This window comes from Papaver somniferum, chromosome 8 (genome assembly GCF_003573695.1).
Source record: "Papaver somniferum cultivar HN1 chromosome 8, ASM357369v1, whole genome shotgun sequence".
NCBI classification, from domain to species: Eukaryota; Viridiplantae; Streptophyta; class Magnoliopsida; order Ranunculales; family Papaveraceae; genus Papaver; species Papaver somniferum.
Genome location: NC_039365.1, coordinates 20,361,435 through 20,505,613, shown reverse-complemented (window position 1 = coordinate 20,505,613; position 144,179 = coordinate 20,361,435). Strand labels below are relative to the sequence as shown.

The 144,179-nt window shown below is 37.8% G+C and overlaps 8 protein-coding genes and 1 long non-coding RNA gene across 25 annotated transcripts; 4 read left to right on the top strand and 5 right to left on the bottom strand.

Moving 5' to 3' along the window:
- Positions 1–28,260: 28,260 nt before the first annotated feature.
- Positions 28,261–33,351, top strand: LOC113302813. Of its 13 annotated transcripts, none has more exons than XR_003337124.1 (11): positions 28,261–28,714; positions 28,805–28,862; positions 29,881–29,957; positions 30,607–30,742; positions 30,867–30,941; positions 31,862–31,942; positions 32,085–32,133; positions 32,223–32,301; positions 32,418–32,569; positions 32,762–32,838; positions 32,965–33,351. It is a non-coding gene; the product is annotated as an uncharacterized LOC113302813 (long non-coding RNA). The 13 variants fall into 13 exon arrangements; XR_003337121.1 differs by adding an exon at positions 31,352–31,427 and having other exon boundaries at positions 32,223–32,569; XR_003337120.1 differs by adding an exon at positions 29,320–29,484 and having other exon boundaries at positions 30,613–30,742; positions 32,223–32,569.
- Positions 33,352–54,410: 21,059 nt separating this feature from the next.
- On the top strand, positions 54,411–57,783 carry LOC113304453 (splicing factor-like protein 1). Of its 4 annotated transcripts, XM_026553576.1 has the most exons (5): positions 54,437–54,545; positions 54,718–54,811; positions 54,912–55,021; positions 55,110–55,196; positions 55,283–57,783. In XM_026553576.1, the coding sequence occupies exon 5, from the start codon at positions 55,294–55,296 to the stop codon at positions 57,358–57,360; it is 2,067 nt and encodes a 688-aa protein (XP_026409361.1). In that variant the 5' UTR covers positions 54,437–54,545; positions 54,718–54,811; positions 54,912–55,021; positions 55,110–55,196; positions 55,283–55,293; the 3' UTR covers positions 57,361–57,783. The 4 variants fall into 4 exon arrangements, with proteins under 4 accessions (XP_026409362.1, XP_026409361.1, XP_026409365.1 ...); XM_026553580.1 differs by lacking the exons at positions 54,912–55,021; positions 55,110–55,196; XM_026553578.1 differs by lacking the exons at positions 54,437–54,545; positions 54,718–54,811 and having other exon boundaries at positions 54,821–55,021.
- A 176-nt stretch (positions 57,784–57,959) lies between these two features.
- Positions 57,960–61,000, bottom strand: LOC113304454 (phosphomannomutase-like). Its single transcript, XM_026553581.1, has 12 exons — positions 60,841–61,000; positions 60,607–60,690; positions 60,466–60,510; positions 60,306–60,372; positions 59,651–59,727; positions 59,502–59,537; positions 59,316–59,371; positions 59,125–59,224; positions 58,923–59,018; positions 58,722–58,811; positions 58,487–58,538; positions 57,960–58,312 (listed from the first exon to the last, which is right to left on the bottom strand). The coding sequence occupies exons 2-12, from the start codon at positions 60,673–60,675 to the stop codon at positions 58,251–58,253; spliced, it is 750 nt and encodes a 249-aa protein (XP_026409366.1). The 5' UTR covers positions 60,676–60,690; positions 60,841–61,000; the 3' UTR covers positions 57,960–58,250.
- Positions 61,001–75,276: 14,276 nt separating this feature from the next.
- LOC113304448 (salutaridine reductase-like) lies at positions 75,277–77,100 on the bottom strand. Its single transcript, XM_026553571.1, has 5 exons — positions 76,851–77,100; positions 76,517–76,760; positions 76,317–76,397; positions 76,032–76,214; positions 75,277–75,944 (listed from the first exon to the last, which is right to left on the bottom strand). Exons 1-5 carry the CDS (start codon positions 76,883–76,885, stop codon positions 75,567–75,569), a joined length of 921 nt encoding a protein of 306 aa, XP_026409356.1. The 5' UTR covers positions 76,886–77,100; the 3' UTR covers positions 75,277–75,566.
- Positions 77,101–77,935: 835 nt separating this feature from the next.
- LOC113304450 (salutaridine reductase-like) lies at positions 77,936–79,601 on the bottom strand. Its single transcript, XM_026553573.1, has 5 exons — positions 79,336–79,601; positions 78,995–79,238; positions 78,812–78,889; positions 78,523–78,705; positions 77,936–78,427 (listed from the first exon to the last, which is right to left on the bottom strand). Exons 1-5 carry the CDS (start codon positions 79,368–79,370, stop codon positions 78,050–78,052), a joined length of 918 nt encoding a protein of 305 aa, XP_026409358.1. The 5' UTR covers positions 79,371–79,601; the 3' UTR covers positions 77,936–78,049.
- A 145-nt stretch (positions 79,602–79,746) lies between these two features.
- LOC113304451 (salutaridine reductase-like) lies at positions 79,747–81,453 on the top strand. 2 transcript variants are annotated; one of them, XM_026553575.1, is made up of 4 exons: positions 79,747–79,894; positions 79,989–80,235; positions 80,480–80,662; positions 80,738–81,453. In XM_026553575.1, the coding sequence occupies exons 1-4, from the start codon at positions 79,866–79,868 to the stop codon at positions 81,113–81,115; spliced, it is 837 nt and encodes a 278-aa protein (XP_026409360.1). In that variant the 5' UTR covers positions 79,747–79,865; the 3' UTR covers positions 81,116–81,453. The 2 variants fall into 2 exon arrangements, with proteins under 2 accessions (XP_026409360.1, XP_026409359.1); XM_026553574.1 differs by having other exon boundaries at positions 79,749–79,894; positions 80,477–80,662.
- A 256-nt stretch (positions 81,454–81,709) lies between these two features.
- Positions 81,710–83,509, bottom strand: LOC113304449 ((+)-neomenthol dehydrogenase-like). Its single transcript, XM_026553572.1, has 5 exons — positions 83,352–83,509; positions 83,016–83,259; positions 82,802–82,879; positions 82,280–82,456; positions 81,710–82,192 (listed from the first exon to the last, which is right to left on the bottom strand). The coding sequence occupies exons 1-5, from the start codon at positions 83,390–83,392 to the stop codon at positions 81,812–81,814; spliced, it is 921 nt and encodes a 306-aa protein (XP_026409357.1). The 5' UTR covers positions 83,393–83,509; the 3' UTR covers positions 81,710–81,811.
- A 13,589-nt stretch (positions 83,510–97,098) lies between these two features.
- Positions 97,099–98,432, top strand: LOC113305238 (salutaridine reductase-like). Its single transcript, XM_026554318.1, has 5 exons — positions 97,099–97,127; positions 97,221–97,455; positions 97,560–97,634; positions 97,715–97,909; positions 98,055–98,432. Exons 1-5 carry the CDS (start codon positions 97,099–97,101, stop codon positions 98,430–98,432), a joined length of 912 nt encoding a protein of 303 aa, XP_026410103.1.
- Positions 98,433–110,587: 12,155 nt separating this feature from the next.
- On the bottom strand, positions 110,588–112,973 carry LOC113303260 (salutaridine reductase-like). The gene is made up of 5 exons (XM_026552289.1): positions 112,838–112,973; positions 112,490–112,733; positions 112,216–112,287; positions 111,365–111,550; positions 110,588–111,108 (listed from the first exon to the last, which is right to left on the bottom strand). Exons 1-5 carry the CDS (start codon positions 112,870–112,872, stop codon positions 110,731–110,733), a joined length of 915 nt encoding a protein of 304 aa, XP_026408074.1. The 5' UTR covers positions 112,873–112,973; the 3' UTR covers positions 110,588–110,730.
- Positions 112,974–144,179: the final 31,206 nt, after the last annotated feature.

The window sequence follows — 144,179 nt, the reverse complement described above, 5'->3', positions numbered from 1 at the left end:
GGTTGGACTTTGAAATCCGCAGATTCACCCGCACCGTAGGATAATAATAGAAATTAATAGATGTATTAAGAATAATATTTTTATGCTATTACACAGATACATTCATACCTGGGGCTGGGGAGTCTCTATCAGAGAAACTTTCAGAAGAATTTCAACTTCACTCTTGATCAAACTCGTAACATCCAAAATTTTCTCGACCTCAACTTCTTTGGCTTCGTATTATTCTTCTTCATCATCACTGGCCACTGCCTTATCCAATTCATGCATTTGTTACGTACCATTTTTGCAGCTTCCTTCCTATCATTCTCGCTCAATTGAGCACTGACATCTTGGTCCTCAATCTCTTCTTGTTGTATTTCTTAGCCGTGTGATCCCTTGCGTACATGTACAGTGTACAATAACTTTGCATTGAAAGACCTGATGTTGAACCCATTTTCCATTTCATGAACGGAAGTAACAGCAGTTGCAACGTATCTGCACATACGCCACAATCCAACAAGAGGAAACTACATTTCTCATGCGATATATGTACCACAATCCAACATATTTTTGTTTGTTTGTTTTTTTTTTTTTTTTTACTAAAATCCGTGGTTAATCCGCATCCGGTCCGTATCACCCGCTGATCCGTGGATGTCAAATCCGCGGATGATTGGGCCGGACACAATTGAATTTTCCAAATGGACACGGATGACCCCTAATCCGCATCCGTCCGTCCGCTGCACACCCCTACGGTGAGGTTACAGACTGTTCGGATGAGTATTTTGAATGAGTATACAAATTACAAAGGCGAGGAAATCATCTGACGCACGCATTTGAGCACGTGACTACAGACTCACATTTTTCCCTCTCTTCTTTCAAAATCCAAACTTGAAGATTCTAATGCTCACGTCTCCTTGTTCGGTTTAGGTATAATCTTCTTTGTCTGTCGCAACTTTTCTCCCAGAAAATTAAAATCAAAATATTCGTTTTCATAAAATGAGATAGAATTTGAGATAATCAAACAAATTGTTCACCAGTTTCATTCTAATACAATCAAACTAACAAATAGCCAGTTCAAACTTCTTCCAAAACGCCATTAAATCGGTAAAAATTCAGTTTCCTTTTCAGTCCCATGCTTTTATGTCATTATGTGAAATTCGTAAGTGCAGATGAAGTGTTCGATAATTTGTTTGGAAGAAAGAATTTTTACTGATAATTTGAAACTTCAGAATTATAAAACTGATGCAGGTGAAAAGGAGAAAGAGGATGATGCAGAAAAGATTGCTGAAGGTGTTCATGGAAGTAAACTTCAAGAATTCAAAATTAAGCGATAAGAGATCTCTGTTTGCTCACCAGGGTTTAACGGACATGTTGAGTAGTCATACCATGATTGGTGTCAAGATAATGGGAGAAATTAGTGATAAGCCATTTCAAAATGCGTTGAACGAAAGATTTTCAAATGAAATGCACAATTGAGCATCATGTGGCAAGAATATGTTAAGAGACTAGATTGGCATCCATTTGAAGTTGTTGAAGATGGAGAGTTCCAAGTAAGTTGTTTTTATTTTCTTCCTCAATCTTATGGTTATGACTGCTTATTTGTTGCTCCCGTGGTGCTTCATGGATATAAAAGGTTCAAAGATACACACATAATACGAAAATGAAACATTGCTCGAGCTATAGAACATCATTCTTGCCATCCTCTAGTGTTATTTCATCTGGAGAAAATATCAGTAGTTTCTCCCAAATGATTGCGGTCTTATATTCTCTTACGTAATCCGCTCATCAAGTATGTCTTTGTTATGATAAGGGAAATGGTCAAGGTAAACATCCCAGTAGTATATCCCTGTGGCTGTTTTTTTCTCTGAAAGAGTCTGAGTTGAGAGGGCCAAAGATTATGTGAATATGTATGTGAACATAGTTATCTAATTATGCTGCAAGTTGAATGTTCTTGATATAACTTGGATGAGCAATAACTTTTCTTCATTTGGTAAGATGGGTAATAATCTTGGTTTTCTTCTATGAAGACACAGTGGTAGTTGTTTCGATTGGCTGTCATATTAGTTGGTTTGTTCAGCATGCAGCATTATGGAACAGGTGTAGTTGGACGACCCTTCGCTCCAATTGTTCTTCTTTGGTTTCTTTGAATTTGGAGGCATCGACGCTTTTAGTATGTGGAAATAGGATAGCTCAGTTCTAAGAGCTTTCTATTCAGTTTTATTAGATACCTTACGACGAGGTTGGAGCGCCCTTGGAGGAATCATGCTTAGCATTATTGTTACAGCAACTGTAACTGTTCTTCGCGTATTTTGATATTTGCTACAGGGAGAAACCCGCAGGATTATGATGAATCCACGTAATCCTTGCAGGGACAGAAGCTCTATTTGCTGACCTAGGCCATTTTCCTGTATCGTCTGTTCAACTAGCTTTCACAATGTTCGTGTTTCCTTGCGTTTTATTGCCTTATGCAGAACACTCTTCTAACATCATCAAAAGTCAGTGTCATGTGGTTGATGCATTCTATGTTCTATACCATGTCTCTCCCGAACTCCTGTATTGAAATTTCATAAGCAACTACCTGCAGCAAGTTAAGTTCTTATCTGATTAACACCTGGTATGGTAAAATTTCAGATAAGATATACTTTGGGTTATGCAAGTCTGAAATGAATGTTTGGCTCAATTTTACTCATATCTACACTTGAGAATCTGGGAATTGTGTTTTTCTTCAGATACCTGCATTTTTTCTAGGATATCAGTGTCTTTGCATCTTAGTTCTTTCCTTCATTGGTTCTGTATGTTTGTTCTAGGATATGAGTGTTCATAACCATTTTTAAGATGGGGTGAAATCTGTGATGGTGTTTGAGATAATCAAAACAGTTCTGTAACTCATGTAAAATGATTTTTCTGATAGTACATATGTTTTCTTTCACCAATTTGCTAATGTTTTTCAATATCCATGTACCAGTTGACAAACTAAGAATGTGGCGTGGTAGGAGAGTTAATTCCTCGAGTAATGCTGCTAAACATAAAACTCATGCTGCAAAGCTGGTTGAAGAAATTATTGGGAAGGCATCGAAAGAATCCATGGTTCAGCCAACCTCAGATAGTGGTTGCAGATTCAGAAAAGAAAAGAAAAGAAAGAGAAACCAACTAAGGAGCTAGTTAAAGAATCTGTGAAGGTTAATTCGGATGAAAAAAAGAGAACGTTGGGTGCAGCGTTAGGTGAATTGGGATATGCGGAAGTTTACCCTTTGTTAAAAAAGTGCAAGTGTGAGCAATGTTTTAGTTAGTGGTTGGGCGGGCCTGCTGCTACCCCTCTGACTGATGGAAGTAGAACTCCGGATCATCTGTAGCGGTGAAAAATGAACTCAAGGGATGTCAGAAATACGTGTTAAACTTGATCAACAACGACAATCTATAATATCAAGGTTGATTCAGAAGAACCCCACCTTCAGAAGTCCCACTCCTGAACTGAAGCCCGCATCTTCTTTAAGAAATTTCACTTACCAATCGGGGAATTTCAAGGTATAACTTTTGCGGTCTCCACAGGGAAATGATGCTCAAAGGCGGATGGAGAAAAAAACTGGAGCTACAGCAGGATCATCATCCCCTTAACGTTTCCCTACTCCCCAGGAACACAACAGCGGTTCTGGAATTCCCATTTTTAAGTGTCATGTGACTCATATCATTGTCTATCCTCCCTGGCCACAATTATTCTTCTTCCGGCATAATGTTACCTTCCTAAGGATCATCGTCATGATCCCATTGTTAGATGGGCTACCTCTAAATATCCCTCTGTATCCTATTTTTGACAGTTCTTCACTTCAATAGCTTGGAACTGCCAAGGGTTAGGAAAAAAACACACCAAGAAATACCTTAATGACATGTTGACTAAATTCAACCCTAACATCTGTTTTATCTCTGAAACCAAACAGAAGCATGAAAAACTTATAAAAACTATGCAACAGCTTAATATCCAGAATTATTCGCATGTTAATCCTGGAGGGGCTAGTGGTACTGTGGAGGCCTAGTAATGATATGGAAGAACAATCTAGATGTTGAGATTCTTGAGTACTCCATTAACCATATCAATGCTATAATCAAGCCTACTAGTGGCCCTTCTTGGATTTTTACTGGTTACTATGGCAACCCTTATGACACTAAGAATAAAATTAATTCTTGGAAAAATTTGGAGTACACAGCTTCCAAACACTCCCTTCCTTGGTTGGTCATTGGAGATTTCAATTTCATCTTGCATGATAATGAAAAGTACAGTACTCAACCACTTGACAGTGTTGAAGCTAATCTCTTTAGTAACAAAATCATTGATTTGAATTTAAATGATCTAGGAAGTGTAGGCTTCCCTTTCACTTGGTCTAATAAGAGAAGTGGCCCTGCTCTCACTGAGCAGAGATTGGATAGAGGACTTGCCACTGAATCCTGGCTTCTCCTGTATCCAAACTCTACTATCACTAATCTTCTAGCTATTGGTTCTAATCATCACTCTATTCTTCTTAACACTAATCCTTCTTGGTGCACTGGTAAAATTCCTTTCAAATTCTTTGGTCCTTGGTTGGACCATAAGGATTGTAAGGATATTATTGTTGAATGCTGGCAGAGAAACTTGTCTGGTTTCATTGACGGAAAGCTCAAAAACATTAAGATGAAACTAAAAGTCTGGAACAAAGAAGTGTATGGCGACATCACAACTAATATTGAAGAAAGTAAACAACGCCTAAACTGGTTACAAGGAAACTACTTCAGACATAATAGAAGTGACGCTATAAAAGTTGTAATCCAAGTTCTCAGAGATTGGCAAGATATTGAAGAAAAATTCTGGAAAACCAAAAGCATAGATCAATTCATCAAATTGGGGGACAAGAATACTAGTTACTTCCACAGAGCCACCAAATGCAGAATAAGAAGAAATGAGATAGACTCTATACAGGATAATGCTGGAAACTGGACTGAGGACTATCAAGAAATAAAACAATGCTTCACCAACCACTTCGCCATGATGGCCACTGCTGAAACACCTGCTATGAATCATGATATTATCAATCTCATACCTACTTCTATAACCAACTCTGACAACAACAATCTCAACAGAATCCCTGACAAACATGAAGTCAAGGCAATCCTTTTCAGTATGGCCAAAGATAAAGCATCGGGCCCAGATGGATTCCCACCAAACTTCTTTCAAGCCAATTGGGATGTTGTGGGAGAAGACTTGGTAAAAATGTTCCAGCATTTCTTCATGTCTGGACATCTTCTCAGAGAAATGAACCTGATACCCAAAATAGATAACCCATCTTGTCCTAGTCAATTCAGATCTATTAGTCTCTGCAACACCACCTACAAAATCATATCCAAACTCCTAGTTCAAAGAATGAAACCATACCATTTCTCATTTCCAATCTGCTTTCATACATGGAAGACAAATTTCTGACAACATAGCCATTGCTCATGAAGTTATTCACTCCATGAGAACCAGAAGAGGTATAAAGGGTAATAAAGGAAGCATGGGGATCAAGATTGATATGCAAAATCCTTTGATAGAGTTGAATGGAAATTTCTTCATACCATTATGACTAAAATTGGCTTCAACTATGATTGGTGCAATAAGATCATGCAATGCATCTCTACTACATCTGCAACTGTCTTTATAAATGGTTCTCCAGATATCTTCTTCAACCCTTCAAGAGGGCTCAGACAAGGGGATCCCCTATCCCCATATCTATTCCTTTTCTGTATGGAAGCCCTATCTAGAACTCTATCTCATGCTGAAGACTTGGCATTATTTATGGAGTAAAAATCTGCAAGAATGCTCCATCAATAAACCACCTTCTATTTGTTGATGATTGTATGGCCTTCTGCAAAGCAAATACAACTGAAGCCCAAAACCTCAAGGACATACTCAATATTATTGGGGACACTTATGGTCAACTTATCAACTTCAATAAATCTGGTGCTTTTTTCAGCAAGGACACTGATCCAGCTTTAATTCCCACAATCTGCAATTTGTTAGGAGTTCAGGTTTTACCTTTAAATGACAAGTACATAGGCTCTCCACTATTCACCCATAGAATCAAGATACAATCTTTCAGACCAGGAGTGGATAAGATGAAGATGAGGCTCTCAAGTTGGAAGAATACTCTTTTAAACCCTGCTGGAAAAGAAGTTTTAATAAAATCTGTCACTTCAACAGCCAGTATCTACCAAATGAACTGTTTCAGAATGCCAAAGCAAACCTGTCAAGACATGAACAAGTTACAAAGGGATTTCTTCTGAGGGAAGAATCTGGAAAATCCCATTGGATACTACCCTAAGGCTTGGACAACTATATGCAAACCTAAGGATCTTGGTGGATTAGGATTCATGAATATGGAACTTTTCAATAACTCCATGATAACAAAAATAGGGTGGAGATTGGAATAGGATAAAGATTCTTTATGGTTCCAATTGATGGATGTCAAATACTTAATAGGAAGTAATGTGCTAAATATGAACACCAAAGCTAAAAACGGAGATTCTTGGATATGGAAAAGGTTTCTTGAAGGTATTCCGAACATTCAGCAACACTGCTTCTGGAGAATAGGCAATGACAACAAAATAAGAGTCTGGGAGGACATATGGATACCTAATTCAAGTGACAAACTCACAAAACCTGCAAACTGCCCCAATGATATTCAGCTTTTAGCTCACTTAATAACAGATCAAAGGGAATGGAACATTTATCTTATTCAACAGATCTTCAGTCCTGATATTGCTCCAGCTATCACTGATCTTGTTATCCACACCAGGGAAGAGGACAACATCCAATGGAACCTCAACAATACAGGAAAATTCTCTGTTAAAGCTCTGTACAAAGCCAAAATAGAGAATCTTTACAGAAATGACCATGCAACAAGATACTGGAAAGCTCTATGGAGTTTGGAAGTTGCACCTACTATCAAAATCTTTCTATGGAAATGTGCTCATGAAATCCTCCCAACTAATGCTAAAACCGCAAGCATTCTTCACTATATTGATCCTATATACAAAATATGCAAAAGTGGGGAGGAGACAATGACACACATGTTCCTCAATTGTCCAGCTGCTACTGATGTTTGCCATCATATGTTTGGTGAAAGTCATGGTCTGTTTGACCATCAAACACCTTTCATAGATTGGTTCAATACTTGGTTTCAACATTCAAGCAACAGTGAAAATATCAGCACTTATGCTACTACTTGCTGGTTTATTTGGAAGGATAGATGTGATCTAGTTTTCCAAAACATCAAACCCAATTATAAGAAAACCACTCTTAGTATTCAACAACACTTATGTGATTATAACAGAATCCAAAATTTGGCTCATCATGCCCTGAATACTCAGGGGAATATCTCTGAAACTGGTCTTCAAAGAGAAGAAACAGGATTCCATGTTGGGATCCCTCAGCTAAAGCAGGATTACAGTTACATAATCAAAATTTGCACTATTCAGGATCCTAACAGTTATCATTTTTTCTCAGCTCTGACTGTTACTGATTTTGTAGGCAAATATGTTGATAGCAGAGGACACACAGGCCAATTGGGAGCAAGCGGAGCCACAAGAGGAGCAGAACTAGCATTTGGATGGGCTGAGGAAAAGCAGGACATGAATATCGAGATACATGCTGAAACCAATGAAATTTTGGAACATTGGAATGCTATTTACATCAAAGTCATCAAAGGAAGATTCGACAGGAACTATCACAGGGAAAAGCAGCTTTTGAATGAAGATACCACATTAAAAATTAAACCTGTAACTTTTGTATTAACGGTTCTTAAAATTCTACATAGACTCCAAAATATGCAAGCCTTAAATATGGCTATTGTCTGTAAAAACCTTAGAAGTGGGTTAGATGTTTGTCTGAACAATGATACCACTAGCTCTTCTATGTATCACTTTTCTTAGGCTTTGCCTAAGTTTTCCTAAAAAAAAAAAGGAACATCGTCATACTAATTTAAATCATGTCTAGAACGTTGATTTCATCCTTGATCAATAAAATCCACCTATACATGGGTTTATTAAAACCTATAAAAATTATACAAAGTAAGAAAAAAGAAATATTTTACAAAATACCAAGGTTCCCCATGTCAGAGCTTTCCTAATTCCGATTAGAACTGTCTCTTAGATGGTTCCCGCTAGGGCTGTGCAAAAAAACCGGAACCGCGGATTTCACTCGTATCCGTCCGCAAAATTACGGGTGAAACCCAATCCGCAAGAGCTATGGGCCGGATATGGTCCGCACATTTACACGGTTTGGTTGTGGTTGTGGTTGGACTTTACAATCCGCGGATTCATCCGCACCGCGGTTAATCAATTAAAATTAAAATTTGATTAAATTCATGGTGACCAATTAACATCTGTAAACTCAGAGAACATGTGGTTCAATACTTTCTACAAACACTTTATGTGCGTGAAACTGGTGATAGTGAAAACAGTTTTGTTGCTAAATTTGTTTGCCCATTCCTTCCGTGCAAATTCGTTCTCTGCAAATTAACATGTAAACCATTCAACAACCAAAATCAACTGTAATAGAGTAAATTTTTCTCTGTTTTATTGCTTGAAATGGTTCCCGTGAAATAGAACAAATAGATACACATCAAGTATGGAATTGGACACTAATGAAGTACCATCATCAGAGAGATCTCTTTAATATGACTCAATTAATAAAACCTTTATAACAAGTCTTTCTGAACCACACGATCCTTCTCAGTGATATATCATTCTTTTATTTTATTTTGAATGAATCCACGGTTAATCCGCATCCGGTCCATACCATCAGTAGATCCGTGGATGTCAAATCCGCGGATGTCAAATCCGCGGATGATTGGACCAGACACGGTTGGATTTTTCAAATCCGCAACTTTAACGGATTGGACGCGGGTGATCCCTAATCCGTATCCATCCGTCCGTTGCACACCCCTAATTCCCATCCCAAGTTGGAAAAAATTAGTGTCAAAAGCTCGCCAAAAACCCATAACTAGGGAAAAAACTCGTCCAACATACAACTCCTTTTTTTCATTCTTGTGTAAGCCCATAAAAGATCCAACAACCAACAAAAACCATATCCAAGTTAGTTTCATCGTTTTGCTCATAATTTTTCCATTTTTCTCCACTAGATTCCATTTTTCGTTGTTTACAAGATAGTGGTGAGAACTTCTGAGTTTGAACGAATTCCACCTGGTATTTGATCCGTCTTCATTTCAACACTCTATAGTTTCGTTTAGATGATTCAGTTGAACCGAGATAAAAAAATAACAGCAAGAATAATACAAGGTAATGTACAAAAAAGACAACAAACACCAGCTTTCAATTATTACGATTAGATAGTAAAAAATGCATTTGTCAGATATGAAATCGCATTAAATACCAATCATGTAAACGTACGAACAATGTGATCCAATTCTTAAGTTCTAGGTCTATACTCATTTGGAAGACAGTATCATAAACCTTGATTTTGCACCACATTATCAGTTTTTCTATTGAAGCAATAAGTTTGGTATGCCAAGTGTTACTTTGAGCCACTATGATTTTGAGCTCAGGGGAACTTATGTCACGAGCAAGATTTTAGGTCCATGGTCCGATTTTGACTTACTATGCATATTTATTTCTATATAAGGGTAGGTATTTTATCACGCGAGGTTATGACATGCCAAAATCGGATAACGAGACGGATCTCGATGCTCGTCACCGAAACTATGTATCGTAACGTTAAATCTATCATAAAACTTAACTTGTCGGAAAATAATACTCAGTGATCCATTATTTTTCTCACCATTTAAAAATTATCTCATGTACTAAAGCTGCGTTGTAATCCAAAATTTAAGGTAGAGATATCTCCGGGATTCGTTATTTATATGTGGAGGACATACCGAGAACAAAGTTATAAAAATATATTTGATCGATATATGTTGATATAATATTATTTTAAATAGAATAAACTTTATGAAATGTATTTTCTTTCGTCTTTTTCACCGTGATGAGTAGTTAAATCTTCTTCTTTAGGATTGAAGTTGATCCTCGTGTAGTGAGTTTTTAAAATACATCTTTTGAATATCGAGTTCTTATATTTTTCTTTATAATTTTCTCTTGAATTTTTATATATTATGCTTCTTTTGCATTTTGTACGTGTTTTAGAGTCATGCGACACGAAAGAAGACAAATATGAGCTTAAGATTGAGCATTGGCGGAGTCGAAGGATAGACGGACACAAGCGTTTAAAGCATCAAAAACAGAATTACTGGAGCATCTAAAATTCACTGCTCAGGACTGCCAGTGTGTGCTGCAAGGAAGAATTACTAAGCAGATCACACACTCTGCTAAGGGCCACCTCCTCCTTTATAACTGAAACTAGGTCGAGCCAAAGTGCAGTATTATTACACAGTTAAATTTTCTCCTCACTGAGTCGAGAAGACACCTCTGCACCAAGTTCTTTTGCCGCCTAACCATGGCCAACAGTTCGTATGCTTTGATTAATATGGGGTTGCAGGAGTTAACATGGAACAACCGGTCTGATTAGTAAGTTCAAGTTTTGTTTATGAACGGAAATACAGGGAGGAAAATGATGTTGCTGCCATGGATTTTGTTGAAAATTGAAGTCGTCTTTTACTGGGAGAAGTATGGGTTATGAATGTATGTGAATTATTTGCAGGGAAGGAGTTGTGTGTGATCCTCAAAACACAACCAGTGCACAACCATCATCAGTTCACAAGACGCATACAAACTGTTTGTAGAAATGCCTGAACTACAGGTCCTGTTTTGCAGCAGCAGTTCAAGTCTCTTCTCTTTTCCATCAGCTAGACCGTGTTCTGGTGGGTCTATTCGAGAGGTTAGAACGAAACTAAGAAGGAAATGGAGCTGGTAATACGAATTACAGTGATTTTGAGTAGAGTTGGAACCGGAATTGACAGGGAAGAAACTTAAGCTGACGCCATCGATTTATCATTGATCAATGGAGGAGACTGAAGGCTTAAAACAGGGAATTCCAAGGTGAGAAGGAACTGACGTTTGATACTAGTTAGAAGCTAATACAATCATAGCTTTGTGGTGCTAATTTGTAGACCATGTCGGTTGTTTACAAAATGGTTGGGACTTAGGAGCTTAAGAAGAATGCGGCTAAGTAACTGGACTGGTTTTGCCATCAGCTAACCATGGCTCTGGTGGGTATCCGAGAAGAAGTACGAGAAGTCAGGGAAGGAGAGAATGGTCGCCGTACAAACTGGGAAGACTTGGCAGTGTTCTGAAACCCGGCTCAGCCCAGACGGTCAGCCCAGTGAATCGGTGACCCAGTCACCTCTCTGGGCTGGTCCATCACCGACCCAACAAATTTAGGAAAAACCGCTTTCCTCTGTAAGACTCGCTTGAATCGTCTGGGTTGACCAGTGATCCTTCCGACCCAGTTCGGTTCAACTGAGCGGATCTGTAACTAACCATTAGTCTCCCTTTCTCATTTTACGTGTGAAGGGAGTCGATCCTGTGTCTTGTTGCTCCATAAGCAGTTCATGACCACTGAGCCAACCTCTGTTTGGTTGTCAATTTCGAACATAAATAATCTTCATAGAAATGCACAGGCAGGACTATAGTTGTATTCGTTTAATTTAATATTAGTTATATTATGTGACCCAGTGAACCCGGGTTGAACCACTGATCGAACCATCTGACCCTAACTCGGTAATTTTTTTCGGGTCGACGCCCGAACCGATTTTCAGAACATTGAGACTTGGAAGTTGTCTTGGTTGGATTTATGAATGAACGGAGTAGATTGAGACTTACTTCAGAAGTGCAGATAAACAAGGAAAATTGGGTTCTCATCTGATTCGAAATTGCAGGCCTTGGAGAAGCTATAAAAAGGGGTTAAACCTAAAGTTATGGGCATCATCTCATTCCCCATTACCAGTGCTCGCAACCCTAACTTCAGCGAGCTTTTGCTCGCTGAAAACCATCATCATCCATCATCCCCACCTGCATAACCTTCACCACCTTCATTACCATCCTCCATGTCCATCATCACCAGTTTGCACCCTTGTTTTGCATCCCCACCTGCATATCATCCACAACAACACCGGTTCAGTTTCATCCTCCATTCCACCTCACCTGCATCCATCCGCACGGCAGCAGTGACTCTTGCTCAAGCTAAACCACCAGTTCCCCTCGCTACCAGCACCATTATCCCATCTAGCCTGCAGCGTCATCATCCATATCAACAGTCCACGCATTCCGCAGTTGCAGTCCACCACCATCGCGTTCACCACAGCTGGGTTGTTGTATTGGTTTGCTTGTTTTTAAAGGTTGCTTTTGTTTGCTGTGTTATTTTTCCATGAACTCCAGTAGTTAATTGCACATTGATTAGGAACTATTTCGACGTCCGGAACTTGAATTCAAGTTGATATTTAAACTGCTTGTTTGCTTGCAATTATCTTATTATTGTTCATTCTCTACTATGCCAATATTGCTTATGTGAATTGTTCATGAATCGTTTAAGTTGCAAATTAGATGATAAGTTCATAATTCTCTAGCTAATTCGAGAACTCTTCGACCCGTAATTGTCGAGATGTTCCGAGTACAAGGAGTAATATGCGAGTATTGATGATGGGACTTTGTTAAGTACTCGTATGTATTGAATGCAACTAGTAGGTAAATCATGCATTTGATTTTATCACTAGGAATAGCTTATCTAACGGAACTTAATGCACTTGTTTAAGTCACACCTAGAGAGCGTACTTCTAGGAAACTTGATAAGTAGAATCTGGTAGTCGAGCGCTTCCGTGTCCGGTGAAATTAGGATATTACGGGATATTAGAGCGTGCTAAATATTCTAGGGCTATTAGTAATGGATACTTTGCTGAAACTAGTTATATCAATAAGATTGATGTTTCGTGGCTTAGAAAGAGTCTTTGATCATTCTCATCCTCATATTTGCATTTGTTTCATTGTCTTGCATTATTCATTCAGAAATTGAATTGACAACTTTAGCTCAACTCTGCCTTGGGAAGATCCTACTTGTCATTGTACTACTAGTTAGTGTAAGAGAAGTAAGGAATATTATTTTTGCGAGTTCGACACCTCGTCAAAATTGGCGCCGCTGCCGGGGAGCAGTCGGTAGTTTGAGTTATTATTTAATTTTCTGATTTTTTCATTTGTTTTTATTTATTTTTTAGATTTTATTAATTTGTTTCTTGAGAATCTTATTTTCAGGTATCAAAAATCACTTGTTTTGCGTGTGCACAATTAGGAATAAGAGGTAAGTCTCTATACGAGTTGTGTGCATACTTTTTCAAGATGTTTCCTTTTAGGAACAACATATATGGTTCACAAGACCAAGCATACTATGGTAATAATTCTGATTTTCAATCTCACTCTTATAATAGCTTCCAACCATATGTGGGATACAATTAAAACCAATCTTTTGGTTATGATGACTATTCTACAAGACCTTGTGATTTTTCGCATACATCGCAGCAACCTTACGGTGGTTATGTAAGTGGACAGTCACAAGGATGGGAGGATAGTTATACTTCTCATACGTTCCAGGATCATTTTGTAGTAATGAAAGTACTTCTGAGAAGCTGGAACGTGGTGGAAGTTCTGGGAAGCAACGCCATAGTAGATGAGATTCACAGTGGAAGGAAATGAAGGTGATAGGTGTGGCAAAAGGAGGAAAACTAGTGGACTGGCAATGGTTCCCTACGTAAAAAAAACTCGGTCCATTAAAATTGCCTGACTTTGTAAAAGAACCTGTTTCCATGGCTGATCCTCCAAGTCAGGATCTGAATGAAAGACTTTCAATTATTTACTGTAAATTGCAGGAAGAGTAGTCTCCTTCTTCCCACCACTGAAAACATGGGTTGGAGTGAACACAAGGGATGTCAGATTGCGTGAAAAATTGATTGGAGGCCTTAGAATCCTTGGGTTTAAACAGGCTTTAGAGAATTAGTCACTTGAAGAAGATAAATATTACCTTCAGTACTACATCAACGGCAATGATCACTTTCTATTTCATGGTACCACCAACTCTGAGTATCAGTGGTGTAAAGAATTCTTCAGGTAGTTCACCTTCTTACTGGTCGTATTCTCAGTTCAGTATTGGGTCAACTCCATAGTGAATAATAGAGAAACAAATAGATTCACCGAAAGAAATTTGGTGTTCTATAGAGGAGTTTGCAAGTTTGCAGAAAAAAAAAGAAGAAAAAACCGAATCAGTGATGGCTGGAGAGGCCCGAGAGAGAACTTTACCATACAAGTTTCAACAAAGTTGGTTGGCTGGCTGATAGCCCATGTAGGACTATGATGGGCATCAAAACCATCACTGACCGGCGATTGATTAGGCAATCCTAATCTTATGTATAAAATATCTTTGGAATCTCTTTGTTAAATTTGGGACTATTTTTATCTTAATTAAAATTATTTTGAAATCAGTCTTAGAAGGATTGTTCATATCCTGTTTTTGTTAATTTTTGTGTTTGGGTTTTCAGCTATTGAAACGAGTTTTTTCATTCAAATATTCTATCCGAATCGTGATTTCAAACTAAAAGAAAACCGCATACTCACACCAACTGATAATGGGACCCCCTGTTTGCTTTGGCAGGGGCGGGGTCCACAATTTTATGTGTCTGGCGATTTTCACCTAGTCTGAAATCTCGGTCTATATAGAATCATCTTTGTCATTAAAAGGAATGACTAAGATGTACGTATGACCTCGTTATTTTTCCATGCCACGTTGAAAACGATGTAGCAGCACCGATCAGTCAGTCTGTAATGTTAATTGCGTACAGAAGGTACTTTGCCCTCAGATACAGCTAAATGTGGCTTTACATGGTCTAACCTTGTGCGTACGAATTAGTGAAAGCCATCTTTTTCTCAATTTCTTTCTTTGACCATACATACTCTGGCTGACCATACAATTCCTCCTCCCCTTCTCGTGGAGGCCCATAAGGCCTAACAACCAACAAAAATCATATTCAAGTTGGTTTCATTGTTTTTTTCACAAACTCGCGCCTGAGGTTTGGAATGACTTCATTCTTTCTCCGTTAAATTCGTCTTTGAAGATAGTTGTGAATACTTCTGAGTTTGAACGAATTTCACATAGTGTTTGATCCGTCTCCACTTGTTCATTTAAATACTTTATAATTTCTTTCGATGATACAACCTAACTAAGACAAAAAATAAAAGGATAATGCAAGGTAATATACAAGAAAGATATGAATATTAAGCATGGAATTAATACCAACAGATACTAAATCATGCATCTACCAGATATGGAATCGCGTCAATTACCAATCATGTTAGTGTAGGATATCTATACCTCCTTATCCCATTAAACGTAGTTTCAAGGCGCGTACTGATTTGGAGAAACAATGCAGACTTTGAGTTATATACCTTAATTTTGGATCATATTATCAGATCTTCAATGAAACAAAAAGTTTTATGTCACAAACCTAGAGGAAAATTTTGGTAACGATCAAAATTTTAGGTCAATGATGCGGTTTTGAGTCACAATAATACATTTTGATTTATTAAGAAGATTTCGACATACGGGTGGATATTTATAACAAGGATCTATGACATGCCAAAATCATATAATGAGGCAGATATTCATTCTCGTCACCAAACTATGCATCGTGAAGTTAAATCTAATACTCCCTCCGTACCACATATATAGGCGGAGGGACCAATTCTCTTAGATTAAGAAAATTTTATTGATTTCATACATTTGTATGTTTTTTTCCTGTTTTACCCTTAATTATATTCCCAATGTTAAAGACATATACTTATTTGTGATGATTCCCAAGCAAATAAATAAGGATAATATAAGTAAAAAACCGTTTTGAAATTTGGACTCCGCCTATATAGTGGTACAAAGAAAAATGGAAATTCCGCCAATATAATAGGTACGGAGGGAGTAATACTTAACTTGTTGCAAAATGTTCTTTTGGAACTAACGATGCATTGTAATCCCAAATTAGTAAAGATATCTTCGGATTAGCTATTTATATGGGGAAACCACATATTTGATCAAAATTCGTGTATGCTTAGAGTAGTTAAATTATTTTCTTTACGATTGAAGTTGAATTTAGTGTATTAAAAGTGAAAAAGCGGGGGTATAACAACCACACCTAATATTTCGATTATAAATCTGTATGGACTAACTCCAATATACTTTCTAGAGAATCAAATAGACAGTCAGACTCAATCTAGAGAAAAGTATATCGAGGAGTTAATATATCTCTCCCTTGATTTGATCTTTACTCAAGCAAATAGAAATATGCAAGTCTTTATCAAATACAAGGATAATAACTTGGATGGTACCAAAGACCAATATCCAAGTGTCAATCAATTTAAATCAACAAATAAAGGTTGGATATTCTAATTGATTGATCTTAACGCACAACCTGTGATATTTCAATTATATAACAAAATATAATGCGGAATAGAAATAACACAAACACCATAAATTTTGTTAACGAGGAAACTGCAAATGCATAAAAACCCCAGGACCTAGTCCATATTGAACACCACACTGTGTTAAGCCGCTACAGACACTAGCCAACTACAAACTAACTTCGATCTGGACTGTAGTTGAAACCTAATCAATCTCACACTGATTCAAGGTACAGTTGCGCTCCTTATATCTCTGATCCCAGCAGGATACTACGCACTTGATTACCTTAGTTGATCTCGCCCACAACCAAGAGTTCCTAAGACCAAAGTCGAAGACTTCAATAAACAAATTTGTATCACACAGAAAAGTCTATGATAGGTAAATCTGTCTCCCACAGATAGACCTGAGAGTTTTTGTTCCGTCTTTTGATAAATCAAGGTGAATAGGAACTAATTGATAATCCGGACTTATATTCCCGAAGAAAAACCTAGTATTATCAATCACCTCACAACAATCTTAATCGTATGGTAGCGAAACAAGATGTTTCGGAATCACAAACGATGAGACGAAGATATTTGTGATTTCTTTTTATCTTTCCCTATCGGAAATATAATATCAAGCCAATTATTCAATTGAACTCGCACGACAGAAAATGGAAAGATCAGATCGCTCAACTATAAGAGAAGTAGTTTTGTCTGGCTTCACAATCCCAATGAAGTCTTTCAGTCGTTAACCTACAGGGTCTTGGGAAGAAACCTAAGGTTAAAGGAGAATCGACTGTAGCAAACTAACTAGTGTCACACGGTAGGTATAGGGATTAGTTTTTTCCAGTTGCTAGATATAATTTTCAAATCAGGGTTTGCAATCTAAGTTACCTTGGTAACAAAGCATTCAATATTCATTGTTAGATGAAAAACCTGATTTCTCCAAACTAATATCTTTCAACTGTTAGATCGAAACTTAGCTTGTCATTAGGGCTGTTCATGGTCGGTTTTGGTTCGGTTTCTAGCCAAACCAAAACCGAAACCAATACTATTGGTTTCTAAAAATCTAAACCAAACCAATCCATTAACCATTGGTTTGGTTTCCAAATGGTTCCAGTTGGTTTCGGTTTTTCCCAGTGGTTTTTGGTTAACCAATAATTATGTCAAACCAAAAAAAAAAACACAAATTTACAGATAAAAAAATTGTAGTTGCCGATAGTATCGGTTTACACAAATTTACAGACAAAAAAATACAAAAATATCAAGAATAGTTAAAGCTTGCTCTAATTCTAGAGATCAAAAGAAGATATATAATATATCTTAATTTAGTTATTGACAAATAAAAAAGAAGGAAGAAGGGAAGAAAAAAGTCGAGTAGCAGCGGCTGTAGTTGAGGGTGGCGAAGGGAGGCGACTGAGAGAAGGAGAAAGAGAAAGAGAAAGAGGGAGAGTATCATAATGAAATATTAGATTTAGGGTTTCTATTTATCCTCTAAATCAATGGGTAGAATCTAATACTTGTAAATTAATGGTAGAAACTAAGTTTAAAAATTAATCGGTTTTCTAATGGTTTTTGGTTCGGTTTTAGAGGTCAAACCAAACCAAAACCAACACTATCGGTTTTCCACTTTCTACACCGTAACCAATCCATTAGTAAATGGTTCGGTTTGATTTCTTCCTAATTGGTCTGGTTTGGACCGGTTCCAGCGAAAAACCGAAACCATGTTCAGCCCTACTTGTCATACACAAATTAAATGTGTTTCACTTAGGTTTGAGTAACCGTACCTAAACGTGTACACTTGGTTGGTTCACAAATAGTTAACCGAGGTTAGCCATATGAGTACTTTCATATCAACCATATTCATCTTTCTCATAACTAGTTCAAATGACTCATAAGAACTAGTTGATAGAGTTGTTCAATTGCTTAGGTCTTTATTCATAGACACAATTGAAACAAAATCGGTTTGATTCGCATGAATCAATTCATGAACAATATAGCCATGGTTTGCAAAAATTGCATTCCTTATTGATTTATTATTTTTAAGTTCATGAACTTCCGATTTGAGAAATAACCAGCTTGGGTACGCGTACCTTAGCTACCGGATTTGAGTTTGCAAACTCAACAGAAATTTTCGGTTCAAAAACTTCCGTGAGTACGCGTACCTAAGGTGACTGGTTTTCGAGTTTGTAAACTACAAACTCCAGCAGAAATTTTCGGTTAGAAAACTTCCGCCAGTACGTGTACCCAACCTGTCTCCTTTACCAATGTCGCATGCACAAGTGCATACAATTGGTTTCCGGCACATGGATTGATACACTAGTGTGCGAACACACTATATATGCTTATATCCATAGTTGGTTACATAATCTCAACTCTACATTTCAATTATTGAAACATTATTCTATAATGTTATAACAATAATATTCATGACTATCGTCATCAAAGCTATTTTCAAGATTGAAACTTCATCATGACTTTCGTCACGGATAGAGATGAAAAATGGTTAAAGCGAAAACTTACCAACACGTATTTCGATAAAAAGATAGGTGAGTAAACTCAGCTCGAAATAGCAAATGTGTATGTATGAAAACTATCATACTTATACGAATTTGTCTCAAGAGTAGGAGATTGAGAGATATACTTTTGAGTGATAGATAAGTTCAAGTCTCCACATACCTTTTAGTCGGATGAAGTTCCACTGGTTCCTCGAGTAGTTCTTCGTATTCGTAAGATGATCGCCATGGATTCTGGAGCTCAACTATACTAATCTGTCCTAAACCGAGACTTAGTTATAAGTAGTCTAGAAATCAAGACATATAGTTTTGACAACTAAACTTGACAAACATGCTTGAGATAGCAACGCATGCGAGTTCGACCGAGCAGTGCTCTAACAATCTTCCCCTTTTAGTGGCAAAACTATCAATAGATATGGATTACAAAATAAATAAAACTTTGTAGCTTCTCGTTCACATGCTTGATCTCCTTGGTGCTTCAACGTTACTTGAAAACTTCGTCTTTTCCAAGTACTCTCATGATTCCATAGATGTTCAATTCAGCATCATAGTTGTTGAAGTTCCGTAGCCATAACAATGAGAAAACAAAAGCTCTCGATCGTTGTTACACAGTATCATAGTATTATTACACAGTATCAAAGTTCTTATATCGCAACTTCGACAACAATACTACGGTGATATGTATCACTCCCCCTTAGTCAATACTTCGTATCAACACGAAAACCACTCCCTCTTACATAATGATCTGAAAACCATATGTATTTGTAGTGTGAACTACATATTAATTTCCCCCCTTTTTGTCAATAAAATTGGCAAAGGTACGAAAACGGGATCCTAGTGAAATTTTCATGGAGACACTTCAAAACCAAAGAAAAGCACATATCAACTTGTTTAGATGCAATCATATAGACGAAGCTAAATGCATTCATCAAGGAGTTTATAAAGATACTAGATAACCCCTAAAAATTCCAAAGACGAACTCCCCACAAAGATATGGAAATTAAGCGCAAGTTCAAAAGAACTCTTCCCCATTTGATGTCATTCCCGAAAGAACAACAAGAGATACCTTACTTTTACAAGAAAAGAAGGATTTCTTTGGACACCAAAAACCACAAAATGATTTTGCATCCAAAATTTCTCAATTAAATTAACCACAAGAGAACCCATGATTAATTTAATCAGAATACACAACCAAATAAATCACAAACGAATCTATGATTAGTTTAGTTGGAAATGCTCACACAAGCAGACTTATGGATCCGCACAGTATACACATAAAATATGGATAGGGGAAAGATCAATACTGCGTAATATACAAGGATTCATTCTATCTTCATCACTATTTGCATAACGACATACAATAGACATAATCCTCATAAACAAAAGATTTTAATCTATCTTCCATCAATGAATTGGCATAATAGGCTTAACTTTTCTTTGTCAAAAGTTCATCGATCTTGTATCAATACATGCATATCGACATATAAATGAGATAACTTTTGACATTGTATGGTACAATAATAGTTCACGGACGCAAACACACATATCCCATAACATATTGCAATATATATAAAACCATAAAGATTAATACTGCAAAAATCATCTTCCAAAACAACTTTAGAATTTAAACAAATAAATCTAAAAACATGAAGATGAAAATGTTCGACATAGCTATGTGTACTCACAATAATGGCTATTGCAAACCCTAGTTATCCTTCTTAAATAAAAACAAGAATAAAATTCTCTTAAATAGTTCTACTAGACATTAAGATCTTTGAAAAATTCCTTATCGTCCCCGAACTCCTTGTCGTCAACAGCCATTGGTACATATGGTTCATGGAGGAAGGAGTCAATACCAATAAACCGTCTTGGATGATGATGTCGAACCAGGGCCCTTCTGAATTTCTATCGATCTTAAAATACAATTTATTTGCTGAATCTCTTTTCTTGCCAGCTTCAACTCTTCAAGAACATCATAAAACTTCTGAGAGTTTGAAGGAACGGCTCTTGGCTTCCTCACATTCCTTCTTTTTATTTTTAAAGTTGGAAGCAATTGATATTTCTATTTTTCCTTAGTGATTGATGGCTTAACAATCATATTGATATCTTTCCCATCAGAAGACATGGTGCTTGGAGTATCCATGAAGTTCACAATCAAATCTCAACAAGCAGTCTTAAGATATAGAGAGTATCAGAGAAGGAAAAATGAATGTAGGGTTTTGAAACCTTTAAACAGGTTCGTACACGTTCAACTCACAACCCTATAAAGAGTATAATTGTCGATAATAACCCTCTTCGTTTGGCAAAACAGTCTCTTCCAATATCAACAGTGATATGGAGGAATTCCGAAAAACCAATCAACATAAATCTAAAAATAAAACTAAAAAAAATATTATTTTTAAATCCTGAGGTGTGCAAGATCTTGTCTCTTTTGAACAGGCACATGAGACAAGATTCACATGACAACACAATCAAGTTGTGCTGTGGTGAACAAAAATTGGTCCACCATTACCCTTTTGGTTGGAATTCAAGGAGCCCTGCCTTTCCGTATGTTTAGACCATGTTTTCTTATCTAATGGCCTAAATTTATCTTTGGAAACTAATCTCTTCGACGAAGATAAGATCTTACATACCTCAGCTGTTTTCTCCGCGAGTTTAAGCTTGGTGGCTAGACGATCTGCTCTTCGTTGAAGCTTGTTGACATATCTCATCTTGTGTTTGTATTTGAAACACTTTGAAAACTCATGACCCTTGAGAGAACAATAGGAGCATGCATGTCAACGTATAAAATGGTTCAGGTGCCCAAGATGTGCAAGGTGCTAGGCACATAGTTGATCCTGAAACATTAAACATAGAGTTTCCAACAGAGGGGTCAAATGATTCTTCCATCTTGATTGGGTTCTCTTCTAAAAGATTATCAAGATTGATGTATGTATTGCTACAATTATCAAAATCAATATTTTCACATAGAAAAGCAACACTTGATTTTTTGTCTTCCTCAAATTAAATTGTCAGACATCTCATCAAGTGTCGCAGCAAGACCTTTGTTCCCAAAGTATTTTCTACGATTTGGGCACTAGTTTGAAAAATGACCAAAACCTTTACACTTAAAGCACTGAGGCATATCCTCGTCATCAGTTTCATTTGTGTCCCTGTTTTTAGGAGGAATATGATTCTGAGGTTTGACTGATTCTTTTGGCTTATCTCTGGAGAACCATTTACTTCTATTCAATAGAAGATTCCTAAACTGTATTGTGATCATCGAGACCGATTTGTCAAGATCTTCATCTGATGAATTAGTCTCAGAGTGGTCATCTTCAGAGACGCACACATTTTTACTTTTATCAAGTAATTTTGTATCTTTCAGTGCTTTGAACGCAACATCCTTGGATTTGGATGAGTGTTCGTGATCAAAGATCTTAAGATTCCCAACCAGCGTATTTCTGGAGAGCTTATCCAGGTTATTTCACTCAAATATGACATGCTTCTTATAATCGTATCTAGATGGCAGCGATCTAAGAATTTTCATCACAATGTCCTTTTCAGGCATAACCTTACCCAATGCAAAAGATGCATTAACAATTTCAGACACTTTGTAATTAAACTCATCAAATGAATCTTCATCTGCCATACGAAGGTTTTCCCAATCGGAATTTAGGTTTTGAGGCTTGGCTTCCTTTTCACTGGTATTTCCTTCAAACACGGTTTATAAGATATCCCACGCATCTTTAGACCTAGTGCAGTTTGACACATGGTGCTGAAGATTTGGGGTAATGGCATGTGTGATGTCATTCAAACCGTCGGAGTTTTGCTTTCCAGTAAGTATCTCTGCAGCATCGTATCCGCCAAATTTTTTTGGAACATTAACGTTACCTACTGCAATAACGGGAGCATCATAGCCATTAACAACATATACCCATGATTGAAAATCACACGCTTGAAGAAAAGCTCGCATAAAAATTTTCCACCATAAGTAATTAGAACCATCGAAGACTGGTGGTACATTAATAGAGATAACACCTCTGTCCATAGACTCAGATCGCTACAAACACAGACTTTTGAGGTCTTAATTAAACGTGTTTGCCTGCTCTGATACCAATTGAAAAAGCCGGGGTATAACAACCACACCCAATATTTCAATTAGCAATCTGTATGGACTAACTCCAATATACTTTCTAGAGAATCAACTAGACAGTCAGACTCAATCTAGAGAAAAGTATATAAAGGAGTTAATACATCTATTACTTAATTTGATCTTTACTAAAGCAAATAAAAATCTGCGAGTCTTTATCAAATACAAGGATAATAACGTGGATGGTACCAAAGACCCATATCCAAGTGTCAATCAATTTAAATAAACAACTAAAGGTTGGATATTCTAACTGATTGATCTTAACGTACAACCTGTGATATTTCAATTATATAAAAAAATATAATGCGGAATAAAAATAACACAGACACCAGAAATTTTGTCAACGAGGAATCCGCAAATGAAGAAAAACTGCGAGACCTAGTACAGATTGAACACCAAACTGTGTTAAGCCGCTACAAACACTATCCTACTACAAACTAACTTCGGTCTGGACTGTAGTTGAACCCTAATCAATCTCACATTGATTCAAGGTACAGTTGCGCTCCTTACGTCTCTGATCCCAGCAGGATACTACACACTTGATTCCCTTAGCTAATCTATCCCACAACCAAGAGTTTCTACGACCCAAGGTCGAAGATTTCAATAAACAAATATGTATCACACAGTAAAGTCTATGATAGGTAAATCTGTCTCCCACAGATAGACCTGAGAGTTTTTGTTCCGTCTTTTGATAAATCAAGGTGAGCAGGAACTAATTGATAATCCGGACTCGTATTCCCGAAGAACAGCTTAGTATTATCAATCACCTCACAACAATCTTAATCGTATGGTAGCGAAACAAGATGTTTTGGAATCAGAAACGATGAGCCGAAGATGTTTGTGATTTATTTTTATCTTGCCCTATCGGAGATATAATATCAAGCCAATTATTCAATTGAACTCCTATGATAGAAAATGAAAAGATCAGATCGCTCAACTACAAGAGAAGTAGTTTCATCTGGATTCACAATCCCAATGAAGTCTTTCAGTCGTTAACCTACAGGGTCTCGGGAAGAAACCTAAGGTTAAAGGAGAATCGACTCTAGAAAACTAACTAGTATCACACAGAAGGTGTGGGGATTAGTTTTTGCAGTTGTTAGATGTCTCCTTTACATAGTTTTCAAATCAGGGTTTGCAATCTAAGTTACCTTGGTAACAAAGCATTCAATATTCACCGTTAGATGAAAAACCTGATTTATCCAAGCTAATATCTTTTAACCACTGGATCAAAACTTAGCTTGTCATACATAAATTTGTTTCATTTAGGTTTGAGTAACAGTACCTAAATGTGTACACTTGGTTGGTTCACAAATAGTTAACCAAGGTTATCCATATGAGTACTTTCATATCAACCATATTCATCTTTCTCATAAATAGTTCAAACGACTCATAAGAACTAGTTGATAGAGTTGTTCAATTGCTTAGGTCTTTATACGTAGACACAATTGAAACAAAATCGGTTTGATTCACTTGAATCAATTCATGAACAATATAGCCATGATTTGCAAAGATTGCATTCCTTATTGATTTATTGTTTTTAAGTTCAAGAAATTCCTATTTGAGAAATAACCAGCTTACGCACGCGTACGGGTACGTGTACCTTAGCTACCGTATTTGAGTTTGGAAACTCGCCAGAAATTTTCGGTTCAAAAACTTCTGTGAGTACGCGTATGCATATCTAAGGTGATTGGTTTTCCAGTTTGTAAACTACAAACTCCAGCAGAAATTTCCAGTTAGAAAACTTCCGCCAGTACGCGTAACCAACCCGTCTCCTTTACCAATGTCACCTGCACAAGTGCACACAATTGGTTTCCGACACATGGAGTTATACACTACTGTGCGAGCACACTGTATATGCTTATATCTATAGTTGGTTGCATAATCTCAACTCTATATTTTAATCATTGAAACATTCTTTTATAGTGTTATAACAATCGTTATTCACGACTGTTTGTGGGTGAAAACCGTTTCTGCTGATTTTGGTAATTTTGGGTGTGTGGATGAGAAACGAATCTAAAACAATACACTGCACGGGAGTAATTTTTTTTTCGAGAGATCAATCTGTACAATCCTGGCCCAAACCGAGAAATAGTCGTTCCAGGCTTGCTTCGGTCACAAAGTGAAGGAGAAGGGTTGGTCTTAGGGAGGGAAGCGAAGTGAGTGTTGAGACCAGAATAGTTTATTCTAAAGGTGTGGTTATTTATGACTTGTATCTAAAAGTAGAACTGGCTAGCATAATGGAAAGCTACCAGGTGATTTCTAGGTACTGTATTGTTGCCGACCAAAAAACTTGACCTTTGGAGGAAATAAGTGAAGCCTATTTATACAAGTCATATTGAAACGTACCCTGGTCTCGTAGGAAATGAAAACAATTGAGGTGTGGAAAAATAGAGTAACGTGTAACCGTCAGACATCATGCTTCCATGATGAAGGAAGTGAATTCGTGTAACCTTCAGACATTATGCTTCCATGATGAAGGAAGTGAATTCGTTTACAACGTTAATTTTCACCACCACTAATTTTCCCACTTCATGACACTTTCTTGTAATAGGCGCATTGCGCGTCGCACGCTGTAAACCGCCAGACCAATATCCTGATGAGCATCCCCCAGTTTGTGACATGTTTGCTGTCTCGAGCGTTTTCGTAGAAAACATGTAGCACTTTGCTGCGTGTGGAAAGTCAAAGTAAAGGGACTTACCGCAGGAAAATAACGTGTAATACTATTAGGCTCGTTTTGGATGGTCGCCTAAAACTTGCCACAGGTTTGTCAGTTCGGTGGCGAACTTTGATGGCTGAGATCGCATCTCATGAAGGAGGATAGTCGTTGATTATGGATACCTTGTGTTGGCGCCTAATAATGGCGCAGCGGCGTTTTGGTGTATGCCAGTGGCAATGTGGCATGTCTGGCATGGCTCATGCATGGCAATGGCACGGTGGTGCAAGTGGCGCCTGGCGTAGCCATGGCCACTAGATTTAGGCAACTGGTCGCCTGAAACTTGCCACAAGTCTATCCGTTCGGTGGCGAACTTGGATGCACGAGATTGCATCTCATGATAAAGGATGGCCATTGATTATGGCCGCATCTTTTTTGCATAGCCAAGTGGCGCCATTGGAATAGTGGCGCCTGGCGGAGCCATGGCGTAACCGCGGCAGCTGTTTTGGCATATTGGTGTTAGACCCGAATATGGTTCTGGCAACATTGTCCATGTTGCTAAGTTAATCTTGAGGCCTTAGGAGAGTCACTGGACTCAGTTGGCATGGAAAATTTTAGCTAAATTAGGGTTTGGCGCATAACAACTCTATTTAGTACGTGCGACATGGCGCCGTGGCCAAAGTTAGGTCTTAGCGGCGTGGTCAAGGCTAGGATTTGGCACCGTGGCCAAAGTTAAGGATTGACGGCATGGCCAAGGCTAGGATTTGGCATCGTGGCCAAAGTTAGGGCTTGGCGGCATGGCCAAGGTTAGGATTTGGCGTCGTGGCCAAGGTTAAGGCTTGGCAGCATGGCCAAGGCTAGGATTTGGCGCCGTGGACGAAGTTAGGGCTTGGCGACGTGGCCAAGGCTAAGATTTGGCGTTGTGGATAAAGTTAGGGCTTGGCGGCGTGGCCAAGGCTAGGATTTGGCGTCGTGGCCAAAGTTAGGGCTTGGAGGCGTGGCCAAGGCTAGGATTTGACACCGTGGACAAAGTTAGGGCTTGGTGACGTGAACAAGACTAGGATTTGGCGGCGTGGCCAAAGTTAAGGATTGGCGGCGTGGACAAGGCTAGGATTTGGCGTCGTGGCCAAAGTTAGGGATTGGCGGCGTGGCCTAGGCTAAGATTTTGCGCTGTGGCCAAAGTTAGGGATTGGCGGCGCGGCCGAGGCTAGGATTTGGCGCCGTGGCCAAAGTTAGGGCTTGGCGGCGTGGCCGAGGCTAGGATTTTGAGCCGTGTCCAAAGTTAGGGCTTGGCGGCGTGTCCAAGGCTAGGATTTGGCGACGTGGCCAAAGTTAGGGCTTAGGGGCGTGTCCAAGGCTAAATTGTCTTGTGGCATGTTGTGTGCGATGACCAAAATTAAGGTTTCGGCTAATGCTACTGAAGCAAAAGTCTTGTTTTGATCATGAAATCTTAATTGGAGTCCGTTATGGCATTGGCCACGAACAGAAAGTGGATTAGCACGTAGTGGCGTCATTTGTGTTACATTGGCATGTTACTGCGACAGAGTGGCATGTTGGCATGTTACTGCTGCAGGGTGATATGTTGGCATGCCAATGTTGTTGTGGCAGAGCGCGTTTGGGTTTCCAGTTAGTATGGTGGCGCGGCAGGGTGCGTTTGGCCTTTAATGTATAGCGGCGAGTTTAGAGCGACTTGATTGGTCAAGAAAAGGGGTCGGCCAAACATAAGGCGCGGCTACACCTCTAGTACTCGTGGCGCATCTTTAAAATGACCTGATTGGTCGGTAGGATGGAGAGTGGCCGGTCAAGCATGGGATAGGCCACACTTCTAGCGTGAGTGTGGCGTCTTTAGAGCAACCTGATTGGTTGATGGGAAGTGGGGACGACAAGTAAGGTCCCAGAAACAACTTATGTGCGCGTGGCTAATTTGAGGCGACCTAATTGGTCGAGGGAAATAAGGCCGGTTTAGGATGGGGCGTGGCCAATGGCAAGTGGCGCCAGTTGTCCTATGGCATGGCCACGCCTCCCTTTGCTGATGCGGCTCCCTCTGGGCAATATTTTGCACCTACTAATCTATGGCGGATTAATTACCTAGTTTTCCTAGGATTACTTTCGACGGGCAAGGTATGGTATGCGCAAGGCGCAAAATTAATTGATTGAATTCTATGTGTTGACACAGAGTTCTTTAAGTTCATTGCAAGAGAGCAGCATGCTTTCTGACTAAATACCTTATGCAAAGACCTTATCCTTGATATTTGGAAATTCGTGCTACTCCGTTGCGAGTGAACACAAATTTTCATGCCATATCAACATTAAAAGTTCAGCCGAGGAACACACTTCACCAAATTCCCGGATTCATAACAGGAATTCGTAACGTCGTTACTAATATTTTAAAAATTCGTAACAGAGATAAGCCGCTACGAATGTTTTTATAAGCGTGGGTCGTAACACCCTGAGTTTGTGTATGTGCCATTAACACGCGTACTATTATAATTCCACCCAAGATGAATAACACCAGAGGATATTTCCTCCCATGCGTGATTTTGAGGACATAACCCTAGTGAAATCGATATGAGTTTCATTATTTTTTCTCTTCTCTCTCTTCTACCTCTCTTCTCTTCCTCGCAGCAGATGAAACCCTAGTGAAATCTCTTGAATCTGTTCAATGATTGAACCCTAGTGAGTTTTTTTCAATCTTCAATCATCGAACCCTAATTAATGAATCGATGAAACCATAATAAGGGATTTTTAATTTGTTTTTTCGATTTTTAGGGTTTCTTTTGGTTTTCAATTTTCAGATGAGAGTGGTGTAGCTTTCATTTTCTCTGCAAAATCTCGTCAGGAGAAAGCTAGGGTTTCAAAAATCAAATCAATCCTAGCTTAGATTAGCTCAAGATTTAGAATCGTCCATACATGTTATGTAATGAGTTTGATTTAGGGTTCATCCTTGAATCGGTGAAGAAAACAATTATGGGTTTTTTCTTTGGGTGTTTTCGTGTTAAATATGAGAACCAAAATCATCATATTATCTCTGATTCTTCCAACAAAGTGAGTAAATCGCCTTTACATCTCGGATTTTTTCATTTTTGTTTTCTGATTTTTTTTGAGATTGTGAGTAACTTTTTTGTTTAATTGCAGAAAAATCCTTTGGTATCTAGGATTAGTCTAGCAGCGTTACTCTTATCTGAATCTCAAGGTGGTGACTCTGATTATCATACTCTTTTTGCACTTTTATTGATTTTGATTCTGTCTTTTTCAATTTGGTTTTTACTTTATAGATTAAAAGTTTTATACAAATTGGAGTAGAAATTGCATAAGTGCACACTTGCCCTATGCAAGTATGGTGGTCTGTCTTCATAGCAAGTTATTGCGTTTGTGAATGAGAGAGCCGAGTATGTCGAGGATTTCATTCACTTTGATTGCTAATAACAGCCCAACAAAAGGTCAATATTGTTGCGCACACCAATAATTTGCTTGTACAACTATGTACTGGGAATTTTGTGTATACAAAAAAGAGTAGCTTCCGTAGCGTGGAGAGGAAATATTGGATTGGGAATCAGCCACTGTTTGCTGCATGTCGAACTTCAGGATATACTAGTACCATATTGCAATACTTACCTCAAGCACCAATATAGTGTCCCTAAATATTGCAGGTGGGATGATGGCAACACAATCTTTACGATTACTACGACACAATAAGGAAAGCCTACATTTACCACTATAACTAACGAACTTTTATGACTGGCTTTCATTGGTGGGGGACCATGTGACATTTTCCTTCGGACAAGAGCAAAGTTACATATATGATGCACCTTGATGTAAGATTAGAGTACAAATTAATGTAAATGATGATATCGATTTCCTTAAGTAATACCTGTTGCATAAAATTTCTGAAAATCATTTGGCCCACCCACTGGTGGCATCATGAACGTCTGTAGTGCCAAAAAATTGATGCCAGGCTATTAATTAATCCATTTCGTTTTTATTTAAGTTAATAGCATTTTTTCTAGCTAGATCATATGATTTGGGCTTATATAAAATTTTATCATAGTAGCTAGGAAAGTGCTGTGCTGTAGATGTTTTAGACTAAAACTAAAATTAGGTTGTTCCACTTCTTTTGTTGATAAGTTTGAAAATGAATGTATTCCAACACCTACCTAGATCAAGTGACACCTAACTGATGCATAAGGAGTTTGTTTCACTATCATTTATAGAAGGAAAAAGAAGAGAGGAGAGTCACTGTTAGAGAAAAAGGGAAAGGAAGAGTTGGTTATGATTTGGATTCATTGAGGTAATTATCGATTTGATTTTGATTCTTAATTTTTTTTGTTCTTATTATTATTAGATAGTGATGGTGATTTCTTTTCATTGGAAAACTGTTTACAACCAGTTTTAGTAGATGGGTGAGATGATTTTTGTTGATGGATCGTTTTAATTAGGTATAATTATGCATGAAAAATAGTGTTTTAGGGTATTTTTATACTGTCAGATCAGCGATTTTGACCCTCTTGGGTTTCAAATTAATTTTAATTTAATTTTATAAAGCCATATTGCTCAAATCAGCTTGTTAGTGCTTGTTGTGTGTGGAAATGGAATTTCCAACTGATTTGTATATATATATTTATGTATTCATCAATATTATGGGATTGAAATGACCCCGATATATAATTCTATTATGCTACGTGGGCTTCCTCATGTTTACCGGTATGGAATGGTACCGAGATCCGGCCCGGCCTTTGCTGGTAGTATTTATTAATTCTATTGTAATAGAGGAAGTCGCAAAATTACATGATTGCTTGTTGTTTAAGTTTCCGTTATTTGGCTTACTTGATCTAAAGACGATTATAGTTTGAAATGTTTTAAATTCATTTTCGGTGATTGGTCTTAAATTTTTATGAGTATCCACTGGGCAAGTTCGCTCACTTTGACTTCCCTTTTAGTGCCAGGTGATCCTTCTATAGTTGGAAAAGAATCGGGCGAAGGCGAATTCTATATGTGGGTCGAGTGAGGTGTCCTAGTAACTTTCAAGCTGAGAGCACTTTTTTTTGGGAGTTGTTTTCTTTCAATACTTTTCAGGTATCCTTCTACACTTGTCCAATGGTTTTGTGTATGCAATTAGCTTTTATGTACTTGGTGATCCTATATGCAGTCTCTATTCTTCATATCACTTTCTTCATCTATCTCAACAAAGTTTCTGCAGGATGTGGTGCTTACATCGCCTGCAAGCAAGAGATGATGCAATGCTAGCATCAAAGACATGTATATACTATATTTTGTAAGTTTTTACAGTTCCAATCTTGAAAATTTATACGCCAAAATGGAATGTTGTACATACTAACACTTTAAAGACAACAGTTTAGAATGTATGGATGGGGCCTAGATTGTACTATGTAAAGTATCGACTGATATTGGTATGAGAACTGGCTTACTAGTAAACGGTTCCTGCATGGTGTTAGTAAAGGACCATTACCATGTCCCTAATGACATGTCGGTAAATATCATGTCTATGACCAGATCATTTCATTCAAGCATGAATTAGTGGAATGGCCTGACTGATGAGTTAGTTAATCGCCTTTTCATGGGTATGTATATATTGAAGAACTGAGATACCTTTTACTTTGAACCGTGTCTTAGTGTTCTTGTAACACTACATCTTGTTTTATCTTATGATGCATAACCAATCAGGTTCATCTGGTCTCTGTTTCCTTCAAATTTGATGAATGCATTACTGCTTTGGGATGCAATACAAGATCTTCCTGAAGTAAGCAAATTTGATATATGCTTTCATTGATTTTATGTAGTGTTTCAGCTGAACTTGGACTGACCTAAGTGAGAATGAACTAAACATATGAAGTTTCTATGTATTCCCTTGAAGGCTTGAGCTGAACTTATGCATTATATTTTCAAAGCACGAAAGTTGATAATAGAAAACTCAACTGTTTTATTGAAATTCCTTGAGCACGTGGTTCTAGTAGAGGCTTGTGTAGGCAATGATGACCTTTTCCAAGCATAACCATTGGCTGTTGACCTTGGGTATCCTATGTTTTTTAGTTGGTTTTGTTGTTGTTGTTGCTGTTAACAACACATGCATGCTTGATGTTTTCTTCCTTATGAGATGACTGCAGAATTCGTTATTTTTACTTTAAATATTTTATCCCTTGTTTGTGTATGGCACTAACTTGCCTTGAAATATAGGTCATCCGAGAAGACACCTTCTTCAACTGCGTGGCATGCTGTTTCAACATGGACCATGTTTACTGTCTACTACAAACCAAGGTATGTGGTTAGTGGTTACACAGTTTTGGCAGACATATAGGAGTTTAGTTGCCACGCGAGCCTTGTGTTCCATGGGCTTTGTCCTTCCATCATGCACATTTACACTTCTCTGAATACTAATGTAAGGTATTGTTGTTTGCAGGAAGTAATTAGGCGTGGAAGTGTTCGCGCGAAGTTGTAGCTGGGATTAGGTATACAGTTTTTTTAGTTACAAGATATGTTCATGATCATTGTACTACACAGAATTTGCTAACTTTTTTTGTGATTGTTGGTCTACAAGGATGATGGTTCCTTGGTGTCGATATTTTCACTTATGGGGAGTAATGCTCAAGATGGACATTTAGCTGCTGGCCAAAATGGTGTCAAACGACTACGAACGATAATACATATACACATGTGCTTGGGGAAAATTTATTGTCGCCATTTGTTGGATTCTTCTCTACTAATGCGAGCTTATTTGTGGGCTTATTTGCAGGTCAGGCATCCAAATATCTTATCATTTCATCACAGCACAGAGGCCGAAATTTTTGATGGTGCTACTCCAAAGCACACTACCTACATTGTTACAGATCCTGTCATGGCACTCCCTGAGAAGATTAAGGAACTAGGCCTTGAAGGTACTCAGAGGTATACCAGGATTTTCTTGCTTCTTCTATAACTCTAGAGTTTTTTTTTCCAATTTTCGGGGTATCTAAAGTAACTTCTCGGGGACAGTTCGAGGGGGATACATGTTTCATGTAGTTTAGCATTTCTCCTAGTCAGCATATCTCATTTCCTCTGTACCGGAGAGTGATTGTTATCTTTGTTGGTTGTTGGAAGAATTAGAATCTGAACTTAAAGAGTTGGAAGGAGCTGAGTTGGAGGAACAACTTCTACAACCTGTAGTCCAAACTCAGGTTCAAATCAAGCCTTTCAGCGGTTTCATGTAGTTTAGCATTCCTCCTGGTCATCATATTCTCCTTTCCTCTGTAAATTCTTTTTGGATGTTTCAACTGATTCAATGTGGATTACAATTTTCACAGGAGATGCATGGAAGGCATTGCTTGATGCAGCTGGAGTGATCAAAGATTAACCAACTGATGAAAACTTAAGGGATTGAATGGTTGGCTCCGTTGGTGTTTCTGCAGCAAATTGAGTTGGTGGAAGGACAAAAGGGCTTATACGATTATACCCCTGAAATCACACTCAAGCAAGAGGTTCTACCATTAAATGGAAGCCATTATGTCCCTTAGCAGCTGCAAGTTTTGAGTAAATTTCTATGTAGTTTCTGCTTATAGTGATTTAAGTGAGAATGAACTGAACTTAGGAACTTAGTAGGTTTCTATGACTTCCTCATAATTTGATACTTAAACAGATTTGTTTTGGTACTTGAAAAGAATTTGTATTCTTTTTTGCATTGATTGATTGAATGTTGATATGAATTGGATTATGGATGGAATGAATGATGTATGCAGGATGTTTGGAATGCCCGGTCTATTTCCGGCAGAACTGAACTGCCGGACATATTGACCTGGTCAAAATTGGTGAGTATTGACCAATTTTGACCAGGTCAATGTTGACTGGCAGTAATTTTTTGCTGTTACGAAAAATTTCGTAACGACTGTAAGCTGTTTCAAACTGACACGTAGTAACGGTTATAACATGTTACTACGACCAGTTGTTACAAAAAAAGTTGTAACGGCTTTTAGTTGTTACCACGTGTCAAATTCTTAATGGGCTGTACCAGAGCCATTGCAACCAAAATTCGGAACGGTCACACTGTCGTTACAAAAAATGTAGCACCCACTTTTGCAACAGCAACAGCCGTTACAACCCGTTTTAGTAACAGCTTCTTACGGATCCGAGAATTTGGTGTAGTGACATAGCAGAGAAAGCATTCAAAGAAACTTATATTAAGTGAATATAGGCAAGGCGCCGAAATTTACAGAACATCTGGGATGGTTGCTACATGCGCCAGTCTGGATAAAGTTCATGTAAATATATTGAATGACTCAATAAGTATTCTAGTGGAGAGGTTAACACTCATGCCTCCGCTTCCTTACAGATTGACGTCACATCAGATGCAAGGTTTTACAATTTTAACCCTAAGCTAAAAACCACCATCAACAACGACTATCGTCATCAAAGCTATTTTCAAGATTGAAACGTCATTATGACTTTCGTCACGGATAAAGATGAAAAGTGGTTAAAGCGAAAGCTTATCAACGCGTATTTCGAGAAAAAGATAGGCGAGTGAACTCGACTCGAAATAGCAAATGTGTATGTATGAAAACTATCATACTTATACGACTTTGTTTCAAGAGTAGGAGATAGAGAGATAGATTGAGTTATAGATAAGTTCAAGTCTCCACATACCTTTTAGTCGGATGAAGTTCCACTGGTTCCTCGAGTAGTTCTTCGTATTCGTAAGATGATTGCCATGGAGTCTGGAGCTCAACTACACTAATTTGTCCTAAACCGATACTTGGCTATAAGTAGTAGTCTAGAAATCAAGACATATAGTTTTGACAACTAAACTTGATAAACATGCTTGAGATAGCAATGCATGCGAGTTCGACCAAGAAGTGCTCTAACAGGAATGTCTAATACTTTATATATTGATCGTGTGATCCCCATCAATGACATATCTATTTTCGATGCAGAATTTTTTTTCTCGCGCAACTAGTTGTTTTTTTTTTAATTGTGCTTAATGAAATGTGTATTCAGTTGGGGAATTCTTTTTTCTAGGATAATTATTTGGTTTTCTTGAATTGAAAGTATAAATATAATATGTATATATTTCTCTATATATATCATTAGAACCCATATTTAGTTACATGATAAGTTGATTGCAATATATCATTTTACTCGATAATGAAATAAATTTCATGTTTTTTACTAAATGGTACTGGTTCAACCGAATTCGCAATGTCGAATTTTTCTAAGTCCATATGGTTGGTATTCAACATCTTGGATTGATATTGAATCTGAACATGATCTTCTATATTTTTGTCGTCTTGAAGTTTGATTGGCTGAAATGATGAAAATCATTTGCTTAATAAAATAAAAATGAACATACAATAATCTAAAACTTCAAAACTGTCATCCCTAAGTTATTGTTTGAGAACCGGGGGCACTTATCAAGGGATAGAAGATTCACGATGGTGTGCTCATTGCAGGATTGATGGTAGCTAGGATCAATGGAAAATAATTCAAGGTCGGTTATGTAAGTTGGACGTTGAGAAGGAATTTGATAATGTTAACTGACACTACATAAGAAACATATTGAATGGAGCTGGTTTTGGAGTTATATGGAAAAATTGGGTGAATTGCTCGCTATCCACTCCCAATTATATGTATTTATAAAAGGAATTTCAACAACCAAATTCAAGCACTACAAAGGCCTTAGGAGAGAAGAGTCAATATATTCTCTCCTTTTCATCTTAGTAGCTGAAATCCTGACAAAATTGCTAAAGAAATATGAGGATTTAAGCATGATTGCATGATTTCAAGTGGGAAATGACTAAATATATCTCATATGCAATTTTCATACAATACCCTGATTTTCTTCGATGCAAAGGAGGAAGTTTATATGAACTTATTGTTAATACTTGAAGTATATGAGGCAAGCACATGCCTCAAAGTAAACCTGGAAAAGTGCATCATTATTAGTCTTGGTGCTAACCAAAGAGTGCGATATTTGGCCAGTATTCTTAATTGGAAGGTAGAGAAACATTATACGAAGTATCCTGGGACCCATTAGGTCAACTGCTAGGTAATCTAGTGTATGCGAGGTCATTATTGAGAAGTTCCATAAAAATCTAGATAAATGCAAAAGAAGGTTTCCAACCAAAGCTGGAAAAATAATGTTCATAAATAATGCTTTGGCAAGTTTCCCTGTATACTTTATTGTCAATCATTCATATATATGTCTCTATGGAAAATAAAATGATAAAGTCCATAAGATATTTTCCTTAGGGTATTACTATAGAGAAGAGTAAAATATTTTGGATAGCTTGGGATAAGTTGTGCAAACCGAAGGAATCATGGGTACCGGCTATTAGAAATCTAAGATACACAAACAATGGTTTATTAGAAAAATTGAGTTGGAGGTACTCAAATGAGAAAACATTAATGTGGAGAAGGTTGTGCAACATATATCAAATGAAGTTGCACTGTTTCTAAAGAAGTATAAGCTCACATAGGGGAGATAATATAGGAAGGGAGTTCACAAAAACAAGTGGATGTCAGAGAGGATAGCTAGTATCAAAGTTGCAAGTGGACATGTTGCCACCTTCTGGTATAAAAAATGGCTTGCAAGTGCACCTTTATATCAATCTCGCCAAAAGTTTTTTAAACTATATGATAACAAGTATGCAAGAATAACAGACTTAGTTAAAAACGTAAGATGGAATATATATATATATAAAAGACATCCAGATGAAGAGGACATTAATTGATAAAATAAATAGTCTACTTCTTGTTCTGGGAGACCCATGCTTAACTGGTTTATGAGGAAGATTCCATTTCTCCCTCCACTTTATCTCAAATCTCATCAAAGAAGGCTACGAAAAGTTGATTTCTCAGCAACTCAACGACTTTTTTCATGAATGCATTTGGTTCAAGTTTATTCCACCAAAATTTAAAGTGTTCTTGTGGTTTGTATGACATAATGCTATACTTGTGGTGACAACTTGACTGGAAGGGGTTTTGATATTGAAGTGTGTTGTGTAGCATGTGCCACTCGGTTTAAGAGGATGTAAACCATTTTTTGCTGCACAAATAGCTTCTCAAAATAGATTCTGGGCTATTTTATATCTCGCTTTGGTATCCACTTGGCTACAAGGCCACAATGAAGAAGCATATGAAAGATTAGTTCGTTAACAAAGGGAAAAATATTTAGCCACTCTTGCCGACAAATTTTTTTTAATATATATATATATCTAGCACGAGCAAAAATGATTGAAAAGTCTACTGTTTGAAAAAGAGTAAAACGACCTGAAATCCCAGCAGCTAATCCAAAATCACCTACTCGATTGACAGGCATAGCTTTTGTAGCTGCTTTATCTGCCTGTATAAAGTAACCGCGTAAGTCATTGAGTAATAATATATATTACTAATGAGGTTTTATCCACAACTTGTTTCAATAATCACCGTTAGGGATCTCATTATAACATTCCCACTAAAAAAAGTGTTAGAGTGTAAATAAATTTTGGTATTTAGTTAGGGAGAGGCCTTGGGTCTTTGCTGGCTCTTGTACTATTCTTTTCTTCAACAAGATTTAACCCATTTTACTTTTATGAAGAAAAAGCATTCTGAAACTGGTGCTAGTATTTTGTAACATATATGAAATAAATCAGTCGCCCATATAATTCAAAATTATATTGAGATGAATTAAGTGATCATATCAATATTCGTAATTCTATTCAAAATTATGCCAACTCTTACAACTTCCTATAAAGAAACTACACACAACGAAAATAGATAATAACTTAAAAAATATTTTATAGTTAGAAGAAAAAAAAAGTCACACCTCTTTAACATGGATAATTACACAAACAAAGAAGAACAAGAAAACACACACTTAAAAGCAACCAAACATTGGTTTGCGTACTAAGTGACAATGTTCATGCCTACACATGGATTCAGTTATTTCGAAAATAAGAACCCAAGATGCTACAGTTTGAATGATATTGATGCCACTCTGCAACACTAACTCTAGTTATCATTTTATATCTTCCGTTATTCCTTAAAGATAACCAATGTATATAACCGGCATGAAGTATGCCTACTAATCACTCATTCTCAAACTCCCAATTTGTACCCATGAACACTCTTGTTTAGTATTCTGAAGAATTTGTCACCGTTGAAACCAACAACAACTATATTCATAAACCTTTCACTCTTCTCAAACTCCAAAGCAATATGTCAATAGTAAGATTCCAAACATAAAAAAAATCATCTCTATGATCGAATTCCTCACTCACACGGAAACAAATAATCCCTCTCGATGATCATATGACATCTACTTTGGAGTATGTATATTTGTGTGGTGGTTTATTTCAATCAGTTTTGGCTTATAAAACTTGATCATCAGATATCAGGACCAAACAAACCACAAATATGCCAGAACATCATGTTTTTGGTTTCAATCGAAAGCAAACTCTGAATTCACCTTCTTTCCTGTTACAAATATCAAGTTCTGTGTCTCTTTTCGAGCGCGAGCTGCCGATGTTGTAACTAAAAGTTTCTTGAACAGACAGTATGTTTTAAACACTTACTCATACATCAACATTTCAATATTTCCTTGACTGGTAAAAAATGATAATGTCCACGACAAGAACTTCTAGTAGAAGCACATTAAACTCGGATCTGAGTTTCTTGCTAGAATCCATCTTGCACATTCCATGTTCAACAATCATATTTTGAGTCCCATTTTTACTTGGTTTATTGTGTTTGGTTAAAAATAAATTTACTTTTAACTTTTTCAAAGTTTAAGTTACAAAACTTATTCGACTTCGAAAAATTTTTACTTTTGCCATTTAAAACTTCAAAATAAATTTCCGCCCATTTTAGACTTTAGTTTTTCATATTTTAAAAATTCAATGAAAATTTAGACGACACTTTATTAGTAGTGGATAATATTCTCTATCCTATGGTAGAAATAATACTATATCACATAGACTCTCATTCATTTTGAAAAGAATAAAATGATGAAATACCCTATCTCATAGTCCTTGCTGAAACACAAAATCCCCTGAATAATAATAATAATAATAATAATATAAATAATAACCCACTTGGATTAGTAGTTCAATGGTTAGTCGTGTAAAACCGCGGGATCCGATCTACTAGCTACTTTATTTTTCTTATTAGAAACGAGTCGGCTCGATTTACTTTTATTTTGATGCATACTCGTACGAGTCTATCTATTAGATACTTTCTTTTTCGTAGTAGAAACGAGTTTACAGCACGAGTCGGCTCGATTTACTTTTATTCTGGTACAGACTCGTATAGGAAATTGAATTTCTAAAATTTTGCGAAAGTGGGTTTGATAATTTTAACCTTGAACTTTTTTACTTTTCTCATTAAAATACATGATCGTTGCTTAACAATTACGATTTCAAAATACATGACCGTTGGTTTCAACTGAGAAGAAGAAGACCTTGAAGAAGGTTCTAAAAAAATCTTTGCATAACAAGTTGTAAGTGTTGCTGAAGATCTCTAACAGGAGAAGAAGCAGCCTTTGAGTTATAAACAAGTTAAAAGGTGGAAACTTTTTCTCTCTCTTTTTTCTTTAATTTCTCCATAGATTATTATTGATCGAATTGATTATTAGTTTATGCTTGAAGATTGGAATTAGAAAAGGGTTTTGTTTCAATCCTATCAATTTTCAAAATTTGATTGGAATTTGTAGCAATTGTGCGATTCTTTATTTAAAAACGTCAAATTTGAAAACCTAATTCCCCAATTACCGGCCCATGATAGTCTTACAAAAATTTGAATTCTACCGATAAGTAGTGATTTGATAATTATGTTTGTGCTTGATGATTGGAAATAAAAAAGGATTTTGTTTCAATCCTATAAATTTTCAATGTTTGATTGGAATTTACAACAATTGTCCGATTCTTTACTGAAAACATCAAAAAAAACCTAATTCCCCAATTACCCACCCATGATATTTTAACACAAATTTGGATTCTACCGATATAAGTAGTGATTTGATAGTTATGTTTAACGTTATATTTTTGATTGTCTGATCTAAAAGTTCAAATCTTGCTTGTAGGAGTAGAAGAGGAGAAGGGGGATTGAAACCATGGCGTGAAAATTTTGGCCCAACCAACAAGGATCGATCGAATTGATGTCCATTAAACTAGGGAAAAATTCTTCAACATCTGATGAAGTTCTATCTGTGGCCAATGACTACTACATGAGAATCACATCTAATCAGGATCCAAAGGGAAGTATGAACTATTTGATATCATCGGGTACCCCTACAACTTTAGTTTTATTAGTGTTAAACTCACCAAGTAAATGTGACAAATAAGCAGGTGAGGAAGCGATCAAACTCTTTCTCCATCCTAAAATTGAACGCATTCCTGTATCCACTCGGAAGCATTTTGTGCTGATATTTCTGAAATTCTGCAAATATCTATACGGTGAAGGTAAACATTGTAACCAACATCCTTTATACTACTGTTGCCGAGAGACTTTGGTATCGTTATTGCATTTAATGGATTTTGAGCAATAAAATATCTTATAATTAGAAAAGAAAAAGTCACACCTCTTTAACATGGATGAGTACAGTAACCGAGAAGAACAAGAAATAAAACACTTAATAAATTGATTTATCATTATATTTTTATTTTACATATATGTGTTAACTAAACAAAAAAAAATAGAGAGAAACTCGCACTTAAAGCTATCAAACAAGATTCCAAACTTAAACCATGTCATCTCTAAGATGATCAATGTTGACATATTCCTTAGTAGTAGGATTCAAACTTAAACTATGTCATCTGTAAGATTGAATTCTTTACTCACACACAAACAAATGAGCTCTCTTGAAGATCCAATAAATTCCACTTTGGAGTATGTAGATTTCTGTGGGTAGTTTATATCAATCGGTCTTGGCTTGTAAAACTTGATCATCAACGACCAAGACCCAACAAACCACAAATCTTCATAATCAACATATGCTAGAACATCATGTCATTGGTTCCAATCGAGTGTCAACTCTGATTTCACCTTCTTTCCGGTTACAAATATCAAGTTGTGTGTCTTCTTTCAAACCGAGTTGTTGATGCTGTAACTAGAAGTTTCTTGAGTCGATATTATGTTTCGAACTCTTACTTATGCATCAACATTTCAATATTTCTTTGAATGGTAATGTCTACAACAAGCTCGTCTAGTAGATGCACACTAAAATCTAATTTGAATTTCTTGCAAGAATTTGTCTTGCACATTCTCTGTTTGGGTCATATTCTTACTTGATTTATCGTGTTCGGTCAAAAATAATTTATTTTTTACTTTTTCAAAGTTTAAGTTACAGCATTTATTCGACTCCAGAATTTTGTTACATATACATACTCGAAAGACTTGTTTACTCCAATTCACACCGAAAAGATGTACGCTCGTCGTACTTTTGATAAGAAAACGAATAAAAAAGATTTATAAAATAAAATTACCCTCACCTTAGTTAAATTGATATCATCTTGTTTTATTCTCATTTTTATGGTTTATAATATTGGATGTTATCTACGAAAAAGAGGACCAAAGTTTGAAAATACGAGAGTAAAAGTGCCTAACACATATTAGTTGTTGGAATGTTTCGATTTGGTGGAGGTTGGTATTTTTTCTAATGATTTTTCGAACATAACTATAGAGCATGAACTTGACCACCAAAAGCCAATTTTCTAAATACTCTTTTTTTTGTGGGAAGATATAAATCTCCTGATGTTATTAATACAGATACTTCAAACGTGAAAACAATAAAAAATTACGAAGATCTTATTTCAAAGATGAAATTGAGGACATTTTAAAAATGGCATGTAAAGTTACCATCAACCATTCAAATTTTCTTATTTATTGAAACTTAGGTGTCCCAAAGGGGAATAACATGCATAATCCATCATCATTATTACGATCACTTTTAGTAGCCGTTGATTATCATACAATTGTAGAATGAAAACCACTTCCTATAAATTGCCTTAAACGATGAATTTAAAATAATTTTGGCACTCAAACAAATCACCATTATCTCTATAAGAAATATATAACTGGGGTATAAACACCATTAGAGATGAAATCAATTGGACATAACATAAAATAATTATTAGGAAACTATAAAATTTCTTAGAATCGCAGTTTCTTCACATAATATTTTTACTAATTACTGATTACTGTAACCAAATTTCTCAAAAAGATATGAAAATTTCATGTCATATCTGGCATTTTTAGATTAAAATTGAAGAGACATCAAAACATCTATAGTTCGGAGATAAAACTTTTATTGAGAGACAAAACAAAAACAAAAAAGAAAAACTTTAATTTAGAGTTCAGAAGAGGAAACCATTGGTAAACACTCTTTTCAAATAATGTCAATTATAACAACCATATATAACGTGTAAGTCATTTTACTTAGTTTAAAATCAAAAGTGTTAAGAATTTTATTTCTAAGTAATATGATGTTCGCTGGATATTATGTGGAAGCTCTTTAAAAAGAGCATCTCCAATGTTAAACGTTAAGGTTTCATAAAGGCTGCCAATTACAATTTAAGGTTTTTTAAACCCAAAATAAATCTTCTCGAATACTAGGGTCCTAGTTACAGCTAACGAACCGTGACATGGTTGACATCTTACAAATAGGTGTTCATTTATATTTAAACTTTTTCCATGAGCTTGATTTTAAATCTTCATCGTCAGTTTTAATTCTAATTAAAGTATATAAATCAAATACTATTTCTTAGATTAGTTCCTAAGAATTGGAATTAGTTTTGAGCAAAAAAAATAAAAAGGGTCAAATTCATATATCTTGTGGATCAATGATTGATATAATACGATGTACAATGTCTCATAATTAACCCAATAGTCCTGTTAGACATATCCATAAAAAACTCACTCAAAAAAAGTGACCTCGAAAGAGAAAACAAAAATTCTATATAGTTCGTGCAAACAAACAATGGAAAAACCCCGCACTCATACAATTTTATTTCCTTTGGGTCCCATGGCATTCAGCATGTGATCAATTGCTCCAAATGGATTCATCATCACCCTACATAGAGTATTATTGTTTTGATGTTGTAATTTATGTTGTCTGTGTAGAACTAGGTCTATGATGCATATCCCTATGCACATGTCAAACACCAGAATTTGTCACTTTGCGCCAACTGTGGGTATGGAAACATGCCAAACGTATGTGTCAAAGTGTCAAATATACCACTTAGGCACACAAGATGGAGTTTTTAGCGAGCGATAGAGACTCCATCACTCGTTGGTCAGAAGGTTGTCAACGCTAGTCATTACGTGCCTGTATTTTAGAACATAGCTTAGTTGTTTTTCATCCAACGTTCAGGAATTCCCCCTCCTATAAATACTCAACTTCATTTCAACTCACACCAGAATTTCTAAATCTCTGTATAATTTCTCAATTTCACACATCTTTTATACTTTTGATCACTCTTCCAATTTAGTTAAAAGAGCATGGGTAAAAAAATATGAACATGGTTGAGTTAATAGAAACCAACCATGCGGTCAAAAATTAAAGAGTTGGTAATAGGACCAACACGCAAAGTCGAATAAGAAGGCGATTACCAAAATTTACTACTTCGGAAGTGTTTTTTTTAGCGAGACTCTTCATCGCAAATGCATTCCAAACCCAAACATTTTGGGAAATTTCGATAACAAATAATGAACCTCAACAATCGAGATGCGAGCGCGTTGAGTCACCGCTTCAATGTAATCAATAAGGAAATTCTTAAGTATGCTCTTTTAGTAATGCAAGCGGGTCGAAACATGAGGGATGGTGAAACCACGATGGACATTGAACAAAGGTGTCGGGTGGAGTGACGCTGCGTCAACCGAAAAGACTTCCAACATGGAAGTTTCCTTGAGATATTAAAAGTGTTTCCCAAATATAATGCAATGTTTATGTTTTAGTTTCTTAATTGTCAACTTAAGCCTAGTATTATGTTTTACAATTTGTCTTACTTTATTAGTTTAAATAATAGTACAACTCCAATTAAAATGTAAGACTGAATTAAGAATAGAATATAAGTTTAACTAGTTAAAATACGAGTTCCATTTTCAAAATCATTAAACTTCAAATTAATTATTAATTTACAAGATATAAAATTAGACAATAATAATTTAAAAATAAAAATATTGGACAATGTTTTTCAACTTCATTTCACACAACTTCCAATTAATGCGCTTGTGAACGGAGTTTCCTTTGTTTATCTTCTTATTTGGCTTCAAATTTGCTTTGCCTTGATTTTCCTTTCCTTGAACTCTTCTTTAACTTTGAGTTGGTTAATATCCAAAACTTGAAGAATTCTTTTCTTTTTACCTCCAAGCACTACTCTAGAAAGATCAAGTTGTGTTGCAAAATCAAGTTGGGCTTGAAATTCCGTCATTTGAGAAATTTTGAAATAATTTAGATTGATAAATAAATAAATAAATATAGAATACTTTAGTGTAAAAATTTTGGTGTAAAAATTTAGTTTGAAAATTACCTATTTATAGGCGAAAAAGAACTCGTCCTTGGCACTAGTCATTAGAGCGAGCAATATCAACATTATATCCAGCGATAATTTTTTTATCACTGACGCTATTAATAATATCGTTCGCTAAGAATTACACCACTTAACTCTTTTACCATATTATCATAACTCATTTTCCATGCCACCTGGTATGTCAAATAGAAAATTTTAGCATGGCGCACATGAATAGGCTTGAGTGCCACCTGGTATGAAACCATTGACATCTCCTGGTCCGGATGGTTTCCCTGCAGGTTTCTATCAAATTATGTGGGATACAGTTGGTCAAGATGTAATTAATATGGTTAGATCTTTTTTCAATCTCAATATATTTTAAAACAACTCAATCATAATTTCACTAATCTTATACCAAAAACTAATTGTCGTAAGAAGGATTCTAAGCAAAATTATTGCTCCAAAGCAAAGTGCTTTTATTGTTGGTAGACTTATCCAGGATAATATTGTGATTGCTCATAAGATGATTGATTTTCTAAAGAAAACTAAAGGCAAAGATGGAGGTATTGCTATTAAGCTTGATATGTCGAAATCTTTTGACAGAGTTGAATGGTCTTTCTTAATTTCTAATTAGTTTAAAAGTTTTTGGTTTATATGACATGTGGTGTGCTTTGATTGAGCAGTGTATTTCAACTGTTTCCACTTCCATCTTACTTAATGGTGCTCCAGATAAGTTATATTATCACCAAAGAGGTTTAAGATAGGGAGATTCCTTATCTCCCTATCTATGTATCCTCTGTATGGAAGATTTTTCTAGAGTTCTTAGAACTGTTGAGGAATCTAATATGATTCATGGCTTTCAAGTTACCAAGGATGCTCCTCCTATCACTCATCTTTTTTTTTTTGCAGATGATTGTTTATTGTTCATCAAACCTAGAATTCAGGAAGCCAATCATTTAGCTTCTATTATTGACCAATTCGGTAAGTTCTCTGGTCAAACTGTGAAATTTGAAAATCAGTAGTTGCTTTCAGCCCCATAGTTCTGGGTAACATAAAGAACATCGTTTTTAATATCCTTCAAATTAAAAGAATGACTTTACAGGAGAAATATCTGGTAGTGCTATTCAATATTTTTCTCATCTGTTTGATAGCTACAAAGGTATTCTGGCAACTTGGAAAGGTAAGTTTGTTGCACCTCTTGGTAGAATAGTACTTATTCAGTCAGTTTTAGGTAATATGGCTAACCGTCACCTTGCGGTCTTTCCTATGCCAAATAATATCACTGATAAGATGGACACAATGCAAATGAATTTCCAATGGGGTACAGTGGAAAAGGGGGAGGTATATATGTCCTAAAATATGGTTGGATGTTTCCCTTCCAAAGTATTTAGGAGGTTTTAATATAAAAAGAGCAACTTTTTTAAATCTTGATCTATTAACTAAACTTTTATGGAGGATGGTAAACCAACAAGATGAGATGAGGGTCAAAATTTTAAGTTGCAAGTACTGTAGTAATATTAATCCTCTTAATGATGTTGTTTCTTCTCATGTATCTTGGATCTGGAAAGGAATATGTCAGGGGCTTGAAATTGTTAAAAAGAATTATGTGTGGGAAATTGGAAATGATGACCAAATCATTATCTGGAAAGATAATTGGCTACCAAATATGAGTAAGCATCCAGATACTGCAAATTATTCAGCCAATATGAGTTATGTCAGCCAACTTATAGATAGTGACTCCCATTCTTGGAGGATAGACATACTTTGAACCCTTTTTGATGAGGACACTGTTAATGAAATCATGAGTGTTAGGATCCGTTTCACAGGTTGTGATAAGATTAGATGGTCCCCTGCTTATTGGGTGCTTTACAGTTAAATCTTTTTATAGGGCTATCTTGAATGAATCTTTAACTGTTTGTCCTACCAAGAATAATATGGTTGTTAATTTGAGCTCCTTCTGGAGTTTAAAGCTTCCTCCTAGGATACAACACTTTATGTAGAAGGTGTTGTACAAATGTCTCTCTGCAAAGGATAACCTAGCCAGTTTCACTAAACACAAAAGTATTTCTTACCCCTTGTGTGATAATGGTATTGAGTCTTTTCAGCATCTGATCATTGATTTTCATGTGGCTATTAATATACGGAATAAAGTTAATGCTAACCTGTATCGTTACATTAGTACTTATAATCTGCGTGATTGGTTACGTAATATCCTAAATGCAGGTAATAATGGTGTGCATGTTAATCTCAAAAACTTTGAATTCACTATTTTATAAATTAGGATATCTGGAAGGCTACATGCACTCATATAGCTGAGAATATCGTTAACCATTTCCAGGACTGGCATAACTTTTTATCTCCTGTTACTTCTCTGAGCAATAATATTTCTTCTGTCAAACATTTTTGGCACCCTCATTCAACTAACGTGGAGAAGATAAACTTTGATGCTTCCTTTATAGACTGTACTGTATACTCTTCTATTGGCTTGATCTTGAGAAATTCTGCAGAGAACTGCGATGGAGTGCGACGCATCCGAGCCAAAGTAATAGATACTGAACAAGCTGAGGCGTTGGGAGCTTTGGAAACAGTAATTTGGGTAAAAGATAAAGGGCTTAGAAGTATCCATCTAGAAGGCGGCCGTTTTAATGTGGTAAAAGCTATCCAAGAATCCCTTACCTCAGTGAAGTGGACAACTAAAAATATTATTGAAGATATTCTTTGGAAAATGTTATTCAACTCCCAATTATCCACCTTCCTACAATCTAAACCCAATATTAAGGGAATGGTGAACCCCACCTGAACTTGAATACGGATCTCGATAAAGATGTATGGCTTAGATTATAAAGAGGTGAATATGAAAGAGGTGGTGAATAGGGGATGAATAGCATTTCCGTAGAGATGCAAATAGCCTACGGCATACCAGATGCTTTGACTAAGTTTACAAAATCTCAAGTAATTCCAGTAGAGTGGTACTTCGATGATCAATACTCTGATCTTGAAGTCACCCGAACACCGTATCCTAGTTAGTAATTCGGTGTTTTATTCGCGAATATTTCGCGACGAATACTTCAAACTCTCCCGAATACGAATCAAACTCCATCCTCGATACGCGGATATATGAGGATCCCGAATTTCGCCCCGCATGGTAATTCGGCGTATCAATACGCCTTACTTTAAGAGAAGCCCAATCAGCAAATTCTCAAGCCCAACTCCCATTCCCGGCCGAACTGTCCATTTCAGTATGTTATAGTGTGGTTTTCACAAACACTTGACGAGGATCGAACACATGACGTCCAGCTCCTTCGAACTACATCTGTACCACTGAGCCAACCATTGTTTGGTGAAATAAATGGATGCTATTTACTATATACTACATTTCTAACCCAAACTATACCACCCACCCTAAAATTCCAAAATTTTATTATTTAATGGTGCCGAATTTTGGATACCGAATTCATATTTTTAAAACGAATTATACACATACATATCCGTTCCGAACTACTCTCCGAATAACGAATCGTGGACCGACTTTTTGACCGAATCCAGTCTATCCGAATTTGAATAATTCCCGTACGTATGCCGTCCCGAATTACTCCCCGTACCCCGAATTGCTATCTAGACATTGTATATATCTTTTTAACATAACTAGTTTTCTTTTCTTTTTTTAATAAATGATTATTTGCTATTAAAAAAACATTTTTTTATCTTGTGTGTTTGGTCGGTACACCTGGAAATTCTGTTAGCTAAATTCACCAGATTACACTTTTTTTTTACTCGGTCAACAAAAAATAGAATAAAAAAGCGAAACTGTACATGGTCTAGGTCAATATAGCGCTAAGCCCAAAGGCTGCACGCTAAAAGAACCTACTTAAAACGAAAGTAAACCTCTCCAGGCCACTCAACAGAATGAATAAGCCTGGCCTACCCTCATAAAACTCATAAATGTCCTCGGCCAACAAACAAGCTTGTTTGGCCGATGCATCAGCTGAAAAGTTTGCCTCTCTGTATCTATGAACATAACTAATGTTGTTGTAAAAACTCCTCGCTATTCTCCACTTCTGCATCAGCTGCCACGCAATTCTCCTTTTTGAAGAGCAAAAATGCAACTCACTGAATCCGATCTGACGCAAAGATTTTTGACATTCCATATTTGAGCATAAACTGCACCGTAGATAACCGCACAGACTTCCGCATAGAAGTTGGTCCTCCAGCCCAGCCCAACGCACAAAACTCCCAAAACTTCCGAGCTAAAATCACGAAAAACAATACCAGACCCAGCTTGGCCCGGGTTGCCAAGAGAAGCACCATCACAACAGATCATAAGTTCACATGGGTTAGGTGGCGTCCAAGTAGCTTCAATAGGGACTAAGTGTTTCAAGACCTATGTTTCACTCGAAAGAAATTCAAAATTCGCAAATCATCTAAGGCATTATGCATATGGCCCTTCATTCTTATTGAGTTATCACGAATTACCTGATGAACCCGCCCCTTAAATTCAAGCCAACGGACCCGCATGTTCTCATAATAAGCCTTGTTGCGCATCTTCCATAATTCAGTAACTATTGCAAGATTTGTAACAAGCCACAGATCCTTTATCATCCTACTCCGACCTTTTGCAACCTTGTACGAGGCCACAAGATCTTCTTTCGGATGAAGATTAAAAATATCAGCTGCCCACTTCCAAATTTTCTTAGCAATTTTGCAATGCCAAGTAATATGACTGACATCTTCACAATCCTCCTTGCACAAGCGACACATAGAAGGCATCTCCCTACCTGTCTTCCTCATAATATTATCATCAGTAGCACAACATTGCATATGAAATAAATTCCAGTACTGAACACTTAAAGTAGGATGTACAACACTCCTCGAGAATAAAGCTGCAGCTGGCGAAACTTCTACAGGCCCCCTGATGGCATCCTTAGCCGATTTGACAGAAAACACACCTTTGCTATCCAAGTCCCAAATTTTGTAATCCTCTCCACCACCAATCAGAGGTAAATTGTCAACATCAATATTGCATCGTATCATCAATTCCTTGATCTTTGGAGGAATAACCCAAGAGCCATCAACAATAATATCACTAACCTTGGCCTTAAAATCATTAGGGCCTTTTTTAGTGATGCCAAGTCTTTGCGCAATTGAAAAATCAGCACACCAATTATCAAAAAATAAGGAAGTATTAGCACCATTACCTATAATTGAGCGTGTATGTCTTTGCACAAAATTATACACCAATCTGATTCCTGGAAAAACCGAAGAACCCAACTTATAATCAATCAAGTTGCCATTAACCTTGAAATATTTTGCTTTCAAGAATCTTGCCCACGTCTTATCCGAGTCACGAATCGAAACCCACAACTTCATAAGCATGGCCCTATTAACATCACTCAACTTCTTAAGACCAAGCCCACCTTCACGCCTAGAACATCAAAGATCAGCATAAAGAACCGTAAAGTACTTACGCTTCTCAGCATCGCCAGACCACAGGAAATTTCGAATGGCTCATTCAACCGTTTTGATAGCCGTGCAAGGCCACTTATACACAACCATGGAATGAAGCAAATAACTAGAAATCACTGATTTAATCAAAACTAGCCGAGCCTGAAAGAACAAGAGCTTACCCTTCCAACCTGCCAGTTTATCCATAATCTTCTCCATTACTTGTCGAACATGAATATGACGCACAATACCAGGCTTTAATTGGATTCCCAAATATTTATCTGGGAATAATGCTCTTTCCATGCCCATAAAATTTGCAATAGAAACAACACGAGAATGTTTGTCTCCACCATAATAGAATTTTCTTTTGGCATAACTAACGTATTTCCCAGAGGCACGTTGATACATACCAAGCATCTCCTTCAAATGCTGCAAACTATGAAGATTACCTTTACAGAAAATAAGAATATCATCCGCAAAGAGCAAATGAGTTTGTGCCACACCTTTCTTGTTCACCATATGGTGCATACTTCTTGCTGCAAACAACTTAGATTGCGGCTCAAAACATCTTCAATAAGAACAAAAATCAAAGGTGAAAGAGGATCACCTTGACGCAACCCTCTAGTGATACTGAAAAAACCTTCAGGACTACCATTAATCATGATAGAAATCCGAGCAGAGTTAAGAATATTAAGCAGCCACGAGCACCATGTATCAGAAAAACCGTATTGACGAAAAACTTCCACGACAAATTCCCAACTAACCGTGTCAAAAGCTTGGGCTATATCCAGTTTGAGGCCAACATTACCATGCTTCCTTTCCACACTAATCTCATTGATCAGTTCCGACGCCAAAGCTATGTTCTCATGAATGTTTCTTCCCTTCATAAACGCCACTTGCTCTTCAGAAATCAATTTATTCAGCACAGTACCAAGTCTGGTAGCCATAATCTTTGTAATGATCTTGAAGAAGAAGTTTCTTAAACCAATCGGCCTATAATCCTTAATAGCATCAGATTTGTTATTCTTGGGAATTAGAACAATAAAACTAGAGTTAATGCCGTTAGGAATTTTCCGCATTGCCCAACAGTTTGCAATATCATTAAAAAGATCTCAAGAAATAATGTTCCAACAAACTCTAAAGAAAGAACCTGTAAAACCATCAGGGCCATGAGAAGAATCAGCGCCCAGATCAAAAACAGCCTCCTTAACTTCATCCAAAGATGGAATAGCATCCATAAAAGCACTTTCAGTAGCGGATATGCTTTCATGATCATAATCAAACAACTCCATATCAATGTGCACAGCTCCACCATTGAATTTTGCACGATAGTAATCAACAATGTAATCTTTTATTTCATCCTGCAAAAATAAAGTAGAGTTAGTAGAAATCTTCAATTCAGAGATTGTGTTTTGGATGCTCCTCATACGAATTGAGTTGTGAAAAAACCGAGTGTTTTGATCACCATCCTCCAACCAACTAGTTCTCGATTTTTGATTAAGCATAACTGCCATCTCAGTCCACACCTCATCAACAGCTTTCCTAGCATCAACAACCTTCAAAAACTGCATCTCACAACTAACATTCTGATCCAGAATATCATTCTCCTTATCAAGATTCAATTCAGCTTGCTTTAAGCGGAACTTAACATCACCAAACACCATTCTGTTCCAAATCTTCAAAGCATCTTTCAGCCTCTTCAACTTTGACGTAAAGACGAAAGGAGGTGCACCATCCAGCCTAGCACTCCAATTATCCTTTACAAAATCCAAAAAAGATGGGTGAGAAAGCCACATTTTCTGAATTCTAAAAGGAGCCCTATTTGGCCTTGGACTATCAAAAGCAAAACCAATAAGAGGAGAATGATCAGAGCAAATACGAGGCATAGTTTTGCACCGCCAGTTAGCAAACTTATCATGCCAAGCATAATTAATAACATCCCTATCATGTTTAGAAACAATTCTATGGATGCCACTCCGACAATTAGACCAAGTATACTTCTTCCCAATAGCATCAGCTTCCACCAAACCATTGTCAGAGATCCAGCTTCGAAATTCATTCATAAAAATTTCTTTGATCGGCCTTCCACCCTTCTTTTCATATAAACGCAAGACACAATTAAAATCACCCAACACCAACCACGGAATGGAAATAAATCCCAGCCCCAGTTGTCGCCAAAGATATCTCCTTGCCACCGCATCAGAAGAAGCATGCACAGCCGTGACATAATTACCAGAAAAATCTAAAGTGATAGCCTGTTTTGAAGAAGATAAAACATTCGGCCTTGCTAGAGAATTCCTCCAAAAGACCCAGATGTTACCTCTCTGACCATGCACCTCATTAGTGATAACATCTTCACAAAAATCAAGCAAATTTAAGTTCCTAACAAAACGTGTAGTGCAACGAACCTGCGGCTCCGCAATACAAATAACATCAGGATTGTGCAAGCGGTAAAACTCACTCAACTTGGCCCTTGCACCATCTTTAGCCAAGCCTTGAGCATTCCAATAAAAGACCCGCATTAATTAACTCTGTTCTTCGAAGGGCTTGCCGAACCCTGTCTAGAATATTTTCCTCCTCGTGTTTGAACTTGACTAACATTTGCCACAGAAACTGCCTTCTTCTTAGGAACTCTTGATTTTTTCTTTTTGTCAGCCAATTCTTTCTTCTCATGATCAGCTATTTCTTTATCAGCAAGGGTCTCCAAATTTCTTGCATCCTCTTCAACTATTTTGGAAGTGTTTGTTGCTATCATATCCACCGCATCTGCAATTTCGTCATCAGCCTCAATAACTATCTTATCAATTTCCTCGGTCCCGGTTTCAAACCTATTAGAAAGTGTTAAGTTCTCTAAATATTTAGCTGGAGCAGATCTTCTTGAAGTTTTAGTGGCTTCACTAAAACTAGCTTCCTCATGAGAATCCATAGTAGTCGGACTATTAACTGGGGAATGATGCAAATCTAAAACCTTCTTCCTCAAATTCTCTAGCCTTGTTCTAGCAATATCTTGTTGTATTTTGGCAGCTTCGGCATCAGCCTCACGTTGCCTGGCTGTCTCCTTCATGGCCTCATAATTCCTATAAGCTTCCATCTCCTGCATCTCCAAATTGGTATCATCTTCCTTGCACAAATTATCGTGCACAATTTCCAAAAGTGTCGCACCAACACTACGCAAAACAGATTCAGCATCCTCATTGCGGACAGATTCCGCATCATCATTATGCAACCCAAGTGAAGCCTCACCACCATCGTTTGCATCATCTCCGCATTGTTTTGATAGGCCACCACCCTCCATGAGCTTCACGGAATGTACAACACTTTCATTGCGAGCTTCAGCTAATGCATTATCATCAGTATGCGGCATGGACGATGCTGCACCATCGGTATGCATCTCCGATTCCTTACCATCTTCATCTAATTGTCGACCAGAACTATCACTATGCTCGGGAAAGATTGTACGTTTACCAGTAGCCATCTCAAGAATTGAATTCTTCTTCTTCAAAGTGTTGGGATCATCTCCAGGTTTCTTAGGTTGGTCTTTTTCCAAGATTGGAGCATCATCTGGCAAATTCTTCTTACCTTTGGGAATTCGTTCTTTTTGCCAGAAATTCTTAAGATCATCCATATCAGCTTCAATTTATTTTTTAATCTCAGGATCAGTTTCTACATCAGCCTTGTCTTTCAAATCATCAAACTTTTTTGTTCTACAATCAGATTTTTTATGGCCGATAGATTTGCAGTAATCACAAAAGCTTGGCCTGTTTAAAATTTCATAATCTTGAACAAAGATCTCGTCATTCTCTTCACCATCAATCAAAATCCTTACTAAAGGTTGAGAGAAATATATGTCAATCAAAGCAGCAGCAAAGTAACCATATTCATGGCGCAAAGTACGCGGATCAACAGAAACCGGCTTACCAAGCCCTCTTGCCATTCTAAAATTCGTCTCTTCATCCCAAAACTCCATTGGCAAAGCCGTGAAACGAACCCAAACTGCAGCTCTAGTAATCTTATCTTTCCCAGGATCAAACATAGGCGTCCATGGATGAATCTTAAGCTGCTGAATTCCTGTTGTATATTTAATCTTCCACGGGCCCTCGTAGCTTACACGTTTTCGATCATCTTCATTGTCTAGCTTAATAACAAAGTATCCCTTCTTCCATGGAATAAATTGAACCGAACCAGATAACTTCCATTGATTCAATAATTCTCTTTTAACATCATCAAATTTAGGGTTTTGAAAAACACCAAACGGCCAACCAAACTAAATCTCCACACAGCCTTAATCCTTGCGTGAGTTTCCCGTGGGATCTTAATCAAAACATCATTGTTTGTTGTAGAACGAATTGGAGGATGAGAGAGTGTTTCAGCATCAATCCTTGATAAAACATGTGTTCTCTTCTTTAATATAGCCGCATAAGATCCTTCCATATGCACGCCTTGATTGCCATCTTCATGTGATTGCCTAAACGCGCCATGATTTCCGTCTTCCTTCAGATTCCTAAACGCGTTAGGATTGCCATCTTCGTGCTGCCTCCCAAACTCGGATGAATTAGGGTTCATAGGATTAGGGTTTGCAGCGTTATTCCTAGGGGTATAGATATTTTTTGATCGAGGTTGATTCCATATCCTTTTTGATTGATTATCATGACGATTGGTAAAGACTGGCGGATTATTGTCTTGATTTTGCGCTCTAACCTAAAGAACGCAAAAGAGAAAAGTGAGGGAAAAAAACCGGAGCCTCTCACGTGAAACCCTAGAGTTTTCGCTTTTTAAAAAAAAATGCATCACTCAGATGCTTGGCACCTTGTAGCAAGCACCGAGAATCGAACTTCACCAGATTACACCCTGACTTAAAGAAGGGTGAGAAAATCGAACGCGACTACCAGACACATTTTTCCCCTCTTCTTTCAAAATTCAAACTTTAAGATCTGAATACTAGGGCTTCACCCCGGCAGATTTTAAATCAGGTTAGTCCTAGTTTGATACTCAATTTTGATTCTCTTTGTTCACATAATCTGGTCACTGGAAATGTTTTTTCGTTGTCTTTTTCCGTACATTTTCTGGCGTTTCTACTGAATTTTAGGTTCTTGTTTACTGATTTCTCTCTAAATTGATAGACCTTTTCTGGGTTTCTTTTAGTTTCTGTAATTACGTAGTTTGAATGGAAGAATTGACAACGATGATGAAACCCTAACTGAATTTGAATCCTGCGACTGTGAGTGATTCGTAGAAGGTAATAACGTTACAATTTTTTGAAAATTAGAAATCCTTTAATACAGAATTTTGAATGTTATTTTTTTTGGATTTTGGTTTTTCTTGTCTTTCTCTTTTAGGGCATCTTGTTTAGATCTTCAAGTTGAGGGTTTTGCAGTTCTGAGGAATTTGGCACCATTTACTCATATATCCACATTTGAGAATCTTGGGAATTATGTTTTTCTTGATCGTAAGATGCCTACACTTGTTCCAGGATATGAGTGTCTTTTGCTTCTTAGTTCAATCCTTTATGGGTTCTGTATATTTCATTGACATAGATGTTCGTCGTGTTCATAACCATTTGAAAGATGGGATAAAATCTGTCTTGGTGTTGATTTCCTTGAACAAGTGAATAGTCTGAGATGGTAAACTGTTCTGCATATAACTTTTTGATAGTTCATTGGTTTTCTTTCACCAATTTGGTAATGTTTTTCAATATCTGATGTACCAGGAAAAACAAGAATGCGGCGTAGTAGGAGAGTAAATTCCTCAAGTAATGCTGCTAAGTGTAAAACTCAAGCTGAACAGCTGGTTGCAGAAATCACTGGGGAGGCATTGAAAGAATCTGTGGTTCAATTAACCTCAGATAGTGATTGCAGAAACTGTAAAGTTAAGAAAGAGAAACCAACTAAGGAGATAGTTAAAGAATTTGTACGGGTTAATTCGGATGAAAAAAAGAGAACGTTGGATGCAGCATTAGGTAAACTGGGATCTGTAGAAGTTCACCCTTTGTTGAAAAAGTGCAAATCTGGGCAATGTTTGAAACCAAAATTAGTGGTTGGGCCTGCTGTAACCCCTCTGACTGATGGAAGTAGAACTCCAGGATCATTCTGTAGTAATGAAAGTACTTCTGAGAAGCAGGAACACAGTGGAAGTTCTGGAAAGCGACGCTGTAATAGATGGGATTCACAGTCTGAAGGAGAAGGGGAAGGAAATGAAGGTGATAGGGGTAACAAAAGGAGGAAAACCAAGTGGACTGACAATGGTTCCCTACTTAAAAAACTCGGTCCTTTAAAATTGCCTGACTTTGTTAAAGTACCTGTTTCCATTGCTGATCCACAAAGGCACGAGCTGAATGAACGACTTTCCGTTATAAACAGTAAGCTGCAGAGAAAAGATCTCCATGATGATTGGCCAGAGGAAGAATGGTCTCCTTTTCCCCCACCACTGGATGATAACTTGGAGTCCGGAATGAACTCAAAGGATCTCAGATTGCGTGAAAAACTTATTCAAGAACGACAAGCTATAATATCAAGGTTGATTCAGAAGAACCCCACCTTCAGAAGTCCCACTCCTGAACCAAAGCCCTCGGTGTTTTTTAAGAAACTTTACTTACCAGTCAGGGAATATCCAGGGTATAACTTTTTTGGTCTTATAATTGGTCCAAAAGGATATACACAAAAGCGAATGGAGAAAGAAACTGGAGCTAAGATCACGATTAAAGGAAAAGCTTCAGGAAATGATAGAGAAAAAATGGCTGTTCGTTCTGGCAATGAAGATTTGCATGTCTTGGTCCAGGCAGATAACCAGAAATCAGTGGATGAGGCTGTTTCAAAAGTCGAGAAGCTTCTCATTCCCATTGATGATGGACTGAATGTTCACAAACATGCACAGTTACAGGAACTTTCCAAAATATGCAGAATTTGTGGTGAGGAGGGGCACAAGAGTTATGTTTGCCCTTGTCAGAGTTCATCTTTTCATAGCTCATGCAGAAGATGTGGTGGAAGCCATGTCTCTTTTACTTGCCCTTTCGTGTCACCAACTTTGAGTAACAGTGGCAGCAAGAATTCGTCGGGTAGTTCACCATCTTACTGGTCTTATTCTCAGTCCAGCATTGGGTCAACTCCACCAACTGTTGAGAGTAAAATCCGTAAAGAAGTTGATGAGAGAAATCTATTTGTGAGTCATCTACCCTTAACCGTGGATAAAAATCGGTTGATGGAGCTATTTTCTCCTTTTGGCACTCTCATTGAAGCTAAAGTGATCAACTACCGAAACACAGGTTTCTATAAAGCTTATGGTTTTGTTAGGTATGACAGTCCTGTAAATGCCGCTGCAGCTGTAGCAGCCATGAATGGGTACCTCATCAATGGAAAGACATTGGAGGTGAAGCTAGCTGGAAATGTGCATGTAGCAGGATTATCCCCTAGGATATCCATACTTCCAAAGTACCCTGCAACCATATTGAAAGACAGCCCGAGTCAGACAACTTGCCCATGCCCACCAGGACCGATGCTGTCCTCGCCTCGAACTCCCGTTTATAAGTGTGATGCCCTAGGTTTACCGCCTGTATCCATCTTCCCTGGCCACAATGATTCTTCAGGCAAAAAGTTACCTTCATCTCAGGGATCATCATCATACAATTTCCCATATTCATCACCCAGTTCAGTTGTGTGGTTCCCTGGTAGGCGGGGCCGAATCTCCCCAGGTTACAGATCAAACTTTTTCAGCACACCAACAAGTAGTCAATCTCCTCAACTTTATCTCACTCCACCGGTGGGCAGAAGACTGACACCTCTTTCTTGCTAGCCAGCCCTGATAAAAAGGTATGAAGCTTGAAAATCTGAGAATGGAAAATGTAGTAAGTGAAGCTGCCATTTTCTGCTTACTACATAAAAACATCGCAGAAAGTTGACATCATGTTCCTGTGGAGCCAAATCCATTTTCAGATCTTTTTGGCATGATTGCACGAGAAAGGGTGATGCCAAATTTACAACTGCTATGGAGATGGTTGGGAATTTCTAAGGGAAAAAATTTGTTTTGCCTTTTCTCCTTGGCTTCGAGTTTTATGTCTTCCAGGACCTGCATTTGTTTCCGATTAGTGTAAATAACATTTAATGTCTGGGAACTGACTCCCAGGTGGTATTTCTTGTATATGAAAGATGTAAATATGTACATTTGTTGAAAAATGTAACCAAATTTTGGCTACCATAAAAAATGTTTCTCTGCCAATCTGTTTCTGAAAATTGTTTCTCTGATGTACTTCAAATTTGTTTACACATCCTGTTTTTATGTCTGACACTTTGAAAGACTTGATGGGTAGTACATGAAGAGAATGCAAAACAAAAGCATTTCTGGTAGTGAACAAAATCTGTCCCAGGGCAGGAAATCAGACAGCTGATGGTTTGCTGAAATAAATATGAGATTCCATTATGAGATTTCATATTTAGGATTATTCAGAAGATGCAATAAGATGAAACTGCAAGACTTTCCAATAACTTATACCGCGAAGTAGAAATTCCAGTCTTCGAAATAAAATAAAGAACACTTTCCATAAAGAGATTGCTCTAACCAATGAAAGCGGAAAATACAAGGTAAATTTTGAGAAATATGGTTGCTCAAACATGAATTTTCGCAAACGGCTTATTGCAGCAGTGTAGATTTCACATCATATGACACTTTGCGCTCCTTTAGAGACCTCAAGCCTGCTTGGCAAGAAAGAGCGATGTGCACTGCTCTGCTGTTTCGTCAGGACTGGTGACTGTATAGATAAAGAAATTACGATTCAGCTTACATCAATTTTAAAAGTGAAGAAAGACAAACAGGATTTTAAGCAAATAAAAAGAGCAAACAAGAAGGAATATGAACAATTTCTTGTAAAATAGCAAATAAGAATGCAATTCTACAATTTTTATTACATAGAGTAGAAGATTACCTGTGTGACCCACTGTTCGCTCTGACTCATATATCTCGTGATCATTTCCTCCCTGTTCAAACAATAAATTCATTTCGTAAAAGCATACCATAAGCATTACATAGGTCGAGAAACATGAATTGCATTATAAGAATACTTAAAGCTTCAAAACGGGCATAACGCCTTTCATTGTAAGAATACTTAAAGCTGTTCAGCTGTAATTTGTTAAAGAGATCGAAAAATAAAAAAAAGGTACCTTGTAAGTTTTGTCTCCAAAGAAGTGAATTTCTTGAAACTCCTCTAGGTACCTCAAACAGTAGGTCTTGTCCCAACCTTGAGGAAAAACCTGTTCAAAGCAATGACCCAAACACAAAGTTTACTTCCTATGATGTCACAGTTTAACAATTCAAATTTACTAAGGTTGCGATCTCAAATTTAGACTAAGGTCGCGACTCACATCAAAACTTATCTGTCCTCCGATGGAAAATGTCAGATTGAGGTGAGCAAACTTCTCTCGAAGCACAGAAACCATTTTTGGTCGAACATTGTGAATCTGAAACGTTTTGGAGTAAGTATTACTAATGGAATGAAAAAGATACATTAGAGTGAAAGCCTGCCTTGATACACATTTATTAAAATGAACGGTTCACCATATATACCTTGTCATACTTCTCGAAGTCATCTCTTTCTTCTTGACTACAATTTCGTCCAATTGGTGATACATTAATCATCCCACTTCTGAATTCCATAAATGTTCCCCTATTGAAAAAGTAACAAGAAAAGTAAATCCTTCCATTTAGTTAATTTATCAAGTGCATACGCAAATCAAGCCCTTGTATTATTTACTTACCTTTTAATTGGGATATCCAAATCAGCAATATAATGCAGTGTAAAATTGATAAATTCCTGTAAAATGTAACCACAAACTGTAAGAACTCGGTAAATATATGAAACCCATTAGACGGCAGTCAGACTTGTTTACAGGTAACCGTTCATAATACAGCAGAGCATAATCATCTAGCAAGGAAAGACATACCTTGAGTTGATCATTTGCAATGAACGATTTCAAGCTCTGGTGGTACGAACGCAAACAAACACCCATTTAGACGATGAATCTTTTAAATAGACGAACAACAGTGTTTCCAAACGGAATTTTCATTATGTTTAAAATAATTAAAAGAGTACCTCGGTGCCAATCAATTTCCCATCTTTGTGAGCAACAAGACCATTCTCAGAGAACACATAATCGTAATCCATTAGAACTGGCAAGAAACAAGAATTCTATCAGTCAATAAGCACATCTCTAATAGTCTCATAGAAAGAAATCATGTACCAAACCGAAAAAACACACAAACAAGCTTATAAAAACCATCTATGTGCATAATTATGTACTTTAATAACAATAATAATTACATAAAGTCCCACCCTGATTTCCAGCAACACCATAAAACGAAAGAGCTATTTATATTTCTCATTCCAGCAACAACCATCGTATATGGGTCTTGTGGGTTTAGTTTTCAACATAAATCTTATTCTCTAATGCTGCTTAAGATAGATGCAAATGATGCATTGAAACTGACCCATGTTTAAAATTTCAAGTATACAAGACATCCATAAATTACGTATTCTTCACACACTCAATTTTCTATGTGTTAAATGGCGAACAACCCAAACTTGTAACGAAGCACACAGCTACCAAGACTGGTGAACATGGGAAACACTAAACATGACTGAAAATGACCAATACCGGCTGTTGCTGACATTTATGGTTTCATAGCTTGTATGTTCTGTGGTTTGCTCTCACTGACACCAAACAAGATACATCAGATAAACTCTTTACCTGATTTCCCAAGTTGTTCTGTAATCTTAACAAGATCAGATCCCCCGACAACACCAACAGTAATTTCCTGATATCACATTCAAGGGGTTATAATCCAAACCAATACCAACATTGAATACAAATAGGAAAAAAATTCACTAATCTTCTCAAAATCAAATACCTTTCTTAGATTTCTCATGAATTCTAACATCTTTGGAGTCACTTCCTGCAAGGCATAAAAATCAGTAAAGAGAAGACAATGAGATTATACATTTATACTACTAGAAATTCCAAATCCATATACGTATAAGATAATGCATACCTTTCTTGGAGCTGTAAGTGTGCCATCAACATCAAACAAAGCAATCAAACCTGGTCTCCTTACAGCCATTGGGTTCAAAATTTTCTGCAATTCAAAATTGGGTTCGATTCTATAAAATTCAGAGACTTATAAATTCTGGGTCAGTATTAAAATCACCGATATTTCAATTGAAAACAGAATGAATCCATGAACTGTAAGAAAATTCAGTTTAAATTAAACAAACTTTTTTGGTACCTGAATCGGAATTTGATTACAATTGAATTGAATTTTCAAAATCCGATTCAAAGTTGAAAACCCTTTTTGATTTCTGATTGAGATTTTGGAAGTTGGTAGGAAGTTATAGAGAGGGAAACAGAGGAGTTCAGATCAGATCTCTACTGGGAGATGGAGTACCCTTTTTGTGTACTGTACTTCATGTATATTCTTAATCTGTTATCCAGTGATTATACGCCACGTGTGCATCCTAAGACCAAACTGAGTTGACTTGGGTGGAAAAGAGTCAAACGGTCAACTAGACTTACAATTTCGTCCACCTACTTTGTGATGTAAGTGTAGCATACACTCCTCAGAAACCCGTTCGATATGAAAATTGATGATTGGAACGTGATGTGTAATGTACACCTACCTTTAAAACGGGTGTGCCATAGTTGATTCTTACAGCAAAGCAATTTAGATTCTGTAACAAGTGGGAAGAGTACATCCTTTTTTTGTTTTTTTTTTTGGCTCTTATTTTGCTTTTGCATATTCATCATTTGGATTCTTTTGAGAATTGTTTGTTAATTTGAGATTAGGTAGTGATTTGTTGGGTCTTTCAGAATGCGCATGCTGCTAAAACTAAATTTATGATGCATGTCCCATGGCACTTGGCTGAAAACAAAAACAAAATTAGGTGGTCCTGGCGTCAAAGGGGAATACAATACATAGCCCTGTGAATTTCCATCTCCTTTGGTTCGGGGATGGGTGAGGGATAAAGCCAAACTCCAGCAAAACTAACGAGCTAAAACGGCAAAGTTGATATACTAAAATTTCTTAATCCATCTTTACTAGTATCGATTTTCACTTCAACCGTGTATGTACACCTTTCATCATCCATCACGTGTACAGAAAGAGACACGTGGAAGACATATAAAACAAGATATCAAAACATGATAGCAAGCATCTCATCAGATAATGCCACCGGTCAGCAGATCCGACGATCAGGGACAGAGGGTCACAGAGATATGATGGCTCAGAGGAGCACCAGATAATACCCCTTGGGGGTTATCACATCCAATCCCGAGGAAGATCCCAGATCAACGGCCGAGAGGAAGTTCGGCTGACACAGATGTGACCAGACAAAGAGACACTTGTCTGACACGAGCAGACATCCATCTACCCGCATTAAATACCAAAGAGATATACACGTGTCAATCAGCTCGTGGAAGAGGCGAGGATAACCCTTCGTATTCAAGCTCAGGCCGCAGCATACGCCGAAGACCTCTGCGTAATGGGCACAAAGCACAAGAAGATAAGAATACAACGACACTTCAGAAGTAGGACCCACGTTCCAACCCTATAAATACCCCTCTCCACTAAAAAAGAGGGGATCAATCAATTCAGAGCAATAAAAGGAGAATATAGGAGAGAGAAATAGGAAAAGTGAGTAATCCTCCTACTTCCGCAGATCTATGTATATTCTAAAGTCATTCGACTATCTTTGTAACCATTCAATACATAGTGAAACACCAGCCCCGTGGATGTAGGCCTTAGTGCCGAACCACGTAAATCTGTCTTATTTATATTTCAGCACCTTACATTCAGCGTTAAACTTCATATGCTTAACATTTATACTTGATTCTTGGTTTATTCCTTTATTCGAACATTATTTACGATAATACTCGACTAGACAATGACAAGCCCGAAGGCTTCGAGTCGATGAATCGATATAATCATCCCCTTTATGCATACGACGTACAATTCTAGAATTAGGATGTATGCGCATATTTTTTGTGAACACGTGGATGGATTCGTGATTTATGTGTTCACAATTTGGCACTAGAAACAGGGACTTTGTCTCGGTAAAAGATTTATCTTATCCTGTGATTTCACCTTAAACGCGTGTTATGGTTGTAATCCTTTTCTGGGTTCAGCGTGGTTTCAAAACCTTTTTCATTCTGGGTTCATGGTCTTCATTTTCACAAACACCATTTCAAAGCAGACAAATCCACGGCTATCTATCACATATTTGCACGTGAGACGTTTTTCTTTTAAAACTAAGATTTAGTAATCCAGATTCATGAGTTCTCGTTACAGATCTGCCTTTTCAAGAGTTTTCCTTTTCAAAAGTAGTCTGAAAACAAGGTCCATGATTGTTTATTAGAGGACTTGTATTGCGAAAACTAGACCGACGGAGCCTTCATGTTTCTCTTTTATTAAGACCCTTTGGCAGCTCATTTCCTTTTATTCCGCAAATTCTGCGATGCGAATGGCACTAACCCAATCCTCGTGGATATCTTTGGTTCTCTTTATTTATTCCCCTATGCAACTAAGGACTAAAAATGGAAAAGATACCAGGGGCAGGAAAAACCAAAGCCTCATCAAGAGAGACACCGAGGGTTACCCCGGTCCTGACCCGAAGCAAGCAGAAAGGAGACAAAGCTAAGATAGCTACTCAGAGGCAGGATGCTGCGGAAATCACCTCACCTATGAACGCTGACTCCATTGCAGCCGCGACTCTCAAAGCAGCATCCACAAAAAACAACACAAATGTTGCGGCCCTCCATGCTACAGAAGCTAACAAGACTTTGGTTTTAAGCCAAATCCACCAACAAAGAGAAGGGATGGCAGAATCTATGACACATCAGCCCGCACATCCACCAGTCTTCGGAATGCCGTCAACCAACGATCAGAATCAAGCCATACAAGTGATTTTAGTACCACGGGTGGAAGCTCAACCGAGGGGACCAAGCATGGAGATACCAACAATTGAAGCTGATCCTCTACCACCCTTAATGCACACAGTAGACGAAGGGGAAACTATGGTCGTAGGAGTGCAAGCCGGAACTCCCAATCAGGGATCAAGCCAGTCTCACCGACTGATGGTAGAGCTCAAAGAATTGAAAAAGAACCAGCAGGTCTACGCAGATGCCTTAGCTTTATTGGCCAGGGAGAACCAAGACTTGAAATATAGGATTGCCCAAAGCACGAAAACTAGCCAACAACTGGACGAAGAAAATTCTAAGGCACCAGAGCCTAATCGAGACCAAAGAATTATCCTAGCAAACGCCGCTAGGGGAAGCAGTGCAGCCGATCCAGAATATGCCGCCGAAGACTTAGACTATTATGACAGTGAGATTCGAACAAAGAAACGCTCAACTGAGCATGAGAACGCAAGACATCACTCCGCAATGGAAGAGCTGCGTGAAGAGATGATGGCTGAGATCAGGCAGTTAAAAGCCAGACAAGGCGGAGGAAGACTTGAAGAGGTGATGAAAGAAGCTAACTCCACGCCCCTAACTCATCGCCTGGAAAATACCCCCATTCTGTTAAAGTGCCATGTCCCAACTTTTGAATGCTATGACGGATCCAGTGATCCCGCGGCACATATCCGGTATTATAATCGTATCTTAGCCCGATGAAGTCAAAACGACGCCGTCCTCTGTAGGTATTTCCCATCAAGCCTGAAGGGATCGACTTTGTCTTGGTTTGACAACCTGCCGCCTGGTTCCATCAACTCCTACGATCAACTCGTAGAGAAATACTTGAGAACCTACATGTACAACAAAGCCGTCAACACCGGAATGGATAATTTTTTTTTTCTGGAAATTGGTTACAAGGAGAACACGAGGGAATACACCAACAGATGGCACAAGATCTGCCAAGCCATATGGAGTGTAGATCCCGTGGTAAGCATCAACTGCTACAAGTGGGGATTAGACCGAATGAGTCCACTATTTGTCGAGATCCACGGGAGCGTACCTAAGACAGAAGGAGATCTTCGAATAATTATTGAGAAATATGCTCGTCTTGAAGAAATCCAGCGTGAGAACCCGAGGGCGCAAACACAGAGGTCTCACCGTATCAATTCCGTAGAACAAACCAGCGGGGCCAAAAGAAATAGCTCAGTGGAACGAGCGCACGAAGATAGTAAAGAACGAAGAGATGAACGACGAAAAGATGATCAAAAATTCGAAGAACAGGTTTACACGAAGCTTAATGCTAGCTACGCTCGGATCTTGCGAGAGATCAAAGGAAGGGAAAACTTGGAGTGGCCGTGGTCTAAGGGAAAACAGCCCCCAAGGACCGAGAAGTCTAAATATTACTGTGAATATCATTGCTTCAATGGACACCAAACCGAGAAATGCAAGAACCTCAAAATAATGATTCAAAAATTGATTGATGCTGGCGAACTCAAGCAATACAGACGAAAGGAAGTCACCGAGGACAGATCCAAACGAACCAGGAAAGTCCAACTTCCAGAGGGAAACCGCACAATCAACACCATCTCGTGTTCCGAAGCCGCAGGGCCCTCACTCACAACGCAGATAGGAAAGAGACTACGAAAGAAATTTGAAGACCACTGCGAATTATACAAGATCGATGGCGTAGAGGTGGACGAGCACGAAGAGTGGATGGACGCACCTATCATCTTCGATACTGAAGATATCGAAGAAGATATGGAAGATCATGACGATCCCTTGGTCCTCACACTACCAGTGGCCGGATATAACCTCAAAAATATCCTCATCGACAGGGGAAGCTCAGTGAATGTTCTATTATACGACGCTTTCAAACGGATGAAGCTCCATGATGAACAACTGATGACCTCTTATTACACCATCTACGGGTTCAATGGAGCGCCCACAAAGCCATTGGGAGACATCGTGTTGCAGGTGAGCGCCGGGCCCATGAAGTTAGAAACGCGATTCAGCATGGTAGACGCCCCATCCCCCTATAACTCCATTATTGGACGAAAGTGGGTACATAAACTCAAGGGAGTGGAAGCAACTTACTACCAATATCTCAGGTTCCCTACACCCGAGGGAGTAATGGAAATCAAGGGAGATCGGGTCTCTGCAAAAGAGTGTCAGGCCATTCAGGATCATATCAACAACGAACAGGAAGAACAGCGGAAAACCCGAATGATCAAAAATAAAGAAGTTGCGAAAGAAAAGGCCATAGACCTGTTCCTCAAGGAAACCACAAGGAAGGGCTTGACAAAGGATGATAATGTCCTTAACACAGAGGCAAGTGCTTCAGCAACCAACGAAGGAAAGAAACATTCCAAATAGCAATTAAAGAGCGACCTAGTCCTTGGGGACCCGAAGCCGGTGTTCACACCAGTGGATCCTGTAAAATAAATCAACATAGGAACGGAAGAAAACCCAAAGATGATCAAAGTAGGGACCATAATGGACGAAAAAAGAGAAGAATCCTTAACCAAATTACTTAAAGAATACACGGATGTATTCGCCTGGAAGTTAGGAGACATGCCGGGGATTGATCCGAAAATAATCTAACACGAGCTGCGCATCAAACCAGGCACGCCACCTTTCAGGCAGAAAATAATAAAAGTTGCACCAGAGTATCATAAGGCAGTAGAAAAAGAACTTCAGAAACTACTAGAAGCAGGTTTCATCAAGGAAGTCAAATACCCTACATGGATCTCCAACATGGTCGTCGTTCCTAAGTAAAATGGAGGGGTTAGGATATGCATCGACTTTATTAACTTCAACAAGGCATGTCCAAAGGACAGCTATCCCCTGCCGAGCATAGATCAACTGGTTGAAGCGGTGGAAGGATACGAAGAGCTGTCGTTTATGGACGGATATTCTGGTTACAACCAAGTAGCCCTGGCAGAAGAAGATCAACTACACACAGCATTCTACACCCCGCATAGCCTTTATTGCTATACTAGAATTCCCTTTGGACTTCGAAACGCAGGGGCAACGTACCAAAGAATGGTCGACGCTATCTTCAGGCTATGGATTGGTAGTACCCTAGAAGTCTACGTTGATGACATGCTCGTCAAAAGTAGGCTACACAAATATCACCACCAGGACCTGAGAGATATTTTCGAAGCAATGAGGAAACATCATATGAAAGTAAATCCAGAAAAATGCACTTTCGGTGTCACCTCAGGGAAATTTCTCGGATATCTGGTAATAAAAAGGGGTATTGAGGTAGACCCCGCGAAGATTCAGGTCATAGTGGAAATGTCGTCTCCGAAGAATTTAAAAGAAGTGCAAAATCTCAATGGGTCCTTAGCAGCCTTGGGCAGATTTATTGCTCGATCATCGGACAAATGCAAACATTTTTTCAATATTCTCAAAAAAGGGAGTAAGTTTGAATGGACCGCAGAATGCGAAGAAGCCTTCCAAAGAATCAAGGAACACCTGGCTTCAATTCCGATCCTGCAGAAGCCTGATCCTAATGAGGTTTTGGCATTGTACATAGCAGAGAGAGAAGACGCAGTTAGCGCAGTGTTGGTCAAAACCAATACCAAGATAGAACAGCCTATCTATTATGTCAGTAAGACCCTCAATTCTGCGGAAAGGAATTACACGAAGATCGAACAACTCATCCTGGCATTGGTATGGGCTACTCAAAAGCTGAGAACCTATTTCTTAACTCACTTCATCCGCGTCGCATGCAAAGCACCACTGGAAGCAGTCCTCAAAAGCGCGGGAAAAGTAGGAAGAATAGCCAAGTGGAACACCCACCTGGACCAATTCAACATCATTCATGAAATTCAACATTCCCAAAAATCCCAAGTTTTGGCGGATTTCTTAGCAGACCTCCCCTGGACAACGATGAAGAGATTAGGGGAATACCAGAAGCCGACGAGGAAAGCAAGGATCCAGTTGATGTCCTCGAACCCGCGAGTCAAAGACAATGGGAAGTCTTCGTTGATGGTTCCAAAAATAAGGAAGGGGCAGGAATAGGCATTGTCATCACCACCCCAACTGGAGAAAGGATCGTACAGGCACTCAGGTTAGAATTCAAAGAGCATACTAACAACATCGTCGAATACGAGGCAGTCGTACATGCCCTCCGCTTAATAATAGAGATGGGGGTAACTGATGTAAGACTGACAAGTGATTCGCAGCTTGTCATACGGCAAATAGGGCTCGAATACAATGTGTACGACGACACCCTCTCAGCTTACATGGCCTTGGTCCAAACATTGGCATCACAAATTCCGAACATCAAGTTCCGGCACTTATGCAGAAGGGATCTCAGGCACGCGGATGCCCTAGCATATATATCATCCATGCTGAAGGACAAGAGTATCGAAGCTATCAAAATAACAAGGGTATACGAGCCTTCGATTGCATCACAATTTTCCTTTGCTACAAATCAAGATACAGTGGAAGAAAATATCGAAGATCAGGTGGGAGAAGACATCCGTGACGATTTTGACGAAGAAGATATCCTGTCAAGAGCAAATCAAGACGAAGATTTCAACAACGAAGATGATTGGAGAATGATGATCCATGCGTTTCTCAAGGATGGAACCTTACCCGCGGATCACAAACAAACCAGGAAAATACTCTCCAAAGTAGGAAGATATGATCTTCGGGATGGGATCCTGTACAAGAAATCTTTCCTCGGACCGTTACTACGTTGCTTATCCAGGAAAGAGGGCATCGAATTCTAAACGACATCCATTATGGTGACGCAGGGAATCATAGCGGCATGAGATCACTAGCCGACAAAGCAAAAACAAGGATATTACTGGCCCACAATGATACAAGATGCTGCAAGAATGTCCCGACGATGTGAAGAATGTCAGCGTTTCGCCAAAAAGATACACGCACCAGCAACAACGTTGAATTCTGTGGATAGTCCGTGGCCATTTGCAAAATGGGGCATAGATATCGTTGGGCCTTTCATCGAAGGATCAGGGAAAAGACGATTTTTGATAGTAGCCACGGACTACTTCAGTAAATGGGTGGAAGCCAAAGCCTTAGCCAGGATCAGAGACGTGGACGTGTTTACTTTCATATTCCAAAACATTATTTGCAGGTTCGGCATACCAGCGGAAATCGTGTCCGATAATGGTAAACAATTACAGGGGAAAAACATAGACATGCTCTTCGACACTTTCAAAATAAGGAAAAACAAGTCCACCCCCATATACCCTCAAAGCAACGGACAAGCGGAAGCTACTAACAAGACCCTCGCCCTTATCCTCAAAAAGCAATTAGACGAACACAAGGGGCGATGGTGTGAACAGCTACACAATGTATTATGGGCATACAGGACAACACGAAGATCTGCCACTGGGGAGTCCCCATTTCTCCTCACTTATGGAGCTGAAGCAGTCATCCCAACAGATCCTCATGCCAACCACAAAGACCGAAGCATGGGAGAAAAATCTCACAACAGACATGATGTTAGAGAGACTGGACGACCTGGAAGGAAGGAGGGAAGCAGCATTGCAAAAGATGGAAAATTATCAACGGAGACTAGCGAGAGAGTACAACAAAAAGGTTAAGCTTCGAAATTTTGTAGAAGGGAGTATGTGCTAAGAACAATCCCGCAGTATCAACGAGAGAAGAAATGGGGAAAGTTAGCACCTACATGGGGAGGACCTTTTATAATACACGACATTGCGGGAAACGGTTCCTACTATCTTCGCAATCTGAAAGGAGGTCCTCCGGCACCCTTGGAATGCTAAATGGCTCAAACCGTACTACCCATAGGAGCAGCGCAGCTTTGCATCTGCGTGAAGAATACCAGAAGAAGAAGGCAGCGTAACCGCTTTACATGTTTCTATCTCTGGACGAGGAGTAGCAGGCCTCAACCTATCAATCAAACAAACTTTTTGGGAAATCTTCAAGCAAACGAAATGGTCAAAAGGCCCGCTGGGTGAACGCATGTACATTACATAATAAATTAACAATATTGGGGAAAGTAGTTAATCTACAATCTCTCAGGGCTCCCCTATCAGTGTCTATGAGTGTAAGACCAGGGGGAAGGCACCCAGCAGAAAGAGATACCCAACCAATTTTAAGGCAGCGGGTCGACGGAATGGGTGCATGTAAATATTTCAAATAAGCATTCCATATCCTAGAACGCTGCCTCGGCCCCCACCGTTTGGGAATCCTCTGGCCCAGGATTCGCCAGCGGGGTGACAGGTCTCAAGACGATCACGAAGGTATTTACCTTCGGTGTCGCACCCAAACACTCTCAACTTTTTACAAAGCAAGTTATTTCTAGTTTAACACTTCACAATACTTAAAATAAAAAATTGATAACGCAGGTATGCCAAAAGGATGATCCATTTCATAAAGAGTTGATTACAAGATTCAGCAAATAAGATCAGGAAACACATCAAAAAATGATCCGAAATTATAATCAACAAGGATCAACTTTCTATGACTAACTAAAAAGAAATCTACTTGGACGATACAGCTCCATCAACAGGGTTGTCTCTGCGAGATGAAGGTACGCTACCACCTGAAGAGGCCCAGAAGAACCAGGCAAGGGCGCGGGAAGGGGACGACGCGGATAATTCTTGACAAGACCATGTTCGACTTTAAGATCAAGTTCAATCTTATCTAGGACTTTGTTGGTCTCTTCAGCCAACTGACATCGAGCTTTATAAGTGATAACAGCGGTCCGCTGGTTGGCCTGAGACAACAATGCAGATAGGCGTTCCGCCTCTTTGGAGGCAATCTCCGCTGCTTCCTCACGAGACGCGGCCAACCCTTTGAAATAGTTGGCTTGTCCTTCCTGCTGCACTAAGGCAGATTGAGTTTTTAAGCTCATCATTTGCTGCGTGAAGCTGTCCCTCGAGTGCTGAAAACAAGAAATACCAAGGGGTTAAAAAAGAAATAACAGAATCACACTCGATAAAACGAGGTTATACCTTCGACATTAGCCGAAGCCTCTTCATACTCATTACAACTGCGTCCCGAGCCTCATCAAGAAAGTCATATTCGGATGTTTTTATAATCCGTTTGAAGGTTCGTAAGAGCAAATTGACTCGCGTCTAAGTCTACCTACTGCTTCATTGAATCCAAGTGACGAAGATGGTTGACTTCGTCATTCATCTCCCCCATCCTTTTATGGAGTCGATACACATTCACTTCAAGATCTCTTTCAGACTCCACTTGGCGAGCAACATCAGCTCGAGACGCTGCTAGGGCTTTACTAAGAGCACCAACCTCGGCCCTAGCATTATCTCTTTCCTCGGAAAGACGCAGCATACTATCCCTAACCCCGGGGCCTAAGAAAAACGAGCCTGTTGTAACTCTCCTTCCAAAAAGCGCACTCTAGCCTCTAAGTCCGAAGCATGTTCTCGAGCATCACGCAGGTTGTCACGCGTCCATAGCAGCGTACCATTAAACAGACAACGGTCATGATTGTACTTATTTTGCATATCAACCATCAGTGTTCGCTTTTCACGCCACTCAGCTGTTAAGGCGTTGTGCTCATCAGCGAGCATTCCACTTTACGGCTTCGCTTTTCAACTTACCCACCAACTCTGCAATACGGGATTTCTGTCGTTCCCTTTCTTTCCGAAGCCATATCAGCTCGGGGACTCCACCCACTGAAGATAGGGTGGGGAGACTCAGACAGAACACCAAAATACAGATAGGGAATCACGAGGAGTGAAAGATCCGTAAAATACGAACCTGTGAAGGACGAGACATTTCTACGAGTCTGCTCCAATTCGTTGCGGACTATAGCAAGTTCTGAACGAAGACTCTCCTCAGCGTTACCCAGCTGTTCTTTTTCCTTCAGACGGCCCCTCAGTTCATTTATTTCCACTTCAGCCGCAGTTCCTCTTCTCTATGACGAAGCTTGGCCTCCAACTTTAAAGACTTTGCTTTGAAGAATTGGTATAGAACATGGTTACAATGTTCGCTCCTCATCATCTATGTCACAAACAACATTATTATACCAAAGGGATCAGATATCACGAAGAATACAATGTTCGGATATCATGAAGAAAAAAGTACAAGGATTTACCTCTAAGACACGCTGCTGGGGAAAACCGTATTGGTACCCATCAGCTATGGCCATCATATCAGCAGAGGAGGGAGGGTCAACCACTAGGTTAGCTTCCGAAGCTCTCAGATTCTTCTCCCACATCTCAGCAACGCGGGCTTCAGAAGACAATTGCATCATCCGACGAGTATAAGCGTCGGAATTCTTCTCACCAGTGACCACTGGGGCAGGGTTAGGGACGAACATCAGGTTCTTCTTCTTAAGCCAAGCCAAAATGGCATCTTCACCTTCAGGCATTAGCGAGTAAGGGAAATCCTCTGAAGGAGACTCAACCGCAGACTTCCCCTTGGCGGTTATCTCCTCACCCGCGCAAGTCTCGACATTACCACCCTCAGCATGACCACCTGCGTTCTCAGCTTGCTGATCAGTGGTACCTTCTTTGCCAAGATTCCCAAGCACATCCCAATCATCATTTGGGGAAAGCAATGAGAAGTCTTCGGCAAGACCCATGGCAGCATTCACATCAAAGGATTCCCCCGCGGAATATATCCTACCGAAAGAAAATTCAGGGGAAATAACGGGCAGAGTACCCACACCAACAATATCATCGCCAACAGGGGCCACCCCCCCAGTACCACCAACGGTAATATTACCCTCAGACTCACCATCACCACCCGCGCAACTTCTTCTTCACCATTACCACCTTCGTCATCAGGGTGAGAAGTGTCGGTACGCTCTTCTCCATCGGACATTTCTTCATCCTCACCATACCCTTCGTTTACGGGACTCGTAACCTCCTCATAAACCTCAGCCTCACCGGTAACCGCAGTAGAAGATTGTTTGGGTCCAAGTTTCTTCTTCTTCGACACCTACAAACCAGTATACATCCCACAAAGGCTCATTTTTTCCCTCACTTCAAAAATGAAAATTATTTCAAGCAAGGAAAAAGGGGCAAATAGAATAGAGAATATAAGAAGAAACTATACCTTGGCAGCAGCACCTTCGTTGGATGGGTAGCACCAGAATCCTCCTCATCTCCATCAACGACATCAAGAGCATAAGGAAAATTCATGCCCGCGAAATTCGGACGCCAAGGACAGAAATCTCCATAACGAGCAGGAGGAGTTTCACGAGGCTTGCTATTTTCAGAAGGACGCCAACCGCGTGGACCCGGAATCCATCCATAAGCCCAAGGACCAACTACCTCAATAACAGTAGCATGCCATTCATAATCATGGTCACGCTTAATCCTTTCACGAGCAGGAAAGAGTTTCCGTTTAGCAGATCCCTCAGTACCAGGAACATACTTCAGCTTGGCATCACTCACCTCACTCAAAAGACGAATTTCACCACGGGGAGCAGCAATATTACGAAGACTAACACTCCACGGCTTACGGTTTCTGCTGTTGACATAATCCCCAAAAGAACTGTTAAAATTCTGAGGAGTGTACCACTCTCTCTCAGCAGGATTTGGAACATAGCAGGTCATCATAGTCTCTCCCTTGCTTCGCAGGTAACATTCCTTCAGTGAACGAAGATAATTCCCAGATAGTTGTGACACGGAACGATTATGAGTGTTCGTGGAAGAGCCTTCGCGACTAGCCAACACGTCATAATAAAAGGAGTCACCCGACTTATATAGGGGCAACATGAGACCCGCCTCGAAGGCTCCAACCGTAGTCAACAGATGAAACTCGTCAAACTGATACTTAGCAAGGAGCTCGTAAGTGATATCATCGTCAGGGGCATAGAAGCGAACCTCAAAAGCTTGAAGTTCATGTTTTTCCTTGAACATCTCAAGATCAATATGCTTGAAAGTGACCTTCTTCTTACCAACTGAAATGCGCGTATCACGGGGACAGTTTCTTCTTCGTCTGCGGAATCAGAAGTAGGACTCAATTCCGAAGCTTTCCTTTTAGAAGGAAGATTTTTACGGATCAGCTCTCGACATAGTACCCTTGGAGTACTTCCCTTTGAAAGAAACCGCGGGAGGAGGCAAAGATTTCTGCGGAGGCACTGAAGGAGGAGCCATTGAACGAAGGGGCGGAACATCCACTATTTCACGAGAGAGGAGGAGCCCGCGTACTCCTAGAGTCATCACGAGGAGGAGCCTGCGTACTCCTAGAATCTTCACGAGGACGAGAAGGGGCGCGGTTAACAGCATACCTAGATCCAGAAGGACCCTTCGGCACATCCCCTTTCTTAGTAGGCACAACCTTCGCACCGGAGGAGATGAAACCCTATGACCCCGAGGATCCGATTGCGAAGACTTGTAAGGACCTTCCCCAAGTGGAGATCTGTCAGAATCTCGACGCGGAGGGGATCTTGGCGGACTAGACGGCGGGGTTTGGTAAGGAGCCGCGGACGATCAGACATATCTACAAGGAAACACAAAAACAGTTTAGAGAAGAATACGAGGAGATCACTAAAGATCAAAAAACCCATAATTGATGGTTCATCCGGATAAACATTAAAAACCCTAAGAACTAAAAAATACTCCATCCAACTCCAGGGATAATACTTAGATACGGACTCACAGACGTTGTAACAAAGAACAGGGGCAAGCATATATGCTTCGACATGTATGTCTTCATCACAAAACCAAGAATACAGCAGCAGGAGACAAACGGGTAGATACATAGATAAATCAATGATGAACACTAATGAAAAACCCCATACCTGTATAGAAGAGGACGACAAGCACCAACCACAGTCGAAGAAAGGAGGATCGGAGATATCAAAAGATACAGGGGAACAACAATCGAGAGCGAAAGAAACAGAAAATTGAATGTTGTTATCTTCCTCACAAGAATGATGATAATAAATGACTAAAGAACAAGAATAGAAAACAAGAGGATGAACACTGACAAGAAGAGGATAAAAGTTTTTTTTCACATTCTCTTTCCTATTTATGAAGCTAGAGAAGACAATAACTGCTCCTCGTACCAAGGAGCAGTTACGGGGAAAGTTAATGCAAAGTGGGAAACGTGTAGGAACCTTTCTTCTTCAAAATTGCAAAATACGCCCAAGTCAGAAGAAGAGGGGCAAATTGTATGTACACCTTTCATCATCCACCACGTGTACAGAAAGAGACACGTGGAAGGCATGCAAAACAAGATATCAAAACATGATAGCAAGCATCTCATCAGAAGATGCCACCGGTCAGCAGATCTGACGGTCAGGGACAGAGGATCACAGAGGTATGATGGCTCAGAGGAGCACCAGATAATACCCCTTGGGTGTTATCACACCCAATCCCGAGGAAGATCCCAGATCAACGGCCGAGAGGAAGTTTGGCTGACACAGATGTGACCAGACAAAGAGACACTTGTCTGACACGAGCAGACATCCATCTACCCGCATTAAATACCAAAGAGATATACACGTGTCAATCAGCTCGTGGAAGAGGCGAGGATAACCTTCGTATTCAAGCTCAGGCCGCAGCATATGCCGAAGACCTCTGCGTAATAGGCACAAAGCACAAGAAGATAAGATTACAACGGCACCTCAGAAATGGGACCCACGTTCCAACCCTATAAATACCCCTCTCCACTAAGAAAGAGGGGTCGACCAATTCAGAGCAATTATAGGAGAATATAGGAGAGAGAAATAGGAAGAGTAAGTAATCCCCCTACTTCCGCAGACCTATGTATATTCTAAAGTCATTCGACTATCTTTGTAACCATTCAATACATAGTGAAACACCAGCCCCGTGGATGTAGGCCTTAGTGCCGAACCACGTAAATCTGTCTTATTTATATTTCAGCACCTTACATTCAGCCTTAAACTTCATATGCTTAACATTTATACTTGATTCTTGGTTTATTCCTTTATTCGAACATTATTTACGATAATACTCGACTAGACAATGACAAGCCCGAAGGCTTCGAGTCGATGAATCGACATAATTATCCCCTTTATGCATACGACGTACAATTCTAGAATTAGGATGTATGCGCATATGGTTTGTGAACACGTGGATGGCTTCGTGATTTATGTGTTCACAAACCGTTTTTAACTCAAAAGGTTGAAATCTCCATCTGGTCAAAGTAGAAACCAGAAGGGCCATCAGAAGGCAACAATGCCACCATAACCGGTGCTTTAGCTCCTTCATCCGGTGTTAAGTTACCTTGTTGGAATGCAATATCTGTTTTAACCAAACCAGGATGAACAACATTAACACGAAAAGTTGGGAACTTCCTCGCAAGAATTCGAGTGTAGGCATTGATAGCAGCTTTCGAGACTTTATACGCAGAAACTAATACAGGCCATCCATTAGTCTCCAACATCCCATCCTTAAAATCCTTTAAGAACTTCTGCATAAGCTCGTCCAGTTTCTCTACCGTTAAGCAATCAACATTTCTTAGCTCCTCTTGAATCGTCTCACTCGAGATAAACTGAGACAGTAATTAACACAATAAAGTGAATGAACAATGTGCATCTACACCAGAGAAACAACTAAGGATCTTGATGTTAGATGTTACCTTTAGTTGACCATATACGGAGGAAACATTCACAATTCTTGCTGAATTGGAGAGTTGAAGAAGTGGAAGCAGTGCTTCAGTTATTCTTATGGTTCCATAGTAATTTGTTTCTATGGATTGTTTTGCCCTCTCGTATGTCTCCTCAATGGATTCCTCCAACAACTTGGCAATCTCATCATTCTCCTGTTCAACAATACTAATAATTAATCCTTTTTTAACATCAAGGCAGTATTAGACAGTTAAGAACTCAAAAATGATAAGATCGTATACTTCATCAAGACTTACATCACCATATCGAAAGTTCATGTCTTTCATAGCCTCCTCAGTAATTTGTAGTCTTACTCCGTTGTCCCCTGCATTGTTTACCTGCTCAAAGTAATTAGGGGCACTGAATTTGACAAAGTTTTTATCTAGTTCTTACTTTCATTTACGAACTCAACTAGAACAAAAATAACGATAGATTTTTTTTTTCCTCAGTTTTTTACCAAGATGTCAAGTTTCCCGTATCGAGTTCTGATGAAACCAGCCAATGAAGTAACACTAGTTGCATCGTTTACATCAAGCTGATGAAAAATCACACCAGCAAGTCCTGACCCTTTAAGAGCTTCAACAGATCGAGTTCCCCTGGTCTCATCTCTTGCGGTTAGTATAACGGTGATACCATTAATAGCGAGCTGACGACATATCTCTAGTCCTATTCCTTTATTAGCTCCTGTAACAACCGCACACCTGAAAAAAGAATTAGATATATTTTAGCAAGATTTTGGGTTAGGATATATAGTCATTTTAGGACAACAGAATAAAGAATAAAACACTTGCCTCTTTTCTGCTGTTGTAGAGATGGTTTCTTCCATAGTTTGCAAAATCAATGTGACAAATTGCTCTGAACAGTCGGAGAGAAATAGAGAGGTTCTCGTCTGGATTTGTCCAAATTTGCAGTCCAAAACCTGCACATATCTTAAGCTAAAGGTCTGTCACTATTTCTCATTAAAGCATTGCTGGGGTCACTTATGTATGGTGCAGTACAGCAGACACCTACAGTGATCATCCAACATCCATTGCCTTCGAGAGAAACCAGACTGAATGGTCTGTAAATGTCTCATTAGGTTCTCTCACTTTACATGTAAGGTAAACATTAGCTTCTACCCCACCCACCTCTGCCACTAATGCATTGATTTAACGTGACAAGAGGAAAGAAAAGAAAAAAAAAAGTACAGAGATTTTGATTAAAGAGGATAACAAAAGAAAATGAAACTCCTTGGTGGATATCGGCTCGCTTGACTTTCCCGTGTAATAGTCTTATAATCATGTGTTTGTAGTCAGTGTCATGAGAACAAAGGTGCACTAGTCCGACAAATGAAGTTACTCAACAATGATGCTGATACCAGTATATGACAAATGCATCACTGTTCCTGGATTGTTGGGTGTTTGAGAATTCGAATATGCCCAGCAAGAAGAATGACCAAATTTCCTTGTCCAAGGCATGATGACCAAGGCTTGGATGGTACGCCGAAGGCACAGGCGCAACCAAACACTCACTGCAGTCGGTTATATGGCAAAGAAAGACGCATGACACTTGGAGCGACACAATGGGGAACAATCATTGGCATGAATTTTCTCTAGCATGAGCGTCCTAGTGAATAAAGATATGTGGTTACAACACGTGACAGTACAAATGAAGCAACTTTTTCGACCTAGTTAAGTTGAAAATCTTAGAAGTTTGCTTGGAATCCAAAATTTCAAAATGAATGTTAAAAGCAAAAACATTTGGGACCGATTTCTAAAAATGACTCCAGGAGAAGTATAAGCACTTTTACTTTTACTCATCAAACAGGCTTTTATTTAAGACGCAGTATTTCAATTATACTTGGCATTGTAGAGCAAGTACTCTCATCATATGGTGCTAAAACTCAAAAAAAATTCAAAACTAAGAAAGTATTGTTCCATATTGCAAAATTAACGAGCTAAATAGGAAAAACAGCTATTGTACATCAATTTTCATTTCAAACATTTTTAACTCAAAAGGTTGAAATCTCCATCTGGTCAAAGTAAAATCCAGAAGGGCCATCAGAAGGCAACAATGCCACCATAACTGGTGCTTTAGCACCCTCATCAGGGGTTAAATTTCCTCTATTGAGTGAAAGATCCGTTTTAACCAAACCAGGATGAACAACATTAACACGAAAAGTTGGTAATTCTCTAGCTAGAATTCGAGTGTAAGCATTCATAGCAGCTTTCGAGACTTTATATGCAGAAGCTATGACAGGCCATCCATTAGTCCTCAACGTACCTTCCTTAAAATCCTTCAAGAACTTTCGCATAAGCTCGTCTAATTTCTCATTTGTTAAGCAATGAACGTTACTTAGCTCCTCTTTAATCGTTTCACTCGAGATATACTGTGACAGTAATCTACAGTTAGCTGTTTGCAAATGAACAATGTGTTTCTACAATACACTAGAGAAACCACTGCAATTGTGATGTTAGCTGTTACCTTTAGTTGACCATATAAGGAGGAAACATTCACTATTCTTGCCGAATTAGAGAGTCGAAGAAGAGGAAGCAGTGCTTCAGTTACTCTTTTAGTTCCGTAGTAATTTGTTTCAATGCATTGTTGTGCCCTCTCGTACGTCTCCTTAACAGCTTCCTTCCACAAATTGGCAGCCTCATCTTTCTCCTGTTACAACACTAATAATCAGTCTTACATATACGAACTTACGAACTTGAAAAGGATGCATGCATAATACATATACATATACGTATACTTGACTCTGAGTACTTACATCACTATCTCGAATGTTCAAGTCTTTAACAACCTCACTGATTTGTACTGTTACTCCATTGTCCCCTGCATTATTTACCTGCTCAAAATTAAATTAGGAGCACTAAATTTGCTAGTTATTTCTTTCACTCATCAGTATAATAGAAAAAAGAAGAAGATAGGATTCATGTTTTTTTTTCCTTACCAAGATATCAACTTTTCCGTAACGGGTTTTCGTGAAATCAGCAAATGAAGTGACACTAATTGCATCATTTACATCAAGTTGATGAAAGATCACATCAGTAAGTCCCGACAGTTTAAGAGCTTCAACAGTTCTAGTTCCCTTGGTCTGATCTCTAGCAGTCAATACGACGGTGATTCCTTTGGAAGCAAGCTGGCGACATATCTCTAGTCCAATTCCTTTGTTAGCTCCTGTAACAACTGCAAACCTGAAAAAACATTTAGATACATTAACCAAGATTTAAGGTTGGGAAGCAAATATGTAGTCATTTGAGTAAACTAGAAAAAGAAGAAGATAATACTTGCCTCTTCTCTGCCAGAGCGGAGTTGGTTTTCTCCATGGATTGCAAAACAATTGCTCTGAACAGGAGAGGTATAGAGAGCAATTTATTTGGGAGAGGATAGGCTCATTGAAAAATGCATATTGATCAAGTCCAAGCTTGCCATCCAAAATAAATCTTAAGGCTCAACCTAACAAATCTCATCACCATTTCATACTAAAACATTGTGGGGGTTCTCTTTGCATAAATGCGGATAGGAACATGTGTGGTGCGGGAGAGAAGTTACGGTTTTTGGAGGTGTTATCCCAGGACCATTAGCTACTGGCAGAATGTAAAGTCAGTAATAGCATAATCAGTCGCTCTAACGTGGAACATAATTAGCCCACAAGTAAAGTCAAATTTCAACTATAACTTTTTAAACTTAGTGTAGTACTAGATGGTCACTAATGACATCACTATTCAATTCTCCCGGCTTCATATATCTTATCATCAATCTAGCATTAACAAAGAAGAAAGAAAAGACAATCTAAGAAACAGTCGATCATAACTGCAAAAATGGATTCAGATACTGGGGAAAAAACAAGGTACAGTACTTATAATGGAGAAAAAAACCAAATTATAATATTTTACATCAGAATTAGCATGAAACTGCGTGTTCTTGTATATCTGTATTTTCAGGTGCGCAGTTGTTACCGGTGGAAATAAAGGAATTGGATTTGAGATTTGTAGGCAATTAGCTGCTAGTGGGATTTCAGTTGTGTTAACGGCTAGAGATGTAACCAAGGGTTTAGAAGCCGTTGAGAAGCTCAAGCATTCATTTGGACTTTCTAATGTTGTTTTTCATCAACTTGATGTCATGAATCCTATTACTATTTCTTCTCTAGCTGAATTCATCCGAAGCCAGTTCGGAAAGCTTGATATCTTGGTAAGAAGTATCCAAACACTATAAACCATTATGGTACTCAACTGTGCTTTGATCTGAATTTCTATATAGTATTTACCTAGTTTTGAATGCTACAAAGGTAAACAATGCTGGAATTTCTGGAATTATTACTGATACTGATGGTATGATGGCACTTGGTAAATATCTATCTAATGATGTATCTTATTATTGAGATTGCAACTTGTCTGGCTACATAAGTTGATTTACTATCTCACTGTTGCAGAAGGATCAGAACAAAGGGAAACCAAATTTGAAACAAATGGTAAAAGAGACTTACGAATTAGCACAAGAATGTCTGGAAACAAATTACTATGGTGTCAAATCAGTGACTAAAGGACTTATTCCTTTACTCCAACTCTCTGATTCACCAAGAATTGTTAATGTTTCCTCCGGCGCTGGAAAGCTGAAGGTACATAAGACCCTAGAGCCAAAATTTTCATACTACCATCACAGAAAATGTATTCACTGCTTGTTTTGATTTTAGTATATCTCCGATGAAAAGGCTTTGGAAATGCTTAGTGACGGTGATGGCTTAACAGAAGAGAGAGTGGATGAGATTGTCAACATGTTTTTGATGGATTTCAAGGAAGATTCCTTAGAAACAAAAGGATGGCCTTTATATATGCCTGCGTATAAAATCTCAAAAGTATGTTTGAATGCTTATACAAGGATCTTAGCAAGGGAATTTCCTACTTTTCGCGTAAATTGTGCATGTCCTGGTTGGGTCAAGACAGATATTAATTGCAATACTGGATTTCTCACAACAAAAGAAGGTGCGGAAAAAATTGTGAATTTGGCTCTTGTACCTGACGATGGACCTTCCGGCTTGTACTTTACCAATGGAGAAGTAACACCATTTTAATGCATAATGGGTATTAGCAGCAAGAAAGATGTCATGTCTGCATATCATATAGCGCTTTCCGTAAATCTGTTTTACACCATTTAGAACTCCACAAATGCATCTTTTAGAGGGATTGCACATTAAAGTTTTACACTATAATACGGCACTTGTAGAGGCAATGGTAAATCTCTGATATGCTCGCTTCCTTGTGCAGTTTGATGAGGCTGTTCTTCTGATAATTTTTTTTTTTTTTTGGTATATTAATCATAAAATAAAATAAAATGTCATGTCTACTATCTCTACAAATTAGAGAATTAGCAGTGGTCTGGTAATAAAAGAAATAAGTTCGTCCTCGTACAGCTTGTGAGATTTGCAGTTAACCGTGAATGTTACTATGTCTACATAGCTTACCCGAAATACTATTGCAGATGTCTAAGACTCTAAGTTCTGACAAAAAAAAGAATTTCATCATAAACTAGGACTGGGCAAAAAAAGAGCAAGGTTTCCATCGCCAGTAGATTGTCCCCCACCTGATCTACCAATGTATTACTTGGATTCAAGCCATGAAAAAAGGGTTCTTCTCAGAAACCATCAACAGAGAACTCAGAACAATGCTTAGACAAGTTACCCAGAAATTTATATCATTCAAACTCAATTACGCTTGTAGCTACAACACTAGCAAATGTTAAACTAGTAAAGTTGTTGTACATTACAAATTCAAAATGACGATACCTCTTCACGAACAAAGAAGAACCCAGAAGAAGTTATGTTATCTGGTAAAAGAGCTAATCTTACAGGACTTTTAGCACCTTGTTCAACAGTCAAGACCCCACTGTTAAAGTTTATATCGGTTTTGACAAAACCAGGACAAACACAGTTTATGCGAAAAGTAGGGAATTTTTTTGCCAAAATCCTAGTGTACGCATTAACTGATGCTTTTGAGATTGTATAAGCAGAAAGTAATGTTGGCCAACCTTTTGCTTCTAAGCAACCCTCTTTAAGATCGTTTAGAAATGTATTCACCACCACATCTATTCTTTCTTCCGTTAAACAATCAGCATCGCTGAGCACTTCGAAAGCCTTTTCATTGCCAACATTCTGAAAACAAAGACCAAACTCGGTTCAATAAGCATGATTTTTTAGTCAGCACATTTGTAATTGATGGAAGTAAATTTTGTTAGGTACCTTCAGAATCCCCATGGCAGAAGAAACATTGACAATTATTCTTGAATCAGATAGCTCAAGTAAAGGAATAAAGGCTTCAGTCACCGCCTTGACGCCGTAGTAATTTGTTTTAAGACATTTTTCTGCGTCGTCATACGGTTCTGTCCATATCTGTTTCAACTTTGGGTTCTCCAAATACTGCACCAATACACACATACATCGAATTAAGAACAGCAGCATTCGGAAGTACCTACAAACTTGTTATCAAGCTTAAGCTTTGTGTAGCGTATTCAATCGATAGAAACTGACTTAATCCTGGGGATTGATCCAGATTGATAGTGATGATGCTAATAAGAAAGCAAAAGGGCTCTGAGCATTTGCACTTCTATGACTAATATATGTCAACTAAACCCTTTTGCTTCTAATTTTAACCGCGTTGCGCAAACTATACTCAAAATTTAAACATGGAGTTCAGGCATTTCAAAATTGTGCACTTAACAAATATTTACAAGATAGCAAATGAAGATTGTTCAGTAGAGTTACCTTTTCATCCTCAAGCATCAGAACCTTTAATTGATCCTTGTCTACTATTCTCACCCCACCAATGCCTGCATTATTCACCTGCACAGCAACAAAGGGTGATTTTCCATTAGGTACAGGATTATTATGCTCAACCATTATTTTGTGCAAGGATTCATAGAGATACAAAATCATATAGAAAGATGGAAATATAGTACTATATTTGAGAGATTCTTGCCAAGATATCAAGTTTTCCAAAGTGGGTTTTGATGAATTCAGCCAAGGATGAGACAGAAGTTAGATTCATAACATCTAATTGATGAAAAATCACATTTGGGAGTCCAGATTTTTTGAGATTTTCAACAGCTTCAAGACCCTTGTTTCTATCTCTAGATGTCAATACAACAAAGATCCCATTAGAGACTAATTGCCTACAAATCTCAAATCCTATTCCCTTATTGGCACCTGTAACCACTGCACACCTGAAAAGGAAAACAAAACGGGAAGTTATTTGGGCTTGATGTTCTCCCATGGAAGAACTAATCAGCATCACTTTCCAAAAGTATGAAATTACCTCTTTATTTCAGGATTCAGGAGTGTTTCTGTCATATTCATCTGTGAATCTCTTACTTGTAGTGAGCTTAATCTGAGATTTGCCAGTAGGTAAACAAGATCTGCTCTCTATTTATCATTTGTGAGACTAAAAATAAATACCAGTACATTTTAGGTCTCATCTAGTTGCTTTCAGTCAATTTGATATTACTGAAATTTCAAATTTTTGTGTTTGGATTAGGATGGTGACTTTGGAGTTTGGTCCACGAGGCCCATCATTTATCGATGTGATCCATTTTATTTTGGGTAGGATCCATTGACATGGTTATAATGACATAATCATGACATTTTAACTTCATTTTTTCTACCGAGTCTAACCGGCAATGAATTTGAAGCTAATTTTTTGATGACATGTTCCTCGTATAAAACTCTACATTTCTACCAAAATTTTAATTTCAACCGTTAATCTTCAACGGCTGATATTCAAAATGGTAGATGGTGGTCTTATACATCTCGGAATGCTCTCATTTTCGGTTGGAGTATAGAGACTTATAAGAAGAACATGTCTCCAAAAAATTAGCTTCAAATTCATTGTCGGTTGGGCTCAGTTCAATGTCAAGATTATATCATTATAACCGTGTCAACGGATCCCACCCCTTTTATTTTTGAATCAAAGTTTGAGGCATACGCGAAAATTCTAGGGATTATATTTTAGTAACCCTATCCTATAGATGCTTATAAGGAGTGTCCTCGAAAGAGTTAAGTTACTAATATACCCTTAAATCTGTAAAATTACAATATTCTTTTTGTTCTTTATATTAATATTTTTTTAAAAAATTACTTTTATATTTTCTTTAATTTTTATAATTGCTTTTTCTATTTTTTAGTTTTCTTTATTTACGAAACCTAAGTTTTTGTAAAACATACCTAAATCCGGCTAATAATTTGTTAGACGAACCTTGGGTGTTCTTCGTTATAACTTGTCATCCTATTGTAGGTTTCATGAAAACATACCCATGTTCAGTTGACAAGTTAGTACTCGAACTTAGGATTGACAGATTCAAGTGAAAAATAGAACAACCGAACTTAGCATTATATTTTTTCATAAAGTGAAGTTCGACTAACATTTTCGTGTTTAATTATCAACCGGACTGTTCATCGGCAACTTCAGAATGAAGAACAATGAGAAATTCAACTGATAGTTTGTTTCAATTGTCAGCCGAACTTCACTATGTAGCTATCATAAGATCCTGGTTTTTTCGATTTAATCAGAATTTATCAATCAAATAAGACTTGGGTTTGTAGGAAATACTTTCTATTATCTTTTTCTTTGCTATGAGAGAAGAAAGAAAAAAAGAAAAAATAGTTAGAAAAAAGATTTAAACAAAAAAGTTTTTAAAAAAAAGTTAATTTTTTTTAAATGTTAAAAAAAATTTTGAAATTTTTTAAAAGTTTTAAGAAAATTAAAAATTCCAAAATAATTAATTAACTAATCATTAATATTGGAGACTAATCACTAAGGATAGTATTTCCATTATGAAAAATAGGTGGATAAGAGCAACTGCAGTGGTGCGATCAAAACCAAAGATCAAAGATCAAAAAAAAGATCAAATTTTGGGTTTAGTCCGTGTTGTCACGTAACGGTGGCGATTAAAATTTGGTCGCGCGTAATTTAAAGATCCGCCCCAAAAAAATTTCATCGGGCGTATCTCAAATGTCCGCCCAATCAATCACCAGGCGGACTTTAAGTTTACGCCTGTCAACAGGCGTACTTTAAGTTTACGCCTCATTTTTTTTTTTTAATTTGAATTTTCATCGGGCGTAATTTAAATCTCCGCCCGTTAACAAGCGTATTTTAAATTTACGCCCAGCAACAAGCGTACTTTAAATTTACGCCCGACTATATTAGGATTTGGTATTTGGTCGCGACCAAATATGGTCTGGAATTTGATCTTTGGCTGGAATTTGATCTTTACTCCGTCCCACTGCGTCACGATCTCATCCCAAATTTTTGGTTATACTCGCCCACTGTGGATGCTCTAAGGGACTATACACATGACCTAGTTTTGTCTTGTTTTGTACACCTAAAATTTTCGGGTATGCCCCAAATAAGGATTCTTATTTTACTGCAGTCTCATAGAAAGTTCGTAGATCAAACCAAAGCTGAAAACATTAGTAAAAGTAGTATATCCTAGAGAGAAGGAAGGAAATACCATCAAGGATGGAAGGAATGGTGTTTAAATCCACGATAACTTCAAAATTTTCATGTGTTTTTGAATGACAGCTAAAATCTTTCTGGCTACCATAAATGACAAAAAATTTTCCAAATTATGATCCAAAACTACAGTGTAATCTAGAATTTATCATGTCGTTTTTTCTTTCTTTGTTATCAATCTTTTTGTTCTTTCAATCAGTACAAAAAAGAACTTATTGATCAAAAAAGTGAGAGTGTAAAAGACTTATACTACCCAAAAAATAAAAAAAAAAGAAGCAAAAAGCAAACAAAAAGAAGCAAAGATAACAATCTTTATTATGGGGGTCAAAGTACACCTTATTCGATTTTTTTGTAACATCCAACGCCAAGACTCAAAATCCTTGATAGCTAAAGACTAATTGTATTTTTCATAAACTCTTTGCCTTCACTTTTACCAAGTTTTTCTTTCTTTGTTGCCGGATTTTCTTTCTTTATTTGTTGTCACTTTGTATTTCACCAGTAGAACTAGATTGACGTTAACTCCAAGTTTTTCTGCAGTTCACTCTTTGCCTTCACTTTTACCAAGTTTTTCTGAACTAATTTACAATACCAATAATCAATAGAGAGCATCGTCACTAAACACAACTTTCAACTACAACTATTTTAAACTTTTGTGTATATATATTATGTACTAGTACCTGAAAAAGCGGGGGTCTAACAACCACACCCAATATTTCGCTTAGCAATCTGTATGGACGAACTCCAATATAATTCCAAGAGAATCAACTAGACAGTCAAACTCAATCAATGGAAATATATCCAAGAGTTGTATCTTTGTTTCACAATGTAATCAGCAAATCAAATAGATAGAAATCCGCGATTCTGATTATTATGTGAAACAACTTGAACGGTACCAAAGACCAATTTTCAAGTGTCAATCAATTTATACCAACAACCAAAGGTTGGATTATCTAATTGATTGAACTACGCACAACCTGTGATATTTCAATTATATAAACAAATATAATGTGAAAAAGAAATAACACAGACACCAGAAATTTTGTTAACGAGGAAACCGCAAATGCAGAAAAACCCCGGGACCTAGTCCATTTGAATACCACATTGTATTAAGGCGCTATAGACATTAGTCTACTCCAAGTTAACTTCGGACTGGAATGTAGTTGAGCCCTAACCAATCTCACACTGATCAAGGTACAGTCGCGTTCCTTACTCCTCTAAATCCCAGCAAGACTCTACGCACTTGACTCCCTTAGCTGATCTCACCCACAACTAAGAGTTGCTACGACCCAAAGTCGAAGAATTGATAAACCAATCTGTCTCACACAGAAAAGTCTATTGTATAGATAAATCTGTCTCCCACAACAATACCTAGAAGTTTTTTTCTGTCTTTTGATAAATCAAGGTGAACAAGAACCAATTGATATACCCGACTTATATTCCTGAAGAACATCTTAGAAATATCAATCACCTCACAATAATCCTAATCGTATGGTAGCGAAACAAGATATTGTGGAATCACAAACGATGAGACGAAGATGTTTGTGACTATTTTTTATCTTGCCTATCGGAGAATAAATCTCGAGCAAATCATAGAGAAGATAATACTCAATATGATAGAAGATAGTAAGATCAGAACACGCAACTACAGAGAAAATAGTTGGGCCTGGATTCACAATCCCAATAAAGTCTTCAAGTCGTTAACCTATAGGGTTTCGTGAAAAACCTAAGGTTAAAGGAGAATCGACTCTAGTCGCAACTAGTATCACACAGGAGGTGTGGGGATTAGGTTTCCTAGTTGCTAGAGTTCTCCTTTATATAGTCTTCAAATCAGGGTTTGCAAATTAATGTTACATTGGTAACAAAGCTTTCAATATTCACCGTTAGATGAAAACCTGATTAGGCTCAAGCTAATATCTTTCAACCGTTAGATCGAACTTAGATTGTTACACACAAATGAAAAGTGACTTAATTTTAGATATAGGTAACCGTACCTAAATGTGTACACCTTGTTAGCTCAACAATAATTAACCGAGTTAGCCATATGAACACTTTCATAACAACCATATTCATCTTAACCATAACTAGTTAAAATGACTCAATTGAAACTAGTTCTAGAGTTGTTCAATGTTTTATATTCTCATAAAATTATACAAGACACAATTGAAGCAAAATCGATTTTGATTCACGCGAATCAACTCATGAACACTATAGCCGCGGTTTGCAAAAGATTTCATTTATTATTATGTAAATGTATTATTTCAGGAACAAACCGATTTTAGAACATAACCTACTCAAGTATGCAAACGAGTATGCGTATATAAGTAGCCGGACTTGGACTGTGTTCGCCAGTATGAAACGGGTACGCATAATGTCGTACACTTCCAAGCTTCAGTTGAATTCAGTACGCGTACAGGTACGCATACCATAGTACCCGGCTTCAACTAACTTCGCCAGTACGCGTACAGGTACAAATACTCTAGCTCTCGGACTTTAGTTGACCTCGCCAGTACACATACGGGTATGCATACTACATTCCGGTCTTGGATCAACACATATGCAAGTACGCATACGATGATGTTTGTGACTACTTTTTATCTTTCCTATCGGAGAATAAATCTCGAACAAATCTTAGAGAAGATAATACTTAATACGATAGAAAACAGCAAGATCAGAACATGCAACTACAGAGAAAATAGTTGGGTCTGGATTCACAATCCCAATGAAGTCTTCAAGTAACCTATAGGGTTTCGTTAAAAACCTAAGTTTAAAGGAGAATCGACTCTAGTCCAACTAGTATCACACAGGAGGTGTGGGGATTAGGTTTCCCAGTTGCTAAAGTTCTCCTTTATATAGTCTTCAAATCAGGGTTTGCAATTAATGTTACCTTGGTAAAAAAGCATTCAATATTCACCGTTAGATGAAAACATGATTAGACTCAGGATAATATCTTTAAATCGTTAGATCGAACTTATCTTGTTACACACAAATTAAAAGTGACTTCATTTAGATATGGGTAATTGTACCTAAACGTGTACACCTTGTTGGATCAACAATAGTTAACCGAATTTAGCCATATGAACACTTTCACATCAACCATATTCATCTTAACCATAACTAGTTCAAATGACTCAATTGAAACTAGTTCTAGAGTTTTTCATTTGTTTATATTCTCATAGAAGTATACAAGACACAATTGAAGAAAAATCAATTTTGATTCTCTCGAATCAATTCATGAACACTATAACCACGGTTTGCAAAAGATTGCATTCCTTATTACATAAATGTATTAGTTCATGAACAAACCGATTTTAGAACATAACCTACTCAAGTATGCAAACGGGTACGCATACCTAAGTAGCCGGACTTAGACTGTGTTCGCCAGTATGCAAACGGGTACGCATATTGTCGTACACTTCCAAGCTTCAGTTGAATTCAGTACGCGTACAGGTACGCATACCATAGTACCCGGCTTCAACTAACTTCGCCAGTACGCGTACAGGTACGCATACTCTAGCTCTCGGACTTTAGTTGACCTCACCAGTACACATACGGGTATGCATACTACATTCCGGTCTTGGATCAACACATATGAAAGTACGCATACTGTGCTCATAATCCAATTATGGTTAAGTGTTCTAAACTCTGATTTCAATCATTGAAATTTTCTCGGAAGACGACAATAGCTGCTTCACAAAAACTATTAGCTTTAAAACAATTTTCAATGATCAAATGATCAATACGAAACATTCCAAGTCTACATCAAATGACTGTCTCACACAAATCATGTAAGATGTTACCAGGGGATTTTTAGATGATCATCTTTTGACTTTTGTCAAGAATATAAGATGAACTTGGTTAAAGAGAAAGCTTATCAACACATATTTCGAGAAATATGTAAGTGAGTTAAACTCATCTCGAAATATCAAATGTCTATAATCGAAGTCTATATAACAATATGATTTTTGTCTAAAATATGAGACAGAGTAGATAGACTTTTGAGTGATAGATGAGTTCAAGTCTCCACATACCTTTTGTTGATGAAGTTCCAAAATCTGTCCTTAGTAGTTCTTCGTCTTTAATCGATGAACGCCGTGAAGTCTAATGCTCAACTACACTTTCTACCCTAATCCGATACTTAGGTATAAGTAGACTGATTATAATTTTGATTGTTGTTGTAGTAATGAGGTTCAAACTCTCGGACTTGTGAAGATTAAATTTAAAGATTTAATAAAATTATATACAAAAATATTAATAAAGTGGGCGAGAGGTAACCAAGACACTAGATTCCACTATTACACATGAATGATATCAAATATTTCATAACTCTAATTATCCTTTATTTCTTAATCCACAAATAATCAAACATATTCTCAAAAATTAATTGTATCCCTTAAGCATAGATTATCTAACAAAAGCATAACCTGTCTAATTGAATCACAACTAATGAAGAAAATTATGTAAACTTTTAAGAACTCTGCAAAAGCAGTGATTGAGTGAATTATAATTAAATATTAGAGAAAATGAAATAGTTACCCATTGTTCATGTGTGAATAGCTTCATCTATTGCCTTGGTTACGAGAGAATTAGCCGCTCATCATGTTGGAAACACGCTCAAAAGTTGATTTCATTTATGCTCAAAGGGTTACAAATGATGAATAAGGGAGAATTATAATAAAAATCGGGTTTGCAATGCTTATAACTATTGCAAAAGCCGTTACAAAGAGCCGTTACTGTACTGTTGCGTTTTTTAAGTCTGTCTCTAATCTGCGACCAACAGTATGAGTCGCTGACATTGTTTAAAAATGACGGTTGTGGCGAGTCTGTTCTTCGTGTTCTTCAGTGTTCTTCAATGGCAGCAGCAGCAGGTGGTCTCTCTGCAAATTCGATTTTCTTGACTCTGTGGTGCTCTAAACTTCTCCCAATCTCTACGTCCCCTTTCTATATGATCCCCTCACCCTATATATACTCGACAGCAGCAAAATATCACGCCATAACTCTCACAAATTTTCATTAAACTCGGCAGTGAAGAAAAATATTCTAGGAATATTTTCTTCCCTGTTTTAGCTTCTCACGTGATTCTACAGCTGCAAAATCTCCTCATTTATCTTCTTCACGGTCCAGAGTGTTGCTAGAGTCATCATACACGAGCAGAACACGCATAAATCTTCCAAAACCCGTGAACTACTCTTCTCATGCACGGGCTGCCCTGATTCCTTGTCACGGATTTTCCAGCCAAATTTGATCGAAACAAATACCCATACCAGCTCTTTTATGACATATCACAACTACCCATGAAGTTTCAGCCCTTTAGTCCACCTAGAACATCTTCAAATTTCGATCGAAACATTCTCAGAGAGCTGCCACATTTTTCCCGCTAATTTTTAAGTTTCAAATGAAGAAGATGGTGTCCCCCTAACCAGATGTGGGGTGCGAATAGCAGCTGCCTTTTTGGGGGTGCCCCTTAGCCAAATCTGGTCTCCGTATAGCAAGTGTCCTCCGGGGGTGTTCCGAGTGATTTTTCGAGTCGATTTTCCAACAATATTTATTTTCCAAAAATACCTAAAAATACACAAAACACCATAATAAGGACGAAAACGAGTACCAACAATACGAAACATTGAGGAAAAATTAGACACATAAATGCGTGTATCAAATACCCCTAAACTTATTATTTGCTAGTCCTCGAGCAAAACTAATAAAAAATAAATAAAACCGAGTTAATCTCGGGAGGGTTTACCAGAGGTGTGCCCACAAAACCATTACTCCAGACCCTAGCTATCTATGCAGAACCTTGGAAGGCACTAAAGAATCTCCTTGGTTGGCATACTTATTGACTACAGGAGGAAGTACCCTGATGCGAAATTCCAATTGTTGTACACGAGTTTGCACTCAAGCATACTAAAATTCATATAAAGTGACAGAGCTCTACTCAGATAGTTTCTGGACATCATAAACCGGAGTCAACCAATCACATGGATAGATTAAGAAGATGGATGTAGAGAAAAATGTGGATGATGTTGACTAAGGTGAACCTATCCTAATGGACTGAGATACTGGTCTGGACTAGTATCAACACACTGGCATATACAAGGGAACCAGTGGTTGATAAACCTAACTCTAGGTCAACACAACTGGCATATACAAGGGCACCAGTGGTCGACTTTATTGAATTTATTCCGGTTGGTCTGTGGTCTGGTTCAATTTTTTTTTTTATCTCAGTCACTTTATTTCACCCTAGCAATGGTAAAAAGAAAAATAAAAAGAAGTGATCAGGATTCTTTCGATGTTTCCATCACGAGGATATGGCGAAACTACCATGTTTTTTTTTCTAACACCTGAGCTCTGTGCTTTTATGAATAGACTCTTTAGATGTTTCCATCTAATCAGATTGGTTCCTCAAATCCTACAACCAAAATGCTTCCATCCACTTAGATTAGTTAGTGCCAACCTTAATAAGCATAAATTTCTAGTCTCTGGAGCTTATTTATTGCAACTAAGAACTTTCTCCCATACCCCCAAACTTAAATCTAACATTGTCCTCAATGTTCTAAAGATGAAATTAAAAGCATGAACAAGGAGAAACTGTTACCAATGAAGCAAAAGAGATAAGGAAAGATATTACCGTGTCGCATGAATATTGGGTTACCTCCCAAGAAGTGCTAAGTTTAAAGTCTTCAGCCAGACTAAGCAAGGATTAGTCACCACGTAGAATCATATAGTAGTAGCCGGAATAACTGTGGGTCATCTGGATCAAAAAGTGTTACCCACAAGAAGAGGAAACTGCAACAGACCAAGAAGATACCGAACATACCCTTGCTTAAGACAACTACATCTAGTTGTGGTTCAGGTTCAGGCTCTATAAAAGGGTCTAAATAAAAGGTTTTCATCGGTTGGATTTCCTCAAAGCTAAGATCCGGTTCAGGTATTAGAGTCTGGAAAAACTCAACTAAGAACTTAGAAGCACATAACAACAACCTGAATAATTGGGGATCCTCTAAGTCAATTAGATTTGACTCACAAAGTTGACCATAATAATGGTCATTCTTAAGAAAATGTGTCGACCCTAATATCCTAAAGTAATTAGGTTTAGTCTCAAAACTTAATATCCGACACATCTGAAAATCATATGTTCCCACAATTGGAAGAAAAGTTTTTGGTGGGAAAACAAAGTCAATCTTGGTATCATAGCCTGGGTTAACCACATCAACCAGAGGATGGGTTTCTAACAACTGAGCTTCTCTATGGACATCATTAGGTTCGGGAAAACATGTATGAAGATAATCTTGTAATATGGTTGAGGCATAAATGTCAAGTCCTACACGAGGGAACTTTCTAAGAGTTAAAGCACATGGAGAATGATAATCACCCCCAAACTTAGAGTTTTCTGTGTCTCTAGAAAGACTAGTCACAACTTCCCTAATTTCTAGGTCATCAGATTCCTGGAAATGGTCAATTGATTCTTCTAAGTCAGGTTCATCCTCACTCATCTCTACGAGTTCATCTTCTTCGTCTAAGACTATTGTTTCTAAATCGCTAGACTCTAAAACATTATTCTCAGAATAAACTCGTTCCTCTAAATCATTATCGGCTTTGTAAACAGGAAATACTACATCGTCTAAAACGAGGGTATCTCTAGTCAAATCCTCGTCCTTTTGAATAGGTGAATAATTATTAAAATTATTTGGATTTGAACTAGAAATAATATTATCATTGTAAAGCTCAATTGGAGTAACCATTTCCTGATCACTATTCCTACATAAGTATGATTCTCCATCAACACTATCCTCATCATAATAACATGAAAAAGATCGAACCTCATCAAAACAAGTAGTGCTACCAATTCTAACCTTTGTTATCTTGATTATGTAAATAACTATCTTCATTCTCAAGGGTATTATTGGATACACTATATTGGCAATTCAAGTAATTTCGAGCAATTCTTTCGTTCGTCTCAGCTATCCGCTTGAGGTTGTCTTCTAAAGAAGGTTCACTCATTATTGTAGTTCTTTCATCTATAATTATACTATTCATCTCAGCTAACTTACGCGTCGACTCAGCTAACTTCCTGAGGGACTCTTCTAAAGGAGGAATAGGAACAGAGGGATCATAAAAAGGACTACTTTTCAATAGTTTGATTGTATCCTCTAGAGACGAAGAACTAGTACTATAATCTTCTTGCTCGTAAGACTGATGCATGTGTGGATAGTAATTGGGCTCACCAGGGTATGACCCATATCCTTCCAAAGGATGGTGTTCCCAACCACTATTCCCAACATGGTCACAGAAAGGATGATGTCCATATTCAAATTCAGGTCGATAATCATTGTATTGGCTTCTATCATACCAGTTCGACATTCTTAATTGCAAGGGAATTCTACATAATCACAAACAAGGCTGACTCGACCAAATCAAACCTATAAAATCTAGCAAACAACAAGCATGATGGCTCCACTTAGATTGTTTACAGACCAGCTTCTAATCCTTCGAAAGGGAATTCGTTACAATTTAAGCAAACCCCTCTGGAATCAATCCGAGTCAAAGTAAGTTGAATTGAGGCGAGGGAAGCTCAGTGGAGCTTTGATACCCAAGGCCTCACCGCTATCACAAGGCGGCGCAGTCACGCATTCAACTCACAGAAACCATCATGAACTTCGAAGTATGCTAAAAGAGTAACCAATATTTTTCGAACGACTTTCCTACTAAGCTCGTTACCCTATAGGTCTCGTTCTAGTCAAAATTTTAAGCTTAGGTTCGCGTTTGGTTTCGTTTTCCTAAAGCGGGCAAGAAGGAAACGGTAATGAAATCCGAGTCCTTATCTTAATTTGGCCAGGCCTTGCCCTTTACTACGAAATTAAAACAATCGTATTCAAATCCTCAGCATATATTCACCTTAAGGCATACAATAAACCGCTGACAGGGGATTCACAGATGTTTCGAAAGCTTACCTCCCGTACCAGACGGGTGCAGAACCGCTGAAGTCGACTCGGGCCACGACTCCTATGTCATGTGCGAACCCGAGGGGCCGAGACGATATTGTAATTGTCGTCCTTCCCTGCAAACAATTTTATATTTAATGTACCATTCCTTAGGGTTTAAAAAAAATAAAATAATTTTCCAAGTCCAAAGTCCAAATAAAGTGCAAAAGAAAAGAAAAAAAAATTAATAATAATAATTACAAAAAATGGAAGGTCTCTAAAAATAAATAAATAAATTCTCTCTCTCTTTTTTTTTTTAATTTTTTCTTTCGCTCTTTTGTTTTTTTGCTTTGTCTTTTTCCTTCTCTTTTAGCTTTAAGCTTTGATTCCAAGTCTTTAGTATCCAACTTCAAACCTGTAATACAAAGACACACCCAAAGAAACGTAAAAAGAACAAATGAAATAAAAAAAAACCTAAAAATTCCACCTAAGCACAAATCCGCGTCGGCGGCACCAAAATGATTATAATTTTGATTGTTGTTGTAGTAATGAGGTTCAAACTCTCGGACTTGTGAAGATTAAATTTAAAGATTTAATAAAATTATATAAAAAAATATTAACAAAGTGGGCGAGAGGTAACCAAGACACTAGATTTCACTATTACACATGAATGATGTCAAATATTTCATAACTCTAATTATCCTTTATTTCTTAATCCACAAATAATCAAACATATTCTCAAAAATTAATTGTATCCCTTAAGCATAGATTATCTAACCAAAGCATAACCTATCTAATTGAATCACAACTAATGAAGAAAATTATGTAAACTTTTAAGAACTCTGAAAAGCAGTGATTGAGTGAATTATAATTAAATATTAGAGAAAATGAAATAGTTACCCATTATTCATGTGTGAATAGCTTCATCCATTGCCTTGGTTACGAGAGAATTAGCCGCTCATCATGTTGGAAACACGCTCAAAAGTTGATTTCATTTATGCTCAAAGGGTTACAAATGAATAAGGGAGAATTATAATAAAAATCGGGTTTGCAATGCTTATAACTATTGCAAAAGCCGTTACAAAGAGCCGTTACTGTACTGTTGCGTTTTTTAATTCTGTGTCTAATCTGCGACCAATAGTATGAGTCGCTGACACTGTTTAAAAACGACGGTTGTGGCGAGTCTGTTCTTCGTGTTCTTCAGTGTTCTTCAATGGCAGCAGCAGCAGCAGGTGATCTCTCTGCAAATTCGATTTTCTTGACTCTGTGGTGCTCTAAACTTCTCCCAATCTCCTCTCTCCTTCTCTATGATCCCCTCACCCTATATATACTCAACACAGCAAAATATCACGCCATAACTCTCACAAATTTTCATTAAACTCGGCAGTGAAGAAAAATATTCTAGGAATATTTTCTTCCCTGTTTTAGCTTCTCACGTGTTTCTACAGCTGCAAAATCTCCTCATTTATCTTCTTCACGGTCCAGAGTGTTGCTAGAGTCATCATACACGAGCAGAACACGCATAAATCTTCCAAAACCCGTGAACTATTCTTCTCATGCACGGGCTTCCCTGATTCCTTGTCACGGATTTTCCAGCCAAATTTGATCGAAACAAATACCCATACCAGCTCTTTTATGACATATGACAACTACCCATGAAGTTTCAGCCCTTTAGTTCACCTAGAACATCTTCAAATTTCGATCGAAACATTCTCAGAGAGCTGCCACATTTTTCCCGCTAATTTTTAAGTTTCAAATGAAGAAGATGGTGTCCCCCTAACCAGATGTGGGGTGCGAATAGCAACTGCCTTTTTGGGGGTGCCCCTTAGCCAAATCTGGTCTCCGTATAGCAAGTGTCCTCCGGGGGTGTTCCGAGGAATGTAGTCAATATCGGCCGATATATCGGGGATATTTCGGATATCGGCCCAGAACGATACGATAAGAAGGATATCGGGGATACGATATTCGCCCGATAATATCGGCCGTATCGGTCGATACGAAATTTTCCTACATTTCCTGATATGAGACGGTATTGGTCGTTTTCTATAAAGTTTAAGGGTAATTTTGGCGAAGAAAGTCTTCCAGGTGGTAGTAGAGGTGCATGTAGCTCTCGAAGCAAGTCTACTAAAGTTACTCTTTTGTTTTTTTGATAAAATTGATGTTATCTATTATATCTTATCCGAAAATGTGTAGATAAATGTTTAATATAAAATTATAGTCTCTAAATTTAGAATCGATATTTCAACGATAATATCCCCGATATAAAATCGTACCAGTGTATCGGTCCCGGCCGAGATGAACCGATATCCGATATTAACTACATTGGTTCCGAGTGATTTTTCAAGCCGATTTTTCCAACAATATTTATTTTCCAAAAATACCTAAAAATACACAAAACACCATAATAAATGCGTCTATCATAGACTAGAAATCAAGATTTATAGTTTTGGCAACTAAACTTGAAAACAAGCTTGAGGTAACAACGCTTATGAGTTCGACCGAGCAGTGCTCTAACAATACTTAGGGTGGTCACTAATGACATCACTCCCTAATTTCCAGGCTCTCTATATATACATACCTTAGCATCTAAGAAACAGACCGATCAAAAGAAAAAAAATCTAAGAAACAAAATTGCAGAAATGAATTCCGATATCCAAAAAACAATCAGGTATTTCCGTAAAGGAATCAGTGTAATCATAACATTTAAATTAGTATGAAACTATGTGTTCTTATCAATATAAATTTCTATCTGTATTTTCAGGTGTGCAGTTGTTACGGGTAGAAATAAGGGAATTGGATTTGAGATTTGTAAACAATTAGCTTCAGTTGTGTTAACAACTAAAGATGTAACTAGGGGATTAGAAGCTGTTGAAAATCTCAAAATTTCTTTTGGAATTACTAATGTTGTTTTTCATGAACTAGATGTCATGAATCCAATTACTATTTTTTCTCTTGCTGATTTCGTACAAAACCATTACGGAAAGCTTGATATCTTGGTAAAAAAGAAAATCCGATCACTGTAAATCATTACAGCAAAGACAGCAATAATTTTTGCTTTAATGTAAATTTCTATTAAAATTCTATTTTTGAAAACTTAAAGGTGAATAATGATGGAATTTCTGGAATTATTACTGATTCTGCTGGTTTTATGGTAATGGTGCAAGCTCTTGGTGAGGTAAACTTTTATATATCTTATTATAGATATCACAACATGTCTGGCTACATAAAATGAGTACTATCTCACTGTTCCAGAAGGACAAGAACAAAGAGAAACCAAATTTGAAACAAATGGTGCAACAGACTTATGAATCAGCGGTAGAATGCCTACAAACAAATTATTTCGGTGTCAAATCAGTGACTAAAACACTTATTCCATTACTTCAACTCTGTGATTCAGTAAGAATTGTTAATGTCTCCTCCAGAGGAGGAAAGTTGAAGGGACTTATTACAGTCCATGCTTTTACATTTTGTTAGCATCTTGTCGACCTATACGCTTAAGACCATAGAGCTAATATTGTACTACATAGTACATATCCTCTGAAAAGGTTCCGACCGCCGGCTCACTAAATGTGTTCATTGTTTGCTTTTCTTTTAGCATATCTCGAACAAAAAGGTTTTGCAAATGCTTAGTGACGGTGATGGCTTAACAAAAGATAAAGTGGATGAAAGTATGAACATATTTTTTCATGATTTAAAGGAAGATTCGTTAGTAACAAAAGGACGTCCTTCATATATACCTGCATATAAAATCTCAAAAGTATGTTTGAATTCTTATACAAGGATTTTAGCAAGGGAATTTCCTACTTTTCGCATAAATTGCGTATGTCCTAGTCGGGTCAAGACAGATATTAACTACAATACTGGATTTCTCACAACTGCAGAAGGTGCAGAAACAATTGTAAACTTAGCTTTTGTACTTGACGATGGACCTTCCGGTTTGTACTTTACCAATGGAGAAGTAACACCGTTTTGATGCATAATGCATATTAGATGCAATAAAAATGTCATATTTACGTGTTAAACGGGGCTTTAAGTGAATATCGGCTTTACATCAATTTACACTGTACAATTGGGATCTTATAGTGAATATGCAACAATAAATCTCTGTAATATTCCTAAATAGTCCTTTAGGGTAGGCTGGGGATCTTGGTAGTCTAAGATCAGCAATCAAAACATCTTTGTTTTCTTATCACTCACCTTTTTGTGTAGTTTGGTGAGGCTGCTCTTTTGCCTGGGTGATACATCTTAAAAGATCCCCATGGAGCCTCTTTGTACTTCCTTAGCTATTTATAAAAACAGTCGTTGTATTGATTACTTTTTACTTTGTATATTTGGTAAAGAATTCTTGTTGCAAATATATAATGTGTTATATTAAATGATAATGTCTTAGACATAAACAAAGATACATCTGAGCATTTATAAGACATGACCAGGTGGGGATAACAGAAGCTAAACAGAACTATATCTTACTATAAAAGTAACAGATGGAAAAGAGAAAACATAGTGATATATAGTCTCTTATATACCCCCCAAGGTGATGCCTATCGTTTTGTGAAGTGAAGGTTTTCGTGCAGTCCAGAGAACACAGAATATGTCAAACCCTTGGTGAGAATATCTGCTAACTGTGGTGCACAAGACCAGTTTCAAGAAGATCTTCGAGATAGTGGTAGTCAACTTCAATGTGTTTGGTGAAAGCATGGAAAATGGGATTTGCATCCAGACCTCTAGCACCATTGTTATCGCAATAGATGGTAAATTGAGTAGAAAGAGACAAATGAAGTTCAGATAGTAGAGCTGAGAGTCACATAACTTCGTATGCCAACAATAAGAGAGCCTTGCATTCAGCTTTTGTGTTATACTTAGACACAGTTGGTTGTGTCTTTAAAATCCATGAAATGAGAGATTATCCAAGAAAAATACAATAGCCGGCTGTGGACTTTCTAGTATCAAGACAACCTGCCCAATCAGAATCAGAGTATCTAGATAAAGTAGTAATATCCCCTGGAGTGAGTTTGATGTCTGATCCAAGAAAATACTTGATGTAACGGAAAAGTCTCTTGACAATTATAATGCATGAAGTAGTGGGGGCATGCATGAACTGTGAAGCATAGTTCACACTAAAAGTAATGACCGGTCCAGTAAGAATAAGATATTGTAATGCACCAATAATACTTTTGTATTCTTGAGAATCTTTGAGTGGTTCACCATCCGTAATAGAGACTCTTGGTCCATGTACAACTGTAATAGAGCATGGTTTACAGTCCAACATATCATTTCTTTTGAGTAGATCCATATTGGGTACTTGGATTGAGTGAGAATAATTTGCTGATTGTCTGATAAGGTTTCAGCTTCAATACCAAAGAAGCAATTAAAATTTCCTAAATCTTTCTTAGCTTAGGCAGTACTTAACTTGCTAATGAATGATGAGAGGAGATTTTGAGAGGTACTAACTAGAAAGATATCATCAACATATAAGATAAGAAGCAAAACAGACTCGCCAGAGAAATAAAAAATAGTGAATGATATGAGTGACATTGTAAAACCATGTTGAAGTAAAAAATTAATGAACTTGGTGAACCGGGCTCTAGGTGCTTGCTTTAGACCATAAAGTGACTTGTTTAGTTTGCGCACATGTATAGGATTTTCAGTATTAGCATAACCAGGTGGTTGTTGCATATAGACTATTTTAGTCAGATAACCATAGAGGAAAGCATCGGAGACATCCAATTGCCTCATATTCCACCCTCTAGAAAGAACAACAGTAAGAATAGTTCTTGGAGTAGTAAACTTGACTACAGGACTGAAAGTCTCTGTATAGTCAATATCATCTAGTTGGTGATATCCCCTAACTACCAACTTGGATTTATATCTTTCAACAGTGTCATCAGACCTCAATTTGATTTTGTTTACCCATCTAAAGCCAAGAACGTTCATTGATGGATCATATGGTACCTTAGTCCATGTGTTGTTATCTTGAAGATCTCTAAATTCTTGATGCATATAGGTAACCCATTTTAGATTTTTAATTGCAGTCTTGAAGCTCTTTGGTTCTTCAAGAGAGATTACCTTTGAAGTAAATGCCACGGGAATATGATGTGTGGTAGTGAAGTAAGTAAAAAAGTTTGGAAGATACTTGGGCCTGTGAATGTCCACTTGAGACCTTGTAGTCATAGAGTGTCCTGGTGAAGGAGTAGTAAACATAACCGGTTCATCAATTATATTTGTACTAACACCAATAGGCTCATCTACATCAAGTTACATATCTTTATCAATGTTGGGTTCTTGGACAAAAATTTGGTCAGGATAGATCTCCTCAATGATAGTGTTGTCAGTTGGACTAGGCGTTGAATCAAAAAAAGGAGTGGTTATTGAAATAGTGACGATATGGTCAGATGGTGTAGTTGTGGGCTTAGTACAACAATAGGATGGAAAAATAGTTTCATCAAAGACCGCATGCCTGGATATGTAACCTTTCTACTTGAATTATCATAAAATTAGTAACCTTTGTGGAACTGACTGTATAATTGTTGGAAGAGCTGCTTTCCTTGGTCAACGGAAGCCACCGACCTTGGAACTTAGCTTGTTTCTGTCAAGTTTTTTAACTGGATTCGTTTTTCTTCCAAGTTCTGTAATAGTGTGAAGTGAGCTAGTAAGACCCCCAACATAAGCTTCTAAGCACAGAGCTATATCGAGTAAGATCATAATTGTTTAACAAGGAGCTCAGCCGATCCTTTTTTGTTTATTGAATTCCCGATTGGAAGCGATCTAGTCTTATTTGAACATCAAGGTCATATATGTTAGAGCATAGCTCCGTTTAACCCACCAAGTGTTGGTATGTCAAGTTTGGTTGTCATATTTTAGTGATTCAAAACTAATTTAAATAGTCGTTTGATTATGTACTAGAGTCAACTTCGTGTAGGTTAGATTGAAAGTATTAGGATATGAGACATTACAAGTATTGCGAAGACTTGAAGAAGTGAAGAAGCAAGGAGCTACAAAGACAACATCATCCTTCCACTTGAGGTTAGTGATATTTGACTTGAACTGTTTCATTCCCTAACGTATCTTTCAAGTCGTGCATATTGAAAACATAACTGCGAAGAATGAATGATTATACTCTAGTTAGACGTAGTATTAAGGAATACAATACGAAGTTTATTGCTTAAACAGTTAAACTTTTTATATAAGACATCGACATAATCGTTTGAATGCTATTGTGATTATGTATGGGTATGAGGTGAAGATTTCATCCTAGAAAACAATGTTTTACATTCATTTAAAGGAAGTACATTCATGAACTCGTTTTGTGAATCGAAAGGGAAATCGCTAGGCTTATTGGTAATGTGATTCATTTCATATCTTTTGAACTACCCATATGTGTGATTAGTATAACCGCTCATGACTTGTTTATGTTCTTGGTAAAACTATTCACAAGGCCTGACTTCTGTATCGGTATGACTTTTATTAGTGAAACCGATCTTAAGTAATCACCTGAGATGGTATGATTGATTTAGTGTTATTGGTATGACCAACTCTAGGCAAAGTGGAACCGATCCTATGAAGAGGTGCAACCGATCACAAAGGGGAATCGATCCTTGTAAGAGGTGCAACACGTTTTTAGCAGATGGGGGAACCGATCCTATGAACATGTGCAACACGTTTTTAGTGAAAGGGGAACCGATCCTATGAACATGTGCAGCAAATACAAGTAGTTACCATAAGTATGTGGGGAACCGATCCTAGTACCTAGTCAACCGAATTTTTGGTAACTAGTGTGACTATGCACAATACTCACATGGAGGTAGAACAGAAACTTGTTTTGGTAGAACCGTTAAACCCTTGATTTGTGATTGAGTGTTCTTAATCAATCACATAGTTATTGAAAGTTAGATGAACCAATTATAAACTTGTTTGGAAGTGTGCAAATTCGGTTTCAAGATTGTAAGTATGAAAGAGGACTTACAAAGTAAAGATGTCGACATTCTTTAAACATGTGCAGTAACGCTTATCTTTTATTGTTCAAAGGTATTCCCGGATCAAAATATAAGTTAAGAATCTTTTAATTAAGGTTGTTAATTTTATTTTTAGAAAAATAAAAATTGGTAATGTGTATTTATAATTGGAGATTTTCTAAGAGATTTTCTGTCAATAATTGGACAAAGTATTTCCAGGAATTATGGAAACCGAATCTGGAATATATTGCATATCTTGAGAATATTTTCGGTTTTGGAAATTCCTTTGTGTCCAAACTTCCTTGATCTATAAATACCAAAGTTTGCATTTCGAGAAAACTACTCCTTAGAGCCAGCAAAACTACCTAGTTGTGTTGTTACTGGTGGAACCGCCTATTTGGAGAGGAAAGTAACCTAATTAGGCGAAATCTTTTACGGCCGTTCAGTTTAAAGACTTCTTTGGGATTGAGAATCTCTATTAATACTGTTGGTCGGAAACTATATAATTGCGGTTTATTATTATTTTTCAATTGATTTGATTACTAATGGTTGTTGAACTTTGATTGCACCTAGTTTTTTTATGCTTGAGAATCTTCTCTTCTGATATAAGATTCACTCAAACTAGATCGAAGTTTCGACGTGGATCTTTAGACTGTTTGTAGATCTAAAGACATCTTGTGATAATCCATTGTTAACAGACTCCGTTCTGTACGTGATTGATCACAAGAGATTTAAGTTGATTGTTTACAGGTGTTTATTGAAGATCTAAGAAGATTTGAAGACAAAGAAGACTTTGAATATTTCTGATTTGGGTTCATAATATTTAGTGTGCACAATACTTGTTTCGGTTAAAGAGGATCCAAGTATAATCAGTTTATCCTTGTGGTAGATTGGATTGATTAGTTGAGTAGATCGGCATCAATACGATTCTTTGTGATTCAAGGTATTGATTGAAAAATCTAGGAGATTACTTTGGTAGTCGTAAGTGGATAGATCTAAGGACCTGGCAAAGGAGTTTATTGAGATAAACGAAAGAGCCTTTTGTCGAACTCACATCACTTGGTTGAAAAGAGTTGATACCAAACAGATCTGTTTTTCCTTTACTGTTTGGAATACGAACCAAAGGAATTGTTCCAAGTACGTGACTTATTCATAAGTTGGAGGCATGGGAATACAGACGGAACTAGGTGAACTATAGGTTTAGTTGCTTGGTCTAAACTATACGAAGTTGGTTTGATTTTTTATAGCGGCTTAATCCTGAGAGTATTCAATTTTGGACTAGGTCCCGGGGTTTTTCTGTATTTGCGGTTTCCTCGTTAACAAAATCTTGCTGTGTCTTTTATTTTTCTATTTCCGCAATTATAATGGTTTTTATTATAATTAGATGTAAAATACACAAACGTTAATTCCTATTTACTTGATAGTAATCATATTGTGTTTGGTTAAGTCCGAACCTCTTATCAAGTAAACATACTTCGTTGTTGTATTGTCTCGATATCGTATCCATAGACTATCACACGAAGTGTGACCCGATTAGTTGTATTGTCTCGACTCAGTCCATAGAAAATCACTTTCGGAGAAAGGACTTATAGGTGGAAAAGTTTTAGATTGAGGCATATTTGGGGTACCCTCGTCTTTTCAATATACATATAAATTTAACACATAAAGGTACACAAAGAATATTTGGGGATTAACTTTTCCTTCCTATACTGTCCTAGAAATGGAAAAAAAGCACATTCATAAACTTTAAGACAAAAAAGATCAGGCAGTTTATTAAAGAGTACCTCATATGGTATCTTTAAGTCCAGAAGTTTAGAGGATGTCATGTTAATCAAGAAAGTTGCAGTAAGAAAAGAATCAATCCAAAAAGTCTTTGGAAAATAAGCTGCAAAGTGAATGGTGTTCCCAACTTCAGTTATATGTCTGATCTTTCCTTCAGCTGCACCATTTTGTTAAGGGGTCTTGGGACATGAGAAACACACAACAATACTAGAAGTATCAAGAAAATTTCTGAACTCTCACTTGACCAATTCATAAGCACCATCATATTGAAATGACTTGATAGTAATAGAGAATAAGTTTTTAGACATAGTTTTGAAATACTTGAAGCATACAATGCTCTCATCTTTGGTCTTCACTGGATAAACCCAGTGATATTTATTTTAATCATCAATAAAGACTATATAATATCTGAATCCCAAGGTGGATGGTGTTGGAGCACGACCCCAAATATCACACTGAATCAGTTGTAATGGTGTGCAGTGGGCTTTCTATCAGAAGTAACAAACGGTAATCTTTTACTCTTTCTAATTTGGCATGAGTGACAAAGAGAACTAGAGTCATATCTAGTAATGTGGATGAGTGAAGCTGAGTGAAGTCTCTTCAAAATAGCCAAGTCTCTTATGCCATAGTGTTGAGGCGCCCTTTGTAGTCACATTATCTTGAGTGAGAGGCATTGAAATAGAAGTAGTATGAAAGGAGAGTATGGGATAAAGATTGCCATCTTTAGGTCATTCAGAAATAACTTGCTGAATGTTCAAATCCTTTATTGAGTAACCCTAATTAAGGAGAGAATTCAACTGAACAGTAATTGTCACTAGTGAGTTTACCAACTGACACAAGATTTTGCTTCAAGTCAGGCACATACATAACATCCTTAAGAGAAATTTGAGAGTCAGGAGCCTCTAAGACTATATCACCAATCAATTTAATAATAAGTAGTTTACCATCACCAACTAAAACTTTATCCTGACCATGATAAGGTGATGGATTCTTAAGAATACCTCCAGAGTTAATCATATGGCTAGTAGCTGCATAGTTAGACATCCAATGAACATGGTTTGAGGTTAATAATACTTGAATAGAACTGTGAGCTTGTGGCTTAGGTCCACTGAAAACGCAGGGGATACCAAATGCACCCAATCTTCTCGTTTTGATAGGAGTATGAACGTATGTAGTACTTTTAACAATCAAAAGATGCAAAAAAGTAAAAAGCACACACACATAAGATTTTTTTTAATGAAGAAACCGCAATAGCAAAAAAAACCCGGGACCTCGTCCATATTGAACACCATAATGGAATGTAGTTGAAACCGAATCCACCCTCCAAGAGATTTTGTTACAGTCGCGCTCCTTACGTCTCTTGAACCTTGCAAGGTTCTGCACACTTGATTCCCTTAGCTGACGTCCTTTACATCCTAAGAGTTGCTTCAGCCGAAGTGAAAACTTTTGATACCAATCTTCCTCTAACAGATAAGACTATTTGATTTTCGTTTATATCAAAGATGAATATGTATAAATCTGTTTATAATAGCAAACTAGCAAACCTCACAAATTCAGAACTTACGACTCCCGAAGATAAGCCTAGATTCTTAACAACCTGTCAAGAACAATCATCGAAAGATCAACTAAGATCAGTCTTCAGATATCTATCTTCAGGAATCACAAAGTCAGGGACGAAGAAACTTTGTGACTACTATCTATATTTACTAAAAGAGATTACGAAAACCTCGATAACGAAAAGCAAGATCAGGATTCATGAACTATCAAGGTAAAGATAGTCGGACCTGGCTTCACGAATCCCCAAGAGAAGTTTTTTTAGTCGTAGACCTAAAAGGTCAATAAAGGAGACTCTAGGATCAATTAAGACAAAAAGTGTCAGGGATTAATTTTCCCAGTTTACAGAGATGCTCTATTTATGGTACGTTAGCTTAGAATTCAATCGAAGATAACTTGAGAATCAAGAAAACAAAATAGGTCTTCAAACTACAATAAAAGACTATACATACATAGGTTCGGTTAGACCGAGTTCAGTAATCGTATATAGTGACTGTTCGGTTTGGAAAGTTATCCAAAGAACTAAAATCTACTAATTGATGTTCATTTAAACACCTAAAAAAATAATCATCAAACACCTAAGTGTTTTAATAAATCAATGAAATCTTAAAATTTTTTAAGAGAGTTTTAGCAGTGCCAAACATATTAAATAATAAATCTTTGAGTATCTGTTAAACATAGTCAGGACAGTTAGTACACCAGTTCGTGAACCACAAGGCTTGTTCACGAGTCAGGGTGCAACGGTTGGTGAACCGAGTTTTCCAACCCTACTAGGCTCCGGAACTCAGTTGACCACAGTTTATGAACTGGGTTCCCCACCTGCTAGCCAATTAATCCAACCTATAAAATTTATTTCACCAAGGTTTTCCAACCAGGTTCGTGAACTATTCTCGACTGAACTTATAACCTTCCTGTATTTCTGAATCTTAGATATCTGTGATTTGCAAACTAAGTTTGCCAACCTACCCTGAGTAGAAATTCAGTAAGTCCATATATCTCTCTTTTGATAGTTGAAACTGTTAGAGCATTGCTCGGTCGAACTCGCATGCGTTGCTATCTCAAGCATGTTTGTAAATGTTAGTGATCAAAATTATAAGTCTTGATTTCTAGTTTACTATAGATAAGTCTCGTACTAGGATAGAAAGTGTAGTTGAGCTCAAGGACTTCATGGCGATTCATCATACAAGAAGAAAAACTACTCAAGGAACCGGTGGAACTTCTCGACAAAAAGGTATGTGAAGACTTGAAATTATCTGTCACTCAGAAGTATATCTACTCTATCTCCTATTTCTTGAGATAAAAAGTCGTATGCTATATATATAGACTTAGATTATACATATTTGGTATTTCGAGCCGAGTATACCTCGCCTATCTATATCTCGAAATATGTGTTGGTAAGCGTTTCGCTTTGACTATGTTTATCTTTACCTAGTGACGAAACTCATGACATGTTTCAATCACTTTGAAAATTGCTTTGATGATAAATGGTGTAACAACTGTATAACGTCCTCTAAGAATGTTTCAATGGTTGGAATGAGAGTTTATATTACATAACCAATGATGGACATAAGTATTGTTGTGGAAAAAAATATGTGCATAAGTCCTATTCCTTGAACCAAAGTTTGCGAACTTTTTTGATCAAGAGAAACCAGAAGAATGGCTTGTTTCCAAGTCCGCGAACTCAATCCGCGAACTGCCGAACTTCTCATCCCAAGAAATTCTGCTGGAGTTGAAAAACTTGTTAAGTGAGTACCATTCCGCGAACCCAGTCCGCGAACCTAGTGTGCGAACTTAAGAAGGTTATATATCTGAAGATGATTTCTGAATTTGAACTTATAAAGACTAAGGAATGCAAATTGCAAACCGTGGCTACAAAGTTCATGAACCGATTCAAGTAAATCAAATCATATTTGCCTCAATTGTATCTTGTGTAGTGAATAAGATTTCCTTTCAATTGAAAAACTCTCTAACTAGTTCATTTGAGTCACTTGAACTAATTATGGTGAAGAATAATATGGTTGGTATGAAATGATCATATAGCTAACCTTTTGGTTAACTATTGTTGAACCAACAATGTACACGTTTGGGTACGGTTAACAAACCTATAAGCGTACATTTCATTTGTGTATAACAAGCTAAGTTTTCGATCTAACGGTTGAGAAATATTAGCTTGAATCTAAATCAGGTTTTCATCTAATTGTGGATATTGTTTGTTTTTTGACCAAGGTCAAACCCTGATTTGAAAGACTATATAAATGAGACATCTAGTATTGTGCAACGCTAATCCCCACACCTCATGTGTGATACTAGTTTGCGTTCTAGAGTCCTTTCTCCTTTAACCTTTGGTTTTCTTCTTCTAAAACCAGGATAACGACTTAAAGACTTCATTGGGATTGTGAAGCCAGACCGATACTACTTTTATCGTAGTTGTGTGATCTGATCTTGCATCTTCTATCGTACGAGTACAATCAAATTGATTGGATTGAGATTAATATATCCAATAAGCAAGATATAAAAAGTAGTCACAAACATCTTCGTCTCATTGTTTGTGATTCCGCAACATCTTGTTTCGCTACCATATGATTAAGATTGTTGCGAGGTGATTGATTTATCTAGGCTGTTCTTCGGGAATATAAGACCGGATTATCAATTGGTCCTGTTCACCTTGATTATTATCAAAAGACAGAACAAAAACTTTAGGGTTTTTCTGTGAGAGACAGATTGATCCTTTGATAGATTTGTCTGTGTGAGACATATTTGTTTATTGTTAAAGCCTGCGATTTTGGGTCGTAGCAACTCTTAGTTGTGGGTGAGATCAACTAAGGGAATCAAGTGCGCAGTATCCTGTTGGGATCAGAGGCATAGGGAGTACAACTGTACCTTGGATCAGTGAGAGACTGATTGGGGTTCAACTACAGTCCAGTCCGAAGTTAGCTTGGAGTAGGCTAGTGTCTGTAGCGGCTTAATACAGTGTGTGTTCAATCTGGACTAGGTCCCGTAGTTTTTCTGCATTTGTGGTTTCCTCGTTAATAAAATTTATGGTGTTTGTGTTATTTCAGTTTCCGCAGTATATTGTTTTATTTTTATAATTGAAATAATACATGTTGTGCGTTAGATCATCAATTAGAGTAATCCAACCTTTGATTGTTGATTGTCATTGATTGATCCTTGGATATTGGTCTTTGGTACCATCCAAGTTATTCCTTGTATTTGATTAGTACTCGCAGTTTCTGTTTGAGGAAATCAAATCAAGAGAGAGAGATATAAACTCATTGATGTACTTTTAATTGATTGAGTCTTGTTGATTCTCTTGAAAGTATATTTGAGTTTGTCCATACAGATTGCTAAGCGAAATATTGGTTGGTGTTGTTAGACCCCCGCTTTTTCAGAAACATTCATAAGTGATATAATCATTTGCATGGGAAATTTTCAATTGATCCACAAATTAATTCATAGAAGTATGAAACTAATATTATTAAGGACCTTAGAACATCTAATCGCTAAATCACATTTCGGGATTTTTTACAGGACAAGCTTGACTCGAAACATCTTCTTTGTTAATTTACTATATGTCGTACAATATAATCTCAATAGATAGAATGGTGGTATAGTGAGTAAAATAGAATGGTTCAGTATTCACATACCTGATAAAGAAGTTCTCCAAAATGTCTTAGTTAATCTTTGGCCTTCAGGGGTAATCTATGATACTCAACTACAATTCTAACCTATTCGAAACTTGACTTGGTAGACTAGATCATCAAGATAAAATTTTGTTAACATAACGTTGGCAACAAGCTTGAGATAGCAAAACTTGTGAGTTTAACCGAACAATGCTCTAACATCAACGTTGTTTAGTGTTACTTGAGTATTTGTATGGACATCTATAAAGAGACTGGCCTTTCTGTGTGCAAATATGACAAATATAAGTACTATAATCTGGTGGCATATAAGGTGCATGTGGACCAGCATCATTAGTGGGAAAAGTCTTTTAGTAAAGGATGCGGAAAACGTGACACTTTCAAGAGAAATAGTGGTTTCAGTAAACTGACTCCTCATCCGCTTCTCATGTTGAACGAGACGAGATTTTAACTCATTATATGAAAGATCTACATCACGATTTTGTACAGATATAACAAAATATCAAAATCACGACCAAGACCATTCAAGACATGCATAATCAAACCTGGATCACTCACTCGTTTACCAATGGAAGATAAAGCATCAAAAATTTCCTTGATTTTCTGTAAAAACTCACTAACAGTATCAGACCATTTTTTCATGTTAAACAACTGATTTTGAAGCAGAGATTTGCGAGCAACAAAATGAATAGTAAAGGTTTTAATTAACAAGGTAGTTCCAAACCAAGAAGTTTGTTTCATCTAGTTTTGTAGAGACATAGTTCGATATGTTGAAGAAAATAATTGATGAGGAAAATTGTATTTGTAAGAAGATGTTTGTGATTGATCGGTATGATTCACAGGAATTTCACCATCAGACAACATTGAAGATTATGGAGGCTGGAAGTGTCGGTTCAAGAAAACGAAAACCTAGAATCTCGATACCATAATAGATAAAGTGTTGTACTAAATGATAATGTCTTATCCACAAACAAAGATACACCTGAGAATTTATAAGACATGACCAGATGGAGATAACAAAAGCTAAACAGAACCCTAACAGATTATAAAAGTAATAGACGAAAAGGAGAAAACAAAGTGACATATAGAGTGACATATTGAGTGATGTATAGTCTCCTAAAACTACACTCATACAAATAGTAAGCACATTTCACGACATGTAAATCCTCAATCCATCAGTTTAAATTTCAACCAGACGCAAATTAACGAGGGTATGACCAACTATCACCGTGAACTCAATATTATAAGAGCATCAACATACACCAGTAAAGTACAATGCTTATTGAACCTTTAGAGCTAAAACATTAGACATGACATCTTTCTTACCACTAATATGCATCATGTATCAAAATGGTGTTACTTCTTTGTTGGTAAAAAAGAGGCCAGAAGGTCCATCATTAGGTACAAGAACTAATTTTATGACTCTTTCTGCACCTTCCGTAGTAGTGAGAACTCCGGAATTGTAACAAATATCTGTCTTGACCCAACCAGGAGATACACAATTTATGCGAAAAGTTGGAAATTCCCTTGCTAATATCCTTGTATAAGCATTCAGACATACTTTAGAGATCGTATATGCTGGTAAATATGCATGCCACCCTTGTATTTCTAAAATATCCTCCTTAAAATCTTTAAGAAACATATTCACTATTTCATCTACACTTTCTTCCTTTAAGCCATCCCCATCATTAAGTATTTCCGAAGCTCTTTGATTAGAGATAAACTAAGATCAAAACAAGTAAATACATTGAAGACTATTATAAAACAATGAGAACACAAATCAAAATAAAATATTAGCATTTTGGTGTTAACCATATATATGAGTCCACAAGATAGTGTACACAACTTTTTTTTTTTTTTTTTTTTGCTAGGTCCAATTTTTTACATTTAATAACTAAAAAAGCTTACTAAAATTTGAAAAATAAACCTCTAATAAAGATTGCACACAAGGTGTAATAACATAGGGTTGCAGTAAATACCTTCAATTTTCCCAAGGCCGAGGAGACATTAACAATTCTTGGCGATTCAGAGAGTTGAAGTAGAGGAATAAGTGCTTTAGTCACTGATTTGACACCACAGTAATTTGTTTGTATGCATTCCACTGCTGATTCATATGTCTCTGTTATCACTTGTTTCAAATTTGGTTTTTCTTTGTTCTTGTCCATCTGGAAGAGTGAGATACTAATGGTAACTTAGTATGAAAAGAATAAGCAAGTTTGGTTATTTCCGTTTGTCGTTTTTTGGGAGTCGAAAGAGCTCAACAACAGGTTAAAGTAGGAAAAAGAATGCAGAAACTATCATTATGCTTGGCGGAATCAAGCGATTATGGAAGAAATTAAACGTGAAATCAGTTTTAGTCCCAATTTTCTAGGTTTTTTCTTTGTTTCTAGATCGGCAACCAATATAGCCGATGTCCTAGCTAAGAAAGCAAAACTTTACTCTCACTTTGTTAATTGGGAAACTTCTCCTAATTGTATTATTAAGTCCTTAGATGAATCTAATGCCAGATTGCCCCCGGCACTAGATGCTCTACTTCTTTCGTATCACGGGTTCCTAACTCCGTAAGTTAGTTCTTTTTCGTAAAACCAATTTGCAAACAAAAAAAAAAATGCTTATCAAGAGTTCTTTGGTTAGGTTCTTTACATTGTGAATTTGATCACAATCTAAGATTCTGTTCAATTGGAAGGGTGGCAATCCACTTATAATATTTAACGACGTAACTTGAGATCTTGTTGCTGATTTTAACAGCTTTCTAAATATTTTTATTTCAGTATAATCTTCTCTTTGTTATTCAAAATCTTTTTAAGAATAAAATTAGATAGACATTTACCTCAACAGCTTGCACCAGTGTTGTAAAACTAGCAGCATCAGTTATGGCTCCAAGAATTCCAGCATTATTCACCTTTTAAGTGTTCAAAACTAGAGTTAAATATCCAATCCTGACTAAAGCACAAATTATGTTTATGACTTCTGAGTTATAAAAATTAATCACGGTAGGTATGGGGTCATCAACAAGCAAATTACTGATTTTGGTCACTGACTATGGTAGCACTTGCACCTAGCAGTATTTGAAACAAGAAGCCAAGTGATCGGATTGCTTTTACCAAGATATCAAGCTTTCCAAAACGGGTGCTAATGAATTCAGCCAAAGATGAGACAGTATTTTGATTCGTGACATCAACTTGATGAAAAACAACATTTGAGAGTCCAGATTTTTTCAGATTTGCAACAGCTTCAAGACCCTGGTTTCTATTTCTAGATGTCAATACTACAAAGATCCCACCAGAAGCTAATTGCCTGCAAATCTCCAATCCAACCCCCTTATTGGCACCTGTAACTACTGCGCACCTGAAAACAGAAAACAGAAATGAGAAATGGGTTATCAATTGGATTATTTGGATTTCATGTTCTCCCATGAAAGAACTAATCACTTGTTACAAGTATGAAATTACCTCTTTACTTGAGAATTAAGGAGTGTTTCTGCCATGTTTATCTTCAAGTTCTTAGAGGATGCTTTCTACTTGGCTTAATCTAACACATTTCCATTAGGTAAAGATGTTCTACTCTATTTATTGTTTGAGAATTGAGAGACTAAAAATCTAGCTAGTTGATATTACTAAATTTATTTTTGTTTTTTAGTGTTTGGTCTAAGAATCTGATGACTAGATTCTTGCTTTATTAACTTGTCAATTAGCACCAAAATCTATGATTAAGAACGTTATTTAATGGGAATGCAGGGAAAAACTATTCAGATGGTAAAAGTTTAAAAGCTATTTTTTCTTCTTATTCTTTACATTCCCAAAACATGCATTTTGCGACATGTAAACCCATAATCTACTTGGTTTGAATTTCAACTGTTGATTACTGCTGATTATCATTGTGAACTCCTATTACTAATATAAGAGCATCAACATACACCAGGAGAGTACAATGCTTGTTGGATTTTTAGAGCTACAACATTAGACATGACATCTTTATTGCTACTAATTTGCATTGTGGATCAAAATGGTGTTGCTTCTCCATTGTTAAAGTAGAGGCCGGAAGGTCCATCATTAGGTTACGTACAAGAGCCAATTTTACAACTTTTTCAGCACCTTCTGAGGTAGTGAAAACTCCAGAATTGTAGGAAATGTCTGACTTGACCGAACCAGGAGATACACAATTTATGCGAAACGTTGGGAATTCCCTTGCTAATATCCTTGTATAAGCATTCAAACATATTTTTTGAGAATGTATATGCAGGCCATCCTTTTATTTTCAAAAAATCCTCCTTGAAATCCTTGAGAAAGATACTCAGTATCTCGTCAACTCTCCCTTCTTTTAAGCCATCACCATCACTAAGCATTTCCAAAGCCTTTTCATTGGAGATATTCTAAGATCAAACCAGTAAATTTTTTTGGTGAGTCTATTGTATTGCATTTGAAAGGAAACGTATTTTTTTCCCGCTCATTTTCCTTGCATCTTCATTATTTGGATCCTTTCTCTAATTGTTAATTAATTAGGTGGTCATTATTTGTTTGTAGCGGATTTATTAGCAAAGCATTTTGAACCATTTGGCATTTTTTTTTATTCATCAAAGGGAGATATAAAACAGAAACTAGAGGGGAACATGAAGCCGAGACCTCTAGAAGCAAAAGGAAAAGAAAAAAGTTGGCATCAAAGAAAAAAGATCTATGAATAGGCAATATATCTATATCTTCAGGAGCCGTGTTCCGTCAATGACAAGTATTTGAAAAGGCACCCCATTCCGCCCAAACATTAGCGCAGCTATTTCCCTCTCTGTAAATGGGCGAGAATTTAAACTGGATTGAAAATTCACAGAACTCCCCATTAAAATTTGAAACGTCAAGGAATTAAATTTTTATCCTTAATGGCTAAGATAATATTCATTGAGGCGCACTCAAACCAAACACGCTGCATGGTGTACGCTTGAGCAACTCTGAAGGCATGAATTGCCCCCAAAATTCCTACGTTACTGAATTGTCAACTCCCAAAATTAGCTAAGCATCCCACGAATATTCTCAAACAATTGCAAAGAACAACCCCACGTTCCAAATTTTCCAGGATTCCCAAGCTGACAACATTTAGCTTCCATACCGCACAAGGGATTAACATATCAATTTTTCTTCTTCAAAACAAAAAACATATCCATTTTTTCTTTTTCTCACTTTCCGTTCACATTTCATCATTTTGGTCCATTCTATTATAGCCAATTAGGCAATTAGAATTAATTAGGTAGTGATATGTCGGGTCTTTCAGAGTTCACACTTCACATTAAAACAAAACCTCGGGCTTGCTAACAACAAATGGCATCTAAAATAAAATTTGAACGTGATGTGAAACATGGAATTGCGCACTGTTCCAAATTTTTTGATCTTGTAATATCACAATCAACTATTGAAAAATATCAATCCAGTTAATTTGGACATTTTGCAAGTATATGCTAGATCAAAAATACTTAAACGGTGCAATCAAATTTTATTTCAGATGTGCTAGGAATCTAGGATAGAGCCAGCTTAGAGCATGGGTGCTAGCGCAGTTAACTCCCAAGCCCAATTATACTATTTTGGTCCCATCCTATATTCCTATCCATCTTATTCAAACTTGCCAAGAGCTTTTGCACTCCATTTCTCCAAAACCTGGCTCCTCCCCTGACGATGTGAAATGAGTTAAGAAAAAGAAGAACAAGGTCTGGGTTAAAAAACTGAAGCCAATTCGTCTTGAGATGGTATTAATATTGTCTTTTTGTCTTTTTTCTCTACTCGTCTACTTCTGCGAATGGGACGTAACTGGAGTGAACTCCAAGTCGTCTGAATAAAAAGTTCTTTAAGATGATATTTCATTAGTTAAAAGAATTCAGGGAAAAGTCCATCGTAAAAGTTTATAAAACAAATCTTCAACCAAGGCAGAAGAAGTTATTCTTTTTGCAAAACTCTAGTTTTGTATCGTTAATCAAAATGGGTCCGTAGCAAAAGAAAATTCCCGTAGTCCAAATTTACAATGTGACCAAAAATCTGTGTAGCGATTGAATATCAGCATTGTGGCCAAAAATGTGTTCGAGACTCATAATTGCACTACAGACGGTGAGCCACCCCATCTCTGAATCCAACAAATTGGATTGGTTCAGGCCAAGATTCAGAAAGCTAGCACAAGGTATATATCCTCGTAGAAATACCCCAAACAACCATTGACACCTAGGGATTGGTCACAGATTGATGTAGTCGATTTATGTCGTAACTACTGAAAATCCAGTAGCACTCCCAAAACAAAACAAAACAAGATCTAAGACATAATAGATAATTTGGATAAGAAATTTTTTATTGATCAACCACACAAGGTAATGAAAGTAAAAGTTTTGGATACAAGGAAATCATAATCTCACACTCTAAGCAAGGCTATTCCTACCCAAAATCCCCTCTCCTTTACATTGCCCAAGGGCCTCCACTTATAGACCTTCAAATCTTTATGGAATGCAGCTCATTTTACTTCGCCCAAGGTCATCATGTTCTCGTGGGTTAGCCTTTTATTTCGCCCAGACCATTTTCCATAAAGTTTCTCCTCTTCATTCGCTGACGCCTGTGGGAACTTGTCGGGACAACTGTCTCTTTTCTTGCTCAATAATTTACTGACTTTGCAGGTTATCTTTTCAGCCAAGTAACCTTAATTCGCCTATCTGATTTCGTGAATGGTATCTTGTTTGGTACTCCAAGTGATCTTTTGTGTTTTAAATTCTTTTCAGCGAGTTTCCTCACCATAAAGTACTATTTCGCAAATGGATCTTCTTACTTCATTTCGTTAGTTAGTAATAATGACGACCCTGACTTTTGATTTGACAAGTCACTGACGAGGATACTTGGGGAATGATACAAGATCTTTCAGCAGGATTTCACAGGCATACTTCGTGTCTTCTCCTGCGACCATGTGGCGGTCGTCTTTTTGGTATCTACATTTTGCCTTTTCTTATTCTACTCGAACGATGTGAGAGTGGAATAAGAACCGTTTGTGGTTATCTAACCGCCATGTCTCCTCCTTCATGCCCTCCACGTGGTCTCTTTCCTCGTATAACCTTTGATCATCGGTCCATATTCTTCAATCGTGTGTACGACCAGGTTTGATCAGTTACCCCTTCATAAATACTCTATTCTCCTAGGTTTTCTCTTTCATCTTTTCCTTCCTCTATTTTCTCCCTTTTTACTGTCTCTGCAAATTTCAAGCTCTCCCCGTTCTTAATCAATGGCTCCTAAGAAGATTCCCTCCCCTACCACATCTAGAACTTACGAGGAATTCAAAGAAGACTTTGAAAGAATGGGTTTCTCTATGAATCTGGCAGTTGATTCCTCGGTTTCCCCTCCGGTTACGACGACCAAATTCATGGAATTGAATTATCGATGGATTCAGGCTGAAACCTGGACTCCTTCAAGGATGCTGATTACCGTTGGTCAATTGTGGGCTGGACTCTCCTTTCCTTTGTATGATCCCAAGAATCCTCTCTTTTACGAGATATTGGACAAACTTCAACGAGGTATTTACCAGTTGTGTGGGAATGCGATTCGTATTTCCAATGAATTCGTCAAACGATCCAATGGTGGACCTTCCCAAATCCTGCTTATGGCGCAAGAGTTCGATCCCGCGGATTATAATGTTGATTCCTTCTCCGCGAATTATACTGGTAAAGCTATGACCACGAGGATCTATCAGGAGTGGGGTGTTAAACTTTCTCGCAAGTCTCTAGATGACCCCACTAAGGTTTTTCTTTTGGATGTTGATCCTACTGGTAAGACACGAAATAGCCGCCTTCGTTTTTCTAGTGATGAAGATTGGATGATGTTTCCTTTAGTAGTTGAGGGCCCTCTGGTGTGGGGTTTTGACTAGAATGGTAATGCTCGGTCTGGACCTCTCCCTGAGTATGCCCATCTCGCAGCATATGAACCTGGTAGACTTCGCTGGCCTGAAAGGCCTGAAGAGGTTAGTTCTTTTTTCTCTCCAGTTCTTTATTCTTTACTCATGTTATTTCCTGACTTCCTCCTCCGCATTGCAGTATCAATTTCCCCCTCCTGGTTTACTGAAGGATCGTTCAAAGAAGCATGCTGCTGCCGAAGCTCCGGCTTCTAATCAAGCACAAGTTTGTACTTCGTGACTTCTTCTTTTATTGTTATCTCATTTATCCTCTCATTTTACGTTTCGTAGGAGCCTCAAGTCGCCACGGGTCCTTCCATAAATCTGAGAAGACGCAGTCGTCCAACGACCTCTTTTGCCTCCAACCAGGTATTTCCTTCTTTCTTGGTTTGCCTCCCTCTCTCTCGTGCGTTTTTCTAACCCCTTGGGTTTCAGAGCGGTCCTTCCACATCCCTTCCTGCTCAAAGTCCCACGAAGCGTCAGCGCATGGTTCTTGATCTGGAAAGCTTGACTCAAGTCATCTGGTCTAATCAGTCTGCTCCTCCTCAATATCAGCTACCTCATCCTCCTCATGAGTCTACTCCTTCTCAAACCGTACCAAATATTTCCTCAGTTGAGCCACCCAAGGATAAAGGCAAACACAAAGCTTAAGAGGTTGAGGACCCATGTTATATCCCTAACCTGGATTTCTTAAGGGAGATCTTTATTTCTACTCGCCAAAATCCTCCCTTAAGGTCTGCTTCCCTGAGTTTTTGGCCTCTTTCAGCTCTGATGCCTTTTTGGCTGATGATCATCCTTCATAACAAATGCCTCTTTGAACCTCTCCTTGCAGCAGCATGCCGCCATAATGGCTTTGGTGATCTTGAACTCGTTAGGTCTGAGATTCCCCTTTGCCACATTTCACAGAGATTTCTAATATATCTTTAATCTATAGGAATATAATCGCGGTATGGCTCATCTCGTTGAACTTCGTATGTCCCATACTTAACTAGAAAAATCTCGTGCTCGAATCTTCCAACTGGAAGGACAACTCGCATATGAGAGAAGGAACTCGTCCAATTTGGAGAATCATATTAGCGAGATTCATAGTAAGTTCCACTTCCTTAGTTGCTTTAATCTCTCAAAAGTAACACGCTTATTCTCTCATTTGATTTGCATTCTCTTTCGTTCTCTTAGGGTCTGAGCAAGGGTTTAGGGATCAAGTCTCTTTTCTATCTCGTGAGAAGAATGATCTCTTCAAGAAGGTTTTTACTCTTCAGGATGATGTTTGATATTTGAATGAAGATCTCGATATCATGGAAAAAGACGTTGCTAAGATCCCGAAGCTAACTCGCAGGATGATAAGGTCCAACTATTTAACGGGTTCTGTGATTTCCATGGCATTTCTCGTGTACCTCTAGTACTCGAAGTGTTTTCTGATGATGAACCTGTTGTGGATGAGCCGACTTCTACCGATGAGGATACGGAGACTGACGAAGATCTCCAAGTTAATGTCTTGGAAGGCGAGATCCCTTTAACTCATAAGACTGATAAACTTCTCCAGGGTCCTCCGAAGTCGTATGGTGATGACGTCTAGGAAGGAGCCATATTTGTGAATCCTATACAGCAACGTCTCTTCGTCGGATGCTTTTTCTTCATGTTTCTTTTAGTCTTAAACTTCTCCTTACTAATGTTGTAACTTTTCTGATTTTTATTTCAACTGGGCGCTCCCAAGCTTGGGGGCAGGGTTCTTTGGATATATGTCGTAGATAATGCCTTTGCTTCATGCCTCTGTTGTATTGTTGTAGATAATGCTACTGTCTTTACTATGTTTATATTATGTGTCAAGTATATACTATGTTTGAGTTTTGCGAAGATAATGCTTAATAAGAACAAAAAACATAAAAGTATATACTTGCCTATTGTTCTTGTTGAGCATTAGCTAATCAAGAAGGAATTATGAATCGAATTAATATATGTTTTCCGCTTACTGATTTACTTCTCGTGTTGCTTTGATTTCTCGTTTCTATACGAGGTATTATTGCGCCTCCTAGTTAAGGTTTTATTGCGCCTCACCCAGTTATAAGGGTTTTAATTTGACGAGGTTTCAGATACTCATTACTCTTGCGAATAAAACTCTTCAACCTCGCCTTATCATTCATTTTAAACCCCATCTCGCGACAATGTGACAGGCCTAGATATTCCCATGAATATTAGCTCTATGACATTGTAGTCTTTTTTCGTCACACGGCTTCCTAATATGGAGGGTGCCATCCTTTTATATTCCCCCTGATTTCCCCTTCAAGTAGGTTAACCCTAACATGCATGTTGGTCTCCTCCCATCCATTTATTACGACATTCAGTTGTTTTCGTGACTTTTTATCCCAGTCGCCAATATGACTTGTGGTTACGATGTCACACCCTAAGTGGGGTTTCTTTGGGATTAAGTGCATCGTAGACAAGACTTTCCATAAGGACATGTCCGGAAACGCTCCAGACGTCCCAGGCACCCGCAGCTCAACCGAAAACATCGGTGCGTTGGTCATATTTTTGTACCCCTTACCGAAGGCCATCATAAAAGGGACCCTCAGCGAATAGGTCTTATCATTTCCCCTAACTTATTTCTCTGAGAGTTTTTCACGACGTGCGTTAGGACTTGCCTCTTTCACTTCTCGTGCGAACTAGGGTGCACGCCTTGGATTCTCAGCCTTCCTAGGCGAAGGTTTTAAGTTTCCCTAGAAACTGTTTACTTCGTGGGTCTTATTTTCCTCCTAATGCGAGGTCTTACTTTCCTGTTTTGAATGTTTTATCTTGTCCACATGTGAGTTAAACAAAAAAGATATTCCATTAATAATTTTCATTCAACTACAAATTCCTTTCAGTATTACAATTTTACAACTATGGATAATACTTCTTGTTATACGTAGGGTTCCAATGATGATCCCGTTTCTGGTCTTTCCTCTGAATCTCGCCATATATTATCTTCCCTTCCACGTCCGTGCCTTTCCCTTCGCAATCCGTCAGTTCATATGCCCCGTTTCGAACCATCCTTTTTATAATGTATGGGCCTTCCCATGTAGGTTTTATCTTTCCCCCTGATCCCTTTTGGTATGACGGAATTTTCCGTAATACAAGTTATCCCGGAATGAAACTTCGTGCTTTTACTCTCTTGTTATACTCTCTCGACAGTCTTTGATGGTAATTCGTCATATGTTGTAATGTAATTTCTCTGTTTTCTTCAAGATCATCTAACTTTGCGAGAATCAAGTCCGAGTTCAACCCCTTTTCCCATGCCTCTCTCTTGGTTGTCGGGAGAATGATTTCGGTTGGTAAAACTACCTCTACTCCGTATGTCAAACAAAAGGGGGACATCCCTGTAGCTTCTCGTCTAGTGGCTCTATACCACCATAGCACGTTTGGGATCTGTTCACACCATCCTTTATGGTGGCCTTCCAACTTCTTCTTCAATGTGGAAGCTAACTTCTTGTTTGTGGCCTCCGCTTCCCCGTCGCTCTGCGGGTATAACGGAGTCGACTTCCCTGATTGAATGTTAAATGTGTTGAACATCATTTTCACATTTTCCCCTTCGAATTTCTTTTCACTGTCTGAAACGATCAGGACCGGTATCCCAAATCTACATATAATATGCTCAAGGATGAAATCGTATACATCTCCATATCGCGTGTGTTGCAGGGATTTAGCTTCAACCCATTTCGTGAAATAGTCTGTTGCCACTATCAGATATCTCCTTTGTTTAGTCCCAGTTACGAATGGTCCCAAGATATCTACGCCCCACATGGAAAAGGTCCAAACACTTAATACAAAGTTTAAGCTTGTGGATGGTGCATGTATCCTTTTCCCAAACCACTGGAATTCCTCGCATCTTGTGGATATTTCTCTTGTGTTCCTATGCATGTGCGGTCAAAAATATCCTTGTGTCCTAGTCTTGTGGTCTAGGGACTTGGTCCCGCTATGGTTGTCAGCGTCTTCATAATGAATTGATTTCATAATTTTTATCCCCTCCTTCTGCGAGAGGCATCTCATTAAAGGTCCCAAATACGATCTTCTATACAAGATCCCTCCTCGTACCTCATAATTAGTAGCTTTGCTTTTAATCTTGTTTGCCTCTGGTCTATCTCGCGAGAGATCTCCTTTTGTCAGATAGTTATAGATGGGGGCTCGTCAATCATTATCATCTATTTCCATATCTCCCTCTTCGATAATCATAACCCTAGGCTCATTTTCTTCCCTGCTTATTGATGGATGCATTAATCGCTCAATCCGGATATGCCCGATTTTTGGATCCTCAATCATTGAAGCTATAAAGGCAAGGGAATCCGCATGTCTGTTATTGTCTCGGCCTATGTTCCTCCAAACGATACTTTGTATTTTGGAAGCGTATTCCTTCACGAGTTGTAAGTACTTTTGCATCACCGGATCGACTCATTATACCTTCCTTCGATCTGGCGAATTACTAATTGCGAATCACTAGTAATTCTCACCTCGTCTAGTCCCATTTCTATCGCAATCCTTAAATCATGTACCACCGCTTCGTATTCAGCCTCGTTATTAGTCGCTTTGTACTCTAACCGGAAGCAGAATACAATTATGGCCCCTCCGAGCGAAGTGAATACTATTCCCATTCCTCCTCCGAAGCTATTTGAAGATCCATCAACGAATATCTCCCATCTCCTGGGATGACTCTCTTGTAGCAAATATTTTGGGTCTGGCCGTGCTTCGTCTATATCCATCATCTCTTTTACCCCTTCGTCTTCTTCTGGGGGAAATTTCACGAGAAATTCTGCGATTATGTGTGACTTCGTGGAAGTCTGCACTTCATATTTTAACCCAAACTGATCAATCTGAGTATTCCACCTTTCGACCCTTCCTACTCTCTTTGAGCTTTTCAAAACAGATTCTATGGAGACTCTCGTCAGGACCTTGATTTTGTGTGTCTGAAAATAAGTTCGTAATTTTTGTGTTGCGTAGACCAATGCCAATATTAGCCTTTCAATATTCGGGTAATTTTCTCAGTAGAGTTGAAGGTTTTGCTAATGTAAAAAATCGTGTTTTCCACCCCCTCGTCTGTGCGAAGTAAGACAGGAATAAGAGCATTTGGCGTTTCCGCGAGACAGATCAATAGTTCCTCCCCAGGTTCTGGTTTCTGCAAAATTGACAGGTTGATAAGGTGCTCTTTAATGCTTTTCAACGCTCCCTAATGCGGCCAACTGTTCGTTCAATTTCTGTACGTCCTTTATGGTGGCTGGGGATGGCATGTCTAATATGGCCTGCACCTTAGCTGGATCTACCTCTATGCCTTTTCGAGAAACAATATGACCCAAGAACTTCGCTGACTCAACTCCAAAAATGCATTTTACCGGGTTTATCTTCATTTTATATTTCCTCATTTGCTCGAAGATCTCCCTCAAATCTTCCACATGATCTCCAGAATCCTTTGTTTTTACAAGCATATCATCTACGTAAACCTCCAGCTTCGTATGCACCCATTTTGCGAAGATCTTTTCCACCATCCGTTGATAAGTCGCCCCTGCGTTTTTTTAGTCCAAATGGCATCCTCGTGTAACAATATAACCCTGTGGGAGCAAAGAAGGTTGTATGTTCTTGATCTTCCTCGCCAGAGGTATTTGATTATATCCAGAATACCCGTCCACGGATGACAGTCTTTTATATCCCGACGCCGATTCTACCATTTGTGGGATATTTGTTAGGGAAAGCTATCTTTGGGACAAGAAGTGTTTAAGTCGCTGAAATCGATACATATTCTTATACCATTTTTTTTCTTGGGCACTACTACCATGTTTGCGATCCAATCTGGGTACTTTGCCGGTTTTATAATTCCTGAATCCATCATATTCTTAAGTTCTTTATCGATTTGCTCGTGATAAGTCGTGACAATCTTAATTATCCATTGCCTTACTGGTTTAATTGTCGGGTCCAGGTCCAACTTGTGGCATGCCACTTGTGGATCAATTCCCGGTACCTCATCCATGCTCCCTGCAAAAACATCGCAGTACTCCTTTAACAACTCGACTAGCCTTGCCTCCTCTCCTGCTTCCATTCTCGTCCCAATCTTTACAATTTTGGGTTCATCATCAGTTCCCAGATTTATATCTTTTGTGGGTTCTATAACTGCGAAATTCATGATTGGTTCCCCCAATGTCGTTGGTTCTTTCACTGGTTTTACCGGTTCATCTTCTTTCTCCGGAATCTCGCTGGGTATTGCCCATCCTTATTTCGCCTTTGCCATGTATACCATTAGATCCCTTTACTTCTTTAATTCTAGAATGCTCTTCCGTCGTTCCTTCCTTATCTTCAATATTTCTTTGTAATTTTCAATATCCTTCTCGCCGCATTCCTTCGCATCTTCCGAGTTTCCTTTTATCTCGCCGATTCCGATTGGCAATGGGAATCGTATTGCCTGGTAATAAGTCGATGCAACTCATTTTATCCCATGGATCCAGGGTCTGCCCATGAGAGCATTATATGGCGACTCCACATCGACCACACTGAGAGTAACTTCCGTCTCTAGATCTCCCGCGAAGATCTTCACGCATATTTCTCCCTTTGGTTTTGTTGCTACCCCATTGAACTCGTATAGGTTATATGCCGAAGACACCATATCAGAATCCTCATACCCCAAAGCTTTGAATGCATGATAGAAAAGTACGTCGACTGAACTTCCCATGTTCACTAAGACCTTGTCCATAGCCCAGTCCTTCCTTTCATCGCATCGATCCTCTTTTCCTCGTGAGTGTTTACCAATGGCCAAGGTGAAGACCAATGAGTCTGTGTACGAGATTCCTCCTCCTGGTGCATCTTCTTCTCAGAATGATATATCTCTCTTTTTCCATTCCTCTAGGGGTTCCTTCTTCATTACAGGAAATATCTCATTCCCTTTATGGTCCCTTTTATACACCCTTGAGAGCACGTTATCATGAAAATTATGGAAGTCTTCCTTTGAATGTACTATGAAGTTACACCCGTACCTCCGTGTTCCTCGGCTTATTTCAATCTTATGCCCTTTTGCTTGGCTCCCATGATAATCAAGTTGCGGCGGCGGTGGTAACCTCTGGTCTTCTACGTAATGTGCGAGTTTCCCTTGTTCAATGAGACGAAGTATGCTCCTCTGGACACTTATGCAGTTGTTCGTATGATTCCCGTGAAAGCGATGATATCGGAAAAACTCGTGGCTTTTATTCCCCGGGTGTGGCTCCTTACCCAAGTTTGGTGGTGCCAGAATTTATTCAGTCAATACTACCTCCTCCCATATCCTTTCTACAGTGTTGATCCTTGGGAGTTTTACCTCCGTAAATGCCAATACATTTAACCCTTTCTTTTTTGGTTGCAATTCCTTCGTTTGATGACATCTCGTCTCACCATCTCGCCTCTTTTGATTTCTTCGCCATGACCCTTCTCGTCTTGAATTCTAATCATCCCCTATCAGTTCTTCATCCGATGTTGTCACTAACTTCGTTCAAGCCAAAGTAGTAAGCGAGCTCAATATGTCCTCCTCCATCCATTGCACTTCCCTTTCTCTTTGCGAGTTTCCCATCTGCACCCTCATACTTCGTAGATCATGTAAGATTTCCCGATCTAAATTCCTTCCCCTTTCTTCATGAATGCTTCTTTTCTCTTCATCTCTTCTTCTTTCATCCTCGCGTCTTCTTTCTTCCTCGTACCTTAGCCTTTGATTTTCGCATCTCGCTTCGACCAATAATCTCCTCAGACTCCTTTCTTCGCTATTCTGTCTCTGCATCCTTCTTCGCATTCTTCCTTCCTCGCATATTCTTTCATAGCTTTCGTAAGAATCTCTCCTTCGATATGCGGTTCTTTTCCGGGACGAGACCATTATATCTTTCGAATTCGTATCTCCATATCTCATCTCCTCGGTCGTCCTTCCACCGCTTGGTTCACAATTCTGCCGTACCGACAGACCATTTGGCTTTGCCTTTCTAGTATGTCGTTTCGTCCGATATTACGGTCGATATGGTATCTTCCTCGGCTGTTCCAACGTCTTGCTCTCCTTAACAGTATCTTCTTCCATCTCTTCTTGGACCGGTCATTCTTCCGTGACAGCTCCGTCTTTCATGATTCGGACAGATTCCTCCATGAATTCAGCTTCTTCAACAGTCTAGTTTTTTCGTTGGCTTACGCTGTCTTTTTCATCTACAACTGATGCTTTTTTCCTTCCTGTCTCCTTTTCTCTCTGTGCCTCCAATCGCTTGCTTCTTCTCACTACTGCTAAGTATTTTGCTCGATCTGCCATTCTTACCATTATTAAACCTCAACTTGGTACCTACAAATTAGCTTATTCTTCCCACTTTTCCAATACTCTGATTCAGATCTCAGATTGAGCAAACTATAAGATCTATGAAACCGTACTGTGCGAAAAACAACTCGCTAAGGCCTCTGACTTCTATTATTTAGAAACGATTCTAACTTTTCTCAAACTCTTAGATGAGGATGAATCCCCAATCTAAGTTCCCTGTTTCTGATGCCAAAATGTAACTACTGAAAATCCAGTAGCATACCCAAATAAGAAACAAAACAAAATCTAAGACATAATAGATAATTTGGATAACAAATTATTTATTGATCAACCACTCAAGGTCATGAAAGTACAAGTTTTGGATACAAGGAAACCCTAATCTCACACTCTAAGCAAGACTATTCCTGCCCAAAATCCCCTCCCCTTTACATTTCCCACGGGTCTCTATTTATAAACCTTCCAATTCTAATGGAATACAGCTCATTTAACTTCGCCCAAGGTCACCATGTTCTCTTGGGTTAGCCTTTTATTTCGCCCAGACCATTTTCTATAAAGTTTCTCCCCTTCTTTCGCTGACGCCTTTGGGAACTTGTTGGGACAGCTGTCTCTTTTCTTGCTCAATAATTTACTGACCTCGCAGGTTATCTTTTCACCCAAGTAACCTTACTTCGCCTATCTGATTTCTTGAATGGTATCTTGTTGGGTACTCCAAGTGATATTTTGTGTTTTAAATTCTTTTTAGCGAGTTTCCTCGCCATAAGTATTATTTCGCAAATGGATCCTCTTACTTCATTTTGTTAGTTAGTAATAATGACGACCCTGACTTTTGATTTGACAAGTCATTGACGGGGATACTTGAGGAATGTTATGAGATCTTTCAATAATATTTTACAGGCATACTTCGTGTCTTCTCCTGCGACCACGTGGCGATCCTCTTTTTGGTATCTACATTTTGCCTTTTCTTATTCTACTCGAATGATGTGAGAGTGGAATAAGAACCGTCCGTGGTTATCTAACCGCCATGTCTCCTCCTTCATGCCCTCCACGTGGTCTCTTTCCTCGTATAACCTTTGATCACCGGTCCATATTCTTCAATCGTGTGTATGACCAAGTTTGATCAGTTACCCCTTCATAAATACTCTATTCCTATAGGTCTTCCCTTTCATCTTTTCCTTCCTCTCTTTAATCCCTTTTACTGTCTCTGCAAATTTCAAGCTCTCCTCATTCTTCATCAATGGATCCTAAGAAGATTCCTGCCCCTACCACATCTAGAACTTACGAGGAATTCAAAGAAGACTTTGGAAGAATGGGTTTCTCTCTGAATCCGACAGTTGCTTCCTCGGTTTCCCCTCCGGTTACGGCGACCAAATTCATGGAATTGAATTATCGATGGATTCAGGATGAAACCTGGACTCCTTCAAGGATGCTGATTACCGCTGGTCAATTGCGGGATGGACTCTCCTTTCCTTTGTATGATCCGAAGAATCCTCTCTTTTACGAGATATTGGACAAACTTCAACGAGGTATTTACCAGTTGTGTGGGAATGCGATTCGTATTTCCAATGAATTCGTCAAACGATCCAATGGCGGCCCTTCCCAAATCCCTCTTATGGCGCAAGAGTTCGATCCCGCGTATTATAATGTTTATTCCTTCTCCACGAATTATGCTGGTAAAGCTATGACCACGAGGATCTATCAGGAGTGGGGTGTTAAACTTTCTCGCAAGTCTCTAGATGACCCCACTAAGGTTTTTCTTTTGGATGTTGATCCTACTGGTAAGACACGAAATAGCCGCCTTCATTTTTCTAGTGATGAAGATTGGATGATGTTTCCTTTAGTAGTTGAGGGCCCCCTGGTGTGGGGTTTTGACTAGAATGGTAATGCTCGGTCTGGACCTCTCCCTGAGTATGCCCATCTCGCAGCATATGAACCTGGTAGACTTCGCTGGCCTGAAAGGCCTGAAGAGGTTAGTTCTTTTTTCTCTCTAGTTCTTTATTCTTCACTCATGTTATTTCCTGACTTCCTCCTCCGCATTGCAGTATACATTTCCCCCTCCTGGTTTATTGAAGGACCGTTCAAAGAAGCCTACTGCTGCCGAAGCTCCGTCTTCTGATCAAGCACAAGTTCGTACCTCGTGACTTTTTATTTTATTGTTATCTCGTTTCTCCTCTCATTTTACGTTTCGCATGAGCCTCAAGTCGCCACGGGTCCTTCCAGAAATATGAGAAGACGCAGTCGTCCAACGACCTCTTTTGCCTCCAACCAGGTATTTCCTTCTTTATTGGTTTTCCTCCCTCTCTCTCGCGTTTTTCTAACCCCTTGGGTTTCAGGGCGGTCCTTCCACATCCCATCCTGCTCAAAGTTCCAGGAAGATTCAGCGCAGGGTTCTTGATCTGGAAAGCTTGACTCAAGTCAACCGTTCTAATCAGTCTACTCCTCCTCAATATCAGCAACCTCATCCTCCCCTTGAGGCTACTCCTTCTCAAACCATTCCAAATATTTCCTCAGTTGAGCTGTCCAAGGATAAAGGCGAACACAAAGCTTACGAGGTTGAGGACCCATGTTATATCCCTAACCTGGATTTCTTAAGGGAGAACTTTATTTCTACTCGCCAGAATCCTCCCTTAAGGTCTGTTGCCGCTGAGTCTTTGGCCTCTTTCAGCTCTGATACCTTTTTGGCTGATGATCATCCTTCATAACAAATGCCTCTTTGAACCTGTCCTCAGCATGCCGCCATAATGGATTTGGTGAGCTTGAACTCGTTAAGTCTGAGCTTCCACTTTGCAACATTTCACAGAGCTTTCTAATATATCTTTAACCTATAGGAACATGATCGTGGTATGACTCATCTCGTGAAACTTTGTATGTCCCGTGAGAAACTGGAGAAATCTCGTGCTCGAATCTTCCAACTGGAAGGACAACTCGCATATGAGAGAAGGAACTCATACAATTTGGAGAATCAGATTAGCGAGCTTCGTAGTAACTTCCACATCCTTAGTTGCCTTAATCTCTCAAAAGTAACACGCTTATTCTCTCATTTGATTTGCATTCTCCTTCGTTTTTTTACGGTCTGAGCAACGGTTTAGGGATCAAGTCTCTCTTCTATCTCGTGATAAGAATGATCTCTCCAAGAAGGTTTCTAATCTTCAGGATGATGTTTGATATTTGAATGAAGATCTCGATATCATGGAAAAGAACGATGCTAAGATCGCGAAGATAACTCGCAGAAACGCTCAGGATGATAAGGTCAAACTATTTAACGAGTTTTGTGATTCCCGTGGCATTCCTCGTGTACCTCTAGTACTCGAAGTATTTTCTGATGATGAACCTGTTGTGGATGAGCCGACTTCTACCGATGAGGATACGGAGACTAACGAAGATCTCCAAGTTAGAGACTTGGATGGCGAGATCCCTTTAACTCATGAAACTGGCGATGTTGGGACTGTTAAACTTCGCCAGGGTCCCCCGAAGTCGGATGGTGATGACGTCTAGGAAGGATCCGTATTTGTGAATCCTATACAACAACGTCTCTTCGTCGGATTCCTTTGATTCATGTTTCTTTTAGTCTTAAATTTCTCCTTACTAATGTTGTAACTTTTCTGATTTTTATTTCAACTGGGCGCTCCCAAACTTGGGGGGCAGGGTACTTTGTATATATGTCGTAGATAATGCCTTTTCTTCATGCCTCTGTTGTATTATTGTGGATAATGCTACTGTCTTTACTATGTTTGTATTATGTGTCAAGTATATACTATGTTTGAGTTTTGCGAAGATAATGGTTAATAATAACACAAAACACAAAAGTATATACCCTCCTCTTGTTCTTGTTGAGCATTAGTTGATCAAGATGGAATTATAAATCGAATTAATATATGTTTTCCGCTTACAGATTTACTTCTCGCGTTTCTTTGATTTTCTCGTTGCTATACGAGGTCTTATTACGCCTCCTAGTTAAGGTCTTATTACGCCTCACCCAGTTATAAGGGTTTTAATTCGACGAGGTTTCAGACACTCATTACTCTTCGAATAATAACTCTTCAACCTCGCCTTATCATTCATTTTGAACCCCATCTCGCGATAATGTGAGAGGCCTAGCTATTCCCATGAATATTAGCCCTATCACATTGTCGTCCTTTTTGGTCACACAGCTCCCAAATCTGGAGGATGCCATCCCTTTATATCCCCCCTGATTTCCCCTTCAAGGAGGTTAACCCTAACATGCATGTTGGTCTCCTCTCATCCAGTTATACGTCATTCAGTTGTTTTCGTGACTTCTTATCCCATTCGCCGATATGGCTTGTGGTTACGAAGTCACACTCTTAGTGGGGTTTCTTTGGGATCGAGTGCATCGTAGCCAAGACTTGCCATACGGACATGGCCAACGCTCCAGACGTCCCAGGAACCCACAGATCAACCGAATATGTCGGCGCCTTGGTCATATTTATGCACCCCTTACCGAAGGGCATCATAAAAGGGACCCTGAGCGGATAGGTCTTATCATTGCCCCTAACTTATTTATCTAAGAGTTGTTCACGACGTGCGTTAGGACTTTCCTCTTGCACTTCTCGTGCGAACTAGGGTGCACGCCGTGGATTCTCAGCCTTCCTAGGCGAAGGTTTTAAGTTTCCCTAGAAACTGTTTACTCCGTGGGTCTTATTTGCCTCGTAATGCGAGGTATTACTTGCCTGTTCTAAATGTATCATCTCGTCCACATGTGAGTTAAACACAAAAGATATTCCATTAATAATCTTCATTCAACTACAAATTCCTTTCAGCATTACAATTTTACAATTATGGATAATACTTCTTGATATACGTAGGGTACCAAGGATGATCCAGTTCCTGGTCTTGCCTCTCAATCTCGCCATATATTATCTTCCCTTCCGCGTCCGTGCCTTTCCCTTCGCAATCCTCCAATTTGTATGCCCCGTTTCCAACCATCCTTTTTATAATGTATGGGCCTTCCCATGTAGGTTCTAGCCTCCGCCCTGATCCCTTTTGGTATGACGGAATTTCCAGTAATACAAGTTCTCCCGGAATGAAACTTCATGCTTTTACTCTCTTATTATACTCTCTAGACAGTCTTTGATGGTAATTCGTCATATGTTGTAATGCAATTCTCTGTTTTCTTCAAGATCATCTAACTTCGTGAGAATCAAGTCCGAGTTCAACCCCTTTTCCCATGCCTCTGTCTTGGTTATCGGGAGAATAACTTCGGTTGGTAAAACTGCCTCTACTACGTATGTCAAACAAAAGGGGGACATCCCTGTAGCTTCTCGTCTAGTGGTTCTATACGACGATAGCATGTTCGGGAGATCTCCTTTTGTCAAATAGTTATAAATGGGGGCTCGTTAATCGTTATCATCTATTTCCATATCTCCCTCTTCGATAATCATAACCATGGCTCCTTTTCTTCCCCGCTTACTGATGGCTGCATTAATCGCTCAATCCGGATATGCCCGATTTTTGGATCCTCAATCATTGAACCCGTATAGGTTATATGACGAAGGCACCATATCAAAATCCTCATGCCCCAAATATTTGAATGCATGATAGAAAAGCACGTCCACTGAAATTCCCATGTCCACTAAGACCTTGTCCATAGCCCAGTCCTTACCTTCATCGCATCGATCCTCTTTTCCTCGTGAGTGTTTACCAATGGCCAAGGTGATGACCAATGAGTCTGTGTGCTTTATTCCTTCTCCTGGTGCATCTTGTGCTGAGAATGATATATCTATATTTTGCCATTCCTCTAGGGGTTCCTTCTTCATTACAGGAAATATCTCATTCCCTTCATAGTCCCATTTATACACCCTTGATAGCACGTTCTCATCAAAATTCTGGAAGTATTCCTTCGAATGTACTATGAATTTACAACCGTACCTCCGTGTTCCTCGGTTTATTTCAATCTGATGCCCTTTTGCTTGGCTCCTATGATAACCAAGTTGCGGTGGCGGTGGTAACCTCTGGTACTCTACGTAATGTGCGAGTTTACCTTGTTCAATGAGACGAAGTATGGTCCTCTGGACACTTCTGCAGTTGTTCGTATGATTCCTGTGAAAGCGATGATATCGGCAAAACTCGTGGCTTTTATTACCCAGGTGTGGCTCCTTCCCCAAGTTTGGTGGTGCCGGAGTTTCTTCAGTCAATACTACCTCCTCCCATATCCTTTCTACATTCGTGTTGAGCCTTGGGAATTTTACCTCCGTAAATGCTAATACATTTAACCCTTTCTTTTTTGGTGGAAAGTCCTTTGTATGACATCTCGTCTCACCATATCGCCTCTTTTGATTTCTTCTCCATGACCCTTCTCGTCTTGAATTCTAATCATCCCCTCTCAGTTCTTCATCCGGTGTTGTCACTAACTTCGTTCAAGCCAAAGTAGTAAGAGAGCTCAATATGTCCTCCTCCATCCATTGCACTTCCCTTTCTCTGTGCGAGTTTCCCATCTTCACCCTCATACTTCGTAGATCATGTAATATTTCCCGATCTAAATTCCTTCCCCTTTCTTCATGAATGTTTCTTTTCTCTTCGTCTCTTCTTCTTTCATCCTCGCTTCTTTCTTCCTCGTACCTTAGCCTTTGATTTTCGCATCTCGCTTCGACCAATAATCTCCTCAGACTCCTTTCTTCGCTATTCTGTCTCTGCATCCTTCTTCGCATTCTTCCTTCCTCGCATATTCTTTCATAGCTTTCGTAAGAATCTCTCCTTCGATATGCGGTTCTTTTCTGGGACGAGACCATTATCTCTTCCGAATTCGTATCTCCATCTCTCATCTCCTCGGTCGTCCTTCCACCGCTTGGTTCACAATTCTGCCGTACCGACAGACCATTTGGCTTTGCCTTTCTAGTATGTCGTTTCGTCCGATCTTTCAGTCGATATGGTATCTTTCTCGGCTGTTCCAACGTATTGCTCTCCTTAACAATATCTTCTTCCATCTCTTCTTGGACCGGTCCTTCTTCCGTGACTTCTCCGGCTTTCATGATTCGGACAGATTTCTCCATGAATTCAGCTTCTTCAACAGTCTTGTTTTTTCGTTGGCTTACGCTGTCTTTTTCATCTACAACTGATTCTTTTTTTCCTTCTTGTCGCCTTTTCTCTCCGTGCCTCCAAATCGCTTACTTCTTCTCACTAATACTAAGGATTTTTCTCGATCTGCCATTCTTACCATTATTCAACCTCTACTTAGTACCTACAAATTAGCTTCTTGTTCCCATCTTTCCAATACTCTCCTTCAGATCTTAGATGTGAGCAAACTATAAAATCTATGAAACCTTACTGTGCGAAAAAGAACTCTCAAAGGCCTCTGACTTCTATTATTTTGAAACAATTCTAACTTTTCTCAAACTCTTAGAAGAGGATGAATCCCCAATCTAAGTTCCCTGTTCTCGACGCCAAAATGTAACTACTGGAAATCCAGTAGAATACCCAAATAAGAAACAAAACAAGATCTAAGACATAATAGATAATTTGTATAAGAAATTCTTTATTGATCAACCACTCAAGGTAATGAAAGTACAAGTTTTGGATACAAGAAAACCCTAATCTCACACTCTAAGCAAGACTATTCCTACCCAAAATCCCCTCTCCTTTGCATTTCCCAAGGGATTCTATTTATAGACCTTCCAATCCTAACAGAATACAGCTCATTTTACTTCGCCCAAGGTCACCATGTTCTCGTGGGTTAGCCGTTTATTTCGCCCAGACCATTTTCCATAAAGTTTTTCCCCTTCTTTCGCTGATGCCTTTAGTAAAAATGCGTCAACGGTATCCAAAATACAGATGTAAAATTTAAACTAATGACTATCCATTGAACATGAGCTTACATATCTAAAGGTGTGTAATATATGCTATATAAATAGTATGCAAATACTACCAATGATGAGAATCAACACTTCGATATTGTGAACTATTTTCGCCAGGTCACAAACTTCTTGCTCCATAAAGATACCTGTCAAGAATAGAGGGTCCAGAAGATGTAATATATACCCTAAAATGAAATTGATCATACACGTTCATTCCATTTTTAAGTATTACAGCTGTCATTATTAGAATCTAACAACATATAAGTATGTGACCCAAAATAAGCATCACGTAAAAATTACAACCTCTCATATCGTCGTTGATTCTTCTGGAAACATACATATCTTTATTTGCACCAATGTCAATGCAATCTCGAGAGATCGATTATTATTTTTTGTCAGCTTTACCGACGGAATGCCTGTATATACACCTGTGATGCTACAATTAGCTAGATCGGAGATTTTGTCCACTAAACCATCCAACCTTTCCCGCTTGATAGTACAGTAGCACATTATCAAATTGGGTTGATATACGATAACAAAGAGAAGATGTAGATGAAAGGTAAAGACGGTGATACAAAAAAGTGTAAGGAGTGTCTTCTTTGCCGTCTTTTTTCATAGTGTAAAGAAAGAAAAATTAAACTTATATTTTTTCACCACGTAGAGAAAGATAGAATTCAAAACCAAAGACATTAAGAATAGAACCACAAAAGCACAGGATGATAGGTCCCAACAAACATGGGCAATATGATATATAATCCAGAGTGTTAACCTTTCTACGGGAATTAACATATTCAATTCACATTCTCTTCCAACTATTTTTGATAGTGACCGCAATGAAATGAAGATATTAGTAATATCATACATGGGTGGAACATTAAAAGGAAAACTATATGAAATGCACTGCAAAAGCTCACCGAGTAGGTGGGATCCTATTACAAAGAAATGTCACGAGGTGTTTTCCCTTTCCTCATAGGCAGTGTATACGATGTGGCGGTCTTGTATTCAAGCACCTGCAATGAAATATATGCATCAAGTGATGTATAGATAACTGTGCATATTTGACCTTCACACCCTGAACTACTGTATAAAGGTTATGAAATGATGTACTAAATTGTTCACGCTTATACGCAGAAAGTTGACTGATCGATTACTGAATTAGCAAGAACAAAGAAATCATAAACTGAAGATATGTATCATGGATCTATAACTAAAGAGATGTTTAATCAGTTGAAAAATCTAAACCATTAAAAATGTGTGTGATATGATGAAATTATATTTGAAGAGATTAAATTTCCATAACATAGATGACACTTTGGTTGGCACATTTCAGTACCACATAAATTTCCTAGTGTCCCATAATAGTATAACCCAAATACCTCAATGTTTTTTTGCAGAAAATGAATCACCACGTAATAAAATAAAAAGAAGACTTGACGAAATGGTTCTGTGGGCACAACAGCTTAGATTCAGCTCCCTAATTTGCTTGTCGCGGCTTTTTTATTCGCGGGTCCTCCTTCCAATTATGATATAATTTCATGTTTCACTGGTGAAGGTGCACGGAAGGGTTCTGAAATGAAAACTTCATCGCCAAGGTTATGCGACAACTTGGAAGCTGTGAAGGAGGGATAAGTTTCCATCTTTATATTAAATTCACGAGTGTGACTTGGTCATCCTTCTCAACATCAAAAAAACCAACACCTTTGATTTTCTTTCATCCGGAGCAAGAACCTATATCAAACGGGATCAGAAGAGATTAAGTAATCACATAACAAAAAAGCATAATTTTCCTTAGTGGTGCCATAGGTGCGTAATGAGTAATAATAGAACCTAGGTATTCTTTATATTTGTTTCTCACTTGGTACGTATACTCCATTGTTTTCTTCCTGCATTATACTAACATTAAAAAATAGATGGTGTGGTGGTGTTGTTGGTGGTGGATGTTCAGAATACATTTGTTTTGTTCCACCGACCATTAGTAAGGGTTGTTCCAAATCTAAGAACCCATTTGAAATTCGCGAAAGAGTATGGAATGCACCAAGTTGGAATCAATTACTCAGAGAAGTAACTTAAATATTATGGGAATGAATTATAAATGATATGAATCCAGGAATCAATCACAACAGCAAAAAAATCCAAAAAATATTGATAATATTAGATATTTGATTCACAGGCATATATGACTCTAAAAAAATCAAATGGTTTTTTACACTGTATGATTACATCATCAACGAAGGTAACTATCAATGAAAATGAGCAAGACTAGTATTCAAAATTGTTTACCTGAGATAAATGGTAGCTCTTTTCTCGATAAACCAACCAAAATCTGCAGCAACACATCCAAATATTAAGAAATCCAGATCCAAAATTAATCGAAACCAACCTAATATTACCTAGTAATCCTGAGAAACAAAAGGACAAACATAGGAAGATGATAACCTCTCTTGAGGTTTATGTAGTTTAAGCATTCTAAGGGGTTGATATTATTGAGTAACGCATGAAATTGATTATAGTTTATAAATCAAAGAAATTGAATGTAACATATCATGATTTTGCTTATGGTTTCTGTAAATGGCCAATTATGAGAGGATTTGGAGGAAGAATAGCCATATTTTTTTGCATATAAGAAAATACATGGAAATGATATAATGCATGTAATTTTTGGTAATTGATAATTGATATAAATGGGAGTAAATGGCACGTTATCTTCGGAAACTCCTCCTTTGTGTAACGCATTGAGTTTAAGGATATAAGTTGGATTTCCAACGTTGGATTGGGGCGTGAAAGAAAGGTGTATTTTGAGCCACGGTTTATCTCATTTACTTTTCAGCATTTTCAGAAAAATGATAGCCCTTGATTGTTGTAGAAGGCACATTTAGAGCCATCAGATGGAGCAAAACACTTTTTTTTGTTAGATAGATTTCTCTTATTGTTAGAAGTGTGTGGGCTTCCAATTCAAAACCAATTGGCAATGAGTGGAGTGGCTCCACACTTTATATATTAAGATCTAGGCTAAGGAGTTAGCTATGTGGGACTATCTTATAGTTTCTCCAACATGCTCCCTTCCACGTGTATGGAGGAGATTAATCCACTACAACGTGGACCTCTGTACGGGTGGACGGGCAGCCCTTTGGGTCTACTTCTCATTCCACTCTTATAAGGGCTTAGCTCTGATAGCATGTTTGAAGTGTTGGACTTCCAACTCAAAACTAATTGGCAATAAGTGGAGTGGCTCCACACCTTATATATTAAGATTTAGATTAAGAAATTAGCTATGTGGGACTATGTTATAGTTTCTCCAACACTTATTAATAATGGGACCCGACGTTTTGTAGTCGACAAAAACTCTACCTAATCATTAACAAGGTCACGTCCGCATATCTAATTTCAGTTACTGTCTGATCAGAAGGTCAATTATCCATGGCAATTAACAACAATAGGTATCATCGTTTTTTTTTCTTTTCTTTTGGTCATGCAACCTTTTAACCTTTTTTCTATCCGAATCATTTTCCTCATCCAAATCCATTAGTGTGATACTTATAGGTATATTAAACAGATGCATTAGTGAATTTGCAACGTATGAAGAAGTTGGTTGTTTTAAGTATTAGTTTAGAGTGAAAAAATATTTTTTCCCTGTTTTTCGCGTGAAAATCAATTTTCATTGTATGTGCGTCGAGTGAAATCATTTTTTGTCACTTTTGTTTGAAGTGAAAAATTGTGTTTCCGTGTTTGTTTAGAGTGAAAAATTGCACTTTCAAACTTGATTTTGCCATTAAGTTGATGAGACGTATTTCTTAGTTTTCACCTAGAGAGAAAAAGATAAAAGAGATAATTTAAGGGATTTCACACGATACAAAAGAAGAATAAGTAATTTTAGGTATTTTTACTAAATCTTTCATGGTGATAATATATTTATTTTTTGTCTAAGGAAAAAAGAGTTAAGAAACTAGTTAATTTGGGGAGGTCAGAGGAGTTTATTTAGTTATTAAGACTTGTTACTTTCGTTGACAACTGTTTTTTTTTTTTGTTATTATTAATTATTTTTCTTAAATAGGTAAAAAGTTATTTTTGTAACCTAAATATATTATAAGTAGTTGTTGGCTTTTTAATATAGAATTTATAAACATCTATTTTTGGATAAAAAGAAAAGGAAATAAGAGTCGGAATTTGGCCACATATCCTTTTCACGGGCGAATTTCCAGTTGTACCAGATCAATTAAATGTAATGGGAACATACACTTTCAGTAGTAAAATCAAATAGATTGTGATTATTTTTTATATAATAATATGATTACTTGTAATTTTTCGAAAATACAACTTTTTACCAAATGTAGAAAGTAAAAAGTTGTCACAACACAAATACCATAATTTTTAGAGCTAAAATAGTAGAAATGAGTCAATTAACATATTTCATTCTCTCTAATATGCTTTCTACATCAAAACGGTGTTACTTCTCTATTGCTAAAGTAAAGGCCATAAGGTGCATCGTCTGGTACAAGAGTCAAATTCACAATTCTTTCTGCAGCTTTGATGGTAGTTGAAACTCCACTAATAAAGCAAATATTTGTCTTGACCCGACCAAGACATAAACAATTTATGCGAAAACTACGAAACTATTTCGTTAATATTCTTGTATAAGCATTCAGAGAGGCTTCTGAGTAGGGGTGTAAATTTTGGCCGGCAGCCCGAGGCCCAGTACCGTCCGCCCTGTCCCATGACAGTTCATGGGTGACCGTGGTCCTTTACGCGCTGGCCCGACCTAGCCCATTTAAATAAGAGGTGGGCACATGCCATAATTCAAATTTTCTTGCCCGGTCCAATACCCTCTCTATTATCCCGTCAATACTACCCGCCAGTGTTATCCATTTACCTAGCATAAGTGACTGTTCCAATTTTGTTTTATACTAGAATATACTTGGTACATATACTTAATACAGTCAACCCTCATAGTTTTCATATGTATTTCTTAACTTTTATTCCATATGAGTTTAATTTTGTTAACCATATAGAGAAAATATTGAGCAAAATCTAAGACACTTTCCTTTTCTGATGATTCAATTCAGGAAAAATTATAGGAAGTTTGGTTTATCTTATTCCCATCTCAATTCTCGTATTTGATTATTAATTTTAAGTAAAACTTGTGTATTATTACTACTTTCTTTTTATTTTTAATAATATATATGTATAATATATATTTGTTTGTAATATTCAAGGCCCTACCCGCCCGAGCCCAAATTACAAAACAGATTTGGGTAGGCCATGGGTAATTACTGTAGATAAATAACCCTGCCCGTCCGGCCCTTTTAATTTCATGGATAAGAGATGTTCTGATACGCCCTATACCGTTCCATCTAATAAATAGGCCGGGCTGCCCGGCCCGGCCCAATTTACACCCCTACTTCTGAGATTGTATAGGCGGGTAGACATGAAGTCCATCCTTTTTATTCCAATAAATCCTCCTTAAAATATTTAACAAACATAGTCACCATCTCATCTACACGCTCTTCTTTTAAACCATCCGCATCACCAAGTATTTCCAAAGCCTTTACATTGGACACAAATAAATGAACACATTTGGTAAAAATTATAAAAGAATGATAACATTATTTCCCATTCTGGCTAAGATTAGGAACTCAACCGGCAGTCATAAACCTTTCTATGAGTATTATTCCTAAAATCTTAACCGTATTGGCTAATAATATGTAAATAAGATGTAAGAGCATGAGGTTGCAGTAAATACCTTCAGCATTCCCATGGTGGAGGTAACTTTGGAAATTCTTGGTGAATCAGAGAGTTTAAGGTCACTAAATAATAATTAGTTTGCATTCATTCATCTGCTAGTTCATAAGTATCTGTTACCACGTGTTTCAATTTGCATTCTCTTTATTCTGATCCTCCTGGAACATTATAATAGTAAGTAACTACACCATATTATTTAGATACTATAATATATTGTTGCGATATCATGATCTGCTACGTATCACAATGGATTCCTAACCCTTCTTCTGGGGATGGTTGAGACAGATCGTGAGTCCGACTCTCACCCCACCATGATTCATCCCATGTTACAAACTAATATATGTATCGATATCCTCATTAATATCATATCATGTGGGAGTACATCTAAAAATTCAAAATCAGACTTCAAAATCCTAGCTCTTTTAGAAGCGTGATCGGAAGATATTGAAACTAATCGGGAATAAAGGAAAAGGATAAAAACGGGATCAAAATATCAAAACAGGATCACCCCTTATTTAAGTATTTTACCTAATACCTAATCCACCCCTCACTAATCAGGATTAGTGATTAATTATAATTAAAAAAAATCTTAAGTATTTGTTAAAAGATTAGTGTATGTTTTTATTTGTATTTGGGTGAGTGAGATGAGAGTAGAAGGATGGAAAAAATAATTGAGAGGAAAATTATTTTGGTGAAAATGGAGGATGATTGTGAAGAGAGAATTGCTGCTAAAAGGTTGAAAATTTGATTTTTTTTCTTTGAATCCACCATTTTTGCAGCTGAAAAAGATCGGTGCCGGCATGGACGTGGTATGAATATCATGCCGAAAGCAGCCATACCGGCATGGTATTCATACCACGTCCATGCCTGCACCGAGTTTATCCCCATTTTGAAATTCAAGCCCGTTATCCAGGGGGAGGAGGGTCTGGGGGGGCCTAGCCCCTCCCGGCTGTGTTCGACCTACTTTGTTTTGAATATTTTTATGCTTTTAATCAGTCTTTCGGCACAATTAGTTAATTCTCGAGCATGTCGGTACTGCTACCGGCATAGTATTTTGCTTAAATTTCTCTGTCGGCACATGATGTAAAGTATCCAGGAAACTTAAAAAAAAATTCACTTGACTACCGGCATTGATAGATTTCTATCGAGCATGCCGGCACTTAGTTACCGCATTGAATGTTAGTTACCAAGCATGCCAGCACCATTTTCCGGCATGGTCTTCACCAATTCCGGCGATGTAAAAAAAATTGTTTCCGACATAGTCTTCATCACTACCGGCATGATCTTTATCACTTCCGGCATTGTATTCATCTATACCGGTATACTCTTCATCACTTCCGGCATGTCTTCGTCACTTCCGGCATGGTCTTCATCACTACCGGCATGGTCTTCATCATTTCTTGCATGGTCTTCATCACCACCGGCATGGTCTTCATTACTTCCGGCATGATCTTCATCACTTCCGAATGTAAAAAAAAAAATGTTTTCAAAGTGAGGAGCCGGCAGAGAAGGAGAAGAGAATTTGAAAGGGAGTGGGGAAAATTTCGAATTTGAAAGGGAGTGGGGAATATTTAGGTTTCAAAGCCCATAACCCTAAAAGAGATTAATAAGCGGTGAAGATGGAAATGGGGATATGATTTTGTTTTTTGATTTTAAGTTTTTTGATTTTTATTTTGAGGGAAGGGTATTTTAGTATTTCCTCCCCTCCCCAAAAACCACCCCTTAACAGACACTATTGGTTGGGGGAAGTAATTTATATCCCCCAATTAGTTTCAATATCCCCCAATCGCGCGTTCCTTTTTTAGCTAACTTGTTTGCTACTACATTTGTTCCTCACTTAACTGAAATACACTTCCAATGATTAACTTTATTCAAAATAAACCTAATATTTAAAATTTAAGACTGATTCATCCAATGAAGCATGTCAATAATATATTACAGATTTTGCAGGATTTTAGTAAACTCTCTGGATAAATGCTTAATTTTGATAAATACTGTGTGTATTTTAGTAAGAATCTTAGACCTGGTGCTTGTGAATATCTTGGTAATGCTCTTAATATGTCTATAATTACTGATTATGAGAAATATCTTGTGCTCCTCTGTTACTTGGTCATTCTAACATGAAATCCTTTGACCCAATAGTTCAATCCTTTGATGCTAGACTGAAGAATTATGTTGGTACTACTCTTAATCAAGACGGTATATCTACTTTAATTAATTAAACATGTTTTGAATTCTTTTTCCACTTACCAAATGGGTTTTTAAGACTCCAACTACTCTGATCAGTAAGCTTGATTCTTTGCAGAGAAACTTTGGTGGATTCATAAGGCTAGTAAAGGTATTAAATTAATTGCATGGGATAACATTAATAATTCTAAAGATTTGGGTAGACTAGCTAGGATTCAGAGACATAAAGACTTTTAATATTGCTTTTATATGTAAGCTGGTTCTGGAAAATCATTAATGAACAAGATGAATTGTGGGTGCAAATTTCTAGCGTAAAGTACTTTAATAACTGTAGTATTCTTCGTTTGCAAAAACTTAATGAAAGTTGTTCTTGGATATGGAGAGGAATCTATAGCTGCATAGAAGTAATTAAGAACAATAATTTTTGGGCTATTAGGTGTGGAACTAAAACTAAAATTTGGCTTGATACGTTTGGATCATCCTCATGTCTCTCTGATGGTTTAGTTAACACAATGTATTATATCTATGTGTCTGAGACTTTTTAGTTAACACAATGTATTATATTTATGTGTCTGAGATTTTTTATGATGAAACTAGGAAATAGAATGTGCATTTAATTCATTATTTTATTTGAACCTGACTCTACTAATAGAATCCTGGCAATGAATGTTCCTTCTATAAGAAATCATACTCTAATTTGGTTGCCAGATAGGAAAGGTCAATTCTCTGTTAAAAGTGTTTATAATGTTTTATCTAGAATTCTTAACTCTTCTGTATGGACTCAAATTGTTCATGTACAGGTTTGGAAATCTTATAGGAAGGTTAAGTTACCCCACAAAGTTAAATTGTTTGTTTGGAAGTGTATCAAGGATATAGTACTAACCAGATATAAGATTTATAGATATAAAAGTGATATTGAGCTACACTGTAGTCTGTGTAATCATCCTAGTGAATTTAGTGATGATTTATTCATTAATTGTCCTTATGCTAGATCTATGTGGCTGGATTTAAACATTAATATGGGTAATCTTCTGGCTCAGCATGGCACTTTTAGAGGCTGGGTCATATCTTGGTTCTCTGCAGGTAACATTTTGACTTTTGGTACAGGGATTTGTAGACATGATATGAATAAGCTTCTTATGGTGTCAGTTTGGACTGTCTGGATATATAGATGCTCGAAAGTTTTTCATAATATAAATCCTAATAGAATTATGTCATTAGATGGCATTAATAGGCTGGTCCATTTTGGAAATAATCTTTCTGCCAGTATAAATGGTTCTTTGCAGGTTATGAAATAGAAACCTCCAGATAATTGTTATTTGAAGATTAACTTTGATGCATCTTTTATGAAGGAAATTGTACAAGGTGGTATAAGGATGGTTGTGAGAGATTTTGCAAGCACCTTCTTTGGTGCTCCAGGGAAATACTTTAGTGGAGGAATGAACGAAGAAATTGAAGTAGAGGAACTAGAGTGCAAGGCTATGAAAGCAGCTGTTTCGTTGGAAGTTTCATAAAACTTAAGTAAAGTCATTTTTGAGTCGGATAGTGAGGTGTTAGTAAAGTAAATAAGTGAAAAAAACTACTCTGCGTCTTATTCCCTTGCAATCCAAAAAACTTAAGGTTAATGCGATATAAGCTAACAGGTCTTTTGCCGTTAGATTATCAAAATTCGTATCTCCAGGACAAAGATACATCTTGTGGTAAACTTAATTAGTAACAGGTCTTCCAAATTTATAAAATCAAATCATATTTATACTAATATCTTCTGGACTTTATTTCTTCTATTTTTTTTTATTCTAGATCTATTTCATGTTTGTATCAACTCTGCAAATCAGAGTATCAGATTTTTTGTTTACATATGAAACAAATATCCTTCAGTTTTAAAAGAGGGATTTCTCCTTGCCTTTTTTATTCTCGTTCTTTCCATTTTTTATGCTCGTTTTTTCTAAATATGGATTAAATAAACAAAAAGTATCTCTGAATATGCTCGTTTTTTTTTTATATTGAAGATGGGGCTAGTGGGTTGCTAATGATGTTGGATTTAGGTCGTGCTCTTCCTTGAATACCTTTACAACATCATGGATAATTTCATCAAAAAAAAATTATTTCACTTTTATGAATTTTCAAATAACAATTCCTCATTGATCATAAAAAATAAAATCAAGAGCTTTTTAATCCATGGTTTGATATTAGGGGTTTCGATTTCTTATGATGAACATCCTAAATTACAAAAAGAAGAGTAAGTTCTAAAACCATCAGATAGATTAAATGATCACCATGATTTTATAGATTAAAACACATAGCTTTGGAGTTTTAAGTGACTACCGGACCTACATAATAATGTAATTGTACCAAATTATAAATATATAATATAATATAGGATCAATTTATAATTGAATTTCTTTAACAGCTGTAATAAAACAAAAAATGATAAATGTATAATGCCGCCCGTTGGGTGCAAAATCCAACGATGATGATGAAGTTGCTAGATTATAATGGTTTATTGCGCTATCACGCGGGAGTGCACGACCCAAAACCGAATATCAATTCCGACGTTTATCTCGTGATCCAAATCTCTTCTCAGGATTCAAAGATGCATCGCGGCCAAAATTTCACCTTGTAGCTAAATTTACACCATGAATCCGATTTAATTCTTGATTAAAACACTGCATTGTCACCATGAAGATTTTTGCACTCCATATCCTCCAAATCTGGCTTCTTTGACTATCACCTAAACATTACCTAGTTGTAGCGTCTTACTCCCATTGTGATCTAAAACTTGTTTAGTGTCACAATTAATCACAATCCTGATATAAAATTTATCCCATGGCCCTAAACTTGCTATCAAATATCAATCCCGACATGTATCTTGTGATCCAAACCTCTTCTGGGGATTCAAAG

Coding starts and splice junctions, on each gene's coding strand:
- LOC113304453 (XM_026553577.1), top strand. CDS start 55,294: ATGCGGCGTAGTAGGAGAGTAAATTCCTCAAGTAATGCTGCTAAGTGT.
- LOC113304454 (XM_026553581.1), bottom strand. CDS start 60,675: ATGGCTGTAAGGAGACCAGGTTTGATTGCTTTGTTTGATGTTGATGGC. Junction 59,019..59,124: donor ACTTCGAGAAGTATGACAAG/GTATATATGGTG, acceptor AAAACGTTTCAG/ATTCACAATGTTCGACCAAA. Junction 58,812..58,922: donor GAGGACAGATAAGTTTTGAT/GTGAGTCGCGAC, acceptor TGCTTTGAACAG/GTTTTTCCTCAAGGTTGGGA.
- LOC113304448 (XM_026553571.1), bottom strand. CDS start 76,885: ATGGAAGAAACCATCTCTACAACAGCAGAAAAGAG. Junction 76,398..76,516: donor ACGGGAAACTTGACATCTTG/GTAAAAAACTGA, acceptor TACTTTGAGCAG/GTAAACAATGCAGGGGACAA. Junction 75,945..76,031: donor CCGTATATGGTCAACTAAAG/GTAACATCTAAC, acceptor TTACTGTCTCAG/TTTATCTCGAGTGAGACGAT.
- LOC113304450 (XM_026553573.1), bottom strand. CDS start 79,370: ATGGAGAAAACCAACTCCGCTCTGGCAGAGAAGAG. Junction 79,239..79,335: donor TCCGCTCTGGCAGAGAAGAG/GCAAGTATTATC, acceptor ATGTTTTTTCAG/GTTTGCAGTTGTTACAGGAG. Junction 78,428..78,522: donor CCTTATATGGTCAACTAAAG/GTAACAGCTAAC, acceptor TTACTGTCACAG/TATATCTCGAGTGAAACGAT.
- LOC113304451 (XM_026553574.1), top strand. CDS start 79,866: ATGGATTCAGATACTGGGGAAAAAACAAG. Junction 79,895..79,988: donor GATACTGGGGAAAAAACAAG/GTACAGTACTTA, acceptor CTGTATTTTCAG/GTGCGCAGTTGTTACCGGTG. Junction 80,236..80,476: donor TCGGAAAGCTTGATATCTTG/GTAAGAAGTATC, acceptor TCACTGTTGCAG/AAGGATCAGAACAAAGGGAA.
- LOC113304449 (XM_026553572.1), bottom strand. CDS start 83,392: ATGAATATGACAGAAACACTCCTGAATCCTGAAATAAAGAG. Junction 82,880..83,015: donor TTGGAAAACTTGATATCTTG/GCAAGAATCTCT, acceptor GTTGCTGTGCAG/GTGAATAATGCAGGCATTGG. Junction 82,457..82,801: donor TGATGCTTGAGGATGAAAAG/GTAACTCTACTG, acceptor GTATTGGTGCAG/TATTTGGAGAACCCAAAGTT.
- LOC113305238 (XM_026554318.1), top strand. CDS start 97,099: ATGAATTCCGATATCCAAAAAACAATCAG. Junction 97,128..97,220: donor GATATCCAAAAAACAATCAG/GTATTTCCGTAA, acceptor CTGTATTTTCAG/GTGTGCAGTTGTTACGGGTA. Junction 97,635..97,714: donor TGGTGCAAGCTCTTGGTGAG/GTAAACTTTTAT, acceptor CTGTTCCAGAAG/GACAAGAACAAAGAGAAACC.
- LOC113303260 (XM_026552289.1), bottom strand. CDS start 112,872: ATGGCAGAAACACTCCTTAATTCTCAAGTAAAGAG. Junction 112,288..112,489: donor TTGGAAAGCTTGATATCTTG/GTAAAAGCAATC, acceptor AACACTTAAAAG/GTGAATAATGCTGGAATTCT. Junction 111,109..111,364: donor CGGCCTTGGGAAAATTGAAG/GTATTTACTGCA, acceptor TTTTGATCTTAG/TTTATCTCTAATCAAAGAGC.